At 38.3% G+C, this 116,581-nt stretch overlaps 41 pseudogenes; all 41 read left to right on the forward strand.

Annotated features, from left to right (window-relative positions):
• Nucleotides 1-56,968: 56,968 nt before the first annotated feature.
• Nucleotides 56,969-57,087, forward strand: LOC149697217 (5S ribosomal RNA; annotated as a pseudogene).
• An 811-nt stretch (nucleotides 57,088-57,898) lies between these two features.
• Nucleotides 57,899-58,017, forward strand: LOC149697218 (5S ribosomal RNA; annotated as a pseudogene).
• Nucleotides 58,018-58,377: 360 nt separating this feature from the next.
• Nucleotides 58,378-58,496, forward strand: LOC149697219 (5S ribosomal RNA; annotated as a pseudogene).
• A 602-nt stretch (nucleotides 58,497-59,098) lies between these two features.
• On the forward strand, nucleotides 59,099-59,217 carry LOC149697220 (5S ribosomal RNA; annotated as a pseudogene).
• A 2,862-nt stretch (nucleotides 59,218-62,079) lies between these two features.
• Nucleotides 62,080-62,198, forward strand: LOC149697221 (5S ribosomal RNA; annotated as a pseudogene).
• Nucleotides 62,199-62,727: 529 nt separating this feature from the next.
• LOC149697222 (5S ribosomal RNA) lies at nucleotides 62,728-62,830 on the forward strand (annotated as a pseudogene).
• A 348-nt stretch (nucleotides 62,831-63,178) lies between these two features.
• Nucleotides 63,179-63,297, forward strand: LOC149697223 (5S ribosomal RNA; annotated as a pseudogene).
• A 1,499-nt stretch (nucleotides 63,298-64,796) lies between these two features.
• LOC149697224 (5S ribosomal RNA) lies at nucleotides 64,797-64,915 on the forward strand (annotated as a pseudogene).
• A 529-nt stretch (nucleotides 64,916-65,444) lies between these two features.
• LOC149697225 (5S ribosomal RNA) lies at nucleotides 65,445-65,547 on the forward strand (annotated as a pseudogene).
• A 349-nt stretch (nucleotides 65,548-65,896) lies between these two features.
• Nucleotides 65,897-66,015, forward strand: LOC149697226 (5S ribosomal RNA; annotated as a pseudogene).
• Nucleotides 66,016-67,514: 1,499 nt separating this feature from the next.
• LOC149697227 (5S ribosomal RNA) lies at nucleotides 67,515-67,633 on the forward strand (annotated as a pseudogene).
• Nucleotides 67,634-68,162: 529 nt separating this feature from the next.
• Nucleotides 68,163-68,265, forward strand: LOC149697228 (5S ribosomal RNA; annotated as a pseudogene).
• Nucleotides 68,266-68,614: 349 nt separating this feature from the next.
• Nucleotides 68,615-68,733, forward strand: LOC149697229 (5S ribosomal RNA; annotated as a pseudogene).
• Nucleotides 68,734-69,094: 361 nt separating this feature from the next.
• LOC149697230 (5S ribosomal RNA) lies at nucleotides 69,095-69,213 on the forward strand (annotated as a pseudogene).
• Nucleotides 69,214-69,575: 362 nt separating this feature from the next.
• LOC149697231 (5S ribosomal RNA) lies at nucleotides 69,576-69,694 on the forward strand (annotated as a pseudogene).
• A 603-nt stretch (nucleotides 69,695-70,297) lies between these two features.
• On the forward strand, nucleotides 70,298-70,416 carry LOC149697232 (5S ribosomal RNA; annotated as a pseudogene).
• Nucleotides 70,417-71,018: 602 nt separating this feature from the next.
• On the forward strand, nucleotides 71,019-71,137 carry LOC149697233 (5S ribosomal RNA; annotated as a pseudogene).
• A 602-nt stretch (nucleotides 71,138-71,739) lies between these two features.
• LOC149697234 (5S ribosomal RNA) lies at nucleotides 71,740-71,858 on the forward strand (annotated as a pseudogene).
• A 602-nt stretch (nucleotides 71,859-72,460) lies between these two features.
• LOC149697235 (5S ribosomal RNA) lies at nucleotides 72,461-72,579 on the forward strand (annotated as a pseudogene).
• A 586-nt stretch (nucleotides 72,580-73,165) lies between these two features.
• On the forward strand, nucleotides 73,166-73,284 carry LOC149697236 (5S ribosomal RNA; annotated as a pseudogene).
• Nucleotides 73,285-73,645: 361 nt separating this feature from the next.
• On the forward strand, nucleotides 73,646-73,764 carry LOC149697237 (5S ribosomal RNA; annotated as a pseudogene).
• Nucleotides 73,765-74,126: 362 nt separating this feature from the next.
• On the forward strand, nucleotides 74,127-74,245 carry LOC149697238 (5S ribosomal RNA; annotated as a pseudogene).
• Nucleotides 74,246-74,831: 586 nt separating this feature from the next.
• LOC149697239 (5S ribosomal RNA) lies at nucleotides 74,832-74,950 on the forward strand (annotated as a pseudogene).
• Nucleotides 74,951-75,312: 362 nt separating this feature from the next.
• On the forward strand, nucleotides 75,313-75,431 carry LOC149697240 (5S ribosomal RNA; annotated as a pseudogene).
• A 362-nt stretch (nucleotides 75,432-75,793) lies between these two features.
• LOC149697241 (5S ribosomal RNA) lies at nucleotides 75,794-75,912 on the forward strand (annotated as a pseudogene).
• Nucleotides 75,913-76,272: 360 nt separating this feature from the next.
• Nucleotides 76,273-76,391, forward strand: LOC149697242 (5S ribosomal RNA; annotated as a pseudogene).
• A 136-nt stretch (nucleotides 76,392-76,527) lies between these two features.
• LOC149697243 (5S ribosomal RNA) lies at nucleotides 76,528-76,630 on the forward strand (annotated as a pseudogene).
• Nucleotides 76,631-76,753: 123 nt separating this feature from the next.
• LOC149697244 (5S ribosomal RNA) lies at nucleotides 76,754-76,872 on the forward strand (annotated as a pseudogene).
• A 361-nt stretch (nucleotides 76,873-77,233) lies between these two features.
• On the forward strand, nucleotides 77,234-77,352 carry LOC149697245 (5S ribosomal RNA; annotated as a pseudogene).
• Nucleotides 77,353-77,713: 361 nt separating this feature from the next.
• Nucleotides 77,714-77,832, forward strand: LOC149697246 (5S ribosomal RNA; annotated as a pseudogene).
• Nucleotides 77,833-77,968: 136 nt separating this feature from the next.
• LOC149697247 (5S ribosomal RNA) lies at nucleotides 77,969-78,071 on the forward strand (annotated as a pseudogene).
• Nucleotides 78,072-78,194: 123 nt separating this feature from the next.
• On the forward strand, nucleotides 78,195-78,313 carry LOC149697248 (5S ribosomal RNA; annotated as a pseudogene).
• A 361-nt stretch (nucleotides 78,314-78,674) lies between these two features.
• LOC149697249 (5S ribosomal RNA) lies at nucleotides 78,675-78,793 on the forward strand (annotated as a pseudogene).
• A 361-nt stretch (nucleotides 78,794-79,154) lies between these two features.
• On the forward strand, nucleotides 79,155-79,273 carry LOC149697250 (5S ribosomal RNA; annotated as a pseudogene).
• Nucleotides 79,274-79,633: 360 nt separating this feature from the next.
• LOC149697251 (5S ribosomal RNA) lies at nucleotides 79,634-79,752 on the forward strand (annotated as a pseudogene).
• A 361-nt stretch (nucleotides 79,753-80,113) lies between these two features.
• On the forward strand, nucleotides 80,114-80,232 carry LOC149697252 (5S ribosomal RNA; annotated as a pseudogene).
• Nucleotides 80,233-80,368: 136 nt separating this feature from the next.
• On the forward strand, nucleotides 80,369-80,471 carry LOC149697253 (5S ribosomal RNA; annotated as a pseudogene).
• A 123-nt stretch (nucleotides 80,472-80,594) lies between these two features.
• LOC149697254 (5S ribosomal RNA) lies at nucleotides 80,595-80,713 on the forward strand (annotated as a pseudogene).
• A 361-nt stretch (nucleotides 80,714-81,074) lies between these two features.
• LOC149697255 (5S ribosomal RNA) lies at nucleotides 81,075-81,193 on the forward strand (annotated as a pseudogene).
• A 362-nt stretch (nucleotides 81,194-81,555) lies between these two features.
• LOC149697256 (5S ribosomal RNA) lies at nucleotides 81,556-81,674 on the forward strand (annotated as a pseudogene).
• A 137-nt stretch (nucleotides 81,675-81,811) lies between these two features.
• On the forward strand, nucleotides 81,812-81,930 carry LOC149697257 (5S ribosomal RNA; annotated as a pseudogene).
• The last annotated feature ends 34,651 nt before the right edge of the window (nucleotides 81,931-116,581 follow it).

Here is a 116,581-nt window from a genome sequence, read left to right on the forward strand (position 1 = left end):
TCGCATCCGCCTCACTCTCGGAAGGCCACAGGTTCGAAACCACGAATTTTTTTTTTTGCTTGGAACATGCAAAGACCTTTATAATTATCCGAACATTTGTGTCAAGGTCACATTATTTACATCCCCGTAACTCTGGTAGAACCAGAGTTACGAACCTCCAGAATTTAGTCTAATGTATTTCCTATGGAGGGGTTGGTTTGTATACGATTAGCTTAATTACTCGACTACTGTTTGTCGTAGCCCTAATTCTTAGTATGGCTAGATGGGGGACAAATTGGTCTATAACATACTCAAAGGACATCCCCGTATCTCCAGTAGAAACAGAGTTACGAGCCTGCAAAGTATATTTTCAAAAATCAAAAGTAACCTTCTAACAATAAATGAGACAAAAAGTAAGTTGACGACGATATTGAGGTAGCCTCAAGTTTAAAGTATCCTTGTATGGGGAGCAAAGAGTACTATAACATATCCAAAGGAGATCCCAGTATCTCTTGTAGAACAAGAGTTATGAGCCTCCAAAGTTTAGTGCAAAAATCATAAGTAACATAATAAAAATAAGTGAGACGATACCAAAGTTGACGAACATTTTGCTTAATATCTCGGCCCCTGTTTGTCGTAGCTCAATGTTTTTAGTATGGTTAGATGGGGGACAGTTTGGACTATATCACATCCTAAGGACATCCCCGTATCTCTAGTAGACACAGAGTTATGGGCCTGCAAAATATAGTCTAATGCATTTCCTATGGACGGTTTGTTTGTTTACGTTTAGCTTAATTACTCGGCCCCTGTTTGTTGTAGCTCAATGTTTTTAGTATGGTTTGATGAATTACAAATTGGACTATAACATATCCTAAGGACATCGCCATATCTACAGTAGAAACAGAGTTACGAGCCTGCAAAGTATAGTCTAATGCATTTTCTATGGAGGGGTTTGTTTGTTCATGTATTGCTTAATTACTTGACCCTGTTCTTTCGATTAAAAATAATAACATATCTTTAGTGTAGCGGTTATCGCACCCGCCTCACTCCCGGAAGGCCACAGGTTCGAAACCGCGAAGTTTTTTTTTTATAATTATCCGAACATTTGTGTCAAGGTCACATTATTTACATCCCCGTATCTCTGGTAGAACCAGAGTTACGAGCCTCCAGAATTTAGTCTAATGGATTTCCTATGGAGGGGTTTGTTTGTTTACGATTAGCTTAATTACTCGACTACTGTTTGTCGTAGCTCAATGTTTTTAGTATGGTTAGATGGGGGACAAATTGGACTATAACATACTCAAAGGACATCCCCGTATCTCCAGTAGAAACAGAGTTACGAGCCTGCAAAGTATAGTCTAATGCATTTTCTATGGAGGGGTTTGTTTGTTCACGTATTGCTTAATTACTTGACCCTGTTCTTTCTATTACAAATAATAACATATCTTTAGTGTAGCGGTTATCGCATCCGCCTCACTCTCGGAAGGCCACAGGTTCGAAACCACGAATTTTTTTTTTTGCTTGGAACATGCAAAGACCTTTATAATTATCCGAACATTTGTGTCAAGGTCACATTATTTACATCCCCGTAACTCTGGTAGAACCAGAGTTACGAACCTCCAGAATTTAGTCTAATGTATTTCCTATGGAGGGGTTTGTTTGTATACGATTAGCTTAATTACTCGACTACTGTTTGTCGTAGCCCTAATTCTTAGTATGGCTAGATGGGGGACAAATTGGTCTATAACATACTCAAAGGACATCCCCGTATCTCCAGTAGAAACAGAGTTACGAGCCTGCAAAGTATATTTTCAAAAATCAAAAGTAACCTTCTAACAATAAATGAGACAAAAAGTAAGTTGACGACGATATTGAGGTAGCCTCAAGTTTAAAGTATCCTTGTATGGGGAGCAAAGAGTACTATAACATATCCAAAGGAGATCCCAGTATCTCTTGTAGAACAAGAGTTATGAGCCTCCAAAGTTTAGTGCAAAAATCATAAGTAACATAATAAAAATAAGTGAGACGATACCAAAGTTGACGAACATTTTGCTTAATATCTCGGCCCCTGTTTGTCGTAGCTCAATGTTTTTAGTATGGTTAGATGGGGGACAGTTTGGACTATATCACATCCTAAGGACATCCCCGTATCTCTAGTAGACACAGAGTTATGGGCCTGCAAAATATAGTCTAATGCATTTCCTATGGACGGTTTGTTTGTTTACGTTTAGCTTAATTACTCGGCCCCTGTTTGTTGTAGCTCAATGTTTTTAGTATGGTTTGATGAATTACAAATTGGACTATAACATATCCTAAGGACATCGCCATATCTACAGTAGAAACAGAGTTACGAGCCTGCAAAGTATAGTCTAATGCATTTTCTATGGAGGGGTTTGTTTGTTCATGTATTGCTTAATTACTTGACCCTGTTCTTTCGATTAAAAATAATAACATATCTTTAGTGTAGCGGTTATCGCATCCGCCTCACTCCCGGAAGGCCACAGGTTCGAAACCGCGAAGTTTTTTTTTTATAATTATCCGAACATTTGTGTCAAGGTCACATTATTTACATCCCCGTATCTCTGGTAGAACCAGAGTTACGAGCCTCCAGAATTTAGTCTAATGGATTTCCTATGGAGGGGTTTGTTTGTTTACGATTAGCTTAATTACTCGACTACTGTTTGTCGTAGCTCAATGTTTTTAGTATGGTTAGATGGGGGACAAATTGGACTATAACATACTCAAAGGACATCCCCGTATCTCCAGTAGAAACAGAGTTACGAGCCTGCAAAGTATAGTCTAATGCATTTTCTATGGAGGGGTTTGTTTGTTCACGTATTGCTTAATTACTTGACCCTGTTCTTTCTATTACAAATAATAACATATCTTTAGTGTAGCGGTTATCGCATCCGCCTCACTCTCGGAAGGCCACAGGTTCGAAACCACGAATTTTTTTTTTTGCTTGGAACATGCAAAGACCTTTATAATTATCCGAACATTTGTGTCAAGGTCACATTATTTACATCCCCGTAACTCTGGTAGAACCAGAGTTACGAACCTCCAGAATTTAGTCTAATGTATTTCCTATGGAGGGGTTTGTTTGTATACGATTAGCTTAATTACTCGACTACTGTTTGTCGTAGCCCTAATTCTTAGTATGGCTAGATGGGGGACAAATTGGTCTATAACATACTCAAAGGACATCCCCGTATCTCCAGTAGAAACAGAGTTACGAGCCTGCAAAGTATATTTTCAAAAATCAAAAGTAACCTTCTAACAATAAATGAGACAAAAAGTAAGTTGACGACGATATTGAGGTAGCCTCAAGTTTAAAGTATCCTTGTATGGGGAGCAAAGAGTAGTATAACATATCCAAAGGAGATCCCAGTATCTCTTGTAGAACAAGAGTTATGAGCCTCCAAAGTTTAGTGCAAAAATCATAAGTAACATAATAAAAATAAGTGAGACGATACCAAAGTTGACGAACATTTTGCTTAATATCTCGGCCCCTGTTTGTCGTAGCTCAATGTTTTTAGTATGGTTAGATGGGGGACAGTTTGGACTATATCACATCCTAAGGACATCCCCGTATCTCTAGTAGACACAGAGTTATGGGCCTGCAAAATATAGTCTAATGCATTTCCTATGGACGGTTTGTTTGTTTACGTTTAGCTTAATTACTCGGCCCCTGTTTGTTGTAGCTCAATGTTTTTAGTATGGTTTGATGAAGGACAAATTGGACTATAACTATCCTAAGGACATCCCGGTATCTCTAGTAGACGCAGAGTTATGGGCCTGCAAAGTATAGTCTAATGCATTTCCTATGGAGGGGGTTTGTTTCTTTACGTTTTGCTTAAGTACTCGGCCCCTGTTTGTCGTAGCCCAAAGTTTTTAGTATGGTTAGATGAAGGACAATTTGGACTATAACATATCCTAAGGACATCCCCATATCTCTAGTAGACACAGAGTTATGGGCCTGCAAAGCATAGTCTAATGCATTTCCTTTGGACGCGTTGTTTGTTTTAGTGTAGCGGTTTTCGCATCCGCCTCACTCCCGGAAGGCCACAGGTTCGAAACCGCGAAGTTTTTTTTTTGCTTGGAACATGCAAAGACCTTTATAATTATCCGAACATTTGTGTCAAGGTCACATTATTTACATCCCCGTATCTCTGGTAGAACCAGAGTTACGAGCCTGCAAAGTTTATTTTCAAAAATCAAAAGTAACCTTCTAACAATAAGTGAGACAAAAAGTAAGTTGACGACGATATTGAGGTAGCCTCAAGTTTAAAGTATCCTTGTATGGGGAGCAAAGAGTACTATAACATATCCAAAGGAGATCCCAGTATCTCTTGTAGAACAAGAGTTATGAGCCTCCAAAGTTTAGTGCAAAAATCATAAGTAACATAATAAAAATAAGTGAGACGATACCAAAGTTGACGAACATTTTGCTTAATATCTCGGCCCCTGTTTGTCGTAGCTCAATGTTTTTAGTATGGTTAGATGGGGGACAGTTTGGACTATATCACATCCTAAGGACATCCCCGTATCTCTAGTAGACACAGAGTTATGGGCCTGCAAAATATAGTCTAATGCATTTCCTATGGACGGTTTGTTTGTTTACGTTTAGCTTAATTACTCGGCCCCTGTTTGTTGTAGCTCAATGTTTTTAGTATGGTTTGATGAATTACAAATTGGACTATAACATATCCTAAGGACATCGCCATATCTACAGTAGAAACAGAGTTACGAGCCTGCAAAGTATAGTCTAATGCATTTTCTATGGAGGGGTTTGTTTGTTCATGTATTGCTTAATTACTTGACCCTGTTCTTTCGATTAAAAATAATAACATATCTTTAGTGTAGCGGTTATCGCATCCGCCTCACTCCCGGAAGGCCACAGGTTCGAAACCGCGAAGTTTTTTTTTTATAATTATCCGAACATTTGTGTCAAGGTCACATTATTTACATCCCCGTATCTCTGGTAGAACCAGAGTTACGAGCCTCCAGAATTTAGTCTAATGGATTTCCTATGGAGGGGTTTGTTTGTTTACGATTAGCTTAATTACTCGACTACTGTTTGTCGTAGCCCTAATTCTTAGTATGGCTAGATGGGGGACAAATTGGTCTATAACATACTCAAAGGACATCCCCGTATCTCCAGTAGAAACAGAGTTACGAGCCTGCAAAGTATATTTTCAAAAATCAAAAGTAACCTTCTAACAATAAATGAGACAAAAAGTAAGTTGACGACGATATTGAGGTAGCCTCAAGTTTAAAGTATCCTTGTATGGGGAGCAAAGAGTACTATAACATATCCAAAGGAGATCCCAGTATCTCTTGTAGAACAAGAGTTATGAGCCTCCAAAGTTTAGTGCAAAAATCATAAGTAACATAATAAAAATAAGTGAGACGATACCAAAGTTGACGAACATTTTGCTTAATATCTCGGCCCCTGTTTGTCGTAGCTCAATGTTTTTAGTATGGTTAGATGGGGGACAGTTTGGACTATATCACATCCTAAGGACATCCCCGTATCTCTAGTAGACACAGAGTTATGGGCCTGCAAAATATAGTCTAATGCATTTCCTATGGACGGTTTGTTTGTTTACGTTTAGCTTAATTACTCGGCCCCTGTTTGTTGTAGCTCAATGTTTTTAGTATGGTTTGATGAAGGACAAATTGGACTATAACTATCCTAAGGACATCCCGGTATCTCTAGTAGACGCAGAGTTATGGGCCTGCAAAGTATAGTCTAATGCATTTCCTATGGAGGGGGTTTGTTTCTTTACGTTTTGCTTAAGTACTCGGCCCCTGTTTGTCGTAGCCCAAAGTTTTTAGTATGGTTAGATGAAGGACAATTTGGACTATAACATATCCTAAGGACATCCCCATATCTCTAGTAGACACAGAGTTATGGGCCTGCAAAGCATAGTCTAATGCATTTCCTTTGGACGCGTTGTTTGTTTTAGTGTAGCGGTTTTCGCATCCGCCTCACTCCCGGAAGGCCACAGGTTCGAAACCGCGAAGTTTTTTTTTTTGCTTGGAACATGCAAAGACCTTTATAATTATCCGAACATTTGTGTCAAGGTCACATTATTTACATCCCCGTATCTCTGGTAGAACCAGAGTTACGAGCCTGCAAAGTTTATTTTCAAAAATCAAAAGTAACCTTCTAACAATAAGTGAGACAAAAAGTAAGTTGACGACGATATTGAGGTAGCCTCAAGTTTAAAGTATCCTTGTATGGGGAGCAAAGAGTACTATAACATATCCAAAGGAGATCCCAGTATCTCTTGTAGAACAAGAGTTATGAGCCTCCAAAGTTTAGTGCAAAAATCATAAGTAACATAATAAAAATAAGTGAGACGATACCAAAGTTGACGAACATTTTGCTTAATATCTCGGCCCCTGTTTGTCGTAGCTCAATGTTTTTAGTATGGTTAGATGGGGGACAGTTTGGACTATATCACATCCTAAGGACATCCCCGTATCTCTAGTAGACACAGAGTTATGGGCCTGCAAAATATAGTCTAATGCATTTCCTATGGACGGTTTGTTTGTTTACGTTTAGCTTAATTACTCGGCCCCTGTTTGTTGTAGCTCAATGTTTTTAGTATGGTTTGATGAATTACAAATTGGACTATAACATATCCTAAGGACATCGCCATATCTACAGTAGAAACAGAGTTACGAGCCTGCAAAGTATAGTCTAATACATTTTCTATGGAGGGGTTTGTTTGTTCATGTATTGCTTAATTACTTGACCCTGTTCTTTCGATTAAAAATAATAACATATCTTTAGTGTAGCGGTTATCGCATCCGCCTCACTCCCGGAAGGCCACAGGTTCGAAACCGCGAAGTTTTTTTTTTATAATTATCCGAACATTTGTGTCAAGGTCACATTATTTACATCCCCGTATCTCTGGTAGAACCAGAGTTACGAGCCTCCAGAATTTAGTCTAATGGATTTCCTATGGAGGGGTTTGTTTGTTTACGATTAGCTTAATTACTCGACTACTGTTTGTCGTAGCTCAATGTTTTTAGTATGGTTAGATGGGGGACAAATTGGACTATAACATACTCAAAGGACATCCCCGTATCTCCAGTAGAAACAGAGTTACGAGCCTGCAAAGTATAGTCTAATGCATTTTCTATGGAGGGGTTTGTTTGTTCACGTATTGCTTAATTACTTGACCCTGTTCTTTCTATTACAAATAATAACATATCTTTAGTGTAGCGGTTATCGCATCCGCCTCACTCTCGGAAGGCCACAGGTTCGAAACCACGAATTTTTTTTTTTGCTTGGAACATGCAAAGACCTTTATAATTATCCGAACATTTGTGTCAAGGTCACATTATTTACATCCCCGTAACTCTGGTAGAACCAGAGTTACGAACCTCCAGAATTTAGTCTAATGTATTTCCTATGGAGGGGTTTGTTTGTATACGATTAGCTTAATTACTCGACTACTGTTTGTCGTAGCCCTAATTCTTAGTATGGCTAGATGGGGGACAAATTGGTCTATAACATACTCAAAGGACATCCCCGTATCTCCAGTAGAAACAGAGTTACGAGCCTGCAAAGTATATTTTCAAAAATCAAAAGTAACCTTCTAACAATAAATGAGACAAAAAGTAAGTTGACGACGATATTGAGGTAGCCTCAAGTTTAAAGTATCCTTGTATGGGGAGCAAAGAGTACTATAACATATCCAAAGGAGATCCCAGTATCTCTTGTAGAACAAGAGTTATGAGCCTCCAAAGTTTAGTGCAAAAATCATAAGTAACATAATAAAAATAAGTGAGACGATACCAAAGTTGACGAACATTTTGCTTAATATCTCGGCCCCTGTTTGTCGTAGCTCAATGTTTTTAGTATGGTTAGATGGGGGACAGTTTGGACTATATCACATCCTAAGGACATCCCCGTATCTCTAGTAGACACAGAGTTATGGGCCTGCAAAATATAGTCTAATGCATTTCCTATGGACGGTTTGTTTGATTACGTTTAGCTTAATTACTCGGCCCCTGTTTGTTGTAGCTCAATGTTTTTAGTATGGTTTGATGAAGGACAAATTGGACTATAACTATCCTAAGGACATCCCGGTATCTCTAGTAGACGCAGAGTTATGGGCCTGCAAAGTATAGTCTAATGCATTTCCTATGGAGGGGGTTTGTTTCTTTACGTTTTGCTTAAGTACTCGGCCCCTGTTTGTCGTAGCCCAAAGTTTTTAGTATGGTTAGATGAAGGACAATTTGGACTATAACATATCCTAAGGACATCCCCATATCTCTAGTAGACACAGAGTTATGGGCCTGCAAAGCATAGTCTAATGCATTTCCTTTGGACGCGTTGTTTGTTTTAGTGTAGCGGTTTTCGCATCCGCCTCACTCCCGGAAGGCCACAGGTTCGAAACCGCGAAGTTTTTTTTTTGCTTGGAACATGCAAAGACCTTTATAATTATCCGAACATTTGTGTCAAGGTCACATTATTTACATCCCCGTATCTCTGGTAGAACCAGAGTTACGAGCCTGCAAAGTTTATTTTCAAAAATCAAAAGTAACCTTCTAACAATAAGTGAGACAAAAAGTAAGTTGACGACGATATTGAGGTAGCCTCAAGTTTAAAGTATCCTTGTATGGGGAGCAAAGAGTACTATAACATATCCAAAGGAGATCCCAGTATCTCTTGTAGAACAAGAGTTATGAGCCTCCAAAGTTTAGTGCAAAAATCATAAGTAACATAATAAAAATAAGTGAGACGATACCAAAGTTGACGAACATTTTGCTTAATATCTCGGCCCCTGTTTGTCGTAGCTCAATGTTTTTAGTATGGTTAGATGGGGGACAGTTTGGACTATATCACATCCTAAGGACATCCCCGTATCTCTAGTAGACACAGAGTTATGGGCCTGCAAAATATAGTCTAATGCATTTCCTATGGACGGTTTGTTTGTTTACGTTTAGCTTAATTACTCGGCCCCTGTTTGTTGTAGCTCAATGTTTTTAGTATGGTTTGATGAATTACAAATTGGACTATAACATATCCTAAGGACATCGCCATATCTACAGTAGAAACAGAGTTACGAGCCTGCAAAGTATAGTCTAATGCATTTTCTATGGAGGGGTTTGTTTGTTCATGTATTGCTTAATTACTTGACCCTGTTCTTTCGATTAAAAATAATAACATATCTTTAGTGTAGCGGTTATCGCATCCGCCTCACTCCCGGAAGGCCACAGGTTCGAAACCGCGAAGTTTTTTTTTTATAATTATCCGAACATTTGTGTCAAGGTCACATTATTTACATCCCCGTATCTCTGGTAGAACCAGAGTTACGAGCCTCCAGAATTTAGTCTAATGGATTTCCTATGGAGGGGTTTGTTTGTTTACGATTAGCTTAATTACTCGACTACTGTTTGTCGTAGCTCAATGTTTTTAGTATGGTTAGATGGGGGACAAATTGGACTATAACATACTCAAAGGACATCCCCGTATCTCCAGTAGAAACAGAGTTACGAGCCTGCAAAGTATAGTCTAATGCATTTTCTATGGAGGGGTTTGTTTGTTCACGTATTGCTTAATTACTTGACCCTGTTCTTTCTATTACAAATAATAACATATCTTTAGTGTAGCGGTTATCGCATCCGCCTCACTCTCGGAAGGCCACAGGTTCGAAACCACGAATTTTTTTTTTTGCTTGGAACATGCAAAGACCTTTATAATTATCCGAACATTTGTGTCAAGGTCACATTATTTACATCCCCGTAACTCTGGTAGAACCAGAGTTACGAACCTCCAGAATTTAGTCTAATGTATTTCCTATGGAGGGGTTTGTTTGTATACGATTAGCTTAATTACTCGACTACTGTTTGTCGTAGCCCTAATTCTTAGTATGGCTAGATGGGGGACAAATTGGTCTATAACATACTCAAAGGACATCCCCGTATCTCCAGTAGAAACAGAGTTACGAGCCTGCAAAGTATATTTTCAAAAATCAAAAGTAACCTTCTAACAATAAATGAGACAAAAAGTAAGTTGACGACGATATTGAGGTAGCCTCAAGTTTAAAGTATCCTTGTATGGGGAGCAAAGAGTACTATAACATATCCAAAGGAGATCCCAGTATCTCTTGTAGAACAAGAGTTATGAGCCTCCAAAGTTTAGTGCAAAAATCATAAGTAACATAATAAAAATAAGTGAGACGATACCAAAGTTGACGAACATTTTGCTTAATATCTCGGCCCCTGTTTGTCGTAGCTCAATGTTTTTAGTATGGTTAGATGGGGGACAGTTTGGACTATATCACATCCTAAGGACATCCCCGTATCTCTAGTAGACACAGAGTTATGGGCCTGCAAAATATAGTCTAATGCATTTCCTATGGACGGTTTGTTTGTTTACGTTTAGCTTAATTACTCGGCCCCTGTTTGTTGTAGCTCAATGTTTTTAGTATGGTTTGATGAAGGACAAATTGGACTATAACATATCCTAAGGACATCCCGGTATCTCTAGTAGACGCAGAGTTATGGGCCTGCAAAGTATAGTCTAATGCATTTCCTATGGAGGGGGTTTGTTTCTTTACGTTTTGCTTAAGTACTCGGCCCCTGTTTGTCGTAGCCCAAAGTTTTTAGTATGGTTAGATGAAGGACAATTTGGACTATAACATATCCTAAGGACATCCCCATATCTCTAGTAGACACAGAGTTATGGGCCTGCAAAGCATAGTCTAATGCATTTCCTTTGGACGCGTTGTTTGTTTTAGTGTAGCGGTTTTCGCATCCGCCTCACTCCCGGAAGGCCACAGGTTCGAAACCGCGAAGTTTTTTTTTTGCTTGGAACATGCAAAGACCTTTATAATTATCCGAACATTTGTGTCAAGGTCACATTATTTACATCCCCGTATCTCTGGTAGAACCAGAGTTACGAGCCTGCAAAGTTTATTTTCAAAAATCAAAAGTAACCTTCTAACAATAAGTGAGACAAAAAGTAAGTTGACGACGATATTGAGGTAGCCTCAAGTTTAAAGTATCCTTGTATGGGGAGCAAAGAGTACTATAACATATCCAAAGGAGATCCCAGTACCTCTTGTAGAACAAGAGTTATGAGCCTCCAAAGTTTAGTGCAAAAATCATAAGTAAAATAATAAAAATAAGTGAGACGATACCAAAGTTGACGAACATTTTGCTTAATATCTCGGCCCCTGTTTGTCGTAGCTCTATGTTTTTAGTATGGTTAGATGGGGGACAAATTGGAATATAACATACTCAAAGGACCTCGCCGTATCTACAGTAGAAACAGAGTTACGAGCCTGCAAAGTATAGTCTAATGCATTTTCTATGGAGGGGTTTGTTTGTTCATGTATTGCTTAATTACTTGACCCTGTTCTTTCGATTAAAAATGATAACATATCTTTAGTGTAGCGGTTATCGCATCCGCCTCACTCCCGGAAGGCCACAGGTTCGAAACCGCGAAGTTTTTTTTATAATTATCCGAACATTTGTGTCAAGGTCACATTATTTACATCCCCGTATCTCTGGTAGAACCAGAGTTACGAGCCTCCAGAATTTAGTCTAATGGATTTCCTATGGAGGGGTTTGTTTGTTTACGATTAGCTTAATTACTCGACTACTGTTTGTCGTAGCTCAATGTTTTTAGTATGGTTAGATGGGGGACAAATTGGACTATAACATACTCAAAGGACATCCCCGTATCTACAGTAGAAACAGATTTACGAGCCTGCAAAATATAGTCTAATGCATTTTCTATGGAGGGGTTTGTTTGTTCACGTATTGCTTAATTACTTGACCCTGTTCATTCGATTACAAGTTGGGAAAATTAAAATATTACCTCTCCGTGTCGAGAAGATTATATAAACATAAGTATCCAATGAAAACGTCGACCTTTTTGCCCTCATCCTTTCCCGCGCTTTGCGCTTCCTCATTTCATCCTTACTCTCAACATTATCTTCCTCCATTTAACATACAAAAATCAAATACTCACAAAAAGAAGCGGCAAAAACCTGATGGCCCTATACAACCACTAAATTTGACTTAATGTCCAATTTCCAACAACAATAATATACCGGTAGTTTAATTGACAACCTACTAGCATCGAAATTCTCATTAAGAATGGCTCCCGCGGATAAAAAAGGGCAATTTTCAACTAGGTGGGTGTTATCTCATTAGATTTGAAAAATATCATTTGTCTTTTTTACCAATGCCTAACCGTTTGGATTTTTTTAAAGCAATCTTAGCACCAAAAAATATTTTTTTGATACAAAATAAATGTTTTATATTCTTATTAAGAATAAAAAAGGTCTGTCCTCTCGTAATTTTTTAAGCTTTTATCATGATTACTGTATACAACAGTAACAAGGAGTATAAACCCATTAGTGGAAGCAGTATTTTTTTTTCGAAACAATATCGCTTATGTTTATCCTCTCTAGACTTCGCTAAAAACGTATTACTCCTACGTAAAATATTAATAGACAGGCAAGGATTCATACCATTAAAGAAGGAGCGCAATATTATCCATATTTTCATTTCATATACAGAGAAAAGAAATTATTATGTTTCTGAGAGGAGCTTCCCATTTTTGTTGTTGTTTTGAAAAATATATCGCAATGCGCGGGCCTTGATAGATATAGGAGGCAATGAATGAAATATATCATAATGCACGCGCCTTGATAGATATAGGAGGCAATGAATGAAATATATCACAATGCACGGGCCTTGATAGATATAGGAGTAATGAAGGAAATATATCGCATACACGGGCCTTGGTAGATATAGGAGGCAATGATAATCTCTCTCTTTGCACGAGAGGTTTATCTTTAATATTTAAATAAATATAATTATTTTTAATTATTTTAATCTTCAATAATTAACATTAATAATAGTTAAATCGTTTAAAATAAAGTTATACCTATTATCATCTCAAACTTTGCTAATATTGACGTTTAAAGTGAAGGGTACCACTCTTGCCCGCTTTCTTCAAATTTTGGGGTATATATACGATTCGTTTCCATTATAATAGTAAGGAAAAAGCGCAATTGCGAAAACCTTTGGTGGCGATCCCACCTTAGGGAGGCTAGACGTTTCTCGTAACCCTAGCTGATCGCCGCGTATATCCTAAAACCAAACGATGATAATGGAGTAAAAGCCAATGATACAGATTGGTGTCTATGTGGAATAGACGGAAGACCAGTGGATGGTGGTGTTAGAAGCCAGTGTAAGTGCAGACTGGTGTCAATGTGGGATTGACAAAGAACAGAAGATGGTGGTGATTGGAAGCCAGTATGTACAGACTGCTGTCCAAGTCGAATGGACGAAGACCAGAAGATGGTGGTGATTAGAAGCCAGTATGTTCAGACTGGTGTCCGTGTGGGATGGACATAGACCAGAAGATGGTGGTGATTAGAAGCCAGTATGTACAGACTGGTGTCCGTGTGGGATGGACAAAGACCAGAAGATGGTGGTGTGAGAACTCAAGTAGAGGAGCCATTTCCGTGACTGTGAAAGCAGTTCGGAAATGGCGAACACGTTTGCTCCGATACGCAAACTGCGAACGCGGTCACGTGGGTGTAACAACGGACAGACAGACAGACACACAGACAGACAGACAGACAGACAGACAGACAGACACACAGACACGGCCGTTACAGAACCTCTCCTGGACTACGTCACACGGAGAGGTAAAAAATAATAACATATCTTTAGTGTAGCGGTTATCGCATCCGCCTCACCCCGGAAGGCCACAGGTACGAAACCGAAGGACATCCCCGTATCTCCAGTAGAAACAGAGTTACGAGCCTGCAAAGCATATTTTCAAAAATCAAAAGTAACCTTCTAACAATAAGTGAGACAAAAGTAAGTTGACGACGATATTGAGGTAGCCTCAAGTTTAAAGTATCCTTGTATGGGGAGCAAAGAGTACTATAACATATCCAAAGGAGATCCCAGTACCTCTTGTAGAACAAGAGTTATGAGCCTCCAAAGTTTAGTGCAAAAATCATAAGTAACATAATAAAAATAAGTGAGACGATACCAAAGTTGACGAACATTTTGCTTAATATCTCGGCCCCTGTTTGTCGTAGCTCAATGTTTTTAGTATGGTTAGATGGGGGACAATTTGGACTATATCATATCCTAAGGACATCCCCGTATCTCTAGTAGACACAGAGTTATGGGCCTGCAAAATATAGTCTAATGCATTTCCTATGGACGGGTTGTTTGTTTACGTTTAGCTTAATTACTCGGCCCCTTTTTGTCGTAGCTCAATATTTTTAGTATGGTTAGATGGGGGACAAATTGGACTATAACATACTCAAAGGACATCCCCGTATCTCCAGTAGAAACAGAGTTACGAGCCTGCAAAGTATAGTCTAATGCATTTCCTATGGAGGGGGTTTGTTTCGTTACGTTTTGCTTAAGTACTCGGCCCCTGTTTGTCGTAGCCCAAAGTTTTTATTATGGTTAGATGGGGGACAATTTGGACTATAACATATCCTAAGGACATCCCCGTATCTCTAGTAGACACAGAGTTATGGGCCTGCAAAGTATAGTCTAATGCATTTCATATGGAGGGGTTTGTTTGTTTACGATTAGCTTAATTACTCGACTACTGTTTGTCGTAGCTCAATGTTTTTAGTATGGTTAGATGGGGGACAAATTGGACTATAACATACTCAAAGGACATCCCCGTATCTCCAGTAGAAACAGAGTTACGAGCCTGCAAAGTATAGTCTAATGCATTTCCTATGGAGGGGTTGTTTGTTTACGTTTAGCTTAATTACTCGGCCCCTGTTTGTCGTAGCCCAAAGTTTTTAGTATGGTTAGATGGGGGACAATTTGGACTATATCATATCCTAAGGACATCCCCGTATCTACAGTAGAAACAGAGTTACGAGCCTGCAAAGTATAGTCTAATGCATTTTCTATGGAGGGGTTTGTTTGTTCACGTATTGCTTAATTACTTGACCCTGTTCTTTCGATTAAAAATAATAATATATCTTTAGTGTAGCGGTTATCGCATCCGCCTCACTCCCGGAAGGCCACAGGTTCGAAACCGCGAAGTTTTTTTTTATAATTATCCGAACATTTGTGTCAAGGTCAGATTATTTACATCCCCGTATCTCTGGTAGAACCAGAGTTACCAGCCTCCAGAATTTAGTCTAATGTATTTCCTATGGAGGGGTTTGTTTGTTTACGATTAGCTTAATTACTCGACTACTGTTTGTCGAAGCCCTAATTCTTAGTATGGCTAGATGGGGGACAAATTGGTCTATAACATACTCAAAGGACATCCCCGTATCTCCAGTAGAAACAGAGTTACGAGCCTGCAAAATTTATTTTCAAAAATCAAAAGTAACCATCTAACAATAAGTGAGACAAAAAATAAGTTGACGACGATATTGAGGTAGCCTCAAGTTTAAAGTATACTTGTATGGGGAGCAAAGAGTACTATAACATATCCAAAGGAGATCCCAGTATCTCTTGTAGAACAAGAGTTATGAGCCTCCAAAGTTTAGTGCAAAAATCATAAGTAACATAATAAAAATAAGTGAGACGATACCAAAGTTGACGAACATTTTGCTTAATATCTCGGCCCTTGTTTGTCGTAGCTCAATGTTTTTAATATGGTTAGATGGGGGACAATTTGGACTATAACATATCCTAAGGACATCCCCGTATCTCTAGTAGACACAGAGTTATGGGCCTGCAAAGTATAGTCTAATGCATTTCCTAAGGACGGGTGTTTGTTTACGTTTGGCTTAATTATTCGGCCCCTGTTTGTCGTAGCTCAATGTTTTTAGTATGGTTAGATGAAGGACAAATTGCACTATAACATACTCAAAGGACATCCCCGTATCTTCAGTGGAAACAGAGTTACGAGCCTGCAAAGTATAGTCTAACTCATTTCCTATGGAGGGGGTTTGTTTCTTTACGTTTTGCTTAAGTACTCGGCCCCTGTTTGTCGTAGCCCAAAGTTTTTAGTATGGTTAGATGAAGGACAAATTGGACCATGACATATCCTAAGGACATCCCGGTATCTCTAGTAGACACAGAGTTATGGGCCTTGCAAAGTATAGTCTAATGCATTTTCTATGGAGGGGTTTGTTTATTCACGTATTGCTTAATTACTTGACCCTGTTCTTTCGATTAGAAATAATAACATATCTTTAGTGTAGCGGTTATCGCATCCGCCTCACTCCCGGAAGGCCACAGGTTCGAAACCGCGAAGTTTTTTTTTTGCTTGGAACATGCAAAGACCTTTATAATTATCCGAACATTTGTGTCAAGGTCACATTATTTACATCCCCGTATCTCTGGTAGAACCAGAGTTACGAGCCTGCAAAGTTTATTTTCAAAAATCAAAAGTAACCTTCTAACAATAAGTGAGACAAAAAATAAGTTGACGACGATATTGAGGTAGCCTCAAGTTTAAAGTATCCTTGTATGGGGAGCAAAGAGTACTATAACATTTCCAAAGGAGATCCCAGTATCTCTTGTAGAACAAGAGTTATGAGCCTCCAAAGTTTAGTGCAAAAATCATAAGTAACATAATAAAAATAAGTGAGACGATACCAAAGTTGACGAACATTTTGCTTAATATCTCGGCCCTTGTTTGTCGTAGCTCAATGTTTTTAATATGGTTAGTTGGGGGACAATTTGGACTATAACATATCCTAAGGACATCCCCGTATCTCTAGTAGACACAGAGTTATGGGCCTGCAAAATATAGTCTAATGCATTTCCTATGGACGGGTTGTTTGTTTACGTTTAGCTTAATTACTCGGCCCCTGTTTGTCGTAGCTCAATATTTTTAGTATGGTTAGATGGGGTACAAGTTGGACTATAACATACTCAAAGGACATCCCCGTATCTCCAGTGGAAACAGAGTTACGAGCCTCCAGAATTTAGTCTAATGGATTTCCTATGGAGGGGTTTGTTTGTTTACGATTAGCTTAATTACTCGACTACTGTTTGTCGTAGCTCAATGTTTTTAGTATGGTTAGATGGGGGACAAATTGGACTATAACATACTCAAAGGACATCCCCGTATCTACAGTAGAAACAGATTTACGAGCCTGCAAAATATAGTCTAATGCATTTTCTATGGAGGGGTTTGTTTGTTCACGTATTGCTTAATTACTTGACCCTGTTCATTCGATTACAAGTTGGGAAAATTAAAATATTACCTCTCCGTGTCGAGAAGATTATATAAACATAAGTATCCAATGAAAACGTCGACCTTTTTGCCCTCATCCTTTCCCGCGCTTTGCGCTTCCTCATTTCATCCTTACTCTCAACATTATCTTCCTCCATTTAACATACAAAAATCAAATACTCACAAAAAGAAGCGGCAAAAACCTGATGGCCCTATACAACCACTAAATTTGACTTAATGTCCAATTTCCAACAACAATAATATACCGGTAGTTTAATTGACAACCTACTAGCATCGAAATTCTCATTAAGAATGGCTCCCGCGGATAAAAAAGGGCAATTTTCAACTAGGTGGGTGTTATCTCATTAGATTTGAAAAATATCATTTGTCTTTTTTACCAATGCCTAACCGTTTGGATTTTTTTAAAGCAATCTTAGCACCAAAAAATATTTTTTTGATACAAAATAAATGTTTTATATTCTTATTAAGAATAAAAAAGGTCTGTCCTCTCGTAATTTTTTAAGCTTTTATCATGATTACTGTATACAACAGTAACAAGGAGTATAAACCCATTAGTGGAAGCAGTATTTTTTTTTCGAAACAATATCGCTTATGTTTATCCTCTCTAGACTTCGCTAAAAACGTATTACTCCTACGTAAAATATTAATAGACAGGCAAGGATTCATACCATTAAAGAAGGAGCGCAATATTATCCATATTTTCATTTCATATACAGAGAAAAGAAATTATTATGTTTCTGAGAGGAGCTTCCCATTTTTGTTGTTGTTTTGAAAAATATATCGCAATGCGCGGGCCTTGATAGATATAGGAGGCAATGAATGAAATATATCATAATGCACGCGCCTTGATAGATATAGGAGGCAATGAATGAAATATATCACAATGCACGGGCCTTGATAGATATAGGAGTAATGAAGGAAATATATCGCATACACGGGCCTTGGTAGATATAGGAGGCAATGATAATCTCTCTCTTTGCACGAGAGGTTTATCTTTAATATTTAAATAAATATAATTATTTTTAATTATTTTAATCTTCAATAATTAACATTAATAATAGTTAAATCGTTTAAAATAAAGTTATACCTATTATCATCTCAAACTTTGCTAATATTGACGTTTAAAGTGAAGGGTACCACTCTTGCCCGCTTTCTTCAAATTTTGGGGTATATATACGATTCGTTTCCATTATAATAGTAAGGAAAAAGCGCAATTGCGAAAACCTTTGGTGGCGATCCCACCTTAGGGAGGCTAGACGTTTCTCGTAACCCTAGCTGATCGCCGCGTATATCCTAAAACCAAACGATGATAATGGAGTAAAAGCCAATGATACAGATTGGTGTCTATGTGGAATAGACGGAAGACCAGTGGATGGTGGTGTTAGAAGCCAGTGTAAGTGCAGACTGGTGTCAATGTGGGATTGACAAAGAACAGAAGATGGTGGTGATTGGAAGCCAGTATGTACAGACTGCTGTCCAAGTCGAATGGACGAAGACCAGAAGATGGTGGTGATTAGAAGCCAGTATGTTCAGACTGGTGTCCGTGTGGGATGGACATAGACCAGAAGATGGTGGTGATTAGAAGCCAGTATGTACAGACTGGTGTCCGTGTGGGATGGACAAAGACCAGAAGATGGTGGTGTGAGAACTCAAGTAGAGGAGCCATTTCCGTGACTGTGAAAGCAGTTCGGAAATGGCGAACACGTTTGCTCCGATACGCAAACTGCGAACGCGGTCACGTGGGTGTAACAACGGACAGACAGACAGACACACAGACAGACAGACAGACAGACAGACAGACAGACACACAGACACGGCCGTTACAGAACCTCTCCTGGACTACGTCACACGGAGAGGTAAAAAATAATAACATATCTTTAGTGTAGCGGTTATCGCATCCGCCTCACCCCGGAAGGCCACAGGTACGAAACCGAAGGACATCCCCGTATCTCCAGTAGAAACAGAGTTACGAGCCTGCAAAGCATATTTTCAAAAATCAAAAGTAACCTTCTAACAATAAGTGAGACAAAAGTAAGTTGACGACGATATTGAGGTAGCCTCAAGTTTAAAGTATCCTTGTATGGGGAGCAAAGAGTACTATAACATATCCAAAGGAGATCCCAGTACCTCTTGTAGAACAAGAGTTATGAGCCTCCAAAGTTTAGTGCAAAAATCATAAGTAACATAATAAAAATAAGTGAGACGATACCAAAGTTGACGAACATTTTGCTTAATATCTCGGCCCCTGTTTGTCGTAGCTCAATGTTTTTAGTATGGTTAGATGGGGGACAATTTGGACTATATCATATCCTAAGGACATCCCCGTATCTCTAGTAGACACAGAGTTATGGGCCTGCAAAATATAGTCTAATGCATTTCCTATGGACGGGTTGTTTGTTTACGTTTAGCTTAATTACTCGGCCCCTTTTTGTCGTAGCTCAATATTTTTAGTATGGTTAGATGGGGGACAAATTGGACTATAACATACTCAAAGGACATCCCCGTATCTCCAGTAGAAACAGAGTTACGAGCCTGCAAAGTATAGTCTAATGCATTTCCTATGGAGGGGGTTTGTTTCGTTACGTTTTGCTTAAGTACTCGGCCCCTGTTTGTCGTAGCCCAAAGTTTTTATTATGGTTAGATGGGGGACAATTTGGACTGTGACATATCCTAAGGACATCCCCGTATCTCTAGTAGACACAGAGTTATGGGCCTGCAAAGTATAGTCTAATGCATTTCATATGGAGGGGTTTGTTTGTTTACGATTAGCTTAATTACTCGACTACTGTTTGTCGTAGCTCAATGTTTTTAGTATGGTTAGATGGGGAACAAATTGGACTATAACATACTCAAAGGACATCCCCGTATCTCCAGTAGAAACAGAGTTACGAGCCTGCAAAGTATAGTCTAATGCATTTCCTATGGAGGGGTTGTTTGTTTACGTTTAGCTTAATTACTCGGCCCCTGTTTGTCGTAGCCCAAAGTTTTTAGTATGGTTAGATGGGGGACAATTTGGACTATATCATATCCTAAGGACATCCCCGTATCTACAGTAGAAACAGAGTTACGAGCCTGCAAAGTATAGTCTAATACATTTTCTATGGAGGGGTTTGTTTGTTCACGTATTGCTTAATTACTTGACCCTGTTCTTTCGATTAAAAATAATAATATATCTTTAGTGTAGCGGTTATCGCATCCGCCTCACTCCCGGAAGGCCACAGGTTCGAAACCGTGAAGTTTTTTTTTATAATTATCCGAACATTTGTGTCAAGGTCAGATTATTTACATCCCCGTATCTCTGGTAGAACCAGAGTTACCAGCCTCCAGAATTTAGTCTAATGTATTTCCTATGGAGGGGTTTGTTTGTTTACGATTAGCTTAATTACTCGACTACTGTTTGTCGAAGCCCTAATTCTTAGTATGGCTAGATGGGGGACAAATTGGTCTATAACATACTCAAAGGACATCCCCGTATCTCCAGTAGAAACAGAGTTACGAGCCTGCAAAGTTTATTTTCAAAAATCAAAAGTAACCATCTAACAATAAGTGAGACAAAAAATAAGTTGACGACGATATTGAGGTAGCCTCAAGTTTAAAGTATACTTGTATGGGGAGCAAAGAGTACTATAACATATCCAAAGGAGATCCCAGTATCTCTTGTAGAACAAGAGTTATGAGCCTCCAAAGTTTAGTGCAAAAATCATAAGTAACATAATAAAAATAAGTGAGACGATACCAAAGTTGACGAACATTTTGCTTAATATCTCGGCCCTTGTTTGTCGTAGCTCAATGTTTTTAATATGGTTAGATGGGGGACAATTTGGACTATAACATATCCTAAGGACATCCCCGTATCTCTAGTAGACACAGAGTTATGGGCCTGCAAAGTATAGTCTAATGCATTTCCTAAGGAAGGGTGTTTGTTTACGTTTGGCTTAATTATTCGGCCCCTGTTTGTCGTAGCTCAATATTTTTAGTATGGTTAGATGGGGGACAAATTGGACTATAACATACTCAAAGGACATCCCCGTATCTCCAGTAGAAACAGAGTTACGAGCCTGCAAAGTATAGTCTAATGCATTTCCTATGGAGGGGGTTTGTTTCGTTACGTTTTGCTTAAGTACTCGGCCCCTGTTTGTCGTAGCCCAAAGTTTTTAGTATGGTTAGATGGGGGACAATTTGGACTATAACATATCCTAAGGACATCCCCGTATCTCTAGTAGACACAGAGTTATGGGCCTGCAAAGTATAGTCTAATGCATTTCCTATGGAGGGGTTTGTTTGTTTACGATTAGCTTAATTACTCGACTACTGTTTGTCGTAGCCCAAAGTTTTTAGTATGGTTAGCTGAAGGACAATTTGGACTATAACATATCCTAAGGACATCCCCGTATCTCTAGTAGACACAGAGTTATGGGCCTTGCAAAGTATAGTCTAATGCATTTTCTATGGAGGGGTTTGTTTGTTCACGTATTGCTTAATTACTTGACCCTGTTCTTTCGATTAAAAATAATAACATATCTTTAGTGTAACGGTTATCGCATCCGCCTCACTCCCGGAAGGCCACAGGTTCGAAACCGCGAAGTTTTTTTTTTTGCTTGGAACATGCAAAGACCTTTATAATTATCCGAACATTTGTGTCAAGGTCACATTATTTACATCCCCGTATCTCTGGTAGAACCAGAGTTAAGAGCCTGCAAAGTTTATTTTCAAAAATCAAAAGTAACCTTCTAACAATAAGTGAGACAAAAAATAAGTTGACGACGATATTGAGGTAGCCTCAAGTTTAAAGTATCCTTGTATGGGGAGCAAAGAGTACTATAACATTTCCAAAGGAGATCCCAGTATCTCTTGTAGAACAAGAGTTATGAGCCTCCAAAGTTTAGTGCAAAAATCATAAGTAACATAATAAAAATAAGTGAGACGATACCAAAGTTGACGAACATTTTGCTTAATATCTTAGCCCCTGTTTGTCGTAGCTCAATGTTTTTAGTATGGTTAGATGGGGGACAATTTGGACTATAACATATCCTAAGGACATCCCCGTATCTCTAGTAAACACAGAGTTATGGGCCTGCAAAGCATAGTCTAATGCATTTCCTTTGGACGGGTTGTTTGTTTACGTTTAGCTTAATTACTCGGCCCCTGTTTTTCGTAGCTTAATGTTTTTAGTATGGTTAGATGGGGGACAAATTGGAATATAACATACTCAAAGGACCTCGCCGTATCTACAGTAGAAACAGAGTTACGAGCCTGCAAAGTATAGTCTAATGCATTTTCTATGGAGGGGTTTGTTTGTTCACGTATTGCTTAATTACTTGACCCTGTTCTTTCGATTAAAAATAATAACATATCTTTAGTGTAACGGTTATCGCATCCGCCTCACTCCCGGAAGGCCACAGGTTCGAAACCGCGAAGTTTTTTTTTTTGCTTGGAACATGCAAAGACCTTTATAATTATCCGAACATTTGTGTCAAGGTCACATTATTTACATCCCCGTATCTCTGGTAGAACCAGAGTTACGAGCCTGCAAACTTTATTTTCAAAAATCAAAAGTAACCTTCTAACAATAAGTGAGACAAAAAATAAGTTGACGACGATATTGAGGTAGAATCAAGTTTAAAGTATCCTTGTATGGGGAGCAAAGAGTACTATAACATTTCCAAAGGAGATCCCAGTATCTCTTGTAGATCAAGAGTTATGAGCCTCCAAAGTTTAGTGCAAAAATCATAAGTAACATAATAAAAATAAGTGAGACGATACCAAAGTTGACGAACATTTTGCTTAATATCTCGGCCCTTGTTTGTCGTAGCTCAATGTTTTTAGTATGGTTAGATGGACGACAATTTGGACTATAACATATCCTAAGGACATCCCCGTATCTCTAGTAGACACAGAGTTATGGGCCTGCAAAGTATAGTCTAATGCATTTCCTAAGGACGGGTTGTTTGTTTACGTTTAGCTTAATTACTCGGCCCCTGTTTGTCGTAGCTCAATGTTTTTAGTATGGTTAGATGGGGGACAAATTGGACTATAACATACTCAAAGGACATCCCCGTATCTCCAGTGGAAACAGAGTTACGAGCCTGCAAAATATATTCTAACTCATTTCCTATGGAGGGGGTTTGTTTCTTTACGTTTCGCTTAAGTACTCGGCCCCTGTTTGTCGTAGCCCAAAGTCTTTAGTATGGTTAGATGAATGACAAATTGGACTATAACATATCCTAAGGACATCCCGGTATGTCTAGTAGACACAGAGTTATGGGCCTTGCAAAGTATAGTCTAATGCATTTTCTATGGAGGGGTTTGTTTGTTCACGTATTGCTTAATTACTTGACCCTGTTCTTTCGATTAAAAATAATAACATATCTTTAGTGTAGCGGTTATCGCATCCGCCTCACTCCCGGAAGGCCACAGGTTCGAAACCGCGAAGATTTTTTTTTGCTTGGAACATGCAAAGACCTTTATAATTATCCGAACCTTTGTGTCAAGGTCACATTATTTACATCCCCGTATCTCTGGTAGAACCAGAGTTACGAGCCTGCAAAGTTTATTTTCAAAAATCAAAAGTAACCTTCTAACAATAAGTGAGACAAAAAATAAGTTGACGACGATATTGAGGTAGCCTCAAGTTTAAAGTATCCTTGTATGGGGAGCAAAGAGTACTATAACATATCCAAAGGAGATCCCAGTACCTCTTGTAGAACAAGAGTTATGAGCCTCCAAAGTTTAGTGCAAAAATCATAAGTAACATAATAAAAATAAGTGAGACGATACCAAAGTTGACGAACATTTTGCTTAATATCTCGGCCCCTGTTTGTCGTAGCTCAATGTTTTTAGTATGGTTAGATGGGGGACAATTTGGACTATATCATATCCTAAGGACATCCCCGTATCTCTAGTAGACACAGAGTTATGGGCCTGCAAAATATAGTCTAATGCATTTCCTATGGACGGGTTGTTTGTTTACGTTTAGCTTAATTACTCGGCCCCTGTTTGTCGTAGCTCAATATTTTTAGTATGGTTAGATGGGGGACAAATTGGACTATAACATACTCAAAGGACATCCCCGTATCTCCAGTAGAAACAGAGTTACGAGCCTGTAAAGTATAGTCTAATGCATTTCCTATGGAGGGGGTTTGTTTCGTTACGTTTTGCTTAAGTACTCGGCCCCTGTTTGTCGTAGCCCAAAGTTTTTAGTATGGTTAGATGGGGGACAATTTGGACTATAACATATCCTAAGGACATCCCCGTATCTCTAGTAGACACAGAGTTATGGGCCTGCAAAGCATAGTCTAATGCATTTCCTTTGGACGGGTTGTTTGTTTACGTTTAGCTTAATTACTCGGCCCCTGTTTTTCGTAGCTCAATGTTTTTAGTATGGTTAGATGGGGGACAAATTGGAATATAACATACTCAAAGGACCTCGCCGTATCTACAGTAGAAACAGAGTTACGAGCCTGCAAAGTATAGTCTAATGCATTTTCTATGGAGGGGTTTGTTTGTTCACGTATTGCTTAATTACTTGACCCTGTTCTTTCGATTAAAAATAATAACATATCTTTAGTGTAACGGTTATCGCATCCGCCTCACTCCCGGAAGGCCACAGGTTCGAAACCGCGAAGTTTTTTTTTTGCTTGGAACATGCAAAGACCTTTATAATTATCCGAACATTTGTGTCAAGGTCACATTATTTACATCCCCGTATCTCTGGTAGAACCAGAGTTACGAGCCTGCAAACTTTATTTTCAAAAATCAAAAGTAACCTTCTAACAATAAGTGAGACAAAAAATAAGTTGACGACGATATTGAGGTAGAATCAAGTTTAAAGTATCCTTGTATGGGGAGCAAAGAGTACTATAACATTTCCAAAGGAGATCCCAGTATCTCTTGTAGAACAAGAGTTATGAGCCTCCAAAGTTTAGTGCAAAAATCATAAGTAAAATAATAAAAATAAGTGAGACGATACCAAAGTTGACGAACATTTTGCTTAATATCTCGGCCCCTGTTTGTCGTAGCTCTATGTTTTTAGTATGGTTAGATGGGGGACAAATTGGAATATAACATACTCAAAGGACCTCGCCGTATCTACAGTAGAAACAGAGTTACGAGCCTGCAAAGTATAGTCTAATGCATTTTCTATGGAGGGGTTTGTTTGTTCATGTATTGCTTAATTACTTGACCCTGTTCTTTCGATTAAAAATGATAACATATCTTTAGTGTAGCGGTTATCGCATCCGCCTCACTCCCGGAAGGCCACAGGTTCGAAACCGCGAAGTTTTTTTTATAATTATCCGAACATTTGTGTCAAGGTCACATTATTTACATCCCCGTATCTCTGGTAGAACCAGAGTTACGAGCCTCCAGAATTTAGTCTAATGGATTTCCTATGGAGGGGTTTGTTTGTTTACGATTAGCTTAATTACTCGACTACTGTTTGTCGTAGCTCAATGTTTTTAGTATGGTTAGATGGGGGACAAATTGGACTATAACATACTCAAAGGACATCCCCGTATCTACAGTAGAAACAGATTTACGAGCCTGCAAAATATAGTCTAATGCATTTTCTATGGAGGGGTTTGTTTGTTCACGTATTGCTTAATTACTTGACCCTGTTCATTCGATTACAAGTTGGGAAAATTAAAATATTACCTCTCCGTGTCGAGAAGATTATATAAACATAAGTATCCAATGAAAACGTCGACCTTTTTGCCCTCATCCTTTCCCGCGCTTTGCGCTTCCTCATTTCATCCTTACTCTCAACATTATCTTCCTCCATTTAACATACAAAAATCAAATACTCACAAAAAGAAGCGGCAAAAACCTGATGGCCCTATACAACCACTAAATTTGACTTAATGTCCAATTTCCAACAACAATAATATACCGGTAGTTTAATTGACAACCTACTAGCATCGAAATTCTCATTAAGAATGGCTCCCGCGGATAAAAAAGGGCAATTTTCAACTAGGTGGGTGTTATCTCATTAGATTTGAAAAATATCATTTGTCTTTTTTACCAATGCCTAACCGTTTGGATTTTTTTAAAGCAATCTTAGCACCAAAAAATATTTTTTTGATACAAAATAAATGTTTTATATTCTTATTAAGAATAAAAAAGGTCTGTCCTCTCGTAATTTTTTAAGCTTTTATCATGATTACTGTATACAACAGTAACAAGGAGTATAAACCCATTAGTGGAAGCAGTATTTTTTTTTCGAAACAATATCGCTTATGTTTATCCTCTCTAGACTTCGCTAAAAACGTATTACTCCTACGTAAAATATTAATAGACAGGCAAGGATTCATACCATTAAAGAAGGAGCGCAATATTATCCATATTTTCATTTCATATACAGAGAAAAGAAATTATTATGTTTCTGAGAGGAGCTTCCCATTTTTGTTGTTGTTTTGAAAAATATATCGCAATGCGCGGGCCTTGATAGATATAGGAGGCAATGAATGAAATATATCATAATGCACGCGCCTTGATAGATATAGGAGGCATTGAATGAAATATATCACAATGCACGGGCCTTGATAGATATAGGAGTAATGAAGGAAATATATCGCATACACGGGCCTTGGTAGATATAGGAGGCAATGATAATCTCTCTCTTTGCACGAGAGGTTTATCTTTAATATTTAAATAAATATAATTATTTTTAATTATTTTAATCTTCAATAATTAACATTAATAATAGTTAAATCGTTTAAAATAAAGTTATACCTATTATCATCTCAAACTTTGCTAATATTGACGTTTAAAGTGAAGGGTACCACTCTTGCCCGCTTTCTTCAAATTTTGGGGTATATATACGATTCGTTTCCATTATAATAGTAAGGAAAAAGCGCAATTGCGAAAACCTTTGGTGGCGATCCCACCTTAGGGAGGCTAGACGTTTCTCGTAACCCTAGCTGATCGCCGCGTATATCCTAAAACCAAACGATGATAATGGAGTAAAAGCCAATGATACAGATTGGTGTCTATGTGGAATAGACGGAAGACCAGTGGATGGTGGTGTTAGAAGCCAGTGTAAGTGCAGACTGGTGTCAATGTGGGATTGACAAAGAACAGAAGATGGTGGTGATTGGAAGCCAGTATGTACAGACTGCTGTCCAAGTCGAATGGACGAAGACCAGAAGATGGTGGTGATTAGAAGCCAGTATGTTCAGACTGGTGTCCGTGTGGGATGGACATAGACCAGAAGATGGTGGTGATTAGAAGCCAGTATGTACAGACTGGTGTCCGTGTGGGATGGACAAAGACCAGAAGATGGTGGTGTGAGAACTCAAGTAGAGGAGCCATTTCCGTGACTGTGAAAGCAGTTCGGAAATGGCGAACACGTTTGCTCCGATACGCAAACTGCGAACGCGGTCACGTGGGTGTAACAACGGACAGACAGACAGACACACAGACAGACAGACAGACAGACAGACAGACAGACACACAGACACGGCCGTTACAGAACCTCTCCTGGACTACGTCACACGGAGAGGTAAAAAATAATAACATATCTTTAGTGTAGCGGTTATCGCATCCGCCTCACCCCGGAAGGCCACAGGTACGAAACCGAAGGACATCCCCGTATCTCCAGTAGAAACAGAGTTACGAGCCTGCAAAGCATATTTTCAAAAATCAAAAGTAACCTTCTAACAATAAGTGAGACAAAAGTAAGTTGACGACGATATTGAGGTAGCCTCAAGTTTAAAGTATCCTTGTATGGGGAGCAAAGAGTACTATAACATATCCAAAGGAGATCCCAGTACCTCTTGTAGAACAAGAGTTATGAGCCTCCAAAGTTTAGTGCAAAAATCATAAGTAACATAATAAAAATAAGTGAGACGATACCAAAGTTGACGAACATTTTGCTTAATATCTCGGCCCCTGTTTGTCGTAGCTCAATGTTTTTAGTATGGTTAGATGGGGGACAATTTGGACTATATCATATCCTAAGGACATCCCCGTATCTCTAGTAGACACAGAGTTATGGGCCTGCAAAATATAGTCTAATGCATTTCCTATGGACGGGTTGTTTGTTTACGTTTAGCTTAATTACTCGGCCCCTTTTTGTCGTAGCTCAATATTTTTAGTATGGTTAGATGGGGGACAAATTGGACTATAACATACTCAAAGGACATCCCCGTATCTCCAGTAGAAACAGAGTTACGAGCCTGCAAAGTATAGTCTAATGCATTTCCTATGGAGGGGGTTTGTTTCGTTACGTTTTGCTTAAGTACTCGGCCCCTGTTTGTCGTAGCCCAAAGTTTTTATTATGGTTAGATGGGGGACAATTTGGACTATAACATATCCTAAGGACATCCCCGTATCTCTAGTAGACACAGAGTTATGGGCCTGCAAAGTATAGTCTAATGCATTTCATATGGAGGGGTTTGTTTGTTTACGATTAGCTTAATTACTCGACTACTGTTTGTCGTAGCTCAATGTTTTTAGTATGGTTAGATGGGGGACAAATTGGACTATAACATACTCAAAGGACATCCCCGTATCTCCAGTAGAAACAGAGTTACGAGCCTGCAAAGTATAGTCTAATGCATTTCCTATGGAGGGGTTGTTTGTTTACGTTTAGCTTAATTACTCGGCCCCTGTTTGTCGTAGCCCAAAGTTTTTAGTATGGTTAGATGGGGGACAATTTGGACTATATCATATCCTAAGGACATCCCCGTATCTACAGTAGAAACAGAGTTACGAGCCTGCAAAGTATAGTCTAATGCATTTTCTATGGAGGGGTTTGTTTGTTCACGTATTGCTTAATTACTTGACCCTGTTCTTTCGATTAAAAATAATAATATATCTTTAGTGTAGCGGTTATCGCATCCGCCTCACTCCCGGAAGGCCACAGGTTCGAAACCGCGAAGTTTTTTTTTATAATTATCCGAACATTTGTGTCAAGGTCAGATTATTTACATCCCCGTATCTCTGGTAGAACCAGAGTTACCAGCCTCCAGAATTTAGTCTAATGTATTTCCTATGGAGGGGTTTGTTTGTTTACGATTAGCTTAATTACTCGACTACTGTTTGTCGAAGCCCTAATTCTTAGTATGGCTAGATGGGGGACAAATTGGTCTATAACATACTCAAAGGACATCCCCGTATCTCCAGTAGAAACAGAGTTACGAGCCTGCAAAATTTATTTTCAAAAATCAAAAGTAACCATCTAACAATAAGTGAGACAAAAAATAAGTTGACGACGATATTGAGGTAGCCTCAAGTTTAAAGTATACTTGTATGGGGAGCAAAGAGTACTATAACATATCCAAAGGAGATCCCAGTATCTCTTGTAGAACAAGAGTTATGAGCCTCCAAAGTTTAGTGCAAAAATCATAAGTAACATAATAAAAATAAGTGAGACGATACCAAAGTTGACGAACATTTTGCTTAATATCTCGGCCCTTGTTTGTCGTAGCTCAATGTTTTTAATATGGTTAGATGGGGGACAATTTGGACTATAACATATCCTAAGGACATCCCCGTATCTCTAGTAGACACAGAGTTATGGGCCTGCAAAGTATAGTCTAATGCATTTCCTAAGGACGGGTGTTTGTTTACGTTTGGCTTAATTATTCGGCCCCTGTTTGTCGTAGCTCAATGTTTTTAGTATGGTTAGATGAAGGACAAATTGCACTATAACATACTCAAAGGACATCCCCGTATCTTCAGTGGAAACAGAGTTACGAGCCTGCAAAGTATAGTCTAACTCATTTCCTATGGAGGGGGTTTGTTTCTTTACGTTTTGCTTAAGTACTCGGCCCCTGTTTGTCGTAGCCCAAAGTTTTTAGTATGGTTAGATGAAGGACAAATTGGACCATGACATATCCTAAGGACATCCCGGTATCTCTAGTAGACACAGAGTTATGGGCCTTGCAAAGTATAGTCTAATGCATTTTCTATGGAGGGGTTTGTTTATTCACGTATTGCTTAATTACTTGACCCTGTTCTTTCGATTAGAAATAATAACATATCTTTAGTGTAGCGGTTATCGCATCCGCCTCACTCCCGGAAGGCCACAGGTTCGAAACCGCGAAGTTTTTTTTTTGCTTGGAACATGCAAAGACCTTTATAATTATCCGAACATTTGTGTCAAGGTCACATTATTTACATCCCCGTATCTCTGGTAGAACCAGAGTTACGAGCCTGCAAAGTTTATTTTCAAAAATCAAAAGTAACCTTCTAACAATAAGTGAGACAAAAAATAAGTTGACGACGATATTGAGGTAGCCTCAAGTTTAAAGTATCCTTGTATGGGGAGCAAAGAGTACTATAACATTTCCAAAGGAGATCCCAGTATCTCTTGTAGAACAAGAGTTATGAGCCTCCAAAGTTTAGTGCAAAAATCATAAGTAACATAATAAAAATAAGTGAGACGATACCAAAGTTGACGAACATTTTGCTTAATATCTCGGCCCTTGTTTGTCGTAGCTCAATGTTTTTAATATGGTTAGTTGGGGGACAATTTGGACTATAACATATCCTAAGGACATCCCCGTATCTCTAGTAGACACAGAGTTATGGGCCTGCAAAATATAGTCTAATGCATTTCCTATGGACGGGTTGTTTGTTTACGTTTAGCTTAATTACTCGGCCCCTGTTTGTCGTAGCTCAATATTTTTAGTATGGTTAGATGGGGTACAAGTTGGACTATAACATACTCAAAGGACATCCCCGTATCTCCAGTGGAAACAGAGTTACGAGCCTCCAGAATTTAGTCTAATGGATTTCCTATGGAGGGGTTTGTTTGTTTACGATTAGCTTAATTACTCGACTACTGTTTGTCGTAGCTCAATGTTTTTAGTATGGTTAGATGGGGGACAAATTGGACTATAACATACTCAAAGGACATCCCCGTATCTACAGTAGAAACAGATTTACGAGCCTGCAAAATATAGTCTAATGCATTTTCTATGGAGGGGTTTGTTTGTTCACGTATTGCTTAATTACTTGACCCTGTTCATTCGATTACAAGTTGGGAAAATTAAAATATTACCTCTCCGTGTCGAGAAGATTATATAAACATAAGTATCCAATGAAAACGTCGACCTTTTTGCCCTCATCCTTTCCCGCGCTTTGCGCTTCCTCATTTCATCCTTACTCTCAACATTATCTTCCTCCATTTAACATACAAAAATCAAATACTCACAAAAAGAAGCGGCAAAAACCTGATGGCCCTATACAACCACTAAATTTGACTTAATGTCCAATTTCCAACAACAATAATATACCGGTAGTTTAATTGACAACCTACTAGCATCGAAATTCTCATTAAGAATGGCTCCCGCGGATAAAAAAGGGCAATTTTCAACTAGGTGGGTGTTATCTCATTAGATTTGAAAAATATCATTTGTCTTTTTTACCAATGCCTAACCGTTTGGATTTTTTTAAAGCAATCTTAGCACCAAAAAATATTTTTTTGATACAAAATAAATGTTTTATATTCTTATTAAGAATAAAAAAGGTCTGTCCTCTCGTAATTTTTTAAGCTTTTATCATGATTACTGTATACAACAGTAACAAGGAGTATAAACCCATTAGTGGAAGCAGTATTTTTTTTTCGAAACAATATCGCTTATGTTTATCCTCTCTAGACTTCGCTAAAAACGTATTACTCCTACGTAAAATATTAATAGACAGGCAAGGATTCATACCATTAAAGAAGGAGCGCAATATTATCCATATTTTCATTTCATATACAGAGAAAAGAAATTATTATGTTTCTGAGAGGAGCTTCCCATTTTTGTTGTTGTTTTGAAAAATATATCGCAATGCGCGGGCCTTGATAGATATAGGAGGCAATGAATGAAATATATCATAATGCACGCGCCTTGATAGATATAGGAGGCATTGAATGAAATATATCACAATGCACGGGCCTTGATAGATATAGGAGTAATGAAGGAAATATATCGCATACACGGGCCTTGGTAGATATAGGAGGCAATGATAATCTCTCTCTTTGCACGAGAGGTTTATCTTTAATATTTAAATAAATATAATTATTTTTAATTATTTTAATCTTCAATAATTAACATTAATAATAGTTAAATCGTTTAAAATAAAGTTATACCTATTATCATCTCAAACTTTGCTAATATTGACGTTTAAAGTGAAGGGTACCACTCTTGCCCGCTTTCTTCAAATTTTGGGGTATATATACGATTCGTTTCCATTATAATAGTAAGGAAAAAGCGCAATTGCGAAAACCTTTGGTGGCGATCCCACCTTAGGGAGGCTAGACGTTTCTCGTAACCCTAGCTGATCGCCGCGTATATCCTAAAACCAAACGATGATAATGGAGTAAAAGCCAATGATACAGATTGGTGTCTATGTGGAATAGACGGAAGACCAGTGGATGGTGGTGTTAGAAGCCAGTGTAAGTGCAGACTGGTGTCAATGTGGGATTGACAAAGAACAGAAGATGGTGGTGATTGGAAGCCAGTATGTACAGACTGCTGTCCAAGTCGAATGGACGAAGACCAGAAGATGGTGGTGATTAGAAGCCAGTATGTTCAGACTGGTGTCCGTGTGGGATGGACATAGACCAGAAGATGGTGGTGATTAGAAGCCAGTATGTACAGACTGGTGTCCGTGTGGGATGGACAAAGACCAGAAGATGGTGGTGTGAGAACTCAAGTAGAGGAGCCATTTCCGTGACTGTGAAAGCAGTTCGGAAATGGCGAACACGTTTGCTCCGATACGCAAACTGCGAACGCGGTCACGTGGGTGTAACAACGGACAGACAGACAGACACACAGACAGACAGACAGACAGACAGACAGACAGACACACAGACACGGCCGTTACAGAACCTCTCCTGGACTACGTCACACGGAGAGGTAAAAAATAATAACATATCTTTAGTGTAGCGGTTATCGCATCCGCCTCACCCCGGAAGGCCACAGGTACGAAACCGAAGGACATCCCCGTATCTCCAGTAGAAACAGAGTTACGAGCCTGCAAAGCATATTTTCAAAAATCAAAAGTAACCTTCTAACAATAAGTGAGACAAAAGTAAGTTGACGACGATATTGAGGTAGCCTCAAGTTTAAAGTATCCTTGTATGGGGAGCAAAGAGTACTATAACATATCCAAAGGAGATCCCAGTACCTCTTGTAGAACAAGAGTTATGAGCCTCCAAAGTTTAGTGCAAAAATCATAAGTAACATAATAAAAATAAGTGAGACGATACCAAAGTTGACGAACATTTTGCTTAATATCTCGGCCCCTGTTTGTCGTCGCTCAATGTTTTTAGTATGGTTAGATGGGGGACAATTTGGACTATATCATATCCTAAGGACATCCCCGTATCTCTAGTAGACACAGAGTTATGGGCCTGCAAAATATAGTCTAATGCATTTCCTATGGACGGGTTGTTTGTTTACGTTTAGCTTAATTACTCGGCCCCTTTTTGTCGTAGCTCAATATTTTTCGTATGGTTAGATGGGGGACAAATTGGACTATAACATACTCAAAGGACATCCCCGTATCTCCAGTAGAAACAGAGTTACGAGCCTGCAAAGTATAGTCTAATGCATTTCCTATGGAGGGGGTTTGTTTCGTTACGTTTTGCTTAAGTACTCGGCCCCTGTTTGTCGTAGCCCAAAGTTTTTATTATGGTTAGATGGGGGACAATTTGGACTGTAACATATCCTAAGGACATCCCCGTATCTCTAGTAGACACAGAGTTATGGGCCTGCAAAGTATAGTCTAATGCATTTCATATGGAGGGGTTTGTTTGTTTACGATTAGCTTAATTACTCGACTACTGTTTGTCGTAGCTCAATGTTTTTAGTATGGTTAGATGGGGAACAAATTGGACTATAACATACTCAAAGGACATCCCCGTATCTCCAGTAGAAACAGAGTTACGAGCCTGCAAAGTATAGTCTAATGCATTTCCTATGGAGGGGTTGTTTGTTTACGTTTAGCTTAATTACTCGGCCCCTGTTTGTCGTAGCCCAAAGTTTTTAGTATGGTTAGATGGGGGACAATTTGGACTATATCATATCCTAAGGACATCCCCGTATCTACAGTAGAAACAGAGTTACGAGCCTGCAAAGTATAGTCTAATGCATTTTCTATGGAGGGGTTTGTTTGTTCACGTATTGCTTAATTACTTGACCCTGTTCTTTCGATTAAAAATAATAATATATCTTTAGTGTAGCGGTTATCGCATCCGCCTCACTCCCGGAAGGCCACAGGTTCGAAACCGCGAAGTTTTTTTTTATAATTATCCGAACATTTGTGTCAAGGTCAGATTATTTACATCCCCGTATCTCTGGTAGAACCAGAGTTACCAGCCTCCAGAATTTAGTCTAATGTATTTCCTATGGAGGGGTTTGTTTGTTTACGATTAGCTTAATTACTCGACTACTGTTTGTCGAAGCCCTAATTCTTAGTATGGCTAGATGGGGGACAAATTGGTCTATAACATACTCAAAGGACATCCCCGTATCTCCAGTAGAAACAGAGTTACGAGCCTGCAAAGTTTATTTTCAAAAATCAAAAGTAACCATCTAACAATAAGTGAGACAAAAAATAAGTTGACGACGATATTGAGGTAGCCTCAAGTTTAAAGTATACTTGTATGGGGAGCAAAGAGTACTATAACATATCCAAAGGAGATCCCAGTATCTCTTGTAGAACAAGAGTTATGAGCCTCCAAAGTTTAGTGCAAAAATCATAAGTAACATAATAAAAATAAGTGAGACGATACCAAAGTTGACGAACATTTTGCTTAATATCTCGGCCCTTGTTTGTCGTAGCTCAATGTTTTTAATATGGTTAGATGGGGGACAATTTGGACTATAACATATCCTAAGGACATCCCCGTATCTCTAGTAGACACAGAGTTATGGGCCTGCAAAGTATAGTCTAATGCATTTCCTAAGGAAGGGTGTTTGTTTACGTTTGGCTTAATTATTCGGCCCCTGTTTGTCGTAGCTCAATGTTTTTAGTATGGTTAGATGAAGGACAAATTGCACTATAACATACTCAAAGGACATCCCCGTATCTTCAGTGGAAACAGAGTTACGAGCCTGCAAAGTATAGTCTAACTCATTTCCTATGGAGGGGGTTTGTTTCTTTACGTTTTGCTTAAGTACTCGGCCCCTGTTTGTCGTAGCCCAAAGTTTTTAGTATGGTTAGATGAAGGACAAATTGGACCATGACATATCCTAAGGACATCCCGGTATCTCTAGTAGACACAGAGTTATGGGCCTGCAAAGTATAGTCTAATGCATTTTCTATGGAGGGGTTTGTTTGTTCACGTATTGCTTAATTACTTGACCCTGTTCTTTCGATTAAAAATAATAACATATCTTTAGTGTAACGGTTATCGCATCCGCCTCACTCCCGGAAGGCCACAGGTTCGAAACCGCGAAGTTTTTTTTTTTTTTGCTTGGAACATGCAAAGAAATTTATAATTATCCGAACATTTGTGTCAAGGTCACATTATTTACATCCCCGTATCTCTGGTAGAACCAGAGTTACGAGCCTGCAAAGTTTATTTTCAAAAATCAAAAGTAACCTTCTAACAATAAGTGAGACAAAAAATAAGTTGACGACGATATTGAGGTAGAATCAAGTTTAAAGTATCCTTGTATGGGGAGCAAAGGGTACTATAACATTTCCAAAGGAGATCCCAGTATCTCTTGTAGATCAAGAGTTATGAGCCTCCAAAGTTTAGTGCAAAAATCATAAGTAACATAATAAAAATAAGTGAGACGATACCAAAGTTGACGAACATTTTGCTTAATATCTCGGCCCCTGTTTGTCGTAGCTCAATGTTTTTAGTATGGTTAGATGGGGGACAATTTGGACTATATCATATCCTAAGGACATCCCCGTATCTCTAGTAGACACAGAGTTATGGGCCTGCAAAATATAGTCTAATGCATTTCCTATGGACGGGTTGTTTGTTTACGTTTAGCTTAATTACTCGGCCCCTGTTTGTCGTAGCTCAATATTTTTAGTATGGTTAGATGGGGGACAAATTGGACTATAACATACTCAAAGGACATCCCCGTATCTCCAGTAGAAACAGAGTTACGAGCCTGCAAAGTATAGTCTAATGCATTTCCTATGGAGGGGGTTTGTTTCGTTACGTTTTGCTTAAGTACTCGGCCCCTGTTTGTCGTAGCCCAAAGTTTTTAGTATGGTTAGATGGGGGACAATTTGGACTATAACATATCCTAAGGACATCCCCGTATCTCTAGTAGACACAGAGTTATGGGCCTGCAAAGTATAGTCTAATGCATTTCCTATGGAGGGGTTTGTTTGTTTACGATTAGCTTAATTACTCGACTACTGTTTGTCGTAGCCCAAAGTTTTTAGTATGGTTAGCTGAAGGACAATTTGGACTATAACATATCCTAAGGACATCCCCGTATCTCTAGTAGACACAGAGTTATGGGCCTTGCAAAGTATAGTCTAATGCATTTTCTATGGAGGGGTTTGTTTGTTCACGTATTGCTTAATTACTTGACCCTGTTCTTTCGATTAAAAATAATAACATATCTTTAGTGTAACGGTTATCGCATCCGCCTCACTCCCGGAAGGCCACAGGTTCGAAACCGCGAAGTTTTTTTTTTTTGCTTGGAACATGCAAAGACCTTTATAATTATCCGAACATTTGTGTCAAGGTCACATTATTTACATCCCCGTATCTCTGGTAGAACCAGAGTTAAGAGCCTGCAAAGTTTATTTTCAAAAATCAAAAGTAACCTTCTAACAATAAGTGAGACAAAAAATAAGTTGACGACGATATTGAGGTAGCCTCAAGTTTAAAGTATCCTTGTATGGGGAGCAAAGAGTACTATAACATTTCCAAAGGAGATCCCAGTATCTCTTGTAGAACAAGAGTTATGAGCCTCCAAAGTTTAGTGCAAAAATCATAAGTAACATAATAAAAATAAGTGAGACGATACCAAAGTTGACGAACATTTTGCTTAATATCTTAGCCCCTGTTTGTCGTAGCTCAATGTTTTTAGTATGGTTAGATGGGGGACAATTTGGACTATAACATATCCTAAGGACATCCCCGTATCTCTAGTAAACACAGAGTTATGGGCCTGCAAAGCATAGTCTAATGCATTTCCTTTGGACGGGTTGTTTGTTTACGTTTAGCTTAATTACTCGGCCCCTGTTTTTCGTAGCTTAATGTTTTTAGTATGGTTAGATGGGGGACAAATTGGAATATAACATACTCAAAGGACCTCGCCGTATCTACAGTAGAAACAGAGTTACGAGCCTGCAAAGTATAGTCTAATGCATTTTCTATGGAGGGGTTTGTTTGTTCACGTATTGCTTAATTACTTGACCCTGTTCTTTCGATTAAAAATAATAACATATCTTTAGTGTAACGGTTATCGCATCCGCCTCACTCCCGGAAGGCCACAGGTTCGAAACCGCGAAGTTTTTTTTTTTGCTTGGAACATGCAAAGACCTTTATAATTATCCGAACATTTGTGTCAAAGTCACATTATTTACATCCCCGTATCTCTGGTAGAACCAGAGTTACGAGCCTGCAAACTTTATTTTCAAAAATCAAAAGTAACCTTCTAACAATAAGTGAGACAAAAAATAAGTTGACGACGATATTGAGGTAGAATCAAGTTTAAAGTATCCTTGTATGGGGAGCAAAGAGTACTATAACATTTCCAAAGGAGATCCCAGTATCTCTTGTAGATCAAGAGTTATGAGCCTCCAAAGTTTAGTGCAAAAATCATAAGTAACATAATAAAAATAAGTGAGACGATACCAAAGTTGACGAACATTTTGCTTAATATCTCGGCCCTTGTTTGTCGTAGCTCAATGTTTTTAGTATGGTTAGATGGACGACAATTTGGACTATAACATATCTTAAGGACATCCCCGTATCTCTAGTAGACACAGAGTTATGGGCCTGCAAAGTATAGTCTAATGCATTTCCTAAGGACGGGTTGTTTGTTTACGTTTAGCTTAATTACTCGGCCCCTGTTTGTCGTAGCTCAATGTTTTTAGTATGGTTAGATGAGGGACAAATTGGACTATAACATACTCAAAGGACATCCCCGTATCTCCAGTGGAAACAGAGTTACGAGCCTGCAAAATATATTCTAACTCATTTCCTATGGAGGGGGTTTGTTTCTTTACGTTTCGCTTAAGTACTCGGCCCCTGTTTGTCGTAGCCCAAAGTCTTTAGTATGGTTAGATGAATGACAAATTGGACTATAACATATCCTAAGGACATCCCGGTATGTCTAGTAGACACAGAGTTATGGGCCTTGCAAAGTATAGTCTAATGCATTTTCTATGGAGGGGTTTGTTTGTTCACGTATTGCTTAATTACTTGACCCTGTTCTTTCGATTAAAAATAATAACATATCTTTAGTGTAGCGGTTATCGCATCCGCCTCACTCCCGGAAGGCCACAGGTTCGAAACCGCGAAGATTTTTTTTTTGCTTGGAACATGCAAAGACCTTTATAATTATCCGAACCTTTGTGTCAAGGTCACATTATTTACATCCCCGTATCTCTGGTAGAACCAGAGTTACGAGCCTGCAAAGTTTATTTTCAAAAATCAAAAGTAACCTTCTAACAATAAGTGAGACAAAAAATAAGTTGACGACGATATTGAGGTAGCCTCAAGTTTAAAGTATCCTTGTATGGGGAGCAAAGAGTACTATAACATATCCAAAGGAGATCCCAGTACCTCTTGTAGAACAAGAGTTATGAGCCTCCAAAGTTTAGTGCAAAAATCATAAGTAACATAATAAAAATAAGTGAGACGATACCAAAGTTGACGAACATTTTGCTTAATATCTCGGCCCCTGTTTGTCGTAGCTCAATGTTTTTAGTATGGTTAGATGGTTGACAATTTGGACTATATCATATCCTAAGGACATCCCCGTATCTCTAGTAGACACAGAGTTATGGGCCTGCAAAATATAGTCTAATGCATTTCCTATGGACGGGTTGTTTGTTTACGTTTAGCTTAATTACTCGGCCCCTGTTTGTCGTAGCTCAATATTTTTAGTATGGTTAGATGGGGGACAAATTGGACTATAACATACTCAAAGGACATCCCCGTATCTCCAGTAGAAACAGAGTTACGAGCCTGTAAAGTATAGTCTAATGCATTTCCTATGGAGGGGGTTTGTTTCGTTACGTTTTGCTTAAGTACTCGGCCCCTGTTTGTCGTAGCCCAAAGTTTTTAGTATGGTTAGATGGGGGACAATTTGGACTATAACATATCCTAAGGACATCCCCGTATCTCTAGTAGACACAGAGTTATGGGCCTGCAAAGTATAGTCTAATGCATTTCCTATGGAGGGGTTTGTTTGTTTACGATTAGCTTAATTACTCGACTACTGTTTGTCGTAGCTCAATGTTTTTAGTATGGTTAGATGGGGGACAAATTGGACTATAACATACTCAAAGGACATCCCCGTATCTCCGGTAGAAACAGAGTTACGAGCCTGCAAAGTATAGTCTAATGCATTTCCTATGGAGGGGTTGTTTGTTTACGTTTAGCTTAATTACTCGGCCCCTGTTTGTCGTAGCCCAAAGTTTTTAGTATGGTTAGATGGGGGACAATTTGGACTATATCATATCCTAAGGACATCCCCGTATCTCTAATAGACACAGAGTTATGGGCCTGCAAAGTATAGTCTAATGCATTTCCTATGGACGGGTTGTTTGTTTACGTTTAGCTTAATAACTCGGCCCCTGTTTGTCGTAGCTCAATGTTTTTAGTATGGTTAGATGGGGGACAAATTGGACTATAACATACTCAAAGGACATCCCCGTATCTCCAGTGGAAACAGAGTTACGAGCCTGCAAAATATAGTCTAACTCATTTCCTATGGAGGGGGTTTGTTTCTTTACGTTTCGCTTAAGTACTCGGCCCCTGTTTGTCGTAGCCCAAAGTTTTTAGTATGGTTAGCTGAAGGACAATTTGGACTATAACATATCCTAAGGACATCCCCGTATCTCTAGTAGACACAGAGTTATGGGCCTTGCAAAGTATAGTCTAATGCATTTTCTATGGAGGGGTTTGTTTGTTCACGTATTGCTTAATTACTTGACCCTGTTCTTTCGATTAAAAATAATAACATATCTTTAGTGTAGCGGTTATCGCATCCGCCTCACTCCCGGAAGGCCACAGGTTCGAAACCGCGAAGATTTTTTTTGCTTGGAACATGCAAAGACCTTTATAATTATCCGAACATTTGTGTCAAGGTCACATTATTTACATCCCCGTATCTCTGGTAGAACCAGAGTTACGAGCCTGCAAAGTTTATTTTCAAAAATCAAAAGTAACCTTCTAACAATAAGTGAGACAAAAAATAAGTTGACGACGATATTGAGGTAGCCTCAAGTTTAAAGTATCCTTGTATGGGGAGCAAAGAGTACTATAACATATCCAAAGGAGATCCCAGTACCTCTTGTAGAACAAAAGTTATGAGCCTCCAAAGTTTAGTGCAAAAATCATAAGTAACATAATAAAAATAAGTGAGACGATACCAAAGTTGACGAACATTTTGCTTAATATCTCGGCCCCTGTTTGTCGTAGCTCAATGTTTTTAGTATGGTTAGATGGGGGACAATTTGGACTATATCATATCCTAAGGACATCCCCGTATCTCTAGTAGACACAGAGTTATGGGCCTTGCAAAGTATAGTCTAATGCATTTTCTATGGAGGGGTTTGTTTGTTCACGTATTGCTTAATTACTTGACCCTGTTCTTTCGATTAAAAATAATAACATATCTTTAGTGTAGCGGTTATCGCATCCGCCTCACTCCCGGAAGGCCACAGGTTCGAAACCGCGAAGATTTTTTTTGCTTGGAACATGCAAAGACCTTTATAATTATCCGAACATTTGTGTCAAGGTCACATTATTTACATCCCCGTATCTCTGGTAGAACCAGAGTTACGAGCCTGCAAAGTTTATTTTCAAAAATCAAAAGTAACCTTCTAACAATAAGTGAGACAAAAAATAAGTTGACGACGATATTGAGGTAGCCTCAAGTTTAAAGTATCCTTGTATGGGGAGCAAAGAGTACTATAACATATCCAAAGGAGATCCCAGTACCTCTTGTAGAACAAAAGTTATGAGCCTCCAAAGTTTAGTGCAAAAATCATAAGTAACATAATAAAAATAAGTGAGACGATACCAAAGTTGACGAACATTTTGCTTAATATCTCGGCCCCTGTTTGTCGTAGCTCAATGTTTTTAGTATGGTTAGATGGGGGACAATTTGGACTATATCATATCCTAAGGACATCCCCGTATCTCTAGTAGACACAGAGTTATGGGCCTGCAAAATATAGTCTAATGCATTTCCTATGGACGGGTTGTTTGTTTACGTTTAGCTTAATTACTCGGCCCCTGTTTGTCGTAGCTCAATATTTTTAGTATGGTTAGATGGGGGACAAATTGGACTATAACATACTCAAAGGACATCCCCGTATCTCCAGTAGAAACAGAGTTACGAGCCTGCAAAGTATAGTCTAATGCATTTCCTATGGAGGGGGTTTGTTTCGTTACGTTTTGCTTAAGTACTCGGCCCCTGTTTGTCGTAGCCCAAAGTTTTTAGTATGGTTAGATGGGGGACAATTTGGACTATAACATATCCTAAGGACATCCCCGTATCTCTAGTAGACACAGAGTTATGGGCCTGCAAAGTATAGTCTAATGCATTTCCTATGGAGGGGTTTGTTTGTTTACGATTAGCTTAATTACTCGACTACTGTTTGTCGTAGCTCAATGTTTTTAGTATGGTTAGATGGGGGACAAATTGGACTATAACATACTCAAAGGACATCCCCGTATCTCCAGTAGAAACAGAGTTACGAGCCTGCAAAGTATAGTCTAATGCATTTCCTATGGAGGGGTTGTTTGTTTACGTTTAGCTTAATTACTCGGCCCCTGTTTGTCGTAGCCCAAAGTTTTTAGTATGGTTAGATGGGGGACAATTTGGACTATATCATATCCTAAGGACATCCCCGTATCTCTAATAGACACAGAGTTATGGGCCTGCAAAGTATAGTCTAATGCTTTTCCTATGGACGGGTTGTTTGTTTACGTTTAGCTTAATTACTCGGCCCCTGTTTGTCGTAGCTCAATGTTTTTAGTATGGTTAGATGGGGGACAAATTGGACTGTAACATACTCAAAGGACATCCCCGTATCTACAGTAGAAACAGAGTTACGAGCCTGCAAACTATAGTCTAATGCATTTTCTATGGAGGGGTTTGTTTGTTCACGTATTGCTTAATTACTTGACCCTGTTCTTTCGATTAAAAATAATAACATATCTTTAGTGTAGCGGTTATCGCATCCGCCTCACTCCCGGAAGGCCACAGGTTCGAAACCGCGAAGTTTTTTTTTATAATTATCCGAACATTTGTGTCAAGGTCACATTATTTACAACCCCGTATCTCTGGTAGAACCAGAGTTACCAGCCTCCAGAATTTAGTCTAATGTATTTCCTATGGAGGGGTTTGTTTGTTTACGATTAGCTTAATTACTCGACTACTGTTTGTCGAAGCCCTAATTCTTAGTATGGCTAGATGGGGGACAAATTGGTCTATAACATACTCAAAGGACATCCCCGTATCTCCAGTAGAAACAGAGTTACGAGCTTGCAAAGTTTATTTTCAAAAATCAAAAGTAACCATCTAACAATAAGTGAGACAAAAAATAAGTTGACGACGATATTGAGGTAGCCTCAAGTTTAAAGTATCCTTGTATGGGGAGCAAAGAGTACTATAACATATCCAAAGGAGATCCCAGTATCTCTTGTAGAACAAGAGTTATGAGCCTCCAAAGTTTAGTGCAAAAATCATAAGTAACATAATAAAAATAAATGAGACGATACCAAAGTTGACGAACATTTTGCTTAATATCTCGGCCCTTGTTTGTCGTAGCTCAATGTTTTTAATATGGTTAGATGGGGGACAATTTGGACTATAACCTCTCCTAAGGACATCCCCGTATCTCTAGTAGACACAGAGTTATGGGCCTGCAAAGTATAGTCTAATGCATTTCCTAAGGACGGGTGTTTGTTTACGTTTGGCTTAATTATTCGGCCCCTGTTTGTCGTAGCTCAATGTTTTTAGTATGGTTAGATGGGTGACAAATTGCACTATAACATACTCAAAGTACATCCCCGTATCTTCAGTGGAAACAGAGTTACGAGCCTGCAAAGTATAGTCTAACTCATTTCCCTTACAAAAATCTTCTTAAGAGTTCTAAAGGAATTTCTTTGGAACCCAACGGAGCCCTTGGGATCATTTTCTAAAGAAACTATTTCCAAAGACTTCCTTGGAATTTCCTAAAGAATTCTTGAGATAAATTTCCAAAGAATGTCTTGGGGTTATTTTCTAAAGAAATTCCTTAGGAATTCTAGAGATAAATTTCCAAAGAATGTCTTGGGCCGATTTTCTAAAGAAATTCTTTAGGAATTCTAGAGATAAATTTCCAAAGAATTTCTTGGGATTATTTTCTAAAGAAATTCTTTAGGAATTCTAGAGATAAATTTCCAATGAATGTCTTGGGATTATTTTCTAAAGAAATTCTTTAGGAATTCTAGATATAAATTTCCAAAGAATTTCTTGGGATTACTTTCTAAAGAAATTCTTTAGGAATTCTAGAGATAAATTTCCAAAGGTCTAGGGATTATTTTCTAAAGAAATTCTTTAGGAATTCTAGAGATAATTTCCCAAAGAATTTCTTGGGATTATTTTCTAAAGAAATGCTTTAGGATTTCTAGAGATAAATTTCCAAAGTAGGCCTAGGGGTTGTTTTCCAAAGAAATTCTTGAGATAATTTTCCAAAGAACGTCTAGGGAATATTTTCCAACGAAATTCTTTAGATCAATTTCCAAAGAACGTCTAGGGAATATTTTCCAACGAAATTCTTTAGGAATTCTTGAGATCAATTTCAAAAGAAGGTTTAGGGTTTATTTTCCAAAGTTTTTCGCACTTTAAGTTTGTGGATGACGAAAATTATGGCACTTACTCTTTTTTTTGTATTGTGGATGTTTCAATGTAAGTAGGGCACATACGTCCGCGACAAGGATGCGATTAGTCAGGGTTCAGTATGTGTTTAAGCAGGGAAGGAAATGAGGTTTACTTGGTAGGTGCGGGAAGGGGTGTGGGGGTCAAGTTACCTCCGGCGGACACGGGGCAGTCGGCACCTATAGGGTAGGATCGCCGGCATGTGTCTTATTCCCTCAAACTTTGCCGCCCAGAAGCTTGGTTTACAGGAGTGCGCCACACTCCCGGCTGGCACTAATTCTTTAAAAGTAAAATAAGAGTATATAATTAAAATCGTTATGTTTAGATTTACAGGGAATCTAAGCTGTCAGTCGGAATTTTTGCTTAATTCTCTTATGGCAAGTTTTATCTTTATTTCGAGCGTAATTAGAGTCCAAAATAAATATTTTTTAGAAAACATTGTAGACAAAATTAGGTTAAACGTGTTTCTGATACTTGAAAAACTCTCAGTGAATATACATTATTAAATTTAACAACAACGTCTGTATCTACTGCTTGGCCGTTAAAGCCTCCAAAACCCTTATAGCACACCATACAATTACACAAGGTTAAAACTTTCTGCCGTTTACGGATGTTTTTAAGTCGATTAAATGTCTGACTTTATAAGCAATTTCACACTGCATGCGAGAACTTCCTTCGCTAGGCCTATATGGGGTGTAGTTCACTACACTCCCTGTATTGGGATATGGTTCTGCGTGTAAGAATTATCCTCGTTTCAAGTGGCTAAATTAGTTTACCCACTTCTCAAGATATTTCCCAAGAAAATTCCAAAGACATTTCTCAAGAATATTCCAAAGATATTTCCCATGTAAATTCCAAAGACATTTCCCAAGTAAATTCCAAAGACATTTCCCAAGTAAATTCCAAAGAAATTTCCCAAGAAAATTCCAAAGATATTTCCAAAGACATTTCCCAAGAAATTTCCTAAGACATTTCCCAAGTAAATTTCAAAGACATTTCTCAAGAAAATTCCAAAGACATTTCTCAAGAAAATTCCAAAGATATTTCCCAAGAGAATTCCAAAGATATTTCCCAAGAAAATTCCAAAGATATTTCCCAAGAATATTCCAAAGATATTTCCCAAGAAAATTCCAAAGATATTTCCCAAGAAAATTCCAAAGATATTTCCCAAGCAAATTCCAAAGATATTTCCCAAGAAATTTCCAAAGATATTTCCAAAGCAATTTCCAAAGAAAAAGAGGCCAATATTCCCCAATTTCCTAAAGAACGCCTTAAGGATTTAAAAAGAAATTTCCCAAGGAATTTTCTTAAGAGTTCTTAAGAAGATTTTTGTAAGGGTTCCTATGGAGGGGGTTTGTTTCTTTACGTTTTGCTTAAGTACTCGGCCCCTGTTTGTCGTAGCCCAAAGTTTTTAGTATGGTTAGATGAAGGAGAAATTGGACCATAACATATCCTAAGGACATCCCGGTATCTCTAGTAGACACAGAGTTATGGGCCTTGCAAAGTATAGTCTAATGCATTTTCTATGGAGGGGTTTGTTTATTCACGTATTGCTTAATTACTTGACCCTGTTCTTTCGATTAAAAATAATAACATATCTTTAGTGTAGCGGTTATCGCATCCGCCTCACTCTCGGAAGGCCACACGTTCGAAACCGCGAAGTTTTTTTTGCTTGGAAAATGCAAAGACCTTTATAATTATCCGAGCATTTGTGTCAAGGTCACATTATTTACATCCCCGTATCTCTGGTAGAACCAGAGTTACGAGCCTCCAGAATTTAGTCTAATGTATTTCCTATGGAGGGGTTTGTTTGTTTACGATTAGCTTAATTACTCGACTACTGTTTGTCGTAGCCCTAATTCTTAGTATGGCTAGATGGGGGACAAATTGGTCTATAACATACTCAAAGGACATCCCCGTATCTCCAGTAGAAACAGAGTTACGAGCCTGCAAAGTATATTTTCAAAAATCAAAAGTAACCTTCTAACAATAAGTGAGACAAAAAGTAAGTTGACGACGATATTGAGGTAGCCTCAAGTTTAAAGTATCCTTGTATGGGGAGCAAAGAGTACTATAACATATCCAAAGGAGATCCCAGTACCTCTTGTAGAACAAGAGTTATGAGCCTCCAAAGTTTAGTGCAAAAATCATAAGTAAAATAATAAAAATAAGTGAGACGATACCAAAGTTGACGAACATTTTGCTTAATATCTCGGCCCCTGTTTGTCGTAGCTCTATGTTTTTAGTATGGTTAGATGGGGGACAAATTGGAATATAACATACTCAAAGGACCTCGCCGTATCTACAGTACAAACAGAGTTACGAGCCTGCAAAGTATAGTCTAATGCATTTTCTATGGAGGGGTTTGTTTGTTCATGTATTGCTTAATTACTTGAACCTGTTCTTTCGATTAAAAATAATAACATATCTTTAGTGTAGCGGTTATCGCATCCGCCTCACTCCCGGAAGGCCACAGGTTCGAAACCGCGAAGTTTTTTTTTTTGCTTGGAACATGCAAAGACCTTTATAATTATCCGAACATTTGTGTCAAGGTCACATTATTTACATCCCCGTATCTCTGGTAGAACCAGAGTTACGAGCCTGCAAACTTTATTTTCAAAAATCAAAAGTAACCTTCTAACAATAAGTGAGACAAAAAATAAGTTGACGACGATATTGAGGTAGCCTCAAGTTTAAAGTATCCTTGTATGGGGAGCAAAGAGTACTATAACATATCCAAAGGAGATCCCAGTATCTCTTGTAGAACAAGAGTTATGAGCCTCCAAAGTTTAGTGCAAAAATCATAAGTAACATAATAAAAATAAGTGAGACGATACCAAAGTTGACGAACATTTTGCTTAATATCTCGGCCCCTGTTTGTCGTAGCTCAATCTTTTTAGTATGGTTAGATGGGGGACAATTTGGACTATAACATATCCTAAGGACACCCCCATATCTCTAGTAGACACAGAGTTATGGGCCTGCAAAGTATAGTCTAATGCATTTCCTATGGACAGGTTGTTTGTTTACGTTTAGCTTAATTACTCGGCCCCTGTTTGTCGTTGCTCAATGTTTTTAGTATGGTTAGATGAAGGACAAATTGGACTAAAACATATCCTAAGGACATCCCGGTATCTCTAGTAGACACAGAGTTATGGGCCTGCAAAGTATAGTCTAATGCATTTCCTATGGACGGGTTGTTTGTTTACGTTTAGCTTAATTACTCGGCCCCTGTTTGTCGTAGCTCAATGTTTTTAGTATGGTTAGATGGGGGACAAATTGGACTATAACATACTCAAAGGACATCTCCGTCTCTCCAGTGGAAACAGAGTTACGAGCCTGCAAAATATAGTCTAACTCATTTCCTATGGAGGGGGTTTGTTTCTTTACGTTTTGCTTAAGTACTCGGCCCCTGTTTGTCGTAGCCCAAAGTTTTTAGTATGGTTAGCTGAAGGACAATTTGGACTATAACATATCCTAAGGACATCCCCGTATCTCTAGTAGACACAGAGTTATGGGCCTGCAAAGCATAGTCTAATGCATTTCCTTTGGACGGGTTGTCTGTTTGAGTGTAGCGGTTATCGCATCCGCCTCACTCCCGGAAGGCCACAGGTTCGAAACCGCGAAGTTTTTTTTTGCTTGGAACATGCAAAGACCTTTATAATTATACGAACATTTGTGTCAAGGTCACATTATTTACATCCCCGTATCTCTGGTAGAACCAGAGTTACGAGCCTGCAAAGTTTATTTTCAAAAATCAAAAGTAACCTTCTAACAATAAGTGAGACAAAAAATAAGTTGACGACGATATTGAGGTAGCCTCAAGTTTAAAGTATCCTTGTATGGGGAGCAAAGAGTACTATAACATATCCAAAGGAGATCCCAGTACCTCTTGTAGAACAAGAGTTATGAGCCTCCAAAGTTTAGTGCAAAAATCATAAGTAACATAATAAAAATAAGTGAGACGATACCAAAGTTGACGAACATTTTGCTTAATATCTCGGCCCCTGTTTGTCGTAGCTCAATGTTTTTAGTATGGTTAGATGGGGGACAATTTGGACTATATCATATCCTAAGGACATCCCCGTATCTCCAGTAGACACAGAGTTATGGGCCTGCAAAATATAGTCTAATGCATTTCCTATGGACGGGTTGTTTGTTTACGTTTAGCTTAATTACTCGGCCCCTGTTTGTCGTAGCTCAATATTTTTAGTATGGTTAGATGGGGGACAAATTGGACTATAACATACTCAAAGGACATCCCCGTATCTCCAGTAGAAACAGAGTTACGAGCCTGCAAAGTATAGTCTAATGCATTTCCTATGGAGGGGGTTTGTTTCGTTACGTTTTGCTTAAGTACTCGGCCCCTGTTTGTCGTAGCCCAAAGTCTTTAGCATGGTTAGATGGGGGACAATTTGGACTATAACATATCCTAAGGACATCCCCGTATCTCTAGTAGACACAGAGTTATGGGCCTGCAAAGTATAGTCTAATGCATTTCCTATGGAGGGGTTTGTTTGTTTACGATTAGCTTAATTACTCGACTACTGTTTGTCGTAGCTCAATGTTTTTAGTATGGTTAGATGGGGGACAAATTGGACTATAACATACTCAAAGGACATCCCCGTATCTCCAGTAGAAACAGAGTTACGAGCCTGCAAAGTATAGTCTAATGCATTTCCTATGGAGGGGTTGTTTGTTTACGTTTAGCTTAATTACTCGGCCCCTGTTTGTCGTAGCCCAAAGTTTTTAGTATGGTTAGATGGGGGACAATTTGGACTATATCATATTCTAAGGACATCCCCGTATCTCTAATAGACACAGAGTTATGGGCCTGCAAAGTATAGTCTAATGCATTTCCTATGGACGGGTTGTTTGTTTACGTTTAGCTTAATTACTCGGCCCCTGTTTGTCGTAGCTCAATGTTTTTAGTATGGTTAGATGGGGGACAATTTTGACTATAACATATCCTAAGGACATCCCCGTATCTCTAGTAAACACAGAGTTATGGGCCTGCAAAGCATAGTCTAATGCATTTCCTTTGGACGGGTTGTTTGTTTACGTTTAGCTTAATTACTCGGCCCCTTTTTTTCGTAGCTCAATGTTTTTAGTATGGTTAGATGGGGGACAAATTGGAATATAACATACTCAAAGGACCTCGCCGTATCTACAGTAGAAACAGAGTTACGAGCCTGCAAAGTATAGTCTAATGCATTTTCTATGGAGGGGTTTGTTTGTTCATGTATTGCTTAATTACTTGAACCTGTTCTTTCGATTAAAAATAATAACAAATCTTTAGTGTAGCGGTTATCGCATCCGCCTCACTCCCGGAAGGCCACAGGTTCGAAACCGCGAAGTTTTTTTTTTTTGCTTGGAACATGCAAAGACCTTTATAATTATCCGAACATTTGTGTCAAGGTCACATTATTTACATCCCCGTATCTCTGGTAGAACCAGAGTTACGAGCCTGCAAAGTTTATTTTCAAAAATCAAAAGTAACCTTCTAACAATAAGTGAGACAAAAAATAAGTTGACGACGATATTGAGGTAGCCTCAAGTTTAAAGTATCCTTGTATGGGGAGCAAAGAGTACTATAACATATCCAAAGGAGATCCCAGTACCTCTTGTAGAACAAGAGTTATGAGCCTCCAAAGTTTAGTGCAAAAATCATAAGTAACATAATAAAAATAAGTGAGACGATACCAAAGTTGACGAACATTTTGCTTAATATCTCGGCCCCTGTTTGTCGTAGCTCAATGTTTTTAGTATGGTTAGATGGGGGACAATTTGGACTATATCATATCCTAAGGACATCCCCGTATCTCCAGGAGACACAGAGTTATGGGCCTGCAAAATATAGTCTAATGCATTTCCTATGGACGGGTTGTTTGTTTACGTTTAGCTTAATTACTCGGCCCCTGTTTGTCGTAGCTCAATATTTTTAGTATGGTTAGATGGGGGACAAATTGGACTATAACATACTCAAAGGACATCCCCGTATCTCCAGTAGAAACAGAGTTACGAGCCTGCAAAGTATAGTCTAATGCATTTCCTATGGAGGGGGTTTGTTTCGTTACGTTTTGCTTAAGTACTCGGCCCCTGTTTGTCGTAGCCCAAAGTCTTTAGCATGGTTAGATGGGGGACAATTTGGACTATAACATATCCTAAGGACATCCCCGTATCTCTAGTAGACACAGAGTTATGGGCCTGCAAAGTATAGTCTAATGCATTTCCTATGGAGGGGTTTGTTTGTTTACGATTAGCTTAATTACTCGACTACTGTTTGTCGAAGCCCTAATTCTTAGTATGGCTAGATGGGGGACAAATTGGTCTATAACATACTCAAAGGACATCCCCGTATCTCCAGTAGAAACAGAGTTACGAGCCTGCAAAGTTTATTTTCAAAAATCAAAAGTAACCATCTAACAATAAGTGAGACAAAAAATAAGTTGACGACGATATTGAGGTAGCCTCAAGTTTAAAGTATCCTTGTATGGGGAGCAAAGAGTACTATAACATATCCAAAGGAGATCCCAGTATCTCTTGTAGAACAAGAGTTATGAGCCTCCAAAGTTTAGTGCAAAAATCATAAGTAACATAATAAAAATAAGTGAGACGATACCAAAGTTGACGAACATTTTGCTTAATATCTCGGCCCTTGTTTGTCGTAGCTCAATGTTTTTAGTATGGTTAGATGGGGGACAATTTGGACTATAACATATCCTAAGGACATCCCCGTATCTCTAGTAAACACAGAGTTATGGGCCTGCAAAGCATAGTCTAATGCATTTCCTTTGGACGGGTTGTTTGTTTACGTTTAGCTTAATTACTCGGCCCCTGTTTGTCGTAGCTCAATGTTTTTAGTATGGTTAGATGGGGGACAAATTGGACTATAAAATACTCAAAGGACATCCCCGTATCTTCAGTAGAAACCGAGTTACGAGCCTGCAAAGTATAGTCTAACTCATTTCCTATGGAGGGGGTTTGTTTCGTTACGTTTTGCTTAAGTACTCGGCCCCTGTTTACGTAGCCCAAAGTTTTTAGTATATTTAGATGAAGGACAAATTGGACTATAACATATCCTAAGGACATCCCGGTATCTCTAGTAGACACAGAGTTATGGGCCTGCAAAGTATAGTCTAATGCATTTTCTATGGAGGGGTTTGTTTGTTCACGTATTGCTTAATTACTTGACCCTGTTCTTTCGATTAAAAATAATAACATATCTTTAGTGTAACGGTTATCGCATCCGCCTCACTCCCGGAAGGCCACAGGTTCGAAACCGCGAAGTTTTTTTTTTGCTTGGAACATGCAAAGACCTTTATAATTATCCGAACATTTGTGTCAAGGTCACATTATTTTCATCCCCGTATCTCTGGTAGAACCAGAGTTACGAGCCTCCAGAATTTAGTCTAATGTATTTCCTATGGAGGGGTTTGTTTGTTTACGATTAGCTTAATTACTCGACTACTGTTTGTCGTAGCCCTAATTCTTAGAGTGGCTAGATGGGGGACAAATTGGTCTATAACATACTCTAAGGACATCCCCGTATCTCCAGTAGAAACAGAGTTACGAGCCTGCAAAGTATATTTTCAAAAATCAAAAGTAACCTTCTAACAATAAGTGAGACAAAAAGTAAGTTGACGACGATATTGAGATAGCCTCAAGTTTAAAGTATCCTTGTATGGGGAGCAAAGAGTACTATAACATATCCAAAGGAGATCCCAGTACCTCTTGTAGAACAAGAGTTATGAGCCTCCAAAGTTTAGTGCAAAAATCATAAGTAACATAATAAAAATAAGTGAGACGATACCAAAGTTGACGAACATTTTGCTTAATATCTCGGCCCCTGTTTGTCGTAGCTCAATGTTTTTAGTATGGTTAGATGGGGGACAATTTGGACTATATCATATCCTAAGGACATCCCCGTATCTCTAGTAGACACAAAGTTATGGGCCTGCAAAATATAGTCTAATGCATTTCCTATGGACGGGTTGTTTGTTTACGTTTAGCTTAATTACTCGGCCCCTTTTTGTCGTAGCTCAATATTTTTAGTATGGTTAGATGGGGGACAAATTGGACTATAACATACTCAAAGGACATCCCCGTATCTCCAGTAGAAACAGAGTTACGAGCCTGCAAAGTATAGTCTAATGCATTTCCTATGGAGGGGGTTTGTTTCGTTACGTTTTGCTTAAGTACTCGGCCCCTGTTTGTCGTAGCCCAAAGTTTTTAGTATGGTTAGATGGGGGACAATTTGGACTATAACATATCCTAAGGACATCCCCGTATCTCTAGTAGACACAGAGTTATGGGCCTGCAAAGTATAGTCTAATGCATTTCCTATGCAGGGGTTTGTTTGTTTACGATTAGCTTAATTACTCGACTACTGTTTGTCGTAGCTCAATGTTTTTAGTATGGTTAGATGGGGGACAAATTGGACTATAACATACTCAAAGGACATCCCCGTATCTCCAGTAGATACAGAGTTACGAGCCTGCAAAGTATAGTCTAATGCATTTTCTATGGACGGGTTTGTTTGTTCACGTATTGCTTAATTACTTGACCCTGTTCTTTCGATTAAAAATAATAACATATCTTTAGTGTAGCGGTTATCGCATCCGCCTCACTCTCGGAAGGCCACAGGTTCGAAACCGCGAAGTTTTTTTTTTCTTGGAACATGCAAAGACCTTTATAATTATCCGAACATTTGTGTCAAGGTCACATTATTTACATCCCCGTATCTCTGGTAGAACCAGAGTTACGAGCCTCCAGAATTTAGTCTAATGTATTTCCTATGGAGGGGTTTGTTTGTTTACGATTAGCTTAATTACTCGACTACTGTTTGTCGTAGCCCTAATTCTTAGTGTGGCTAGATGGGGGACAAATTGGTCTATAACATACTCTAAGGACATCCCCGTATCTCCAGTAGAAACAGAGTTACGAGCCTGCAAAGTATATTTTCAAAAATTAAAAGTAACCTTCTAACAATAAGTGAGACAAAAAGTAAGTTGAGGACGATATTGAGGTAGCCTCAAGTTTAAAGTATCCTTGTATGGGGAGCAAAGAGTACTATAACATATCCAAAGGAGATCCCAGTACCTCTTGTAGAACAAGAGTTATGAGCCTCCAAAGTTTAGTGCAAAAATCATAAGTAACATAATAAAAATAAGTGAGACGATACCAAAGTTGACGAACATTTTGCTTAATATCTCGGCCCCTGTTTGTCGTAGCTCAATGTTTTTAGTATGGTTAGATGGGGGACAATTTGGACTATATCATATCCTAAGGACATCATCTTATCTCTAGTAGACACAGAGTTATGGGCCTGCAAAATATAGTCTAATGCATTTCCTATGGACGGGTTGTTTGTTTACGTTTAGCTTAATTACTCGGCCCCTTTTTGTCGTAGCTCAATATTTTTAGTATGGTTAGATGGGGGACAAATTGGACTATAACATACTCAAAGGACATCCCCGTATCTCCAGTAGAAACAGAGTTACGAGCCTGCAAAGTATAGTCTAATGCATTTCCTATGGAGGGGGTTTGTTTCGTTACGTTTTGCTTAAGTACTCGGCCCCTGTTTGTCGTAGCCCAAAGTTTTTAGTATGGTTAGATGGGGGACAATTTGGACTATAACATATCCTAAGGACATCCCCGTATCTCTAGTAGACACAGAGTTATGGGCCTGCAAAGTATAGTCTAATGCATTTCCTATGCAGGGGTTTGTTTGTTTACGATTAGCTTAATTACTCGACTACTGTTTGTCGTAGCTCAATGTTTTTAGTATGGTTAGATGGGGGACAAATTGGACTATAACATACTCAAAGGACATCCCCGTATCTCCAGTAGATACAGAGTTACGAGCCTGCAAAGTATAGTCTAATGCATTTTCTATGGAGGGGTTTGTTTGTTCACGTATTGCTTAATTACTTGACCCTGTTCTTTCGATTAAAAATAATAACATATCTTTAGTGTAGCGGTTATCGCATCCGCCTCACTCTCGGAAGGCCACAGGTTCGAAACCGCGAAGTTTTTTTTTTGCTTGGAACATGCAAAGACCTTTATAATTATCCGAACATTTGTGTCAAGGTCACATTATTTACATCCCCGTATCTCTGGTAGAACCAGAGTTACGAGCCTCCAGAATTTAGTCTAATGTATTTCCTATGGAGGGGTTTGTTTGTTTACGATTAGCTTAATTACTCGACTACTGTTTGTCGTAGCCCTAATTCTTAGTGTGGCTAGATGGGGGACAAATTGGTCTATAACATACTCTAAGGACATCCCCGTATCTCCAGTAGAAACAGAGTTACGAGCCTGCAAAGTATATTTTCAAAAATCAAAAGTAACCTTCTAACAATAAGTGAGACAAAAAGTAAGTTGACGACGATATTGAGGTAGCCTCAAGTTTAAAGTATCCTTGTATGGGGAGCAAAGAGTACTATAACATATCCAAAGGAGATCCCAGTACCTCTTGTAGAACAAGAGTTATGAGCCTCCAAAGTTTAGTGCAAAAATCATAAGTAACATAATAAAAATAAGTGAGACGATACCAAAGTTGACGAACATTTTGCTTAATATCTCGGCCCCTGTTTGTCGTAGCTCAATGTTTTTAGTATGGTTAGATGGGGGACAATTTGGACTATATCATATCCTAAGGACATCCCCGTATCTCCAGTAGAAACAGAGTTACGAGCCTGCAAAATATAGTCTAATGCATTTCCTATGGAGGGGTTGTTTGTTTACGTTTAGCTTAATTACTCGGCCCCTGTTTGTCGTAGCCCAAAGTTTTTAGTATGGTTAGATGGGGGACAATTTGGACTATATCATATCCTAAGGACATCCCCGTATCTACAGTAGAAACAGAGTTACGAGCCTGCAAAGTATAGTCTAATGCATTTTCTATGGAGGGGTTTGTTTGTTCACGTATTGCTTAATTACTTGACCCTGTTCTTTCGATTAAAAATAATAACATATCTTTAGTGTAGCGGTTATCGCATCCGCCTCACTCTCGGAAGGCCACACGTCCGAAACCGCGAAGTTTTTTTTGCTTGGAACATGCAAAGACCTTTATAATTATCCGAACATTTGTGTCAAGGTCACATTATTTACATCCCCGTATCTCTGGTAGAACCAGAGTTACGAGCCTCCAGAATTTAGTCTAATGTATTTCCTATGGAGGGGTTTGTTTGTTTACGATTAGCTTAATTACTCGACTACTGTTTGTCGTAGCCCTAATTCTTAGTATGGCTAGATGGGGGACAAATTGGTCTATAACATACTCAAAGGACATCCCCGTATCTCCAGTAGAAACAGAGTTACGAGCCTGCAAAGTATATTTTCAAAAATCAAAAGTAACCTTCTAACAATAAGTGAGACAAAAAGTAAGTTGACGACGATATTGAGGTAGCCTCAAGTTTAAAGTATCCTTGTATGGGGAGCAAAGAGTACTATAACATATCCAAAGGAGATCCCAGTACCTCTTGTAGAACAAGAGTTATGAGCCTCCAAAGTTTAGTGCAAAAATCATAAGTAACATAATAAAAATAAGTGAGACGATACCAAAGTTGACGAACATTTTGCTTAATATCTCGGCCCTTGTTTGTCGTAGCTCAATGTTTTTAGTATGGTTAGATGGACGACAATTTGGACTATAACATATCCTAAGGACATCCCCGTATCTCTAGTAAACACAGAGTTATGGGCCTGCAAAGCATAGTCTAATGCATTTCCTTTGGACGGGTTGTTTGTTTACGTTTAGCTTAATTACTCGGCCCCTGTTTGTCGTAGCTCAATGTTTTTAGTATGGTTAGATGGACGACAATTTGGACTATAACATACTCAAAGGACATCCCCGTATCTCTAGTGGAAACAGAGTTACGAGCCTGCAAAGTATAGTCTAACTCATTTCCTATGGAGGGGGTTTGTTTCTTTACGTTTCGCTTAAGTACTCGGCCCCTGTTTCTCGTAGCCCAAAGTTTTTAGTATGGTTAGATGAATGACAAATTGGACTATAACATATCCTAAGGACATCCCGGTATCTCTAGTAGACACAGAGTTATGGGCCTGCAAAGTATAGTCTAATGCATTTTCTATGGAGGGGTTTGTTTGTTCACGTATTGCTTAATTACTTGACCCTGTTCTTTCGATTATAAATAATAACATATCTTTAGTGTAACGGTTATCGCCTCCGCCTCACTCCCGGAAGGCCACAGGTTCGAAACCGCGAAGTTTTTTTTTTGCTTGGAACATGCAAAGACCTTTATAATTATCCGAACATTTGTGTCAAGGTCACATTATTTACATCCCCGTATCTCTGGTAGAACCAGAGTTACGAGCCTGCAAACTTTATTTTCAAAAATCAAAAGTAACCTTCTAACAATAAGTGAGACAAAAAATAAGTTGACGACGATATTGAGGTAGAATCAAGTTTAAAGTATCCTTGTATGGGGAGCAAAGAGTACTATAACATTTTGTTATTGTTTTAAAATGATGAAGGTTAATTTGTCTCACTTAATTTAAATTCGAATTATTATCTAGCACTCTCGGCAACGGCCATATCACGCTGAGAACACCGGTTCTCGTCCGATCGCCGACGTTAGCAGCGTCGAGCGCAGTCAGTACTTGGGAATACTGCGTGCCGTTTGCTTTTTTCACTCTTGTTTCCTCTTTCAAATTCCACCAGATATGAAAAAAGCAAACAAATCTTCTTTTAGTTATTGTTTTATAAAGATGAAAGTTAATTAAATTCAAATTATTAACTAGCACTCTCGGCAACGGCCATATCACGCTGAATACACCGGTTCTCGTCAGATAACCGAAGTTAAGCAGCGTCGAGCGCAGTCACAACTTGGGAGGGAGACCACTTAGGAACACTGCGTGCCGTTGGCTTTTTCACTTTTTTTCCTCTTTTAAATTTTAATAGATATGAAAAAAGCAAACATGTTTTCTTTTTGTTATTGTTTTAAAATGATGAAGGTTAATTTGTCTCACTTAATTTAAATTCGAATTATTATCTAGCACTCTCGGCAACGACCATATCACGCTGAATACACCGGTTCTCGTCCGATCGCCGACGTTAGCAGCGTCGAGCGCAGTCAGTACTTGGGAATACTGCGTGCCGTTTGCTTTTTCACTTTTGTTTCCTCTTTCAAATTCCACCAGATATGAAAAAAGCAAACATATCTTCTTTTTGCTATTGTTTTATAAAGATGAAAGTTAATTAAATTCAAATTATTAACTAGCACTCTCGACAACGGCCATATCACGCTGAGAACACAGGTTCTCGTCCGATAACCGAAGTTAAGCAGCGTCGAGCGCAGTCAGTATACTTGGGAATACTGCGTGCCGTTGGCTTTTTCACTTTTGTTTCCTCTTTTAAATTCCACCCGATATGAAAAAAGCAAACATATCTTCTTTTTGTTATTGTTTTATAAAGATGAAAGTTAATTAAATTAAAATTATTAACTAGCACTCTCGGCAACGGCCATATTACGCTGAATACACCGGTTCTCGTCCGATCGCCGACTTTAGCACCGTCGAGCGCAGTCAGTACTTGGGAATACTGCGTGCCGATTGCTTCTTCACTTTTGTTTCCTCTTTCAAATTCCACCAGATATGAAAAGAGCAAACATATCTTCTTTTTGTAATTGTTTTATAAAGATGAAAGTTAATTAAATTCAAATTATTAACTAGCACTCTCGGCAACGGCCATATCACGCTGTATACACCGATTCTCGTCCGAATACCGAAGTTAAGCAGCGTCGAGCGCAGTCATTACTTGGGAGGGAGACCACCTAGGAACACTGCGTGCCGTTGGCTTTTTCACTTTTTTTCCTCTTTTAAATTTTAATAGATATGAAAAAAGCAAACACGTTTTCTTTTTGTTATTGTTTTAAAATGATGAAGGTTAATTTGTCTCACTTAATTTAAATTCGAATTATTAACTAGCACTCTCGGCAACGGCCATATCACGCTGAAAACACCGGTTCACGTCCGATCACCGACGTTAGCAGCGTCGAGCGCAGTCAGTACTTGGGAATACTGCGTGCCGTTTGTTTTTTCACTTTTGTTTCTTCTTTTAAATTCCACCAGATATGAAAAAAGCAAACATATCTTCTTTTTGTTATTGTTTTATAAAGATGAACGTTAATTAAATTCAAATTATTAACTAGCACTCTCGGCAATGGCCATATGTCGCTGAATACACCGTTTCTCGTCCGATAACCGAAGTTAAGCAGCGTCGAGCGCAGTCAGTACTTGGGAGGGCGACCACTTAGGAACACTTCGTGCCGTAAGCTTTTTCACTTTTTTTTCCTCTTTTAAATTCCAATAGATATGAAAAAAGCAAACATATTTTCTTTTTGTTATTGTTTGAAAAAGATGAAGGTTAATTTGTCTCACTTAATTTAAATTCGAATTATTATCTAGCACTCTCGGCAACGGCCATATCACGCTGAAAACACCGGTTCACGTCCGATCACCGAAGTAAAGCAGCGTCGAGCGCATACAGTACTTGGGAATACTGCGTGCCGTTTGCTTTTTCACTTTTGTTTCCTCTTTTAAATTCCACCAGATATGAAAAAAGCAAACATATCTTCTTTTTGTTATTGTTTTATAAAGATGAAGGTTAATTTGTCTCACTTAATTTAAATTCGAATTATTATCTAGCACTCTCGGAAACGGCCATATCACGCTGAATACACCGGTTCTCGTCCGATCGCCGACGTTAGCAGCGTCGAGCGCAGTCAGTACTTGGGAATACTGCGTGCCGTTTGCTTTTTTCACTCTTGTTTCCTCTTTCAAATTCCACCAGATATGAAAAAAGCAAACAAATCTTCTTTTAGTTATTGTTTTATAAAGATGAAAGTTAATTAAATTCAAATTATTAACTAGCACTCTCGGCAACGGCCATATCACGCTGAATACACCGGTTCTCGTCAGATAACCGAAGTTAAGCAGCGTCGAGCGCAGTCACAACTTGGGAGGGAGACCACTTAGGAACACTGCGTGCCGTTGGCTTTTTCACTTTTTTTTCCTCTTTTAAATTTTAATAGATATGAAAAAAGCAAACATGTTTTCTTTTTGTTATTGTTTTAAAATGATGAAGGTTAATTTGTCTCACTTAATTTAAATTCGAATTATTAACTAGCACTCTCGGCAACGGCCATATCACGCTGAAAACACCGGTTCACGTCCGATCACCGAAAATAAGCAGCGTCGAGCGCATACAGTACTTGGGAATACTGCGTGCCGTTTGTTTTTTCACTTTTGTTTCCTCTTTTAAATTCCACCAGATATGAAAAAAGCAAACATATCTTCTTTTTGTTATTGTTTTATAAAGATGAAGGTTAATTAAATTCAAATTATTAACTAGCACTCTCGGCAACGGCCATATCACGCTGAATACACCAGTTCTCGTCCAATAACCAAAGTTAAGCAGCGTCAATTCAATCAATTCAATTCAAAATGTTTATTTTATTTGCATTACAGATACAGTATACCACGGGGCTAAGTCACATTGTGACTTGTAAGCACCGTGCCTATCTGTTTAATTTAATATAACAATTTTAATTTAATCAAATAAAAATAGATTTAACAATGGTGTCTTATAATAAATAATGTTAAAGATTCATGAAAAAACTTAATGTATATATGTTATATCCACTTGGGAGGGCGACCACTTAGGAACAATGCGTGCCGTTAGCTTTTTCACTTTTTTTTCCTCTTTTAAATTCCAATAGATATGAAAAAAGCAAACATATTTTCTTTTTGTTATTGTTTGAAAAAGATGAAGGTTAATTTGTCTCACTTAATTTAAATTCGAATTATTATCTAGCACTTTCGGCAACGGCCATATCACGCTGAGAACACCGGTTCTCGTCCGATCGCCGACGTTAGCAGCGTCGAGCGCAGTCAGTACTTGGGAATACTGCGTGCCGTTTGCTTTTTCACTTTTGTTTCCTCTTTCAAATTCCACCAGATATGAAAAAAGCAAACATATCTTCTTTTTGCTATTGTTTTGTAAAGATGAAAGTTAATTAAATTCAAATTATTAACTAGCACTCTCGGCAACGGCCATATCACGCTGAATACACCGATTCTCGTCCGATAACCGAAGTTAAGCAGCGTCGAGCGCATACAGTACTTGGGAATACTGCGTGCCGTTGGCTTTTTCACTTTTGTTTCCTCTTTCAAATTCCACCAGGTATGAAAAAAGCAAACATATCTTCTTTTTTGTTATTGTTTTATAAAGATGAAAGTTAATTAAATTCAAATTATTAACTAGCACTCTCGGCAACGGCCATATCACGCTGAATACACCGGTTCTCGTCCGATAACCGAAGTTAAGCAGCGTCGAGCGCATACAGTACTTGGGAATACTGCGTGCCGTTTGTTTTTTCACTTTTGTTTCCTCTTTTAAATTCCACCAGGTATGAAAAAAGCAAACATATCTTCTTTTTTGTTATTGTTTTATAAAGATGAAAGTTAATTAAATTCAAATTATTAACTAGCACTCTCGGCAACGGCCATATCACGCTGAATACACCGGTTCTCGTCCGATAACCGAAGTTAAGCAGCGTCGAGCGCATACAGTACTTGGGAATACTGCGTGCCGTTTGTTTTTTCACTTTTGTTTCCTCTTTTAAATTCCACCAGATATGAAAAAAGCAAACATATCTTCTTTTTGTTATTGTTTTATAAAGATGAAGGTTAATTAAATTCAAATTATTAACTAGCACTCTCGGCAACGGCCATATCACGCTGAATACACCAGTTCTCGTCCAATAACCAAAGTTAAGCAGCGTCAATTCAATCAATTCAATTCAAAATGTTTATTTTATTTGCATTACAGATACAGTATACCACGGGGCTAAGTCACATTGTGACTTGTAAGCACCGTGCCTATCTGTTTAATTTAATATAACAATTTTAATTTAATCAAATAAAAATAGATTTAACAATGGTGTCTTATAATAAATAATGTTAAAGATTCATGAAAAAACTTAATGTATATATGTTATATCCACTTGGGAGGGCGACCACTTAGGAACACTGCGTGCCGTTAGCTTTTTCACTTTTTTTTCCTCTTTTAAATTCCAATAGATATGAAAAAAGCAAACATATTTTCTTTTTGTTATTGTTTGAAAAAGATGAAGGTTAATTTGTCTCACTTAATTTAAATTCGAATTATTATCTAGTACTTTCGGCAACGGCCATATCACGCTGAGAACACCGGTTCTCGTCCGATCGCCGACGTTAGCAGCGTCGAGCGCAGTCAGTACTTGGGAATACTGCGTGCCGTTTGCTTTTTCACTTTTGTTTCCTCTTTCAAATTCCACCAGATATGAAAAAAGCAAACATATCTTCTTTTTGCTATTGTTTTATAAAGATGAAAGTTAATTAAATTCAAATTATTAACTAGCACTCTCGGCAACGGCCATATCACGCTGAATACACCGATTCTCGTCCGATAACCGAAGTTAAGCAGCGTCGAGCGCATACAGTACTTGGGAATACTGCGTGCCGTTGGCTTTTTCACTTTTGTTTCCTCTTTCAAATTCCACCAGGTATGAAAAAAGCAAACATATCTTCTTTTTTGTTATTGTTTTATAAAGATGAAAGTTAATTAAATTCAAATTATTAACTAGCACTCTCGGCAACGGCCATATCACGCTGAATACACCGGTTCTCGTCCGATAACCGAAGTTAAGCAGCGTCGAGCGCATACAGTACTTGGGAATACTGCGTGCCGTTTGTTTTTTCACTTTTGTTTCCTCTTTTAAATTCCACCAGATATGAAAAAAGCAAACATATCTTCTTTTTGTTATTGTTTTATAAAGATGAAGGTTAATTAAATTCAAATTATTAACTAGCACTCTCGGCAACGGCCATATTACGCTGAATACACCAGTTCTCGTCCGATAACCGAAGTTAAGCAGCGTCGAGCGCAGTCACTACTTGGGAGGGAGACCACTTAGGAACACTGCGTGCCGTTGGCTTTTTCACTTTTTTTTCCTCTTTTAAATTTTAATAGATAAGAAAAAAGCAAACATGTTTTCTTTTTGTTATTGTTTTAAAATGATGAAGGTTAATTTGTCTCACTTAATTTAAATTCGAATTATTAACTAGCACTCTCGGCAACGGCCGTATCACGCTGAGAACACCGGTTCTCGTCCGATCGCCGACGTTAGCAGCGTCGAGCGCAGTCAGTACTTGGGAATACTGCGTGCCGTTTGCTTTTTTCACTTTTGTTTCCTCTTTCAAATTCCACCAGATATGAAAAGAGCAAACATATCTTCTTTTTGTAATTGTTTTATAAAGATTAAAGTTAATTAAATTCAAATTATTAACTTGGGAGGGAGACCACTTAGGAACACTGCGTGCCGTTGGCTTTTTCACTTTTTTTCCTCTTTTAAATATTAATAGATATGAAAAAAGCAAACACGTTTTCTTTTTGTTATTGTTTTAAAATGATTAAGGTTAATTTGTCTCACTTAATTTAAATTCGAATTATTAACTAGCACTCTCGGCAACGGCCATATCACGCTGAAAACACCGGTTCACGTCCGATCACCGAAGTTAAGCAGCGTCGAGCGCATACAGTACTTGGGAATACTGCGTGCCGTTGGCTTTTTCACTTTTGTTTCCTCTTTCAAATTCCACCAGATATGAAAAAGCAAACATATCTTCTTTTTTGTTATTGTTTTATAAAGATGAAAGTTAATTAAATTCAAATTATTAACTAGCACTCTCGGCAACGGCCATATCACACTGAATACACCGATTCTCGTCCGATAACCGAAGTTAAGCAGCGTCGAGCGCATACAGTACTTGGGAATACTGCGTGCCGTTGGCTTTTTCACTTTTGTTTCCTCTTTCAAATTCCACCAGGTATGAAAAAAGCAAACATATCTTCTTTTTTGTTATTGTTTTATAAAGATGAAAGTTAATTAAATTCAAATTATTAACTAGCACTCTCGGCAACGGCCATATCACGCTGAATACACCGGTTCTCGTCCGATAACCGAAGTTAAGCAGCGTCGAGCGCAGTCACTACTTGGGAGGGAGACCACTTAGGAACACTGCGTGCCGTTGGCTTTTTCACTTTTTTTTCCTCTTTTAAATTTTAATAGATATGAAAAAAGCAAACATGTTTTCTTTTTGTTATTGTTTTAAAATGATGAAGGTTAATTTGTCTCACTTAATTTAAATTCGAATTATTAACTAGCACTCTCGGCAACGGCCATATCACGCTGAAAAGACCGGTTCACGTCCGATCACCGAAGTTAAGCAGCGTCGAGCACATACAGTACTTGGGAATACTGCGTGCCGTTTGTTTTTTCACTTTTGTTTCCTCTTTTAAATTCCACCAGATATGAAAAAAGCAAACATATCTTCTTTTTGTTATTGTTTTATAAAGATGAAGGTTAATTAAATTCAAATTATTAACTAGCACTCTCGGCAACGGCCATATCACGCTGAATACACCAGTTCTCGTCCAATAACCAAAGTTAAGCAGCGTCAATTCAATCAATTCAATTCAAAATGTTTATTTTATTTGCATTACAGATACAGTATACCACGGGGCTAAGTCACATTGTGACTTGTAAGCACCGTGCCTATCTGTTTAATTTAATATAACAATTTTAATTTAATCAAATAAAAATAGATTTAACAATGGTGTCTTATAATAAATAATGTTAAAGATTCATGAAAAAACTTAATGTATATATGTTATATCCACTTGGGAGGGCGACCACTTAGGAACACTGCGTGCCGTTAGCTTTTTCACTTTTTTTTCCTCTTTTAAATTCCAATAGATATGAAAAAAGCAAACATATTTTCTTTTTGTTATTGTTTGAAAAAGATGAAGGTTAATTTGTCTCACTTAATTTAAATTCGAATTATTATCTAGTACTTTCGGCAACGGCCATATCACGCTGAGAACACCGGTTCTCGTCCGATCGCCGACGTTAGCAGCGTCGAGCGCAGTCAGTACTTGGGAATACTGCGTGCCGTTTGCTTTTTCACTTTTGTTTCCTCTTTCAAATTCCACCAGATATGAAAAAAGCAAACATATCTTCTTTTTGCTATTGTTTTATAAAGATGAAAGTTAATTAAATTCAAATTATTAACTAGCACTCTCGGCAACGGCCATATCACGCTGAATACACCGATTCTCGTCCGATAACCGAAGTTAAGCAGCGTCGAGCGCATACAGTACTTGGGAATACTGCGTGCCGTTGGCTTTTTCAATTTTGTTTCCTCTTTCAAATTCCACCAGGTATGAAAAAAGCAAACATATCTTCTTTTTTGTTATTGTTTTATAAAGATGAAAGTTAATTAAATTCAAATTATTAACTAGCACTCTCGGCAACGGCCATATCACGCTGAATACACCGGTTCTCGTCCGATAACCGAAGTTAAGCAGCGTCGAGCGCATACAGTACTTGGGAATACTGCGTGCCGTTTGTTTTTTCACTTTTGTTTCCTCTTTTAAATTCCACCAGATATGAAAAAAGCAAACATATCTTCTTTTTGTTATTGTTTTATAAAGATGAAGGTTAATTAAATTCAAATTATTAACTAGCACTCTCGGCAACGGCCATATTACGCTGAATACACCAGTTCTCGTCCGATAACCGAAGTTAAGCAGCGTCGAGCGCAGTCACTACTTGGGAGGGAGACCACTTAGGAACACTGCGTGCCGTTGGCTTTTTCACTTTTTTTTCCTCTTTTAAATTTTAATAGATAAGAAAAAAGCAAACATGTTTTCTTTTTGTTATTGTTTTAAAATGATGAAGGTTAATTTGTCTCACTTAATTTAAATTCGAATTATTAACTAGCACTCTCGGCAACGGCCGTATCACGCTGAGAACACCGGTTCTCGTCCGATCGCCGACGTTAGCAGCGTCGAGCGCAGTCAGTACTTGGGAATACTGCGTGCCGTTTGATTTTTTCACTTTTGTTTCCTCTTTCAAATTCCACCAGATATGAAAAGAGCAAACATATCTTCTTTTTGTAATTGTTTTATAAAGATTAAAGTTAATTAAATTCAAATTATTAACTTGGGAGGGAGACCACTTAGGAACACTGCGTGCCGTTGGCTTTTTCACTTTTTTTCCTCTTTTAAATATTAATAGATATGAAAAAAGCAAACACGTTTTCTTTTTGTTATTGTTTTAAAATGATTAAGGTTAATTTGTCTCACTTAATTTAAATTCGAATTATTAACTAGCACTCTCGGCAACGGCCATATCACGCTGAAAACACCGGTTCACGTCCGATCACCGAAGTTAAGCAGCGTCGAGCGCATACAGTACTTGGGAATACTGCGTGCCGTTGGCTTTTTCACTTTTGTTTCCTCTTTCAAATTCCACCAGATATGAAAAAAGCAAACATATCTTCTTTTTTGTTATTGTTTTATAAAGATGAAAGTTAATTAAATTCAAATTATTAACTAGCACTCTCGGCAACGGCCATATCACACTGAATACACCGATTCTCGTCCGATAACCGAAGTTAAGCAGCGTCGAGCGCATACAGTACTTGGGAATACTGCGTGCCGTTGGCTTTTTCACTTTTGTTTCCTCTTTCAAATTCCACCAGGTATGAAAAAAGCAAACATATCTTCTTTTTTGTTATTGTTTTATAAAGATGAAAGTTAATTAAATTCAAATTATTAACTAGCACTCTCGGCAACGGCCATATCACGCTGAATACACCGGTTCTCGTCCGATAACCGAAGTTAAGCAGCGTCGAGCGCAGTCACTACTTGGGAGGGAGACCACTTAGGAACACTGCGTGCCGTTGGCTTTTTCACTTTTTTTTCCTCTTTTAAATTTTAATAGATATGAAAAAAGCAAACATGTTTTCTTTTTGTTATTGTTTTAAAATGATGAAGGTTAATTTGTCTCACTTAATTTAAATTCGAATTATTAACTAGCACTCTCGGCAACGGCCATATCACGCTGAAAAGACCGGTTCACGTCCGATCACCGAAGTTAAGCAGCGTCGAGCACATACAGTACTTGGGAATACTGCGTGCCGTTTGTTTTTTCACTTTTGTTTCCTCTTTTAAATTCCACCAGATATGAAAAAAGCAAACATATCTTCTTTTTGTTATTGTTTTATAAAGATGAAGGTTAATTAAATTCAAATTATTAACTAGCACTCTCGGCAACGGCCATATCACGCTGAATACACCAGTTCTCGTCCAATAACCAAAGTTAAGCAGCGTCAATTCAATCAATTCAATTCAAAATGTTTATTTTATTTGCATTACAGATACAGTATACCACGGGGCTAAGTCACATTGTGACTTGTAAGCACCGTGCCTATCTGTTTAATTTAATATAACAATTTTAATTTAATCAAATAAAAATAGATTTAACAATGGTGTCTTATAATAAATAATGTTAAAGATTCATGAAAAAACTTAATGTATATATGTTATATCCACTTGGGAGGGCGACCACTTAGGAACACTGCGTGCCGTTAGCTTTTTCACTTTTTTTTCCTCTTTTAAATTCCAATAGATATGAAAAAAGCAAACATATTTTCTTTTTGTTATTGTTTGAAAAAGATGAAGGTTAATTTGTCTCACTTAATTTAAATTCGAATTATTATCTAGTACTTTCGGCAACGGCCATATCACGCTGAGAACACCGGTTCTCGTCCGATCGCCGACGTTAGCAGCGTCGAGCGCAGTCAGTACTTGGGAATACTGCGTGCCGTTTGCTTTTTCACTTTTGTTTCCTCTTTCAAATTCCACCAGATATGAAAAAAGCAAACATATCTTCTTTTTGCTATTGTTTTATAAAGATGAAAGTTAATTAAATTCAAATTATTAACTAGCACTCTCGGCAACGGCCATATCACGCTGAATACACCGATTCTCGTCCGATAACCGAAGTTAAGCAGCGTCGAGCGCATACAGTACTTGGGAATACTGCGTGCCGTTGGCTTTTTCAATTTTGTTTCCTCTTTCAAATTCCACCAGGTATGAAAAAAGCAAACATATCTTCTTTTTTGTTATTGTTTTATAAAGATGAAAGTTAATTAAATTCAAATTATTAACTAGCACTCTCGGCAACGGCCATATCACGCTGAATACACCGGTTCTCGTCCGATAACCGAAGTTAAGCAGCGTCGAGCGCATACAGTACTTGGGAATACTGCGTGCCGTTTGTTTTTTCACTTTTGTTTCCTCTTTTAAATTCCACCAGATATGAAAAAAGCAAACATATCTTCTTTTTGTTATTGTTTTATAAAGATGAAGGTTAATTAAATTCAAATTATTAACTAGCACTCTCGGCAACGGCCATATTATGCTGAATACACCAGTTCTCGTCCGATAACCGAAGTTAAGCAGCGTCGAGCGCAGTCACTACTTGGGAGGGAGACCACTTAGGAACACTGCGTGCCGTTGGCTTTTTCACTTTTTTTTCCTCTTTTAAATTTTAATAGATAAGAAAAAAGCAAACATGTTTTCTTTTTGTTATTGTTTTAAAATGATGAAGGTTAATTTGTCTCACTTAATTTAAATTCGAATTATTAACTAGCACTCTCGGCAACGGCCGTATCACGCTGAGAACACCGGTTCTTGTCCGATCGCCGACGTTAGCAGCGTCGAGCGCAGTCAGTACTTGGGAATACTGCGTGCCGTTTGATTTTTTCACTTTTGTTTCCTCTTTCAAATTCCACCAGATATGAAAAGAGCAAACATATCTTCTTTTTGTAATTGTTTTATAAAGATTAAAGTTAATTAAATTCAAATTATTAACTTGGGAGGGAGACCACTTAGGAACACTGCGTGCCGTTGGCTTTTTCACTTTTTTTCCTCTTTTAAATATTAATAGATATGAAAAAAGCAAACACGTTTTCTTTTTGTTATTGTTTTAAAATGATTAAGGTTAATTTGTCTCACTTAATTTAAATTCGAATTATTAACTAGCACTCTCGGCAACGGCCATATCACGCTGAAAACACCGGTTCACGTCCGATCACCGAAGTTAAGCAGCGTCGAGCGCATACAGTACTTGGGAATACTGCGTGCCGTTGGCTTTTTCACTTTTGTTTCCTCTTTCAAATTCCACCAGATATGAAAAAAGCAAACATATCTTCTTTTTTGTTATTGTTTTATAAAGATGAAAGTTAATTAAATTCAAATTATTAACTAGCACTCTCGGCAACGGCCATATCACACTGAATACACCGATTCTCGTCCGATAACCGAAGTTAAGCAGCGTCGAGCGCATACAGTACTTGGGAATACTGCGTGCCGTTGGCTTTTTCACTTTTGTTTCCTCTTTCAAATTCCACCAGGTATGAAAAAAGCAAACATATCTTCTTTTTTGTTATTGTTTTATAAAGATGAAAGTTAATTAAATTCAAATTATTAACTAGCACTCTCGGCAACGGCCATATCACGCTGAATACACCGGTTCTCGTCCGATAACCGAAGTTAAGCAGCGTCGAGCGCAGTCACTACTTGGGAGGGAGACCACTTAGGAACACTGCGTGCCGTTGGCTTTTTCACTTTTTTTTCCTCTTTTAAATTTTAATAGATATGAAAAAAGCAAACATGTTTTCTTTTTGTTATTGTTTTAAAATGATGAAGGTTAATTTGTCTCACTTAATTTAAATTCGAATTATTAACTAGCACTCTCGACAACGGCCATATCACGCTGAGAACACAGGTTCTCGTCCGATCGCCGACGTTAGCAGCGTCGAGCGCAGTCAGTACTTGGGAATACTGCGTGCCGTTGGCTTTTTCACTTTTGTTTCCTCTTTTAAATTCCACCCGATATGAAAAAAGCAAACATATCTTCTTTTTGTTATTGTTTTATAAAGATGAAAGTTAATTAAATTAAAATTATTAACTAGCAATCTCGGCAACGGCCATATTACGCTGAATACACCGGTTCTCGTCCGATAACCGAAGTTAAGCAGCGTCGAGCGCAGTCACTACTTGGGAGGGAGACCACTTAGGAACACTGCGTGCCGTTGGCTTTTTCACTTTTTTTTCCTCTTTTAAATTTTAATAGATAAGAAAAAAGCAAACATGTTTTCTTTTTGTTATTGTTTTAAAATGATGAAGGTTAATTTGTCTCACTTAATTTAAATTCGAATTATTAACTAGCACTCTCGGCAACGGCCATATCACGCTGAGAACACCGGTTCTCGTCCGATCGCCGACGTTAGCAGCGTCGAGCGCAGTCAGTACTTGGGAATACTGCGTGCCGTTTGCTTTTTTCACTTTTGTTTCCTCTTTCAAATTCCACCAGATATGAAAAGAGCAAACATATCTTATTTTTGTAATTGTTTTATAAAGATGAAAGTTAATTAAATTCAAATTATTAACTAGCACTCTCGGCAATGGCCATATGTCGCTGAATACACCGTTTCTCGTCCGATAACCGAAGTTAAGCAGCGTCGAGCGCAGTCAGTACTTGGGAGGGCGACCACTTAGGAACACTTCGTGCCGTAAGCTTTTTCACTTTTTTTTCCTCTTTTAAATTCCAATAGATATGAAAAAAGCAAACATATTTTCTTTTTGTTATTGTTTGAAAAAGATGAAGGTTAATTTGTCTCACTTAATTTAAATTCGAATTATTATCTAGCACTCTCGGCAACGGCCATATCACGCTGAAAACACCGGTTCACGTCCGATCACCGAAGTAAAGCAGCGTCGAGCGCATACAGTACTTGGGAATACTGCGTGCCGTTTGCTTTTTCACTTTTGTTTCCTCTTTTAAATTCCACCAGATATGAAAAAAGCAAACATATCTTCTTTTTGTTATTGTTTTATAAAGATGAAGGTTAATTTGTCTCACTTAATTTAAATTCCAATTATTATCTAGCACTCTCGGCAACGGCCATATCACGCTGAGAACACCGGTTCTCGTCCGATCGCCGACGTTAGCAGCGTCGAGCGCAGTCAGTACTTGGGAATACTGCGTGCCGTTTGCTTTTTTCACTCTTGTTTCCTCTTTCAAATTCCACCAGATATGAAAAAAGCCAAACAAATTTTCTTTTAGTTATTGTTTTATAAAGATGAAAGTTAATTAAATTCAAATTATTAACTAGCACTCTCGGCAACGGCCATATCACGCTGAATACACCGGTTCTCGTCAGATAACCGAAGTTAAGCAGCGTCGAGCGCAGTCACAACTTGGGAGGGAGACCACTTAGGAACACTGCGTGCCGTTGGCTTTTTCACTTTTTTTTCCTCTTTTAAATTTTAATAGATATGAAAAAAGCAAACATGTTTTCTTTTTGTTATTGTTTTAAAATGATGAAGGTTAATTTGTCTCACTTAATTTAAATTCGAATTATTAACTAGCACTCTCGGCAACGGCCATATCACGCTGAAAACACCGGTTCACGTCCGATCACCGAAGTAAAGCAGCGTCGTGCGCATACAGTACTTGGAAACACAGCGTGCCGTTTGGTTTTTCACTTTTGTTTCCTCTTTTAAATTCCACCAGATATGAAAAAAGCAAACATATCTTCTTTTTGTTATTGTTTTATAAAGATGAAGGTTAATTTGTCTCACTTAATTTAAATTCGAATTATTATCTAGCACTCTCGGCAACGGCCATATCACGCTGAGAACACCGGTTCTCGTCCGATCGCCGACGTTAGCAGCGTCAAGCGCAGTCAGTACTTGGGAATACTGCGTGCCGTTTGCTTTTTTCACTCTTGTTTCCTCTTTCAAATTCCACCAGATATGAAAAAACCAAACAAATTTTCTTTTAGTTATTGTTTTATAAAGATGAAAGTTAATTAAATTCAAATTATTAACTAGCACTCTCGGCAACGTCCATATCACGCTGCATACACCGGTTCTCGTCAGATAACCGAAGTTAAGCAGCGTCGAGCGCAGTCACAACTTGGGAGGGAGACCACTTAGGAACACTGCGTGCCGTTGGCTTTTTCACTTTTTTTTCCTCTTTTAAATTTTAATAGATATGAAAAAAGCAAACATGTTTTCTTTTTGTTATTGTTTTAAAATGATGAAGGTTAATTTGTCTCACTTAATTTAAATTCGAATTATTAACTAGCACTCTCGGCAACGGCCATATCACGCTGAAAACACCGGTTCACGTCCGATCACCGAAGTAAAGCAGCGTCGTGCGCATACAGTACTTGGAAACACAGCGTGCCGTTTGGTTTTTCACTTTTGTTTCCTCTTTTAAATTCCACCAGATATGAAAAAAGCAAACATATCTTCTTTTTGTTATTGTTTTATAAAGATGAAGGTTAATTTGTCTCACTTAATTTAAATTCGAATTATTATCTAGCACTCTCGGAAACGGCCATATCACGCTGAGAACACCGGTTCTCGTCCGATCGCCGACGTTAGCAGCGTCGAGCGCAGTCAGTACTTGGGAATACTGCGTGCCGTTTGCTTTTTTCACTCTTGTTTCCTCTTTCAAATTCCACCAGATATGAAAAAAGCAAACAAATTTTCTTTTAGTTATTGTTTTATAAAGATGAAAGTTAATTAAATTCAAATTATTAACTAGCACTCTCGGCAACGGCCATATCACGCTGAATACACCGGTTCTCGTCAGATAACCGAAGTTAAGCAGCGTCGAGCGCAGTCACAACTTGGGAGGGAGACCACTTAGGAACACTGCGTGCCGTTGGCTTTTTCACTTTTTTTTCCTCTTTTAAATTTTAATAGATATGAAAAAAGCAAACAGGTTTTCTTTTTGTTATTGTTTTAAAATGATGAAGGTTAATTTGTCTCACTTAATTTAAATTCGAATTATTAACTAGCACTCTCGGCAACGGCCATATCACGCTGAAAACACCGGTTCACGTCCGATCACCGAAGTAAAGCAGCGTCGTGCGCATACAGTACTTGGAAACACAGCGTGCCGTTTGGTTTTTCACTTTTGTTTCCTCTTTTAAATTCCACCAGATATGAAAAAAGCAAACATATCTTCTTTTTGTTATTGTTTTATAAAGATGAAGGTTAATTTGTCTCACTTAATTTAAATTCGAATTATTATCTAGCACTCTCGGAAACGGCCATATCACGCTGAGAACACCGGTTCTCGTCCGATCGCCGACGTTAGCAGCGTCGAGCGCAGTCAGTACTTGGGAATACTGCGTGCCGTTTGCTTTTTTCACTCTTGTTTCCTCTTTCAAATTCCACCAGATATGAAAAAAGCAAACAAATTTTCTTTTAGTTATTGTTTTATAAAGATGAAAGTTAATTAAATTCAAATTATTAACTAGCACTCTCGGCAACGGCCATATCACGCTGAATACACCGGTTCTCGTCAGATAACCGAAGTTAAGCAGCGTCGAGCGCAGTCACAACTTGGGAGGGAGACCACTTAGGAACACTGCGTGCCGTTGGCTTTTTCACTTTTTTTTCCTCTTTTAAATTTTAATAGATATGAAAAAAGCAAACATGTTTTCTTTTTGTTATTGTTTTAAAATGATGAAGGTTAATTTGTCTCACTTAATTTAAATTCGAATTATTAACTAGCACTCTCGGCAACGGCCATATCACGCTGAAAACACCGGTTCACGTCCGATCACCGAAGTAAAGCAGCGTCGTGCGCATACCGTACTTGGGAATACAGCGTGCCGTTTGCTTTTTCACTTTTGTTTCCTTTTTTAAATTCCACCAGATATGAAAAAAGCAAACATATCTTCTTTTTGTTATTGTTTTATAAAGATGAAGGTTAATTAAATTCGAATTATTAACTAGCACTCTCGGCAACGGCCATATCACGCTGAAAAGACCGGTTCACGTCCGATCGCCGACGTTAGCAGCGTCGAGCGCAGTCAGTACTTGGGAATACTGCGTGCCGTTTGCTTTTTCACTTTTGTTTCCTCTTTCAAATTCCACCAGATATGAAAAAAGCAAACATATCTTCTTTTTGCTATTGTTTTATAAAGATGAAAGTTAATTAAATTCAAATTATTAACTAGCACTCTCGGCAACGGCCATATCACGCTGAATACACCGGTTCTCGTCCGATAACCGAAGTTAAGCAGAGTTGAGCGCAGTCACTATTTGGGAGGGAGACCACTTAGGAACACTGCGTGCCGTTGGCTTTTTCACTTTTTTTTCCTCTTTTAAATTTTAATAGATATGAAAAAAGCAAACATGTTTTCTTTTTGTTATTGTTTTAAAATGATGAAGGTTAATTTGTCTCACTTAATTTAAATTCGAATTATTAACTAGCACTCTCGACAACGGCCATATCACGCTGAGAACACAGGTTCTCGTCCGATCGCCGACGTTAGCAGCGTCGAGCGCAGTCAGTACTTGGGAATACTGCGTGCCGTTGGCTTTTTCACTTTTGTTTCCTCTTTTAAATTCCACCCGATATGAAAAAAGCAAACATATCTTCTTTTTGTTATTGTTTTATAAAGATGAAAGTTAATTAAATTAAAATTATTAACTAGCACTCTCGGCAACGGCCATATTACGCTGAATACACCGGTTCTCGTCCGATAACCGAAGTTAAGCAGCGTCGAGCGCAGTCACTACTTGGGAGGGAGACCACTTAGGAACACTGCGTGCCGTTGGCTTTTTCACTTTTTTTTCCTCTTTAAAATTTTAATAGATAAGAAAAAAGCAAACATGTTTTCTTTTTGTTATTGTTTTAAAATGATGAAGGTTAATTTGTCTCACTTAATTTAAATTCGAATTATTAACCAGCACTCTCAGCAACGGCCATATCACGCTGAAAACACCGGTTCACGTCCGATCACCGAAAATAAGCAGCGTCGAGCGCATACAGTACTTGGGAATACTGCGTGCCGTTTGTTTTTTCACTTTTGTTTCCTCTTTTAAATTCCACCAGATATGAAAAAAGCAAACATATCTTCTTTTTGTTATTGTTTTATAAAGATGAAGGTTAATGAAATTCAAATTATTAACTAGCACTCTCGGCAACGGCCATATCACGCTGAATACACCAGTTCTCGTCCGATAACCAAAGTTAAGCAGCGTCGAGCGCAGTCAATACTTGGGAGGGCGACCACTTAGGAACACTGCGTGCCGTTAGCTTTTTCACTTTTTTTTCCTCTTTTAAATTCCAATAGATATGAAAAAAGCAAACATATTTTCTTTTTGTTATTGTTTGAAAAAGATGAAGGTTAATTTGTCTCACTTAATTTAAATTCGAATTATTATCTAGCACTTTCGGCAACGGCCATATCACGCTGAGAACACCGGTTCTCGTCCGATCGCCGACGTTAGCAGCGTCGAGCGCAGTCAGTACTTGGGAATACTGCGTGCCGTTTGCTTTTTCACTTTTGTTTCCTCTTTCAAATTCCACCAGATATGAAAAAAGCAAACATATCTTCTTTTTGCTATTGTTTTATAAAGATGAAAGTTAATTAAATTCAAATTATTAACTAGCACTCTCGGCAACGGCCATATCACGCTGAATACACCGATTCTCGTCCGATAACCGAAGTTAAGCAGCGTCGAGCGCATACAGTACTTGGGAATACTGCGTGCCGTTGGCTTTTTCACTTTTGTTTCCTCTTTCAAATTCCACCAGGTATGAAAAAAGCAAACAAATCTTCTTTTAGTTATTGTTTTATAAAGATGAAAGTTAATTAAATTCAAATTATTAACTAGCACTCTCGGCAACGGCCATATCACGCTGAATACACCGGTTCTCGTCCGATAACCGAAGTTAAGCAGCGTCGAGCGCAGTCATTACTTGGGAGGGAGACCACTTAGGAACACTGCGTGCCGTTGGCTTTTTCACTTTTTTTTCCTCTTTTAAATTTTAATAGATATGAAAAAAGCAAACACGTTTTCTTTTTGTTATTGTTTTAAAATGATGAAGGTTAATTTGTCTCACTTAATTTAAATTCGAATTATTAACTAGGACTCTCGGCAACGGCCATATCACGCTGAAAACACCGGTTCACGTCCGATCACCGAAGTAAAGCAGCGTCGAGCGCATACAGTACTTGGGAATACTGCGTGCCGTTTGCTTTTTCACTTTTGTTTCCTCTTTTAAATTCCACCAGATATGAAAAAAGCAAACATATCTTCTGTTTGTTATTGTTTTATAAAGATGAAGGTTAATTAAATTCAAATTATTAACCAGCACTCTCGGCAACGGCCATATCACGCTGAATACACCGGTTCTCGTCCGATAACCGAAGTTAAGCAGCGTCGAGCGCAGTCAGTACTTGGGAGGGCGACCACTTACGAACACTGCTTGCCGTTAACTTTTTCACTTTTTTTTCCTCTTTTAAATTCCAATAGATATGAAAAAAGCAAACATATTTTCTTTTTGTTATTGTTTGAAAAAGATGAAGGTTAATTTGTCTCACTTAATTTAAATTCGAATTATTATCTAGCACTCTCGGCAACGGCCATATCACGCTGAGAACACCGGATCTCGTCCGATCGCCGACGTTAGCAGCGTCGAGCGCAGTCAGTACTTGGGAATACTGCGTGCCGTTTGCTTTTTTCACTTTTGTTTCCTCTTTCAAATTCCACCAGATATGAAAAAAGCAAACAAATCTTCTTTTAGTTATTGTTTTATAAAGATGAAAGTTAATTAAATTCAAATTATTAACTAGCACTCTCGGCAACGGCCATATCACGCTGAATACACCGGTTCTCGTCCGATAACCGAAGTTAAGCAGCGTCGAGCGCAGTCAGTACTTGGGAGGGCGACCACTTAGGAACACTGCGTGCCGTAAGCTTTTTCACTTTTTTTCCTCTTTTAAATTCCAATAGATATGAAAAAAGCAAACATATTTTCTTTCTGTTATTGTTTGAAAAAGATGAAGGTTAATTTGTCTCACTTAATTTAAATTCGAATTATTATCTAGCACTCTCGGCAACGGCCATATCACGCTGAGAACACCGGTTCTCGTCCGATCGCCGACGTTAGCACCGTCGAGCGCAGTCAGTACTTGGGAATACTGCGTGCCGACTGCTTCTTCACTTTTGTTTCCTCTTTCAAATTCCACCAGATATGAAAAGAGCAAACATATCTTCTTTTTGTAATTGTTTTATAAAGATGAAAGTTAATTAAATTCAAATTATTAACTAGCGCTCTCGGCAACGGCCATATCACGCTGTGTACACCGATTCTCGTCCGAATACCGAAGTTAAGCAGCGTCGAGCGCAGTCATTACTTGGGAGGGAGACCACTTAGGAACACTGCGTGCCGTTGGCTTTTTCACTTTTTTTCCTCTTTTAAATTTTAATAGATATGAAAAAAGCAAACACGTTTTCTTTTTGTTATTGTTTTAAAATGATGAAGGTTAATTTGTCTCACTTAATTTAAATTCGAATTATTAACTAGCACTCTCGGCAACGGCCATATCACGCTGAAAACACCGGTTCACGTCCGATCACCGAAGTTAAGCAGCGTCGAGCGCATACAGTACTTGGGAATACTGCGTGCCGTTGGCTTTTTCACTTTTGTTTCCTCTTTCAAATTCCACCAGATATGAAAAAAGCAAACATATCTTCTTTTTTGTTATTGTTTTATAAAGATGAAAGTTAATTAAATTCAAATTATTAACTAGCACTCTCGGCAACGGCCATATCACGCTGAATACACCGGTTCTCGTCCGATAACCGAAGTTAAGCAGCGTCGAGCGCAGTCACTACTTGGGAGGGAGACCACTTAGGAACACTGCGTGCCGTTTCCTTTTTCACTTTTTTTTCCTCTTTTAAATTTTAATAGATATGAAAAAAGCAAACATGTTTTCTTTTTGTTATTGTTTTAAAATGATGAAGGTTAATTTGTCTCACTTAATTTAAATTCGAATTATTAACTAGCACTCTCGACAACGGCCATATCACGCTGAGAACACAGGTTCTCGTCCGATCGCCGACGTTAGCAGCGTCGAGCGCAGTCAGTACTTGGGAATACTGCGTGCCGTTGGCTTTTTCACTTTTGTTTCCTCTTTTAAATTCCACCCGATATGAAAAAAGCAAACATATCTTCTTTTTGTTATTGTTTTATAAAGATGAAAGTTAATTAAATTAAAATTATTAACTAGCACTCTCGGCAACGGCCATATTACGCTGAATACACCGGTTCTCGTCCGATAACCGAAGTTAAGCAGCGTCGAGCGCAGTCACTACTTGGGAGGGAGACCACTTAGGAACACTGCGTGCCGTTGGCTTTTTCACTTTTTTTTCCTCTTTTAAATTTTAATAGATAAGAAAAAAGCAAACACGTTTTCTTTTTGTTATTGTTTTAAAATGATGAAGGTTAATTTGTCTCACTTAATTTAAATTCGAATTATTATCTAGCACTCTCGGCAACGGCCATATCACGCTGAGAACACCGGTTCTCGTCCGATCGCCGACGTTAGCACCGTCGAGCGCAGTCAGTACTTGGGAATACTGCGTGCCGATTGCTTCTTCACTTTTGTTTCCTCTTTCAAATTCCACCAGATATGAAAAGAGCAAACATATCTTCTTTTTGTAATTGTTTTATAAAGATGAAAGTTAATTAAATTCAAATTATTAACTAGCGCTCTCGGCAACGGCCATATCACGCTGTGTACACCGATTCTCGTCCGAATACCGAAGTTAAGCAGCGTCGAGCGCAGTCATTACTTGGTAGGGAGACCACTTAGGAACACTGCGTGCCGTTGGCTTTTTCACTTTTTTTCCTCTTTTAAATTTTAATAGATATGAAAAAAGCAAACACGTTTTCTTTTTGTTATTGTTTTAAAATGATGAAGGTTAATTTGTCTCACTTAATTTAAATTCGAATTATTAACTAGCACTCTCGGCAACGGCCATATCACGCTGAAAACACCGGTTCACGTCCGATCACCGAAGTTAAGCAGCGTCGAGCGCACACAGTACTTGGGAATACTGCGTGCCGTTGGCTTTTTCACTTTTGTTTCCTCTTTCAAATTCCACCAGATATGAAAAAAGCAAACATATCTTCTTTTTTGTTATTGTTTTATAAAGATGAAAGTTAATTAAATTCAAATTATTAACTAGCCCTCTCGGCAACGGCCATATCACGCTGAATACACCGGTTCTCGTCCGATAACCGAAGTTAAGCAGCGTCGAGCGCAGTCACTACTTGGGAGGGAGACCACTTAGGAACACTGCGTGCCGTTGGCTTTTTCACTTTTTTTTCCTCTTTTAAATTTTAATAGATATGAAAAAAGCAAACATGTTTTCTTTTTGTTATTGTTTTAAAATGATGAAGGTTAATTTGTCTCACTTAATTTAAATTCGAATTATTAACTAGCACTCTCGACAACGGCCATATCACGCTGAGAACACAGGTTCTCGTCCGATCGCCGACGTTAGCAGCGTCGAGCGCAGTCAGTACTTGGGAATACTGCGTGCCGTTGGCTTTTTCACTTTTGTTTCCTCTTTTAAATTCCACCCGATATGAAAAAAGCAAGCATATCTTCTTTTTGTTATTGTTTTATAAAGATGAAAGTTAATTAAATTAAAATTATTAACTAGCACTCTCGGCAACGGCCATATTACGCTGAATACACCGGTTCTCGTCCGATAACCGAAGTTAAGCAGCGTCGAGCGCAGTCACTACTTGGGAGGGAGACCACTTAGGAACACTGCGTGCCGTTGGCTTTTTCACTTTTTTTTCCTCTTTTAAATTTTAATAGATAAGAAAAAAGCAAACACGTTTTCTTTTTGTTATTGTTTTAAAATGATGAAGGTTAATTTTTCTCACTTAATTTAAATTCGAATTATTATCTAGCACTCTCGGCAACGGCCATATCACGCTGAGAACACCGGTTCTCGTCCGATCGCCGACGTTAGCACCGTCGAGCGCAGTCAGTACTTGGGAATACTGCGTGCCGATTGCTTCTTCACTTTTGTTTCCTCTTTCAAATTCCACCAGATATGAAAAGAGCAAACATATCTTCTTTTTGTAATTGTTTTATAAAGATGAAAGTTAATTAAATTCAAATTATTAACTAGCGCTCTCGGCAACGGCCATATCACGCTGTGTACACCGATTCTCGTCCGAATACCGAAGTTAAGCAGCGTCGAGCGCAGTTATTACTTGGGAGGGAGACCACTTAGGAACACTGCGTGCCGTTGGCTTTTTCACTTTTTTTCCTCTTTTAAATTTTAATAGATATGAAAAAAGCAAACACGTTTTCTTTTTGTTATTGTTTTAAAATGATGAAGGTTAATTTGTCTCACTTAATTTAAATTCGAATTATTAACTAGCACTCTCGACAACGGCCATATCACGCTGAGAACACAGGTTCTCGTCCGATCGCCGACGTTAGCAGCGTCGAGCGCAGTCAGTACTTGGGAATACTGCGTGCCGTTGGCTTTTTCACTTTTGTTTCCTCTTTTAAATTCCACCCGATATGAAAAAAGCAAGCATATCTTCTTTTTGTTATTGTTTTATAAAGATGAAAGTTAATTAAATTAAAATTATTAACTAGCACTCTCGGCAACGGCCATATTACGCTGAATACACCGGTTCTCGTCCGATAACCGAAGTTAAGCAGCGTCGAGCGCAGTCACTACTTGGGAGGGAGACCACTTAGGAACACTGCGTGCCGTTGGCTTTTTCACTTTTTTTTCCTCTTTTAAATTTTAATAGATAAGAAAAAAGCAAACACGTTTTCTTTTTGTTATTGTTTTAAAATGATGAAGGTTAATTTTTCTCACTTAATTTAAATTCGAATTATTATCTAGCACTCTCGGCAACGGCCATATCACGCTGAGAACACCGGTTCTCGTCCGATCGCCGACGTTAGCACCGTCGAGCGCAGTCAGTACTTGGGAATACTGCGTGCCGATTGCTTCTTCACTTTTGTTTCCTCTTTCAAATTCCACCAGATATGAAAAGAGCAAACATATCTTCTTTTTGTAATTGTTTTATAAAGATGAAAGTTAATTAAATTCAAATTATTAACTAGCGCTCTCGGCAACGGCCATATCACGCTGTGTACACCGATTCTCGTCCGAATACCGAAGTTAAGCAGCGTCGAGCGCAGTTATTACTTGGGAGGGAGACCACTTAGGAACACTGCGTGCCGTTGGCTTTTTCACTTTTTTTCCTCTTTTAAATTTTAATAGATATGAAAAAAGCAAACACGTTTTCTTTTTGTTATTGTTTTAAAATGATGAAGGTTAATTTGTCTCACTTAATTTAAATTCGAATTATTAACTAGCACTCTCGGCAACGGCCATATCACGCTGAAAACACCGGTTCACGTCCGATCACCGAAGTTAAGCAGCGTCGAGCGCATACAGTACTTGGGAATACTGCGTGCCGTTGGCTTTTTCACTTTTGTTTCCTCTTTCAAATTCCACCAGATATGAAAAAAAAAAACATATCTTCTTTTTTGTTATTGTTTTATAAAGATGAAAGTTAATTAAATTCAAATTATTAACTAGCACTCTCGGCAACGGCCATATCACGCTGAATACACCGGTTCTCGTCCGATAACCGAAGTTAAGCAGCGTCGTGCGCAGTCACTACTTGGGAGGGAGACCACTTAGGAACACTGCGTGCCGTTGGCTTTTTCACTTTTTTTTCCTCTTTTAAATTTTAATAGATATGAAAAAAGCAAACATGTTTTCTTTTTGTTATTGTTTTAAAATGATGAAGGTTAATTTGTCTCACTTAATTTAAATTCGAATTATTAACTAGCACTCTCGACAACGGCCATATCACGCTGAGAACACAGGTTCTCGTCCGATCGCCGACGTTAGCAGCGTCGAGCGCAGTCAGTACTTGGGAATACTGCGTGCCGTTGGCTTTTTCACTTTTGTTTCCTCTTTTAAATTCCACCCGATATGAAAAAAGCAAACATATCTTCTTTTTGTTATTGTTTTATAAAGATGAAAGTTAATTAAATTAAAATTATTAACTAGCACTCTCGGCAACGGCCATATTACGCTGAATACACCGGTTCTCGTCCGATAACCGAAGTTAAGCAGCGTCGAGCGCAGTCACTAGTTGGGAGGGAGACCACTTAGGAACACTGCGTGCCGTTGGCTTTTTCACTTTTTTTTCCTCTTTTAAATTTTAATAGATAAGAAAAAAGCAAACATGTTTTCTTTTTGTTATTGTTTTAAAATGATGAAGGTTAATTTGTCTCACTTAATTTAAATTCGAATTATTAACTAGCACTCTCGGCAACGGCCATATCACGCTGAAAACACCGGTTCAAGTCCGATCACCGAAGTAAAGCAGCGTCGAGCGCATACAGTACTTGGGAATACAGCGTGCCGTTTGCTTTTTCACTTTTGTTTCCTCTTTTAAATTCCACCAGATATGAAAAAAGCAAACATATCTTCTTTTTGTTATTGTTTTATAAAGATGAAGGTTAATTAAATTCAAATTATTAACTAGCACTCTCGACAACGGCCATATCACGCTGAATACACCGGTTCTCGTCAGATAACCGAAGTTAAGCAGCGTCGAGCGCAGTCACTACTTGGGAGGGAGACCACTTAGGAACACTGCGTACCGTTGGCTTTTTCACTTTTTTTTCCTCTTTTAAATTTTAATAGATATGAAAAAAGCAAACATGTTTTCTTTTTGTTATTGTTTTAAAATGATGAAGGTTAATTTGTCTCACTTAATTTAAATTCGAATTATTAACTAGCACTCTCGGCAACGGCCATATCACGCTGAATACACCGGTTCTCGTCCGATAACCGAAGTTAAGCAGCGTCGAGCGCAGTCAGTACTTGGGAGGGCGACCACTTAGGAACACTGCGTGCCGTTAGCTTTTTCACTTTTTTTTTCTCTTTTAAATTCCAATAGATATGAAAAAAGCAAACATATTTTCTTTTTGTTATTGTTTGAAAAAGATGAAGGTTAATTTGTCTCACTTAATTTAAATTCGAATTATTATCTAGCACTCTCGGCAACGGCCATATCACGCTGAGAACACCGGTTCTCGTCCGATCGCCGACGTTAGCAGCGTCGAGCGCAGTCAGTACTTGGGAATACTGCGTGCCGTTTGCTTTTTCACTTTTTTTCCTCTTTTAAATTCCAATAGATATGAAAAAAGCAAACATATTTTCTTTTTGTTATTGTTTGAAAAAGATGAAGGTTAATTTGTCTCACTTAATTTAAATTCGAATTATTATCTAGCACTCTCGGAAACGGCCATATCACGCTGAGAACACCGGTTCTCGTCCGATCGCCGACGTTAGCAGCGTCGAGCGCAGTCAGTACTTGGGAATACTGCGTGCCGTTTGCTTTTTTCACTCTTGTTTCCTCTTTCAAATTCCACCAGATATGAAAAAAGCAAACAAATCTTCTTTTAGTTATTGTTTTATAAAGATGAAAGTTAATTAAATTCTTCATTACTTTTTGTCTCTTTTATTGTTAGAAGGTTACTTTTGATTTTTGAAAATAAACTTTGCAGGCTCGTAACTCTGTTTCTACTGGATTTACGGGGATGTCTTTTGAGTATGTTATAGACCAATTTGTCCCCCATCTAGCCATACTAAGAATTAGGGCTACGACAAACAGTAGTCGAGTAATTAAGCTAATCGTAAACAAACAAACCCCTCCATAGGAAATACATTAGACTAAATTCTGGAGGCTTGTAACTCTGGTTCTACCAGAGATACGGGGATGTAAATAATGTGACCTTGACACAAATGTTCGGATAATTATAAAGGTCTTTGCATGTTCCAAGCAAAAAAAAAAACTTCGCAGTTTCAAACCTGTGGCCTTCCGGGAGTGAGGCGGATGCGATAACCGCTACACTAAAGATATGTTATTATTTTTAAGCGAAAGAACAGGGTCAAGTAGTTAAGCAATACGTGAACAAACAAACCCCTCCATAGAAAATGCATTAGACTCTACTTTGCAGGCTCGTAACTCTGTTTCTACTGGAGATACGGCGAGGTCCTTTGAGTATGTTATATTCCAATTTGTCCCCCATCTAACCATACTAAAAACATTGAGCTACGAAAAACAGGGGCCGAATAATTAAGCTAAACGTAAACAAACAACCCGTCCAAAGGAAATGCATTAGACTATGCTTTGCAGGCCCATAACTCTGTGTTTACTAGAGATACGGGGATGTCCTTAGGATATGTTATAGTCCAAATTGTCCCCCATCTAACCATACTAAAAACATTGAGCTACGACAAACAAGGGCCGAGATATTAAGCAAAATGTTCGTCAACTTTGGTATCGTCTCACTTATTTTTATTATGTTACTTATGATTTTTGCACTAAACTTTGGAGGCTCATAACTCTTGTTCTACAAGAGATACTGGGATTTTCTTTGGATATGTTATAGTACTCTTTGCTCCCCATACAAGGATACTTTAAACTTGAGGCTACCTCAATATCGTCGTCAACTTATTTTTTGTCTCACTTATTGTTAGAAGGTTACTTTTGATTTTTGAAAATAAACTTTGCAGGCTCGTAACTCTGGTTCTACCAGAGATACGGGGATGTAAATAATGTGACCTTGACACAAATGTTCGGATAATTATAAAGGTCTTTGCATGTTCCAAGCAAAAAAAAACCTCGCGGTTTCGAACCTTTGGCCTTCCGGGAGTGAGGCGGATGCGATAACCGCTACACTAAAGATATGTTATTATTTTTAATCGAAAGAACAGGGTCAAGTAATTAAGCAATACGTGAACAAACAAACCCCTCCATAGAAAATGCATTAGACTATACTTTGCAGGCTCGTAACTCTGTTTCTACTGGAGATACGGGGATGTCCTTTGAGTATGTTATAGTCCAATTTGTCCCCCATCTAACCATACTAAAAACATTGAGCTACGACAAACAGTAGTCGAGTAATTAAGCTAATCGTAAACAAACAAACCCCTCCATAGGAAATGCATTAGACTATACTTTGCAGGCCCATAACTCTGTGTCTACTAGAGATACGGGGATGTCCTTAGGATATGTTATAGTCCAAATTGTCCCCCATCTAACCATACTAAAAACATTGAGCTACGACAAACAAGGGCCGAGATATTAAGCAAAATGTTCGTCAACTTTGGTATCGTCTCACTTATTTTTATTATGTTACTTATGATTTTTGCACTAAACTTTGGAGGCTCATAACTCTTGTTCTACAAGAGATACTGGGATTTCCTTTGGATATGTTATAGTACTCTTTGCTCCCCATACAAGGATACTTTAAACTTGAGGCTACCTCAATATCGTCGTCAACTTATTTTTTGTCTCACTTATTGTTAGAAGGTTACTTTTGATTTTTGAAAATAAACTTTGCAGGCTCGTAACTCTGGTTCTACCAGAGATACGGGGATGTAAATAATGTGACCTTGACACAAATGTTCGGATAATTATAAAGGTCTTTGCATGTTCCAAGCAAAAAAAAAACCTCGCGGTTTCGAACCTTTGGCCTTCCGGGAGTGAGGCGGATGCGATAACCGCTACACCAAAGATATGTTATTATTTTTAATCGAAAGAACAGGGTCAAGTAATTAAGCAATACGTGAACAAACAAACCCCTCCATAGAAAATGCATTAGACTATACTTTGCAGGCTCGTAACTCTGTTTCTACTGGAGATACGGGGATGTCCTTTGAGTATGTTATAGTCCAATTTGTCCCCCATCTAACCATACTAAAAACATTGAGCTACGACAAACAGTAGTCGAGTAATTAAGCTAATCGTAAACAAACAAACCCCTCCATAGGAAATGCATTAGACTATACTTTGCAGGCCCATAACTCTGTGTCTACTAGAGATACGGGGATGTCCTTAGGATATGTTATAGTCCAAATTGTCCCCCATCTAACCATACTAAAAACATTGAGCTACGACAAACAAGGGCCGAGATATTAAGCAAAATGTTCGTCAACTTTGGTATCGTCTCACTTATTTTTATTATGTTACTTATGATTTTTGCACTAAACTTTGGAGGCTCATAACTCTTGTTCTACAAGAGATACTGGGATCTCCTTTGGATATGTTATAGTACTCTTTGCTCCCCATACAAGGATACTTTAAACTTGAGGCTACCTCAATATCGTCGTCAACTTATTTTTTGTCTCACTTATTGTTAGAAGGTTACTTTTGATTTTTGAAAATAAACTTTGCAGGCTCGTAACTCTCGTTCTACCAGAGATACGGGGATGTAAATAATGTGACCTTGACACAAATGTTCGGATAATTATAAAGGTCTTTGAATGTTCCATGCAAAAAAAAAAAAACTTCGCGGTTTCGAACCTGTGGCCTTCCGGGAGTGAGGCGGATGCGATAACCGTTACACTAAAGATATGTTATTATTTTTAATCGAAAGAACAGGGTCAAGTAATTAAGCAATACGTGAACAAACAAACCCCTCCATAGAAAATGCATTAGACTATAATTTGCAGGCCCATAACTCTGTGTCTACTAGAGATACCGGGATGTCCTTAGGATATGTTATAGTCCAATTTGTCCCCCATCTAATTATACTAAAAACATTGAGCTACGACAAACAGTAGTCGAGTAATTAAGCTAATCGTAAACAAACAAACCCCTCCATAGGAAATGCATTAGACTATACTTTGCAGGCCCATAACTCTGTGTCTACTAGAGATACGGGGATGTCCTTAGGATATGATATAGTCCAAATTGTCCCCCATCTAACCATACTAAAAACATTGAGCTACGACAAACAAGGGCCGAGATATTAAGCAAAATGTTCGTCAACTTTGGTATCGTCTCACTTATTTTTATTATGTTACTTATGATTTTTGCACTAAACTTTGGAGGCTCATAACTCTTGTTCTACAAGAGATACTGGGATTTCCTTTGGATATGTTATAGTACTCTTTGCTCCCCATACAAGGATACTTTAAACTTGAGGCTACCTCAATATCGTCGTCAACTTATTTTTTGTCTCACTTATTGTTAGAAGGTTACTTTTGATTTTTGAAAATAAACTTTGCAGGCTCGTAACTCTGGTTCTACCAGAGATACGGGGATGTAAATAATGTGACCTTGACACAAATGTTCGGATAATTATAAAGGTCTTTGCATGTTCCAAGCAAAAAAAAAACCTCGCGGTTTCGAACCTTTGGCCTTCCGGGAGTGAGGCGGATGCGATAACCGCTACACTAAAGATATGTTATTATTTTTAATCGAAAGAACAGGGTCAAGTAATTAAGCAATACGTGAACAAACAAACCCCTCCATAGAAAATGCATTAGACTATACTTTGCAGGCTCGTAACTCTGTTTCTACTGGAGATACGGGGATGTCCTTTGAGTATGTTATAGTCCAATTTGTCCCCCATCTAACCATACTAAAAACATTGAGCTACGACAAACAGTAGTCGAGTAATTAAGCTAATCGTAAACAAACAAACCCCTCCATAGGAAATGCATTAGACTATACTTTGCAGGCCCATAACTCTGTGTCTACTAGAGATACGGGGATGTCCTTAGGATATGTTATAGTCCAAATTGTCCCCCATCTAACCATACTAAAAACATTGAGCTACGACAAACAAGGGCCGAGATATTAAGCAAAATGTTCGTCAACTTTGGTATCGTCTCACTTATTTTTATTATGTTACTTATGATTTTTGCACTAAACTTTGGAGGCTCATAACTCTTGTTCTACAAGAGATACTGGGATTTCCTTTGGATATGTTATAGTACTCTTTGCTCCCCATACAAGGATACTTTAAACTTGAGGCTACCACAATATCGTCGTCAACTTATTTATTGTCTCACTTATTGTTAGAAGGTTACTTTTGATTTTTGAAAATAAACTTTGCAGGCTCGTAACTCTGGTTCTACCAGAGATACGGGGATGTAAATAATGTGACCTTGACACAAATGTTCGGATAATTATAAAGGTCTTTGCATGTTCCAAGCAAAAAAAAAACCTCGCGGTTTCGAACCTTTGGCCTTCCGGGAGTGAGGCGGATGCGATAACCGCTACACCAAAGATATGTTATTATTTTTAATCGAAAGAACAGGGTCAAGTAATTAAGCAATACGTGAACAAACAAACCCCTCCATAGAAAATGCATTAGACTATACTTTGCAGGCTCGTAACTCTGTTTCTACTGGAGATACGGGGATGTCCTTTGAGTATGTTATAGTCCAATTTGTCCCCCATCTAACCATACTAAAAACATTGAGCTACGACAAACAGTAGTCGAGTAATTAAGCTAATCGTAAACAAACAAACCCCTCCATAGGAAATGCATTAGACTATACTTTGCAGGCCCATAACTCTGTGTCTACTAGAGATACGGGGATGTCCTTAGGATATGTTATAGTCCAAATTGTCCCCCATCTAACCATACTAAAAACATTGAGCTACGACAAACAAGGGCCGAGATATTAAGCAAAATGTTCGTCAACTTTGGTATCGTCTCACTTATTTTTATTATGTTACTTATGATTTTTGCACTAAACTTTGGAGGCTCATAACTCTTGTTCTACAAGAGATACTGGGATCTCCTTTGGATATGTTATAGTACTCTTTGCTCCCCATACAAGGATACTTTAAACTTGAGGCTACCTCAATATCGTCGTCAACTTATTTTTTGTCTCACTTATTGTTAGAAGGTTACTTTTGATTTTTGAAAATAAACTTTGCAGGCTCGTAACTCTCGTTCTACCAGAGATACGGGGATGTAAATAATGTGACCTTGACACAAATGTTCGGATAATTATAAAGGTCTTTGCATGTTCCAAGCAAAAAAAAAAAAACTTCGCGGTTTCGAACCTGTGGCCTTCCGGGAGTGAGGCGGATGCGATAACCGTTACACTAAAGATATGTTATTATTTTTAATCGAAAGAACAGGGTCAAGTAATTAAGCAATACGTGAACAAACAAACCCCTCCATAGAAAATGCATTAGACTATAATTTGCAGGCCCATAACTCTGTGTCTACTAGAGATACCGGGATGTCCTTAGGATATGTTATAGTCCAATTTGTCCCCCATCTAATTATACTAAAAACATTGAGCTACGACAAACAGTAGTCGAGTAATTAAGCTAATCGTAAACAAACAAACCCCTCCATAGGAAATGCATTAGACTATACTTTGCAGGCCCATAACTCTGTGTCTACTAGAGATACGGGGATGTCCTTAGGATATGATATAGTCCAAATTGTCCCCCATCTAACCATACTAAAAACATTGAGCTACGACAAACAAGGGCCGAGATATTAAGCAAAATGTTCGTCAACTTTGGTATCGTCTCACTTATTTTTATTATGTTACTTATGATTTTTGCACTAAACTTTGGAGGCTCATAACTCTTGTTCTACAAGAGATACTGGGATCTCCTTTGGATATGTTATAGTACTCTTTGCTCCCCATACAAGGATACTTTAAACTTTAGGCTACCTCAATATCGTCGTCAACTTATTTTTTGTCTCACTTATTGTTAGAAGGTTACTTTTGATTTTTGAAAATAAACTTTGCAGGCTCGTAACTCTGGTTCTACCAGAGATACGGGGATGTAAATAATGTGACCATGACACAAATGTTCGGATAATTATAAAGGTCTTTGCATGTTCCAAGCAAAAAAAAAACTTCGCGGTTTCGAACCTGTTGCCTTCCGGGAGTGAGGCGGATGCGATAACCGCTACACTAAAGATATGTTATTATTTTTAATCGAAAGAACAGGGTCAAGTAATTAAGCAATCTCACCAAAAACATCTCTGTAAAAATATGCCAAGTTGTTTGGCCGTAAAAAGAAGTGAGATCTAAAATACGGCCAAGTTATTATCTCCAGGTGAACCAACATTTTATTCGACTTAAAACTTCTCAAGAATGTTTTTCTGACTTGGCCATTTGCATATCAAGGATTCGTTTAATTCCAGATATGGATCGAAATTAAAATATTAAATCAAATTGGTTAAATATTCTTGATAAGCTTCTGTGGTTAAACTTGTAATTTCCGTTATTAACCTTCACGGGTGCAAAGAAGAAGGATGCAAGTTTGGAATGCTAATGGCCAAGTCAGAAAAACATTCTTGAGAAGTTTTAAGTCGAATAAAATGTTGGTTCACCTGGAGATAATAACTTGGCCGTATTTTAGATCTCACTTCTTTTTACGGCCAAACAACTTGGCATATTTTTACAGAGATGTTTTTGGTGAGATTTCACTCCTTTTTTGTACGTGCATGTTCTTGTAGATTTATAGAAGTAGGATTATGAAGTGAAATAAACATTTGTATTTTTAGATTTTTATTTGTTCTTTCCAAGAGTTTTACTTGGCTTTGCCTTTTTCAACTTTTTTGCATTCAACTTTCTTTCTTTTTCTCAGGCTGTGATAATTGTTAACCGTATTTCTATTCGAAGAACACAATATTGTGGCAAGTAACACTTTTAATCAACAGAATAGATTTAAGAAAAACTAAATGAATCAAAACACGCTTAGAACCATTTCAGATGAAATGAAAAGGAAATGAGTAAAAAATTTAATTACTAAAACATTATGTAAAAAACATAAATTTTGCAATAATACGAAAGAATCATATTGGTAAAAAATATTAATATTAAAAGACGAAAAAATTGAATTATAATGTCCTATTACGAGGGGATATAAATTATAAAACCCCCATTTCAGGGGCTAACAGGGGAAAATTCCCGCTTTTGGGACTTTTTCCTTTCTTTGTATGCTAAGTCCTACTTGTATGCCAAATTTTATCATTCCCGCAACACCGGAAGTGCCCTAGAGGTTTAGATGATGATCCTTATTTTAAACCCCCATTTCAGGGGCTAAAAGGGGGAAACTCCCGCTTTTGGGACTTTTCCCTTTGCTTGTATGCTTAGTGGTACAAGTATGCCAAATTTCATCATTTTAGCACCACCGGAAATGCCCTAGAGGTTTAGATGATGACTCTAATTTTAAACCCCCATTCCAGGGACTAAAAGGGGGAAACTCCCGCTTTTGGGACTTTTCCCTTTGCTTGTATGCTTAGTGGTACAAGTATGCCAAATTTCATCATTCTAGCACCAACGGAAATGCCCTAGAGGTTTAGATGATGACTCTAATTTTAAACCCCCATTTCAGGGGCTAAAAGGGGGAAACTCCCGCTTTTGGGACTTTTCCCTTTGCTTGTATGCTTAGTGGTACAAGTATGCCAAATTTCATCATTCTAGCACCACCGCAAATGCCCTAGAGGTTTAGATGATGACTCTAATTTTAAACCCCTATTTCAGGGGCTAAAAGGGGGAAACTCCCGCTTTTGGGACTTTTCCCTTTGCTTGTATGCTTAGTGGTACAAGTATGCCAAATTTCATCATTCTAGCACCACCGGAAATGCCCTAGAGGTTTAGATGATGACTCTAATTTTAAACCCCCATTTCAGGGGCTAAAAGGGGGAAACTCCCGCTTTTGGGACTTTTCCCTTTGCTTGTATGCTTAGTGGTACAAGTATGCCAAATTTCATCATTCTAGCACCACCGGAAATGCCCTAGAGGTTTAGATGATGACTCTAATTTTAAACCCCCATTTCAGGGGCTAAAAGGGGGAAACTCCCGCTTTTGGGACTTTTCCCTTTGCTTGTATGCTTAGTGGTACAAGTATGCCAAATTTCATCATTCTAGCACCACCGGAAATGCCCTAGAGGTTTTGATGATGTGTCAGTCAGTCAGTCAGTCAGTCAGTCAGTCTCATAATGTGTCATTTTCACATAGGATTATCACAGAAACCAAATGAGTTAGAAAGCTGGAAGTTGGAGGACTTCCTAGGATTAACACTGTGCCCTTGAGGTGCAAATATGAGTGGTGTACTATTCCCCAGTACCGAGTTAAGAGGGGGTTAAAATGAGGCTGAAATGTTTCGGCTAATGGCCAAGTCAGAAAAACATTCTTGAGAAGTTTTAAGTCGAATAAAATGTTGGTTCACCTGGAGATAATAACTTGGCCGTATTTTAGATCTCACTTCTTTTTACGGCCAAACAACTTGGCATATTTTTACAGAGATGTTTTTGGTGAGATTTCACTCCTTTTTTGTACGTGCATGTTCTTGTAGATTTATAGAAGTAGGATTATGAAGTGAAATAAACATTTGTATTTTTAGATTTTTATTTGTTCTTTCCAAGAGTTTTACTTGGCTTTGCCTTTTTCAACTTTTTTGCATTCAACTTTCTTTCTTTTTCTCAGGCTGTGATAATTGTTAACCGTATTTCTATTCGAAGAACACAATATTGTGGCAAGTAACACTTTTAATCAACAGAATAGATTTAAGAAAAACTAAATGAATCAAAACACGCTTAGAACCATTTCAGATGAAATGAAAAGGAAATGAGTAAAAAATTTAATTACTAAAACATTATGTAAAAAACATAAATTTTGCAATAATACGAAAGAATCATATTGGTAAAAAATATTAATATTAAAAGACGAAAAAATTGAATTATAATGTCCTATTACGAGGGGATATAAATTATAAAACCCCCATTTCAGGGGCTAACAGGGGAAAATTCCCGCTTTTGGGACTTTTTCCTTTCTTTGTATGCTAAGTCCTACTTGTATGCCAAATTTTATCATTCCCGCAACACCGGAAGTGCCCTAGAGGTTTAGATGATGACTCTTATTTTAAACCCCCATTTCAGGGGCTAAAAGGGGGAAACTCCCGCTTTTGGGACTTTTCCCTTTGCTTGTATGCTTAGTGGTACAAGTATGCCAAATTTCATCATTTTAGCACCACCGGAAATGCCCTAGAGGTTTAGATGATGACTCTAATTTTAAACCCCCATTCCAGGGACTAAAAGGGGGAAACTCCCGCTTTTGGGACTTTTCCCTTTGCTTGTATGCTTAGTGGTACAAGTATGCCAAATTTCATCATTCTAGCACCACCGGAAATGCCCTAGAGGTTTAGATGATGACTCTAATTTTAAACCCCCATTTCAGGGGCTAAAAGGGGGAAACTCCCGCTTTTGGGACTTTTCCCTTTGCTTGTATGCTTAGTGGTACAAGTATGCCAAATTTCATCATTCTAGCACCACCGGAAATGCCCTAGAGGTTTAGATGATGACTCTAATTTTAAACCCCCATTTCAGGGGCTAAAAGGGGGAAACTCCCGCTTTTGGGACTTTTCCCTTTGCTTGTATGCTTAGTGGTACAAGTATGCCAAATTTCATCATTCTAGCACCACCGGAAATGCCCTAGAGGTTTAGATGATGACTCTAATTTTAAACCCCCATTTCAGGGGCTAAAAGGGGGAAACTCCCGCTTTTGGGACTTTTCCCTTTGCTTGTATGCTTAGTGGTACAAGTATGCCAAATTTCATCATTCTAGCACCACCGGAAATGCCCTAGAGGTTTTGATGATGTGTCAGTCAGTCAGTCAGTCAGTCAGTCAGTCAGTCTCATAATGTGTCATTTTCACATAGGATTATCACAGAAACCAAATGAGTTAGAAAGCTGGAAGTTGGAGGACTTCCTAGGATTAACACTGTGCCCTTGAGGTGCAAATATGAGTGGTGTACTATTCCCCAGTACCGAGTTAAGAGGGGGTTAAAATGAGGCTGAAATGTTTCGGCTAATGGCCAAGTCAGAAAAACATTCTTGAGAAGTTTTAAGTCGAATAAAATGTTGGTTCACCTGGAGATAATAACTTGGCCGTATTTTAGATCTCACTTCTTTTTACGGCCAAACAACTTGGCATATTTTTACAGAGATGTTTTTGGTGAGATTTCACTCCTTTTTTGTACGTGCATGTTCTTGTAGATTTATAGAAGTAGGATTATGAAGTGAAATAAACATTTGTATTTTTAGATTTTTATTTGTTCTTTCCAAGAGTTTTACTTGGCTTTGCCATTTTCAACTTTTTTGCATTCAACTTTCTTTCTTTTTCTCAGGCTGTGATAATTGTTAACCGTATTTCTATTCGAAGAACACAATATTGTGGCAAGTAACACTTTTAATCAACAGAATAGATTTAAGAAAAACTAAATGAATCAAAACACGCTTAGAACCATTTCAGATGAAATGAAAAGGAAATGAGTAAAAAATTTAATTACTAAAACATTATGTAAAAAACATAAATTTTGCAATAATACGAAAGAATCATATTGGTAAAAAATATTAATATTAAAAGACGAAAAAATTGAATTATAATGTCCTATTACGAGGGGATATAAATTATAAAACCCCCATTTCAGGGGCTAACAGGGGAAAATTCCCGCTTTTGGGACTTTTTCCTTTCTTTGTATGCTAAGTCCTACTTGTATGCCAAATTTTATCATTCCCGCAACACCGGAAGTGCCCTAGAGGTTTAGATGATGACTCTTATTTTAAACCCCCATTTCAGGGGCTAAAAGGGGGAAACTCCCGCTTTTGGGACTTTTCCCTTTGCTTGTATGCTTAGTGGTACAAGTATGCCAAATTTCATCATTTTAGCACCACCGGAAATGCCCTAGAGGTTTAGATGATGACTCTAATTTTAAACCCCCATTCCAGGGACTAAAAGGGGGAAACTCCCGCTTTTGGGACTTTTCCCTTTGCTTGTATGCTTAGTGGTACAAGTATGCCAAATTTCATCATTCTAGCACCACCGGAAATGCCCTAGAGGTTTAGATGATGACTCTAATTTTAAACCCCCATTTCAGGGGCTAAAAGGGGGAAACTCCCGCTTTTGGGACTTTTCCCTTTGCTTGTATGCTTAGTGGTACAAGTATGCCAAATTTCATCATTCTAGCACCACCGGAAATGCCCTAGAGGTTTAGATGATGACTCTAATTTTAAACCCCCATTTCAGGGGCTAAAAGGGGGAAACTCCCGCTTTTGGGACTTTTCCCTTTGCTTGTATGCTTAGTGGTACAAGTACGCCAAATTTCATCATTCTAGCACCACCGGAAATGCCCTAGAGGTTTAGATGATGACTCTAATTTTAAACCCCCATTTCAGGGGCTAAAAGGGGGAAACTCCCGCTTTTGGGACTTTTCCCTTTGCTTGTATGCTTAGTGGTACAAGTATGCCAAATTTCATCATTCTAGCACCACCGGAAATGCCCTAGAGGTTTTGATGATGTGTCAGTCAGTCAGTCAGTCAGTCAGTCTCATAATGTGTCATTTTCACATAGGATTATCACAGAAACCAAATGAGTTAGAAAGCTGGAAGTTGGAGGACTTCCTAGGATTAACACTGTGCCCTTGAGGTGCAAATATGAGTGGTGTACTATTCCCCAGTACCGAGTTAAGAGGGGGTTAAAATGAGGCTGAAATGTTTCGGCTAATGGCCAAGTCAGAAAAACATTCTTGAGAAGTTTTAAGTCGAATAAAATGTTGGTTCACCTGGAGATAATAACTTGGCCGTATTTTAGATCTCACTTCTTTTTACGGCCAAACAACTTGGCATATTTTTACAGAGATGTTTTTGGTGAGATTTCACTCCTTTTTTGTACGTGCATGTTCTTGTAGATTTATAGAAGTAGGATTATGAAGTGAAATAAACATTTGTATTTTTAGATTTTTATTTGTTCTTTCCAAGAGTTTTACTTGGCTTTGCCTTTTTCAACTTTTTTGCATTCAACTTTCTTTCTTTTTCTCAGGCTGTGATAATTGTTAACCGTATTTCTATTCGAAGAACACAATATTGTGGCAAGTAACACTTTTAATCAACAGAATAGATTTAAGAAAAACTAAATGAATCAAAACACGCTTAGAACCATTTCAGATGAAATGAAAAGGAAATGAGTAAAAAATTTAATTACTAAAACATTATGTAAAAAACATAAATTTTGCAATAATACGAAAGAATCATATTGGTAAAAAATATTAATATTAAAAGACGAAAAAATTGAATTATAATGTCCTATTACGAGGGGATATAAATTATAAAACCCCCATTTCAGGGGCTAACAGGGGAAAATTCCCGCTTTTGGGACTTTTTCCTTTCTTTGTATGCTAAGTCCTACTTGTATGCCAAATTTTATCATTCCCGCAACACCGGAAGTGCCCTAGAGGTTTAGATGATGACTCTTATTTTAAACCCCCATTTCAGGGGCTAAAAGGGGGAAACTCCCGCTTTTGGGACTTTTCCCTTTGCTTGTATGCTTAGTGGTACAAGTATGCCAAATTTCATCATTTTAGCACCACCGGAAATGCCCTAGAGGTTTAGATGATGACTCTAATTTTAAACCCCCATTCCAGGGACTAAAAGGGGGAAACTCCCGCTTTTGGGACTTTTCCCTTTGCTTGTATGCTTAGTGGTACAAGTATGCCAAATTTCATCATTCTAGCACCACCGGAAATGCCCTAGAGGTTTAGATGGTGACTCTAATTTTAAACCCCCATTTCAGGGGCTAAAAGGGGGAAACTCCCGCTTTTGGGACTTTTCCCTTTGCTTGTATGCTTAGTGGTACAAGTATGCCAAATTTCATCATTCTAGCACCACCGGAAATGCCCTAGAGGTTTAGATGATGACTCTAATTTTAAACCCCCATTTCAGGGGCTAAAAGGGGGAAACTCCCGCTTTTGGGACTTTTCCCTTTGCTTGTATGCTTAGTGGTACAAGTATGCCAAATTTCATCATTGTAGCACCACCGGAAATGCCCTAGAGGTTTAGATGATGACTCTAATTTTAAACCCCCATTTCAGGGGCTAAAAGGGGGAAACTCCCGCTTTTGGGACTTTTCCCTTTGCTTGTATGCTTAGTGGTACAAGTATGCCAAATTTCATCATTCTAGCACCACCGGAAATGCCCTAGAGGTTTAGATGATGACTCTAATTTTAAACCCCCATTCCAGGGACTAAAAGGGGGAAACTCCCGCTTTTGGGACTTTTCCCTTTGCTTGTATGCTTAGTGGTACAAGTATGCCAAATTTCATCATTCTAGCACCACCGGAAATGCCCTAGAGGTTTAGATGATGACTCTAATTTTAAACCCCCATTTCAGGGGCTAAAAGGGGGAAACTCCCGCTTTTGGGACTTTTCCCTTTGCTTGTATGCTTAGTGGTACAAGTATGCCAAATTTCATCATTCTAGCACCACCGGAAATGCCCTAGAGGTTTAGATGATGACTCTAATTTTAAACCCCCATTTCAGGGGCTAAAAGGGGGAAACTCCCGCTTTTGGGACTTTTCCCTTTGCTTGTATGCTTAGTGGTACAAGTATGCCAAATTTCATCATTCTAGCACCACCGGAAATGCCCTAGAGGTTTTGATGATGTTTCAGTCAGTCAGTCAGTCAGTCAGTCAGTCTCATAATGTGTCATTTTCACATAGGATTATCACAGAAACCAAATAAGTTAGAAAGCTGGAAGTTGGAGGACTTCCTAGGATTAACACTGTGCCCTTGAGGTGCAAATATGAGTGGTGTACTATTCCCCAGTACCGAGTTAAGAGGGGGTTAAAATGAGGCTGAAATGTTTCGGCTAATGGCCAAGTCTGAAAAACATTCTTGAGAAGTTTTAAGTCGAATAAAATGTTGGTTCACCTGGAGATAATAACTTGGCCGTATTTTAGATCTCACTTCTTTTTACGGCCAAACAACTTGGCATATTTTTACAGAGATGTTTTTGGTGAGATTTCACTCCTTTTTTGTACGTGCATGTTCTTGTAGATTTATAGAAGTAGGATTATGAAGTGAAATAAACATTTGTATTTTTAGATTTTTATTTGTTCTTTCCAAGAGTTTTACTTGGCTTTGCCTTTTTCAACTTTTTTGCATTCAACTTTCTTTCTTTTTCTCAGGCTGTGATAATTGTTAACCGTATTTCTATTCGAAGAACACAATATTGTGGCAAGTAACACTTTTAATCAACAGAATAGATTTAAGAAAAACTAAATGAATCAAAACACGCTTAGAACCATTTCAGATGAAATGAAAAGGAAATGAGTAAAAAATTTAATTACTAAAACATTATGTAAAAAACATAAATTTTGCAATAATACGAAAGAATCATATTGGTAAAAAATATTAATATTAAAAGACGAAAAAATTGAATTATAATGTCCTATTACGAGGGGATATAAATTATAAAACCCCCATTTCAGGGGCTAACAGGGGAAAATTCCCGCTTTTGGGACTTTTTCCTTTCTTTGTATGCTAAGTCCTACTTGTATGCCAAATTTTATCATTCCCGCAACACCGGAAGTGCCCTAGAGGTTTAGATGATGACTCTTATTTTAAACCCCCATTTCAGGGGCTAAAAGGGGGAAACTCCCGTTTTTGGGACTTTTCCCTTTGCTTGTATGCTTAGTGGTACAAGTATGCCAAATTTCATCATTTTAGCACCACCGGAAATGCCCTAGAGGTTTAGATGATGACTCTAATTTTAAACCCCCATTCCAGGGACTAAAAGGGGGAAACTCCCGCTTTTGGGACTTTTCCCTTTGCTTGTATGCTTAGTGGTACAAGTATGCCAAATTTCATCATTCTAGCACCACCGGAAATGCCCTAGAGGTTTAGATGATGACTCTAATTTTAAACCCCCATTTCAGGGGCTAAAAGGGGGAAACTCCCGCTTTTGGGACTTTTCCCTTTGCTTGTATGCTTAGTGGTACAAGTATGCCAAATTTCATCATTCTAGCACCACCGGAAATGCCCTAGAGGTTTTGATGATGTTTCAGTCAGTCAGTCAGTCAGTCAGTCAGTCTCATAATGTGTCATTTTCACATAGGATTATCACAGAAACCAAATGAGTTAGAAAGCTGGAAGTTGGAGGACTTCCTAGGATTAACACTGTGCCCTTGAGGTGCAAATATGAGTGGTGTACTATTCCCCAGTACCGAGTTAAGAGGGGGTTAAAATGAGGCTGAAATGTTTCGGCTAATGGCCAAGTCTGAAAAACATTCTTGAGAAGTTTTAAGTCGAATAAAATGTTGGTTCACCTGGAGATAATAACTTGGCCGTATTTTAGATCTCACTTCTTTTTACGGCCAAACAACTTGGCATATTTTTACAGAGATGTTTTTGGTGAGATTTCACTCCTTTTTTGTACGTGCATGTTCTTGTAGATTTATAGAAGTAGGATTATGAAGTGAAATAAACATTTGTATTTTTAGATTTTTATTTGTTCTTTCCAAGAGTTTTACTTGGCTTTGCCTTTTTCAACTTTTTTGCATTCAACTTTCTTTCTTTTTCTCAGGCTGTGATAATTGTTAACCGTATTTCTATTCGAAGAACACAATATTGTGGCAAGTAACACTTTTAATCAACAGAATAGATTTAAGAAAAACTAAATGAATCAAAACACGCTTAGAACCATTTCAGATGAAATGAAAAGGAAATGAGTAAAAAATTTAATTACTAAAACATTATGTAAAAAACATAAATTTTGCAATAATACGAAAGAATCATATTGGTAAAAAATATTAATATTAAAAGACGAAAAAATTGAATTATAATGTCCTATTACGAGGGGATATAAATTATAAAACCCCCATTTCAGGGGCTAACAGGGGAAAATTCCCGCTTTTGGGACTTTTTCCTTTCTTTGTATGCTAAGTCCTACTTGTATGCCAAATTTTATCATTCCCGCAACACCGGAAGTGCCCTAGAGGTTTAGATGATGACTCTTATTTTAAACCCCCATTTCAGGGGCTAAAAGGGGGAAACTCCCGTTTTTGGGACTTTTCCCTTTGCTTGTATGCTTAGTGGTACAAGTATGCCAAATTTCATCATTTTAGCACCACTGGAAATGCCCTAGAGGTTTAGATGATGACTCTAATTTTAAACCCCCATTCCAGGGACTAAAAGGGGGAAACTCCCGCTTTTGGGACTTTTCCCTTTGCTTGTATGCTTAGTGGTACAAGTATGCCAAATTTCATCATTCTAGCACCACCGGAAATGCCCTAGAGGTTTAGATGATGACTCTAATTTTAAACCCCCATTTCAGGGGCTAAAAGGGGGAAACTCCCGCTTTTGGGACTTTTCCCTTTGCTTGTATGCTTAGTGGTACAAGTATGCCAAATTTCATCATTCTAGCACCACCGGAAATGCCCTAGAGGTTTTGATGATGTTTCAGTCAGTCAGTCAGTCAGTCAGTCAGTCTCATAATGTGTCATTTTCACATAGGATTATCACAGAAACCAAATGAGTTAGAAAGCTGGAAGTTGGAGGACTTCCTAGGATTAACACTGTGCCCTTGAGGTGCAAATATGAGTGGTGTACTATTCCCCAGTACCGAGTTAAGAGGGGGTTAAAATGAGGCTGAAATGTTTCGGCTAATGGCCAAGTCTGAAAAACATTCTTGAGAAGTTTTAAGTCGAATAAAATGTTGGTTCACCTGGAGATAATAACTTGGCCGTATTTTAGATCTCACTTCTTTTTACGGCCAAACAACTTGGCATATTTTTACAGAGATGTTTTTGGTGAGATTTCACTCCTTTTTTGTACGTGCATGTTCTTGTAGATTTATAGAAGTAGGATTATGAAGTGAAATAAACATTTGTATTTTTAGATTTTTATTTGTTCTTTCCAAGAGTTTTACTTGGCTTTGCCTTTTTCAACTTTTTTGCATTCAACTTTCTTTCTTTTTCTCAGGCTGTGATAATTGTTAACCGTATTTCTATTCGAAGAACACAATATTGTGGCAAGTAACACTTTTAATCAACAGAATAGATTTAAGAAAAACTAAATGAATCAAAACACGCTTAGAACCATTTCAGATGAAATGAAAAGGAAATGAGTAAAAAATTTAATTACTAAAACATTATGTAAAAAACATAAATTTTGCAATAATACGAAAGAATCATATTGGTAAAAAATATTAATATTAAAAGACGAAAAAATTGAATTATAATGTCCTATTACGAGGGGATATAAATTATAAAACCCCCATTTCAGGGGCTAACAGGGGAAAATTCCCGCTTTTGGGACTTTTTCCTTTCTTTGTATGCTAAGTCCTACTTGTATGCCAAATTTTATCATTCCCGCAACACCGGAAGTGCCCTAGAGGTTTAGATGATGACTCTTATTTTAAACCCCCATTTCAGGGGCTAAAAGGGGGAAACTCCCGTTTTTGGGACTTTTCCCTTTGCTTGTATGCTTAGTGGTACAAGTATGCCAAATTTCATCATTTTAGCACCACCGGAAATGCCCTAGAGGTTTAGATGATGACTCTAATTTTAAACCCCCATTCCAGGGACTAAAAGGGGGAAACTCCCGCTTTTGGGACTTTTCCCTTTGCTTGTATGCTTAGTGGTACAAGTATGCCAAATTTCATCATTCTAGCACCACCGGAAATGCCCTAGAGGTTTAGATGATGACTCTAATTTTAAACCCCCATTTCAGGGGCTAAAAGGGGGAAACTCCCGCTTTTGGGACTTTTCCCTTTGCTTGTATGCTTAGTGGTACAAGTATGCCAAATTTCATCATTCTAGCACCACCGGAAATGCCCTAGAGGTTTAGATGATGACTCTAATTTTAAACCCCCATTTCAGGGGCTAAAAGGGGGAAACTCCCGCTTTTGGGACTTTTCCCTTTGCTTGTATGCTTAGTGGTACAAGTATGCCAAATTTCATCATTCTAGCACCACCGGAAATGCCCTAGAGGTTTAGATGATGACTCTAATTTTAAACCCCCATTTCAGGGGCTAAAAGGGGGAAACTCCCGCTTTTGGGACTTTTCCCTTTGCTTGTATGCTTAGTGGTACAAGTATGCCAAATTTCATCATTCTAGCACCACCGGAAATGCCCTAGAGGTTTAGATGATGACTCTAATTTTAAACCCCCATTTCAGGGGCTAAAAGGGGGAAACTCCCGCTTTTGGGACTTTTCCCTTTGCTTGTATGCTTAGTGGTACAAGTATGCCAAATTTCATCATTCTAGCACCACCGGAAATGCCCTAGAGGATTTGATGATGTGTCAGTCAGTCAGTCAGTCAGTCAGTCAGTCTCATAATGTGTCATTTTCACATAGGATTATCACAGAAACCAAATGAGTTAGAAAGCTGGAAGTTGGAGGACTTCCTAGGATTAACACTGTGCCCTTGAGGTGCAAATATGAGTGGTGTACTATTCCCCAGTACCGAGTTAAGAGGGGGTTAAAATGAGGCTGAAATGTTTCGGCTAATGGCCAAGTCAGAAAAACATTCTTGAGAAGTTTTAAGTCGAATAAAATGTTGGTTCACCTGGAGATAATAACTTGGCCGTATTTTAGATCTCACTTCTTTTTACGGCCAAACAACTTGGCATATTTTTACAGAGATGTTTTTGGTGAGATTTCACTCCTTTTTTGTACGTGCATGTTCTTGTAGATTTATAGAAGTAGGATTATGAAGTGAAATAAACATTTGTATTTTTAGATTTTTATTTGTTCTTTCCAAGAGTTTTACTTGGCTTTGCCTTTTTCAACTTTTTTGCATTCAACTTTCTTTCTTTTTCTCAGGCTGTGATAATTGTTAACCGTATTTCTATTCGAAGAACACAATATTGTGGCAAGTAACACTTTTAATCAACAGAATAGATTTAAGAAAAACTAAATGAATCAAAACACGCTTAGAACCATTTCAGATGAAATGAAAAGGAAATGAGTAAAAAATTTAATTACTAAAACATTATGTAAAAAACATAAATTTTGCAATAATACGAAAGAATCATATTGGTAAAAAATATTAATATTAAAAGACGAAAAAATTGAATTATAATGTCCTATTACGAGGGGATATAAATTATAAAACCCCCATTTCAGGGGCTAACAGGGGAAAATTCCCGCTTTTGGGACTTTTTCCTTTCTTTGTATGCTAAGTCCTACTTGTATGCCAAATTTTATCATTCCCGCAACACCGGAAGTGCCCTAGAGGTTTAGATGATGACTCTTATTTTAAACCCCCATTTCAGGGGCTAAAAGGGGGAAACTCCCGCTTTTGGGACTTTTCCCTTTGCTTGTATGCTTAGTGGTACAAGTATGCCAAATTTCATCATTTTAGCACCACCGGAAATGCCCTAGAGGTTTAGATGATGACTCTAATTTTAAACCCCCATTTCAGGGGCTAAAAGGGGGAAACTCCCGCTTTTGGGACTTTTCCCTTTGCTTGTATGCTTAGTGGTACAAGTATGCCAAATTTCATCATTCTAGCACCACCGGAAATGCCCTAGAGGTTTAGATGATGACTCTAATTTTAAACCCCCATTTCAGGGGCTAAAAGGGGGAAACTCCCGCTTTTGGGACTTTTCCCTTTGCTTGTATGCTTAGTGGTACAAGTATGCCAAATTGCATCATTCTAGCACCACCGCAAATGCCCTAGAGGTTTAGATGATGACTCTAATTTTAAACCCCCATTTCAGGGGCTAAAAGGGGGAAACTCCCGCTTTTGGGACTTTTCCCTTTGCTTGTATGCTTAGTGGTACAAGTATGCCAAATTTCATCATTCTAGCACCACCGGAAATGCCCTAGAGGTTTAGATTATGACTCTAATTTTAAACCCCCATTTCAGGGGCTAAAAGGGGGAAACTCCCGCTTTTGGGACTTTTCCCTTTGCTTGTATGCTTAGTGGTACAAGTATGCCAAATTTCATCATTCTAGCACCACCGGAAATGCCCTAGAGGTTTAGATGATGACTCTAATTTTAAACCCCCATTTCAGGGGCTAAAAGGGGGAAACTCCCGCTTTTGGGACTTTTCCCTTTGCTTGTATGCTTAGTGGTACAAGTATGCCAAATTTCATCATTCTAGCACCACCGGAAATGCCCTAGAGGTTTAGATGATGACTCTAATTTTAAACCCCCATTTCAGGGGCTAAAAGGGGGAAACTCCCGCTTTTGGGACTTTTCCCTTTGCTTGTATGCTTAGTGGTACAAGTATGCCAAATTTCATCATTCTAGCACCACCGGAAATGCCCTAGAGGTTTAGATGATGACTCTAATTTTAAACCCCCATTTCAGGGGCTAAAAGGGGGAAACTCCAGCTTTTGGGACTTTTCCCTTTGCTTGTATGCTTAGTGGTACAAGTATGCCAAATTTCATCATTCTAGCACCACCGGAAATGCCCTAGAGGTTTTGATGATGTGTCAGTCAGTCAGTCAGTCAGTCAGTCAGTCTCATAATGTGTCATTTTCACATAGGATTACCACAGAAACCAAATGAGTTAGAAAGCTGGAAGTTGGAGGACTTTCTAGGATTAACACTGTGCCCTTGAGGTGCAAATATGAGTGGTGTACTATTCCCCAGTACCGAGTTAAGAGGGGGTTAAAATGAGGCTGAAATGTTTCGGCTAATGGCCAAGTCAGAAAAACATTCTTGAGAAGTTTTAAGTCGAATAAAATGTTGGTTCACCTGGAGATAATAACTTGGCCGTATTTTAGATCTCACTTCTTTTTACGGCCAAACAACTTGGCATATTTTTACAGAGATGTTTTTGGTGAGATTTCACTCCTTTTTTGTACGTGCATGTTCTTGTAGATTTATAGAAGTAGGATTATGAAGTGAAATAAACATTTGTATTTTTAGATTTTTATTTGTTCTTTCCAAGAGTTTTACTTGGCTTTGCCTTTTTCAACTTTTTTGCATTCAACTTTCTTTCTTTTTCTCAGGCTGTGATAATTGTTAACCGTATTTCTATTCGAAGAACACAATATTGTGGCAAGTAACACTTTTAATCAACAGAATAGATTTAAGAAAAACTAAATGAATCAAAACACGCTTAGAACCATTTCAGATGAAATGAAAAGGAAATGAGTAAAAAATTTAATTACTAAAACATTATGTAAAAAACATAAATTTTGCAATAATACGAAAGAATCATATTGGTAAAAAATATTAATATTAAAAGACGAAAAAATTGAATTATAATGTCCTATTACGAGGGGATATAAATTATAAAACCCCCATTTCAGGGGCTAACAGGGGAAAATTCCCGCTTTTGGGACTTTTTCCTTTCTTTGTATGCTAAGTCCTACTTGTATGCCAAATTTTATCATTCCCGCAACACCGGAAGTGCCCTAGAGGTTTAGATGATGACTCTTATTTTAAACCCCCATTTCAGGGGCTAAAAGGGGGAAACTCCCGCTTTTGGGACTTTTCCCTTTGCTTGTATGCTTAGTGGTACAAGTATGCCAAATTTCATCATTTTAGCACCACCGGAAATGCCCTAGAGGTTTAGATGATGACTCTAATTTTAAACCCCCATTTCAGGGGCTAAAAGGGGGAAACTCCCGCTTTTGGGACTTTTCCCTTTGCTTGTATGCTTAGTGGTACAAGTATGCCAAATTTCATCATTCTAGCACCACCGGAAATGCCCTAGAGGTTTAGATGATGACTCTAATTTTAAACCCCCATTTCAGGGGCTAAAAGGGGGAAACTCCCGCTTTTGGGACTTTTCCCTTTGCTTGTATGCTTAGTGGTACAAGTATGCCAAATTTCATCATTCTAGCACCACCGGAAATGCCCTAGAGGTTTAGATGATGACTCTAATTTTAAACCCCCATTTCAGGGGCTAAAAGGGGGAAACTCCCGCTTTTGGGACTTTTCCCTTTGCTTGTATGCTTAGTGGTACAAGTATGCCAAATTTCATCATTCTAGCACCACCGGAAATGCCCTAGAGGTTTAGATGATGACTCTAATTTTAAACCCCCATTTCAGGGGCTAAAAGGGGGAACTCCCGCTTTTGGGACTTTTCCCTTTGCTTGTATGCTTAGTGGTACAAGTATGCCAAATTTCATCATTCTAGCACCACCGGAAATGCCCTAGAGGTTTTGATGATGTGTCAGTCAGTCAGTCAGTCAGTCAGTCAGTCTCATAATGTGTCATTTTCACATAGGATTATCACAGAAACCAAATGAGTTAGAAAGCTGGAAGTTGGAGGACTTCCTAGGATTAACACTGTGCCCTTGAGGTGCAAATATGAGTGGTGTACTATTCCCCAGTACCGAGTTAAGAGGGGGTTAAAATGAGGCTGAAATGTTTCGGCTAATGGCCAAGTCAGAAAAACATTCTTGAGAAGTTTTAAGTCGAATAAAATGTTGGTTCACCTGGAGATAATAACTTGGCCGTATTTTAGATCTCACTTCTTTTTACGGCCAAACAACTTGGCATATTTTTACAGAGATGTTTTTGGTGAGATTTCACTCCTTTTTTGTACGTGCATGTTCTTGTAGATTTATAGAAGTAGGATTATGAAGTGAAATAAACATTTGTATTTTTAGATTTTTATTTGTTCTTTCCAAGAGTTTTACTTGGCTTTGCCTTTTTCAACTTTTTTGCATTCAACTTTCTTTCTTTTTCTCAGGCTGTGATAATTGTTAACCGTATTTCTATTCGAAGAACACAATATTGTGGCAAGTAACACTTTTAATCAACAGAATAGATTTAAGAAAAACTAAATGAATCAAAACACGCTTAGAACCATTTCAGATGAAATGAAAAGGAAATGAGTAAAAAATTTAATTACTAAAACATTATGTAAAAAACATAAATTTTGCAATAATACGAAAGAATCATATTGGTAAAAAATATTAATATTAAAAGACGAAAAAATTGAATTATAATGTCCTATTACGAGGGGATATAAATTATAAAACCCCCATTTCAGGGTCTAACAGGGGAAAATTCCCGCTTTTGGGACTTTTTCCTTTCTTTGTATGCTAAGTCCTACTTGTATGCCAAATTTTATCATTCCCGCAACACCGGAAGTGCCCTAGAGGTTTAGATGATGACTCTTATTTTAAACCCCCATTTCAGGGGCTAAAAGGGGGAAACTCCCGCTTTTGGGACTTTTCCCTTTGCTTGTATGCTTAGTGGTACAAGTATGCCAAATTTCATCATTTTAGCACCACCGGAAATGCCCTAGAGGTTTAGATGATGACTCTAATTTTAAACCCCCATTTCAGGGGCTAAAAGGGGGAAACTCCCGCTTTTGGGACTTTTCCCTTTGCTTGTATGCTTAGTGGTACAAGTATGCCAAATTTCATCATTCTAGCACCACCGGAAATGCCCTAGAGGTTTAGATGATGACTCTAATTTTAAACCCCCATTTCAGGGGCTAAAAGGGGGAAACTCCCGCTTTTGGGACTTTTCCCTTTGCTTGTATGCTTAGTGGTACAAGTATGCCAAATTTCATCATTCTAGCACCACCGCAAATGCCCTAGAGGTTTAGATGATGACTCTAATTTTAAACCCCCATTTCAGGGGCTAAAAGGGGGAAACTCCCGCTTTTGGGACTTTTCCCTTTGCTTGTATGCTTAGTGGTACAAGTATGCCAAATTTCATCATTCTAGCACCACCGGAAATGCCCTAGAGGTTTAGATGATGACTCTAATTTTAAACCCCCATTTCAGGGGCTAAAAGGGGGAAACTCCCGCTTTTGGGACTTTTCCCTTTGCTTGTATGCTTAGTGGTACAAGTATGCCAAATTTCATCATTCTAGCACCACCGGAAATGCCCTAGAGGTTTTGATGATGTGTCAGTCAGTCAGTCAGTCAGTCTCATAATGTGTCATTTTCACATAGGATTATCACAGAAATCAAATGAGTTAGAAAGCTGGAAGTTGGAGGACTTCCTAGGATTAACACTGTGCCCTTGAGGTGCAAATATGAGTGGTGTACTATTCCCCAGTACCGAGTTAAGAGGGGGTTAAAATGAGGCTGAAATGTTTCGGCTAATGGCCAAGTCAGAAAAACATTCTTGAGAAGTTTTAAGTCGAATAAAATGTTGGTTCACCTGGAGATAATAACTTGGCCGTATTTTAGATCTCACTTCTTTTTACGGCCAAACAACTTGGCATATTTTTACAGAGATGTTTTTGGTGAGATTTCACTCCTTTTTTGTACGTGCATGTTCTTGTAGATTTATAGAAGTAGGATTATGAAGTGAAATAAACATTTGTATTTTTAGATTTTTATTTGTTCTTTCCAAGAGTTTTACTTGGCTTTGCCTTTTTCAACTTTTTTGCATTCAACTTTCTTTCTTTTTCTCAGGCTGTGATAATTGTTAACCGTATTTCTATTCGAAGAACACAATATTGTGGCAAGTAACACTTTTAATCAACAGAATAGATTTAAGAAAAACTAAATGAATCAAAACACGCTTAGAACCATTTCAGATGAAATGAAAAGGAAATGAGTAAAAAATTTAATTACTAAAACATTATGTAAAAAACATAAATTTTGCAATAATACGAAAGAATCATATTGGTAAAAAATATTAATATTAAAAGACGAAAAAATTGAATTATAATGTCCTATTACGAGGGGATATAAATTATAAAACCCCCATTTCAGGGGCTAACAGGGGAAAATTCCCGCTTTTGGGACTTTTTCCTTTCTTTGTATGCTAAGTCCTACTTGTATGCCAAATTTTATCATTCCCGCAACATCGGAAGTGCCCTAGAGGTTTAGATGATGACTCTTATTTTAAACCCCCATTTCAGGGGCTAAAAGGGGGAAACTCCCGCTTTTGGGACTTTTCCCTTTGCTTGTATGCTTAGTGGTACAAGTATGCCAAATTTCATCATTTTAGCACCACCGGAAATGCCCTAGAGGTTTAGATGATGACTCTAATTTTAAACCCCCATTCCAGGGACTAAAAGGGGGAAACTCCCGCTTTTGGGACTTTTCCCTTTGCTTGTATGCTTAGTGGTACAAGTATGCCAAATTTCATCATTCTAGCACCACCGGAAATGCCCTAGAGGTTTAGATGATGACTCTAATTTTAAACCCCCATTTCAGGGGCTAAAAGGGGGAAACTCCCGCTTTTGGGACTTTTCCCTTTGCTTGTATGCTTAGTGGTACAAGTATGCCAAATTTCATCATTCTAGCACCACCGGAAATGCCCTAGAGGTTTAGATGATGACTCTAATTTTAAACCCCCATTTCAGGGGCTAAAAGGGGGAAACTCCCGCTTTTGGGACTTTTCCCTTTGCTTGTATGCTTAGTGGTACAAGTATGCCAAATTTCATCATTCTAGCACCACCGGAAATGCCCTAGAGGTTTTGATGATGTGTCAGTCAGTCAGTCAGTCAGTCAGTCAGTCTCATAATGTGTCATTTTCACATAGGATTATCACAGAAACCAAATGAGTTAGAAAGCTGGAAGTTGGAGGACTTCCTAGGATTAACACTGTGCCCTTGAGGTGCAAATATGAGTGGTGTACTATTCCCCAGTACCGAGTTAAGAGGGGGTTAAAATGAGGCTGAAATGTTTCGGCTAATGGCCAAGTCAGAAAAACATTCTTGAGAAGTTTTAAGTCGAATAAAATGTTGGTTCACCTGGAGATAATAACTTGGCCGTATTTTAGATCTCACTTCTTTTTACGGCCAAACAACTTGGCATATTTTTACAGAGATGTTTTTGGTGAGATTTCACTCCTTTTTTGTACGGGAGTGAGGCTGATGCGATAACCGCTACACTAAAGATATGTTATTATTTTTAATCGAAAGAACAGGGTCAAGTAATTAAGCAATACGTGAACAAACAAACCCCTCCATAGGAAACGCATTAGACTATATTTTGCAGGCTCGTAAATCTGTTTCTACTGTAGATACGGGGATGTCCTTTGAGTATGTTATAGTCCAATTTGTCCCGCATCTAACCATACTAAAAACATTGAGCTACGACAAACAGTAGTCGAGTAATTAAGCTAATCGTAAACAAACAAACCCCTCCATAGGAAATCCATTAGACTAAATTCTGGAGGCTCGTAATTCTGGTTCTACCAGAGATACGGGGATGTAAATAATGTGACCTTGACACAAATGTTCGGATAATTATAAAAAAAAACTTCGCGGTTTCGAACCTGTGGCCTTCCGGGAGTGAGGCGGATGCGATAACCGCTACACTAAAGATATGTTATTATTTTTAATCGAAAGAACAGGTTCAAGTAATTAAGCAATACATGAACAAACAAACCCCTCCATAGAAAATGCATTAGACTATATTTGCAGGCTCGTAACTCTGTTTCTACTGTAGATACGGCGAGGTCCTTTGAGTATGTTATATTCCAATTTGTCCCCCATCTAACCATACTAAAAACATTGAGCTACGAAAAACAGGGGCCGAGTAATTAAGCTAAACGTAAAAAAACAACCCGTCCAAAGGAAATGCATTAGACTATGCTTTGCAGGCCCATAACTCTGTGTTTACTAGTGATACGGGGATGTCCTTAGGATATGTTATAGTCCAAATTGTCCCCCATCTAACTATACTAAAAACATTGAGCTACGACAAACAGGGGCCGAGATATTAAGCAAAATGTTCGTCAACTTTGGTATCGTCTCACTTATTTTTATTATGTTACTTATGATTTTTGCACTAAACTTTGGAGGCTCATAACTCTTGTTCTACAAGAGATACTGGGATCTCCTTTGGATATGTTATAGTACTCTTTGCTCCCCATACAAGGATAATTTAAACTTGAGGCTACCTCAATATCGTCGTCAACTTATTTTTTGTCTCACTTATTGTTAGAAGGTTACTTTTGATTTTTGAAAATAAAGTTTGCAGGCTCGTAACTCTGGTTCTACCAGAGATACGGGGATGTAAATAATGTGACCTTGACACAAATGTTCGGATAATTATAAAGGTCTTTGCATGTTCCAAGCAAAAAAAAAACTTCGCGGTTTCGAACCTGTGGCCTTCCGGGAGTGAGGCGGATGCGATAACCGTTACACTAAAGATATGTTATTATTTTTAATTGAAAGAACAGGGTCAAGTAATTAAGCAATACGTGAACAAACAAACCCCTCCATAGAAAATGCATTAGACTATACTTTGCAGGCCCATAACTCTGTGTCTACTAGAGATACCGGGATGTCCTTAGGATATGTTATAGTCCAATTTGCCCTTCATCTAAATATACTAAAAACTTTGGGCTACGTAAACAGGGGCCGAGTACTTAAGCAAAACGTAAAGAAACAAACCCCCTCCATAGGAAATGAGTTAGACTATATTTTGCAGGCTCGTAACTCTGTTTCTACTGGAGATACGGGGATGTCCTTTGAGTATTTTATAGTCCAATTTGTCCCCCATCTAACCATACTAAAAACATTGAGCTACGACAAACAGGGGCCGAGTAATTAAGCTAAACGTAAACAAACAACCCGTCCAAAGGAAATGCATTAGACTATGCTTTGCAGGCCCATAACTCTGTGTTTACTAGAGATACGGGGATGTCCTTAGGATACGTTATAGTCCAAATTGTCCCCCATCTAACCATACTAAAAACATTGAGCTACGACAAACAGGGGCCGAGATATTAAGCAAAATGTTCGTCAACTTTGGTATCGTCTCACTTATTTTTATTATGTTACTTATGATTTTTGCACTAAACTTTGGAGGCTCATAACTCTTGTTCTACAAGAGATACTGGGATCTCCTTTGGATATGTTGTAGTACTCTTTGCTCCCCATACAAGGATACTTTAAACTTGAGGCTACCTCAATATCGTCGTCAACTTATTTTTTGTCTCACTTATTGTTAGCAGGTTACTTTTGATTTTTGAAAATAAAGTTTGCAGGCTCGTAACTCTGGTTCTACCAGAGATACGGGGATGTAAATAATGTGACCTTGACACAAATGTTCGGATAATTATAAAGGTCTTTGCATGTTCCAAGCAAAAAAAAAAAAACTTCGCGGTTTCGAACCTGTGGCCTTCCGGGAGTGAGGCGGATGCGATAACCGCTACACTAAAGATATGTTATTATTTTTAATCGAAAGAACAGGTTCAAGTAATTAAGCAATACATGAACAAACAAACCCCTCCATAGAAAATGCATTAGACTATACTTTGCAGGCTCGTATCTCTGTTTCTACTGTAGATACGGCGAGGTCCTTTGAGTATGTTATATTCCAATTTGTCCCCCATCTAACCATACTAAAAACATTGAGCTACGAAAAACAGGGGCCGAGTAATTAAGCTAAACGTAAACAAACAACCCGTCCAAAGGAAATGCATTAGACTATGCTTTGCAGGCCCATAACTCTGTGTTTACTAGAGATACGGGGATGTCCTTAAGCTATGTTATAGTCCAAATTGTCCCCCATCTAACCATACTAAAAACATTGAGCTACGACAAACAGGGGCCGAGTAATTAAGCTAAACGTAAACAAACAACCCGTCCAAAGGAAATGCATTAGACTATAATTTGCAGGCTCGTAACTCTGTTTCCACTGGAGATACGGGGATGTCCTTTGAGTATGTTATAGTCCAATTTGTCCCCCATCTAACCATACTAAAAACATTGAGCTACGACAAACAGGGGCCGAGTAATTAAGCTAAACGTAAACAAACAACCCGTCCTTAGGAAATGCATTAGACTATACTTTGCAGGCCCATAACTCTGTGTCTACTAGAGATACGGGGATGTCCTTAGGACATGTTATAGTCCAAATTGTCGTCCATCTAACCATACTAAAAACATTGAGCTACGACAAACAAGGGCCGAGATATTAAGCAAAATGTTCGTCAACTTTGGTATCGTCTCACTTATTTTTATTATGTTACTTATGATTTTTGCACTAAACTTTGGAGGCTCATAACTCTTGTTCTACAAGAGATACTGGGATCTCCTTTGCAAATGTTATAGTACTCTTTGCTCCCCATACAAGGATACTTTAAACTTGATTCTACCTCAATATCGTCGTCAACTTATTTTTTGTCTCACTTATTGTTAGAAGGTTACTTTTGATTTTTGAAAATAAAGTTTGCAGGCTCGTAACTCTGGTTCTACCAGAGATACGGGGATGTAAATAATGTGACCTTGACACAAATGTTCGGATAATTATAAAGGTCTTTGCATGTTCCAAGCAAAAAAAAAAACTTCGCGGTTTCGAACCTGTGGCCTTCCGGGAGTGAGGCGGATGCGATAACCGTTACACTAAAGATATGTTATTATTTTTAATCGAAAGAACAGGGTCAAATAATTAAGCAATACGTGAACAAACAAACCCCTCCATAGAAAATGCATTAGACTATACTTTGCAGGCTCGTAACTCTGTTTCTACTGTAGATACGGCGAGGTCCTTTGAGTATGTTATATTCCAATTTGTCCCCCATCTAACCATACTAAAAACATTGAGCTACGAAAAACAGGGGCCGAGTAATTAAGCTAAACGTAAACAAACAACCCGTCCAAAGGAAATGCATTAGACTATGCTTTGCAGGCCCATAACTCTGTGTTTACTAGAGATACGGGGATTTCCTTAGGATGTGTTATAGTCCAAATTGTCCCCCATCTAACCATACTAAAAACATTGAGCTACGACAAACAGGGGCCGAGATATTAAGCAAAATGTTCGTCAACTTTGGTATCGTCTCACTTATTTTTATTATGTTACTTATGATTTTTGCACTAAACTTTGGAGGCTCATAACTCTTGTTCTACAAGAGATACTGGGATCTCCTTTGGATATGTTATAGTACTCTTTGCTCCCCATACAAGGATACTTTAAACTTGAGGCTACCGCAATATCGTCGTCAACTTACTTTTTGTCTCACTTATTGTTAGAAGGTTACTTTTGATTTTTGAAAATAAACTTTGCAGGCTCGTAACTCTGTTTCTACTGGAGATACGGGGATGTCCTTTGAGTATGTTATAGACCAATATGTCCCCCATCTAGCCATACTAAGAATTAGGGCTACGACAAACAGTAGTCGAGTAATTAAGCTAATCGTAAACAAACAAACCCCTCCGTAGGAAATACATTAGACTAAATTCTGGAGGCTCGTAACTCTGGTTCTACCAGAGATACGGGGATGTAAATAATGTGACCTTGACACAAATGTTCGGATAATTATAAAAAAAAAACTTCGCGGTTTCGAACCTGTGGCCTTCCGGGAGTGACGCGGATGCGATAACCGCTACACTAAAGATATGTTATTATTTTTAATCGAAAGAACAGGGTCAAGTAATTAAGCAATACGTGAACAAACAAACCCCTCCATAGAAAATGCATTAGACTATAGTTTGCAGGCTCGTAACTCTGTTTCTACTGGAGATACGGGGATGTCCTTTGAGTACGTTATAGTCCAATTTGTCCCCCATCTAAGAATACTAAAAACATTGAGCTACGACAAACAGGGGCCGAGTAATTAAGCTAAACGTAAACAAACAACCCGTCCATAGCAAATGCATTAGACTATATTTTGCGGGCCCATAACTCTGTGTCTACTAGAGATACGGGGACGTCCTTAGGATATGTTATAGTCCAAATTGTCCCCCATCTAACCATACTAAAAACATTGAGCTACGACAAACAGGGGCCGAGATATTAAGCAAAATGTTCGTCAACTTTGGTATCGTCTCACTTATTTTTATTATGTTACTTATGATTTTTGCACTAAACTTTGGAGGCTCATAACTCTTGTTCTACAAGAGATACTGGGATCTCCTTTGGATATGTTGTAGTACTCTTTGCTCCCCATACAAGGATACTTTAAACTTGAGGCTACCTCAATATCGTCGTCAACTTATTTTTTGTCTCACTTATTGTTAGCAGGTTACTTTTGATTTTTGAAAATAAAGTTTGCAGGCTCGTAACTCTGGTTCTACCAGAGATACGGGGATGTAAATAATGTGACCTTGACACAAATGTTCGGATAATTATAAAGGTCTTTGCATGTTCCAAGCAAAAAAAAAAAAACTTCGCGGTTTCGAACCTGTGGCCTTCCGGGAGTGAGGCGGATGCGATAACCGCTACACTAAAGATATGTTATTATTTTTAATCGAAAGAACAGGTTCAAGTAATTAAGCAATACATGAACAAACAAACCCCTCCATAGAAAATGCATTAGACTATACTTTGCAGGCTCGTATCTCTGTTTCTACTGTAGATACGGCGAGGTCCTTTGAGTATGTTATATTCCAATTTGTCCCCCATCTAACCATACTAAAAACATTGAGCTACGAAAAACAGGGGCCGAGTAATTAAGCTAAACGTAAACAAACAACCCGTCCAAAGGAAATGCATTAGACTATGCTTTGCAGGCCCATAACTCTGTGTTTACTAGAGATACGGGGATGTCCTTAAGCTATGTTATAGTCCAAATTGTCCCCCATCTAACCATACTAAAAACATTGAGCTACGACAAACAGGGGCCGAGTAATTAAGCTAAACGTAAACAAACAACCCGTCCAAAGGAAATGCATTAGACTATAATTTGCAGGCTCGTAACTCTGTTTCCACTGGAGATACGGGGATGTCCTTTGAGTATGTTATAGTCCAATTTGTCCCCCATCTAACCATACTAAAAACATTGAGCTACGACAAACAGGGGCCGAGTAATTAAGCTAAACGTAAACAAACAACCCGTCCTTAGGAAATGCATTAGACTATACTTTGCAGGCCCATAACTCTGTGTCTACTTGAGATACGGGGATGTCCTTAGGACATGTTATAGTCCAAATTGTCGTCCATCTAACCATACTAAAAACATTGAGCTACGACAAACAAGGGCCGAGATATTAAGCAAAATGTTCGTCAACTTTGGTATCGTCTCACTTATTTTTATTATGTTACTTATGATTTTTGCACTAAACTTTGGAGGCTCATAACTCTTGTTCTACAAGAGATACTGGGATCTCCTTTGCAAATGTTATAGTACTCTTTGCTCCCCATACAAGGATACTTTAAACTTGATTCTACCTCAATATCGTCGTCAACTTATTTTTTGTCTCACTTATTGTTAGAAGGTTACTTTTGATTTTTGAAAATAAAGTTTGCAGGCTCGTAACTCTGGTTCTACCAGAGATACGGGGATGTAAATAATGTGACCTTGACACAAATGTTCGGATAATTATAAAGGTCTTTGCATGTTCCAAGCAAAAAAAAAAAACTTCGCGGTTTCGAACCTGTGGCCTTCCGGGAGTGAGGCGGATGCGATAACCGTTACACTAAAGATATGTTATTATTTTTAATCGAAAGAACAGGGTCAAATAATTAAGCAATACGTGAACAAACAAACCCCTCCATAGAAAATGCATTAGACTATACTTTGCAGGCTCGTAACTCTGTTTCTACTGTAGATACGGCGAGGTCCTTTGAGTATGTTATATTCCAATTTGTCCCCCATCTAACCATACTAAAAACATTGAGCTACGAAAAACAGGGGCCGAGTAATTAAGCTAAACGTAAACAAACAACCCGTCCAAAGGAAATGCATTAGACTATGCTTTGCAGGCCCATAACTCTGTGTTTACTAGAGATACGGGGATTTCCTTAGGATGTGTTATAGTCCAAATTGTCCCCCATCTAACCATACTAAAAACATTGAGCTACGACAAACAGGGGCCGAGATATTAAGCAAAATGTTCGTCAACTTTGGTATCGTCTCACTTATTTTTATTATGTTACTTATGATTTTTGCACTAAACTTTGGAGGCTCATAACTCTTGTTCTACAAGAGATACTGGGATCTCCTTTGGATATGTTATAGTACTCTTTGCTCCCCATACAAGGATACTTTAAACTTGAGGCTACCGCAATATCGTCGTCAACTTACTTTTTGTCTCACTTATTGTTAGAAGGTTACTTTTGATTTTTGAAAATAAACTTTGCAGGCTCGTAACTCTGTTTCTACTGGAGATACGGGGATGTCCTTTGAGTATGTTATAGACCAATATGTCCCCCATCTAGCCATACTAAGAATTAGGGCTACGACAAACAGTAGTCGAGTAATTAAGCTAATCGTAAACAAACAAACCCCTCCGTAGGAAATACATTAGACTAAATTCTGGAGGCTCGTAACTCTGGTTCTACCAGAGATACGGGGATGTAAATAATGTGACCTTGACACAAATGTTCGGATAATTATAAAAAAAAAACTTCGCGGTTTCGAACCTGTGGCCTTCCGGGAGTGACGCGGATGCGATAACCGCTACACTAAAGATATGTTATTATTTTTAATCGAAAGAACAGGGTCAAGTAATTAAGCAATACGTGAACAAACAAACCCCTCCATAGAAAATGCATTAGACTATAGTTTGCAGGCTCGTAACTCTGTTTCTACTGGAGATACGGGGATGTCCTTTGAGTACGTTATAGTCCAATTTGTCCCCCATCTAAGAATACTAAAAACATTGAGCTACGACAAACAGGGGCCGAGTAATTAAGCTAAACGTAAACAAACAACCCGTCCATAGCAAATGCATTAGACTATATTTTGCGGGCCCATAACTCTGTGTCTACTAGAGATACGGGGACGTCCTTAGGATATGTTATAGTCCAAATTGTCCCCCATCTAACCATACTAAAAACATTGAGCTAGGACAAACAGGTTCAGTCAAAGTTTTGCCAAAATACGTGACGATAATTGTTTTCAAAGCTTTTGTGCTGCAATGGTTAGCGCGTTCGGCTGTTAATCGAAAGTTTGGTGGTTCAAGCCTAGCCAGAAGCGGTGTTGTGAAGTCTCTTATGTAACGAAAAAAGTCAAAGTTTTGCCAAAATTCGCGACGATAATTGTTTTTCAAAGCTTCCGTGGTGCAATGATTAGCGCGTTCGGCTGTAAACCGAAGGGTTGTTGGTTTTAGTCCACCCGGGAGCGTTGTTGTGAAGTCTTATAAATAACGTAAAAGTTCAAAGTTTTTCCACAAT

The sequence above is a fragment of the Phalangium opilio genome, unplaced genomic scaffold (assembly GCF_054372755.1).
Source record: "Phalangium opilio isolate 3A_F unplaced genomic scaffold, DU_Popi_V2 ptg000021l_1, whole genome shotgun sequence".
NCBI lineage: Eukaryota > Metazoa > Arthropoda > Arachnida > Opiliones > Phalangiidae > Phalangium > Phalangium opilio.